The following is a 143,115-nucleotide window of genomic DNA, read 5'->3' as shown; positions in this document are numbered from 1 at the left end:
TATCCAGAGGTGCTCTTTCATGCAATAACTGATGCCACAGCTTTGAGCCAAGGAACCACCACACCAAAAGCGTCTAGTTGAATACAGAGTAACAACCAGCACCCAATTTCTTCTTTCCACTTATCCACTCCAGAGACCTGTTCTATAGCTTACTTCAGATGTTGGGCACACCACTTGCATTCGTATCCCATTGGCCAGAAGTTAGTCACATGCTTGTGCATGGGAGGCTGGGAAATGTAGTCCTTAGTTGAGTAGCTGCCTACCCACCTAAAACACTGAGATTCTAATACGAAAGGAAGAGGAAAGAGGATACTGGATGACAACTAGCTGTGTCTGCCACGATCTTATTCATTATTGTGTCCCCAGCATCTATCCCAATCTCTAGTATATAAGTCTTGAATAAATAAACTCACTTGTCACAGGTTGCCCACCTCTGATAAGAACCCCAGCCATTATTCCAAGTTTCTTGAAGTCATAACCTTAGATATAACCATTCTCTTATCAGCATAAGTAAGGTGAATGTTGGTATCCCCATTTACAGTTGAAGGTGTGATATTCATGCTCCCCCACTTTCCTATCAATAGGACCCAACTTTATCCAGGATAATTATGTAGCCATCATTCTTCCTGACAGAAGAATTCTGAACAGTATATGTAGATGCTCTCCCCTCCGGGAAGTGGAGCTTAATCTCACCTTTGAGTATAAGCTGAACCTTAGTGCATTCCAACGAATAGAGAATAATAGGAGCTTTACAGTGAAGAAACTTGGCAGACACTATGTTAACCAGGTGACCGAGGTCAGCATCACCAGTGTTAAATAACGTGGATATGATTCCCTCTGCCCCAATATTGTGTAATGAGAAGGGCATTTCATCTCTGTGGTATTGCCCCCCAAAACACATAACTCTGGTCTAATCGTGAGAAAAACCCAAGTTGACAGACAAACACAAGTTGACGGCCATTCTACAAAACATCCGACCAGTCCTCTTAGAAATTGTTAAGGGTATGAAAAACAAGGAAAGTCTGAGAAATTGTCACAGCCAGTAGAGGCTATGGAGATATGAAGACTATTGGCAATATGGGATGCTGGGACAGAAAAGGACCTGACTGGGAAAAATGGTGAAATCTGAATAGAGTCTGGAGTTTAGTTAAGAGTAATGTACCAGCGTTGATTTCTTACTTTTGAAAATGTGCTGTGGTTATAGAAAATAAGGAGAAACTCGGTAAAGGGTATACAGGAGTGCTCTATACTGTCTCTGCAACTTTTCTGTAAGTCTAAAATTATTCCCAAATAAAACATCTATTAAAATTAAAACTACCCAGCATTCCTTGCAGTTTAGTGGTGGCCAAATGGCCCTTTACTGGCCAGTGAGATGCAAACAGATGTCTGTCCACAGACTTGGTTTCTGGGAAAGCTATTATGTGTGCGCATAGTGTTTTTAAAAAAATCTTGGCACACACCTCTTTCCCTTTCTCTTATCACCTCCTCCATGTCTGAAATGCAGGCTTAATGCATGAGCTAAGGACAGGAGGGCAGTAAGCCAAAAGGAGACCTAGTTCTTAATGAGTTCCTTCAGCAACTACAATATGCTGGACTGTCCATCTTCATAATTCTCATCACATGAGAAAATCAAGCCTCATAACTTGACCTCATTTGGTCAACCACTGGGTCAAGTTGACTATGATATACAGCCGAGTTCATCCCTAATTTATATTAGGTAGAAGCATAGGAAGTTGCCAATATGTGATTGTTTTGACCTACAAATATGGCAATTTTACAAAGTTTGACCTACAATGAGTAATTTTTTTTTTCAAAATGTCATTGAACCATATTAATCAAATGTGAATCCAAATAACAAGAAGTAAACTGTTGCTCTCCATGTTTTTTCTGGGGGTGTTTTGCCGCATAAGAATCTTTTAAATAATGTGTTTTACCTGGTGTCCTATCACTTCTCGAGGCTTCAGATCATTTAGTAAAAGTGATTCTCAACCTCTCACTATTGCATGCATTTGATAGCATTAAAAACCACACTATTAGTATAAGTATTTACAAAAGTATTTACAAAAAATACTTATTTTCCCAGAAATTTCGCTCCTAGGTATACATACCCAAAGAATTAAAAACATGGACTCAAACAAATATTTGAACATGAATATTCATATAAGTGCTATTCACAATAGCCAAAAAATGGAAACAACTCACATGTCTAGAAACCAATGATGGATAAACCAAATGTGATCGGTCCTTACAGTGGAATATTATTCAACCATACAAAGGAAGCAAGCACTGACGCATTCCACGACATGGATTAACCCTGAAAACATCACGCTAAGTGAAAGAAGCCAGATTCAAAAGACCATCCATGTATGTATGATTCCATTTGTAAGAAATGTCTAACATAGGCGAACCAAGAGAGACAGAATGCAGATCAGTGGTTGCCAGGAGCTAGACTAGGGGGAACGGGAAACGACTACTTAATAAATAGGAGTGGTGGTGAAAATATTTTGGAACTTAATAGAGGTGGTGGTTGCACAACATTATGAAACTACTAAATGCCACTGAATTGTACACTTTGAAATGACTGATTTTATGTTTTGTGAATGTCACCCTTGATTAAAATTTTTTTTCTTCAGTATTTTTAAATACATGATAAAACCGAAATAATAATCATGTGAGATGACTTATAAGTAAGATAAAAGAAAATAAGATAAAACTAGCCAAGGGCTCAAGCTCTCTGTGCATCCTGGTGTTCCAGTTACCTGTCGCTACACAATGAACCACTCCAAAATGTAGTGGCTGAAAACAATGACAACATTTATTTTGTTTGCAAATCTGTGCTTGTGCAGGGTTCAGCAGTGATGTTTCATCATCTCTGCTTCTCTGCTCAGCATCACTGAGGACTTCTTGAGGTGGAGGCTAGAATCATCCGAAGACCCTCTAGTGGTTGATGTGGGCCAGGAACCTCTAATGGGGCTGGGATCAGGACACCTACACGCGGTCTTTCCATACGCCCAGTTTGGTGACTGGGTTCTAAAGAAAAGCATCCCCAGAGGTCCAGGTGAATGCTGCATCACCTTTCATGACTTAGCCTCAACTGTCACATAGCATGGCTCACTCGACAGTCACAGGCCTGGGCAGATGCAGGGGGAGGGAGGGAGTCAGTGTCTCAGGAGAAGAGCAGGGGACTGTGATAGACTGATGCAGCCATCTTTGGATGTGCTGTCTGACACATCTGTCATGTTATAGGTCTTTATATTCTTGCGTATAAAGGACTGAAATGGATGGCAAGTACTAGGAAAAAAGCCCAGTTAATAATGAACGTGTAACAAGGAATTTAATGGTAGCTTGGGGTTGATGATGGAGACAGTCCCTGAGTTTTCACCATAGAATTTAGAAATCACTTCTCTGCACTTAAGCTAATGTTAACGATCATAGGGAAACATCCAGGAAACGTCACACGCCGCTGAACCCCATCATTTGAATGGTAAAACTCTCTCTCATCAGCGGCCTCCCATTTACAGCTGTAATGAACAATCTCTGGGCTCATTTTTGCCCAGAGATATTTAGTTGACTTCGCATACATTACGAACTGACTTAAAACATTAAACACATCTGTGTTTACCCAATCAATAACTTTTCTTTTCCAAAAAAGAGAGGGGGAGAAAGAAGAAAAAAATATCTACCCAAAGTTGTTTGGGTGAATGTCAGCGTTTCTCATCTTAGGGATGAAAACCACTTCCTCTTAAGGCCAGACTTCCTTGAAACACACCCTTAGGTCAGTTAGTAAATGTTCAGGAAGGAGAAACTCCCACTGCTCGGTCTCGGCCCATAATTCAACATCTTTCTGAGGCACCCTCACGTATAAGGTAGGCTCATCCCTCCGCCAGGATCTCCAGATTTCTATAACCTCCTAAGTGGGACCCCACAAATCTTTGGGGAGCCAGATTAATGAAAAGGTGGAGGACTGTGTAGCACCACCCTGGGTTGCCTTGACCTGCAAATGCCGAGTAAATCCCATGCTGCCCAGAACCACCAACCTTCCTGTTCCCATCACCCCTCTCTTCCCACGTCTCTCTTCACTTTTAACTTCTGTTATGTGCATTTTTCACAGAATGCTTCTGAAGGTCAATGTACGTAGAGAGAAGTCAAAGCCTACTGCTCTCAGTACCTATTAAGGAAAACATGATCCACTTTGTACTATTTGGTGGAGAGGTGAGAGGTCAAACCCAGCTCTGATCTGCAGTCCACCCTCTCTGGCCCCCTCCTTCTAGCGCAAAGCAATGATCTCCCACATGTAAACCAACCTCCTAACGAAAACAGAAATGTTAAAACCGCTGTGTTACTTTTCTCATTATGCCATAAAGACCTTGACTCTCAGTCCGTTGGTGATATACACTGTGTTAGCCCTTAATCTTTATTAGAGAGGTATTTTCAAATCTGTGAGAGCAAAGGTTACACCGAGCTCTTGAAAGATTAAAGCGCTGCCATAGCCAAACGGCCTAGCATTACTAGGCCCCACGGAATGGGGCTGACAGCTGAGCACTTGGAGGCCCTCATGCAAGACTGGCACACTGCTCGAAGATTAGAAGCATGCTGCTCGGGTGCCTTCACTCCCCTCCTTGCTTCAGTGGGATGACTTGTCCCCCAGCCTTGTCTGGAATGATCGCACTTCATGGGGGAGACGCACACCCAAGGCCAGGTGCTGGCTTTAGGATGTGTTCATTTTACCAGAAAAGAAAATGAAGGCAGGGTCTCACTTCTACCCCTGTGGTGCCTCCCAGTGGAGGGGTCACGATTCAACCTGCCCCACATGGCTATCCTCAATGTTCGCAACGGTCCTCTTGCCAGCTTCTGGGGTATTTCTCACCTGCATCTTTACTTCCCAGGTTGGAGGTGGGAGGGGGCTGCAGACAGCTCAGGCCACTGGGTGCTGGGCCATTGAGCCTCCAACTCTATCACCCACTTAGAGCGAAGTCTGTCCTGAGCTCTGAGGTACTAACGCTGAGCTCAGCGCGCAGTGGAGAAAGGTGAGCGAGGTAGATGCTGTCCTGGACACCAGAGTCCATGATCTAGTGAGTCAAACTGTACAAGCCACATGGAGATTCACTCAGGAGCTGATGGGTGAGTAGGCGCCTGACCAGCCAGGGTAAGAGCTGGGTGCTACAGACCAAATGAACAGTGAGAAACATCGAGCTCTATAAGTCTTCATGCCGGCTTCCTCACCTGGAGAATGGAGAATGTAGTTGCCTGGTCTCCATGCCTCCACCTGAGCCCTCTACAAGCTCCTCTCCACACAAGAGCTGGAGCGATTCTTTTCAAACCTGAGTCGGATGGTTTTGTGCTCAAAAGCATCCAGGGGCTTCCCATTCACTTAGAGTTAATAAAGTCTTCGCAAACAAGATCCACGGAGCCTGGTTCCCTTCGCCCACCACCCCAACCTCCTCTCCTCCAGGGCCCCACCTGCCCCACCTCACTCAGCTGGAGCCACACTTACCACCTCTGTTTGCAAACAAAGACGCCTGCCTCGGGGCATTCGCACTGGCTATTCTGTTTCCTCTGCCAGGAAGTTCTTCCCTAGACGCCCTCTGTCCACAGGACCCTTAGACCTTTTTCAAATGTCTTCCTCTGAGAGGCTGTTCCTATCTGCCCTTTGGATATCATTTTCCTCTCTCCCCGGTCACTATATTCCTGACCTGGCTTTATTTGCCTTGGTGGCATTTTTTGCCACTTGATATAGTGTATATTTTTCTATTTAGTGTTGGTCCTCCTCTAGCTGTTCACAGCTGTATCCCCACATCTCGTCCAGGGCCTGGCACATAGTAGGGGTCTCCAAGATAGCCCCCAAAAGCCATTGCTTTGCATGGCCCTCATTGAATCAGGGCTGGTCCTAGGTAACCAGTTACTAGGAGGTGACTCGAGTGATTTTAAAACTAGGCCACAAAAGGCCTCACAGCTTTCACTGTGGTCTCTCAGAACACCTGACCCGGAGCCCTGAGCTGCTCCCTTGAGGAATCCACCGTCCATAAGGCTACCATGCTGGAGCGATCCAGTGGACTGCCTACATGAAGAGAGATGCCTGCTTCACCCATTCCAAACACCCAGATGAGGCCTCCGACAGAAAGGAGCAGAGACAAGCAGTCCCTGGGAGCGCTGCCCAAATTGCAGATTCGTATGCAAAAGAAAAGATTACTAGTATTTTAATTCACTAAGTTTGGGGGTCATTTGTTATACAGAAGTGGATAACCAGAACATCTGCCAGATAAATCCTTATCACAGAGTCAGCTCCTGGGGGACCCCACCCTGTCCAGTTGCGAGGGTCAAACGAACAAGCATGCACAGTGTCTGCCCTCCTACACACCCGAGAGTAGCTCACCGTCTGAGCTGTATGTCAACCTGCCCTGGGAAGCTTTACAGACAGGCTCAACAATGCTTCAGCTCCGTGTATCACACAGCGTCTGTAGGGGGCCATCGGCAGCTGGTTGGGCGTGGTGACAGAGGAGAAAGGGGCTTGAACCGGGGCTTGAACCTGGTCTTCACAAGATGCTTGGTATGTCTTTTAGACCAGAGTCAGTAATTAAAATGTAACCAGAGGTACATATTATTCACTTGAAATGACACTTTGCACAAGGTCACAGCAAATTGAAATCACCTGGCAGGAGGACCCTGGGCTCAGGGAAAGCGCCCATGCCCGGGGACCCCAGCAGTACAGCCTCCACAGAAGTGAACTACAGATGTAGGGAGTAGGGGGCCCACACCTTTAAAAGAGGCCGAAAAGTCAGGATTCCAACCCAGAGTGGACAGACACACAGCAGGGGAGCTGCCCAATGGAGAGTGATGAGGTTTTTTTTGACAGGAGACTCCAGAGGAGACAGCGAGATCAAAAGAGGCCTCAAAGAGGCCTCGGCTTCAGGCCTGGGATGCAGGTGGAGCTCTCTAGGGTCTCTGCCCATGCCAGGGCTCTGCCTCAGGCTCCCAGGGCAGCCTGGGAAAGGGAATTTTCCTGCCCCAGAGCTGACTCTTCTCAGACCCCTAGGGATGCAGGACAGCACTCCCCACTAAGGAAAGGCTACGGTCACAGAAGGCTTACGCCAGGCGCCCCAGACTCCATGCTCAGCGTTTTCGGTAAATCTTCTCATTTCATTCCCACCCACCCTCAGGGTCCCCATTCTCCAGAGGGGCAAACCAAGCCCAAGAGAGTCAGCCAAGTGTTCACCAATGAAGGGAGCTCTCAACTCACACCCAGATCTGTCTGCCACCAAAGACCGTTTCTCGAGGTCAACTCTTTTGAGGTATAGTTTCCATATAATAGAAGGCACACGTCTTGTGTGTACAGCTTGATACATTTTAACATGTGTACAGTCAGGGTACTGCTGTCCCGATTGAGATACAGAGCATTTCCATCCCTCCAGGGAGGCTTAGGGGACCCTTTCGCCATCCAGCCCCACCGCACCTCATCCTCGGCCACAGACGGTCACTATAGATTAGTTTCACTTCTAGAACTTCATCTAAATCATGACACAGCATGTTCTCTTGTGTCTCACTTCGTTCCCTCGGTGTATTTTTATGGAACATCCTTTTCGTTGCATGTATCAACACTGAATGCTGTGCTGCCATGTGGGTGCGCCCACTTCATGTACCCTTGCCATCGTGGTTGGGCATTTGGGCTTTTTCCAGGGCGGGCTATTAGGAACGAACCTGCCATGAACATTTGAATACAAGTCTTTGTGCAGGTATGTCTTCATTCCCCGTAGGTATATGCGAGCAGTGAAATAGCTGGATTGTATAAGCATGCACTTAATTTTATGAGAGATTGTCGTACTGGTTATTAAAGTCACTGTGCTGTGTTACACTCTAAAGTCTACATCTCCGGCGACTATGCTATCAGGCCAGTCTGAGATGCCCGGATCTTAGCCCTTCCTCTGCCACTACCTTAGGCTAATGAGTTAATGTCTTAGGATGATGCTGCCTTCCTCTGTGATATGGCACATTTAAGCCCTTCCCAGACTATTTGAATCTGAGTTTCTGGGTGTCCAGAGGTGCCCCCATATTTCCCTGATGCTCTGAAATTGGTCTAATGTGCTTGAGTCAAGGCTGAGAGCTGCTCAGCCTTGTGGACGGGTAAAAGCACACCCACAAACACCTGGCTTGGGATCTCAGCTCTGACGTTTGAATCTCAGCTCTGGCACTTGAATCTCCCAGTTGTGGGGCCTCGAATGAGTGCCTTAGCTCTCTGAGCCTCAGTTTTCCTATCTGTAAAGTGGAGATGGTGTGTGTGTCTTGGGATCCTTGACTGGGATTCAGACTTAGCCAAGCGGCCTGGTGGGCAAGAGGCCACAGGCTTTTATTCACCTGCGTGGAGGGAGCAGCCTGAGAAGGCACTGTTCTTAAGGCACTTGGAGTTCAGACTAGAGAAAGAGAAAAATCAGTGACATGGGAGGACCACTCCCAGCCAGGCCCATGGGCGGGGCCATGTGCAGAGGGTTCTTGTCCCATTGTATCTCTGGGAGTCTTGCCTGGTTCTGTCCTTCCCCCACCCCTGGGTGCCCTAGGGCCTTGCCTTCAAGGAAGAAAACAGTCTGTTGAACAATCGGTAACTTTCAAGCTTTGAAATCAAAAGACTTACACTCAAACCTCAGCCCTGCTGTGTGACCTTGGGCAAGCGACTCAATGTCTCTGGGCTCCTTTCTTCATTTGCATGAAAAAGGAATGATAAGAAAACCTCTAAGGTCATTGCAAGGATAAAAAGGAGGCATTATATGCATCCGATAAATATCAATATCTTGAATTGTACTGGTTTTAATGAAATAGGTGTTAAGGGTTTTGAAGGAACATTGGAAAATGAAATCAAGAGAAAAATAGTTTCGACTTTTCAGAACACACCCTAATGCTCTCAGTTGAAATCTATTTTCCAGCTGTGATAGCACCACCCCCAGTCTTCCAGTCTCAGTAGAAAAAAAATGGCAGTGAACCCTAAAAACTGCATCCAGGGTTGTCAGTGCTGAGATGTGCTCCCAGCCTCCGGGAAGGCGGACTCAATCCAGTCTGACCAGACCTGGGGTGTTTTCCTGGGTGCTCAGGATTGTCTAGACATGGCCTTGCCGTGTCCAAGCATGCGAAACTCTGTTGTGGGGCCTGATGGCTCCACTTGGCAGCAAGCTGGGCTGAGCGATTGGCGCCAGGACTGCAAGGATGACGAAGTGCTGAAATCTCCCTGAGACGGTGTCATATCAGATTGTGTGGCTGCCAGCTCTGGGCTCCACGCTCAACGAGCGCGTCCTCAGCAACTGATGGAGAGATAGGAGAGCAGACATGATAGCCATCAGACTGGGGAGCTGGCCAGGAAGGGTCCTAGGGGCTGAGCGAGTCGTCCCTCCCCAGGTGAGCCAGTGTGGGTGGTAGAAAGGAGCACTGGACTGGGAGGAAGGGCTCAGGTTCTGTTCATGTCACTAACCAGGTGATAAGAGAAAGAGCTAAATAATAAATAATGGAGGCCCAGATGTCATTCGCAATGTGCAGACCTTGCTTGCATCCTGACTCGGATAGATAGATGAATGGATGGATGGATGGACAGAAGAATGGATGGATGGATGAATGGAGGGAGGAAGGGAGGGAGGAAAGGATAAATGGATGGATGGATGGATGGATGGATGGATGGATGGATGGATGGATGGATGGATGGATAGGTATAGATAAATAGGTAGATAATGTATATAGGATAAGAGATAGATAGATAGATAGATAGATAGATAGATAGATAGATAGATATAGATAGATAAGATAGATAATGATACATGAATAGATAGATGAGAGAGAATAAAGATAGATAATAGACGTGGGTGCATAGATAGGTAGAAAGATGGTAACAGATATGTGGGTGGAGAGGTACATATAGGTAACAAATGATGCGATTGATAAAGATATAAAAATTAGGAAAATCTGAGCAATAATTGTATATTTAATTATTTTGAAAAGTTATTGTTTGCTTGTTAAGTGTGAAAATGGCACTGTACAGAGAGTAAGCCTGGCCAATCAAAAATCTTTCATAAACTTAATATGGATATGCCAAAGAGAGAGAGGCTTCCACTTACCTCTTGGATCTCTAGGACCCAACAAAGAGCAGAAAAGAGAGAAATAAAACAAAATGATCACTTAGGGCACCTTGGTTTAGGGGCATAAAGATGAACAAGGCGGGGCTTACAATTTCAGCTGCCACTGTCCAATGCAGAACCCACCAGCCACGTGCAGCTATTTAAATTTAAGTCATTAAAACCAGAGGAAATTAAAAATTCGGTTTCTTAGTCATACCAGCCACATTTCAAGTGCTCTAACAGCCACATGTACCAACCAACTGAAACAGCACGGTTCTAGAATACTCCATGGTGCAGAAAGTTCTCCTGGACAGCGCTGTTCTAGGGAGTCGCAGTCTGAGGATAGGTGCAGCATTATTAGGGCAATGACCCATGGGAGTCAGGAAGATGGGAGTGAGGATGGCGGGCACTGTGTGTGTAGCAGGGGTAGTGGAAGCAGGACTCAGACTCCCTGCTCCGTTTCCCTCCAGGATCTCGGGGGGAGTCCCTGTGCTCACAGGACTTGTGTCTAGGGTAGAAAGCAGGCCTTAACCAGCTACTTCATTATGCTCACTTATGCATGAAGGTACCTTCTTGTTAAGGTCACTGTTAGAGGGAGACTCTGCGTCTTCATCTGGCATTTCCTCTTCAATCCGAGTTTCAGTGTGGGTCTCACCGTCTCTCCCCAAGTTTCCATTCCCAGACGCCCATTTAGTTATACCCAGCATACAACGCAGGTCAGCAATGCCACTGATTTCCCTCTGGTGGCCGACAACCATAAATAGCCTGAGCCTACAGCTCAATTACGGCTCACCACTAACAACTCCAGACCCTTCCACCCACTAGCCTAGACCCAAGCCCTGACACCCCGATGGTCTACTTTCTGTCCACGAATCCAATTCCCAAATGACCTAGATCTAAACCACAGCATTTCATCGTCTCAGTATTTGCTGGTGACAGGAGGAAACCAAGGATTGTCCTTTCTACAAAGAGCAACTGTGATGCTGAGTCTTCTTTTCTCAGCGTGAACTCAGTGGCCACATCCTCGGTTTCCGATCAACCTCAAATCTCATGTTTATTTTGGCTACATGTTTATTCTAGACTTAATGGAAGCTGGCTGCCTTAAATGACTTTCATGATATCCGGGCTCCAAATGGCTATTGGTAAAAAAAAAAAAAAAAAAATTATTGGGAAGATGGGCAACCCAGACTCTCTGTGACTCAGTTTCTCTACTTGCCGCATTGGCATGGGTCTGGAGAAATAATGTAAATGTCTGTCACAATACTAACATGGTGGGAGGAAGGAAAGACGAGGTTTGTTGGGGCCAGAAGCTATTAATAAAATCGATCAAATGGAGTCTGTAGGAAGGTCTGTTGGGGTGGAGGCGGGGGTGGGGGACAGAATGACTTCCAGCAGCTGGATGTTCTGTGATACAGGTGCAGCTGTCTAGTCTGAGACCATGGTGCTGGGCAGCAGGTGGCAGTCAGGGACCAGGAGCTCCAGCAGGTGGGCAGTGACCCAGCCCAGGAGTGAGAGGGCAGCCTCCCGAGGCAGCAAGGTTTGATGCATCTGGCAGGGTCCTCTGTGATGCTGAATTAAGGGACAGGTATTCAGAGCCTAGAAAGACTGAGAAAAGTCCAACAGAGCCCCAAGCCTGGGACAGATAGAGAGTCAGGCCAGAACACAGGCCCGCAGTAACAAGGCAGAAAGACACACACCAAAACCAGAACTCTGGTGGAACTGTGGTCACATATGTTACAGAAAGCTCTGAACTAGCAGCACATGTTAAAAGGACTATTGCTATATTTGTTTCATAATGACAATAACAGCGAAAGGTAACTAAGCACAGCCAAGGATTCTGTTTGTGTGTGTGTGTGTGTGTGTGTGCGCGCGTGTGTGCGTGTGTGCGTGCGTGCGTGTGTGTGTGTGTGTGTGTGTTTAATTAATATGAGTCTAGGTACCTGTAACAGTGTACTGCAAGAGGCAGGATATGAAACAAGAAAACCCATTTGGGGCCGCCAACGGGCTGAAATGACTTTTGTTAAGGGCATCATGGTTACATCCAGGAAATTATTTTTTTAAGTACCAATCTTTTGACTAAATTTCTTCTTTAAGAAATTTACCCCGAGAAACATGCTCACAAATGTGCCAAAATAACTGTACAAGGATTTTCACTGTAGCACCATTTGTCATAGGGGATTGGTTAAAAAAGCTACAATCCAACAGAAAACCATCCAGCCATTAAAGAGCAAAGAGCTGTGTGGATAAGCATGGCGAACGCCCAAAGTCTAGCACTAAATGAAGAAGTAATAAGACAAGAAGAAAGGTCCATTCCCATTTTTTATTGAAAAAAATAAAAACCAAGACATGCCCGATGGACATGTAAATATGCTGCACAGTCTCTGAATGTGGTCCTGAGAGTGAGACCTGATTATGCCTTTACATTATACCTTTAATGTTATTTGAATTTTTTTTTAAAAAAAATAACTGTATGTCACTTGTTTATTTAAGAACACGTTTAAATAAAATATGAGTGGATAAAAATGATTAGTACAAAATTACAATTTAAAACCTCAGAGAGTTGAATAAAAAATTTTTAAAGTAAAATCTGCTTTACATCTGTGATGCTCACATTTTTTATAAATACATATGAATTTTGCTGGGGGGGAATTCTTTAAATAAAATAAACTACCAAAAATTTTTCTGGAACTCAGCTGCTAGTACTTTGTAAACCTTTGGAGAAGTTTATTTTATTATTATTCTCCTGGATGCAGTTTCCCCGTCTGCTAACAATGAGGTATGGTAAATATTTGCATTCTCTTCACTCCAGAGAGAGCAAAAAGAACATTCCAGATGCCCTCTCTAAGTGCTTTGAATCTAATTTAAGTAAAGAAGTGCACCAAATATTATCAGACTTGATAACATATGTGTTACTTTGCTTTCTAATTATTTTTTTGAAAAATGATTTAGCAGGTTCCAGTAGGACCCTCTTCTGAGTCGCAGGTGACCACTTTCTCACTGTGCCCTCGCAGGGTGGAAGGGGCCAGGAATCTCCCTGGGCTCTTTTTCATAAGGGCACTAATCCCATTCATGGGGGCTCTGTCCTCATATTCTAATCATCTCCCAGAGGCCCCACCTTCTAATGTCATCACATCGTGCCTTTGGCAGGACCTGCCTTCGTGGAGGCAGGATGACTGCTTGAGCACCAGGCTTGCATTCTATCTCCCCAAGCTCCCCAGCCAAACTGAAAAATTCCTTTCCCAATGGTCCATGACCACTGTGTCTCTCTGATTTATGTGGGTTCCATATCTGTCCCTGACCTCAGCGCTGTAGCAACAGGAGGATATGGCCGGCCAGCTTGAAACCCCAGGCCACTCTGGACACAGACATAAAGTACCCCCACCCAAAACTAAATGGACTGAGTGTGGAGGAGGGCCGGTGCCCACGGAAAATCACGGCGCTGTTGTCAGGAGACAAGAAAACAGATACTGAACAGGCAAAACAACAGATGTCAATCTTGTCCCTGAGGCAGAAGCACACCACGACGGCACTCCCTCAGACCTCTGAGTGTGTGGGGGGTGTGCGCTTGCTCACTCTTCTATGTGTTAGAAGTGTCTGCTGGGTAGGGCTTGGGGGCCATCAACATTTATTTCCCCCTTATGCATCATAAGGCTACAAGACAGAAAACTACATTTCTCCCAGACCCCAGGCTTCCAGAGTTCCATGTGCAACATGTGCTCCATTGATGAGAGACTCTCGTGCCAGGTTTGAAAGGCAGAAGCCACCCTCATTTCTCTGGCAGCCACAGGGGATGTGTGGGCTTTGGCAAACGTAAGTCCTTGTAGCCTGTTCTGTTTCCTCGCCAGCCACTGAGCTCAGGACCACAAGGCAGCCCTGTCAGCAGTGGTTTCCCATAGTTTTCTGACCTATGGACAATAGCGCCAACTCGTTAAGTCTTTGAATTACACTTACAGTGACCTGAACGCTGGATATGGCCTCTCCTGACTTCACTCTCTTAGGTTTTCTGAAGGTTTTGTAAACACATTAATTCCCTGCATCCAGTCCCTTTCTTTTGAAATACCTAGTATGGCATGTTTTCCTCACTGCACCCTGACTGTTATATTGTACTTTGGTGGAAATTTTTAAGATGGTCCGATTGATCCAGATTTCTCTTTATTTTCTGATGAGAAAACTGAGGCCCAGAGGGGAAAACAACCTTCTCTGTTCACCAGGTTGCAGAATTTCCCCCTAAACCTGCACTGCTGTTACCATAGCTACAAGCCAAATTTGGCTACTTCGATGTAAATGAATTAAAACTAACTCAAATTTAAAATTCAGTTCCTCAACCGTTCTTGCCACATTTCAAGTGCTCAGTGCCGCTTGTGGCCAGTGACTACCGTCTGGGAAAGCATGTAGATGCCATATTATAGAACATTTCCATTGTCACAGAACATTCTTTTGGACAATGTGGTTCTAAGCAATCATAATATAAACCCTTGCCACTTTTCACATTAATTTCCTTCTTACTAAATAGTAGCACTAGAAAGATCCAAATCATTTTTTAGTGTTCCAAATGGAGAAAATGAGACCCAGCATCAAATAGTGATTCAAGATTACTCGGTGACCCAATAAGACCAAATCCCCACTAATCTGAGTAGTTCAAATCAAAACTGTGTTTATTCATTTCAAATAAAACACTAATAGTCAAAAGAATGGTAAGAGAAAAGAAAAGAAAGCAAGCGGTTATTCCTATAAATCAATGGCTTTGATTTTTCAAAGAATTCAACTAACTCTTTTTTAAATAATATGGTATTTTATTTTATTCCCCAGATAAGCCATATTTTGCATCTGATTCAGAGTCTGAGATTCTAAGTAGAACTTTAAATGTGATCTGTGGTGACACATTCTCTGAGAGCCAAGTCATCGAGCCAGGGTTCATTCTGCGAAGCACAGAATACGTCTGTTTTCTACAAGCTGGTCACTGGGGGGGATATGATCCCTTTGATAAAAGGACTTAACCGAGAAGATTTCTCAAATCACTGTGGGAATGTTTTCTTGGAAGGAACCATGAGTATTCTGAAGGTAGAAGGAATTATTTCTTAGAGAACTTTTCCTCTTTATGGCTTCTTGAAAAAAAAAAAAGTGCAGGCTCTGACCACCTGGGCATCCAGGGGAAGCCCCACTCAGAGGCAGTGAAGAATATCGTGGGATACAGTGTCTGGAGACTGTGAAATCAAAGAGCGAATAGTACATTGAAGGAAAGCAATGTGCTTTTCTTCAACATAAGGTTTCCTCCCCCAAAACAGCATCAGAGACTGCTGGAAGCTGGGCATCATTCCAAAGGTTAGAGACGGGGCCAAAACATATCATTTTAGCCTTTTCTGATGGCCATTTCTGTCTCTGAAATGTTAAATACTGTCTCACCACAGTTGCAAAAGTCCATCCCTCAAACAGAGCCTGGCGGCAGAACATTCGCCATCTATTTGGCATCCCCAGACCATAACGTCCCAACTCCTTACCAGGCTTCTGTGATCTGACCCAGCCCTCCCCTCCAAGCTCGTATCAAGCCAATTCTTTTTATCTCAAAATGGCCGCCCCAGCAACTTCTTTGACATTGTGCAGCTGACTCCTCCTAACGACCCTGGGAGGCGAGGTTCACAATTTTCAATTTTCAGCTGAGGTAAAAAGGCTCAAGCAGGTTAGGTGACTTGCCCAGGTCACATAGCTGGGAAATGACAGACCTATAGCACCTGCCTGGGTCTCCTGACTTTAAATCCAGCACCGTGCCACTCAGCCAAAACGCCAGAGAAAAACAACTCCTGGAACCTCGTGAGCCTTGTCACCGTGACCTACAACATATGGCAGTGACCGAGTCAGGAGAGGAAACGTTTATCTATATTTGTCCTACAGTCAAGTCAGCTGCCTCGTCCTAGGGCAGTGGCTATACCATCTGAGTAGACACAACAAACTTTTAATAACTCTACACAGCTCTAAACCAGAAGTATATTTTTATTCCGTGAGTCAGCCACTTATTTGTCAATAGAGGCCAGTAAAGGGAAAGGCCCAGGAGCCATTTATAAACAGACGATGGCCCTGGAGACATCCCGGGGGAAGCCAAACTACTCAGGAATGTGCTTGTCCTGGAAAACAATGCCAGGAGAACAGACGAGCTGCTGAGGGCTGTCTGGGAAATGGGTTGCTGAGGAGCGCCAAAGGCAGAAGGGGTGCTCAGAGTTGGACACGATGATAACAGAGCACTTGAACCTCAGGCAGATCCGTAACCCAGCTCCACTTAAGAGCCATGTAGGCAAAGTGACTCACTCTACCAAGCCTCAGCTTCACCATCTGGGAATCGGGGATGAGGATGCCAGCCCTGAGGGGGCTTCGTGAAGATCAGAGATGAGTTACACGATGAGTAGTGCGCAAATGTCATCTATGATGGTGGTGAGGATGCCAGGGGGTGACTGTGATGATGGGGTGATGGGGAGGGGGATTTGTTTAGTATTCATTCTCTAAAAATGAACTGCATTAACTGAACACCTACTACGTGCCAGGTGCTTACCATGTGTTGAGAAAGGAGGAGGAAGAAGCCTGTGTAAACGCAGCCCCTCTGAAAAGAGTAAGGAATGGAGGAACAAGAGTTCTGTCTCACTGAGATACTGTCTGGCAGCATCTACCAAAGCTAAAAATGCATACGCTCCATGACTAGTAATTCCTTTTCTGAGTATATATTGGATAGAAATGAGGGTTTATGTTCTTCAAGAAAGCATGTGAAAGATGCTCATAGCACCTTTACTCTCCATAGTCAAGTACTGCAAACAACCCAAGCTTCTAGAACGAGCAGCCTGTGGTATATTCATACAAGGGAAAGGTTTGTAGTGTATTCATGTGGGGGAATGTGGCATGGCAGTGAAAAAGGAAAAACCACCACCACACACAACCACGTAGATGAGTCTCACACAATGCTGAGGAGAAGAAGGCAGACACAAAGGGCACACACTGTGTGATTCCATTTATATTACAGTCAAGAGTAGATAAAATTAACCTATGGTGATAGAAGTCAAAATAGTGGTTACCTCTCGGGTGGGGAGTATTGACTGGGAAAGGGCTGGGAAAGGAACTTTCTGGGGTGATGCAAATAGTCTATAGAATAATCTGAGAGGTGATCAAAAGTGGACACATGTATAAATTTTGGTGTATGTTATATATATTTTTAAAAAGAGTAAGATAAAATCATAGAAATGTCAAGACTAAAAAGTATCTAAGAGGTCACACTGTGATCCAAGGGTTGCAAACTCAAAAGTCTACAAGGACCGGGAAGATAGTAATAGTGGCTGACACGGGCCATATGTAAGGCCATAGACACTAGGTTGCTCAGAATGCTACCAAAGAGTGTGTTTTAAAATATTGTTGAACCAAAGAAAACAGCCAAAGCTTGCATGCCCCTGGCCATAGGCTGCAAGTCTGTGCTCTCTGTATGCAAACGTTTGTGTCACAGTTGGAAGACACAAAAGGACCTGCCCAAGCTGGCACAGCTAAGTGATAGGAAGTAAACTAAGAAATATCCCAGAGTGAGTCCCCCCCACCCCCCCAAACACAGCAAAATGGGCAGCAGTTTGCATGAAAGGTCCCAGATTAGTAAGTTAAAAGATATGGTCCTACTCTTGGCTCCAACTGAAAGTCTCAAAACTCTTGAGGTAAGTCATTTAATCTTGCTTGGTGTCTCAGTTTCTTTGTCGAATGGATAATGATGCTTAAGAGTATAAAGACTCCAACTTACTCACATCTTTGCCATCGTCTGAGAGTGCCCCACTCATGGCAAATACTCTGTAAATGTTGCTTGGTCAGATTGATTAATCAATCAATCAGTCACTCTCGATCATATCAAAGGGATGCTCTGAGAAAGAAATGGTAAATATGAAAGCACTTAGCAAGGTTATCCAAATGCAAGGTGCTAGCTGGAATGATCTGTCACAGGAAGTCAGTTGTTAGCAATGATGAAGCTGGAAATTCAAGGTTCATATAGTTGAACTAGGAATGCAGTTTCTCTCTCCAAAGAACTTTGCCATCGCAAGGCAGTTAGACTGGTCTAATATCTGTTTGCAGACATCCTGTTTTCTAGACACCAAACTGTGCAATATGTGCTTTTAAATGTAATTTTAGCAGACATAGTTCATCAGGGTTCTTTCGGTTGAAGGTGACAAAAATATAGCACAATCTGGCTTAAGTAAAGTGGTTTAAGAATTTATCAGCTCCTTTAATCTAGAGTGAGCCTTAGACACCCAAATGCCTTCTGTCTCTGTCTCCCTCATTCTCTCTTTCTATCCTTTTGCTCTTTTGTCATCCAAGAAAAAAGAAACCACTAAATTGAAATTCTACTCCTTGTCATAATCAGATGGTGTGGAAAAGAATCAAAAAGGGGAAAACCTCACTGGGTGACTCTCAGGTCAGCTCCATCCACCCACCCACAGGCTGGAACCACAGTCTCAGACACCTCCAGGCGCCCACCCTTTCTCAGAGAAAAAGTATTTGCCTACCAGCTTCAGTGAGAAAAATCCTGCCGTGGGCTCTGATTGGCTCATGCGAGTCACGTGTCTGAGGCTGGGCCAATTACTGTGGTCCAGGGGTGGAGTCTAATAACCGCTGGAGGATTCTCTAGTCTATCTGCTGAAATTATTTATGGTACCTCAAAGATTTGTGGTTTTCTTTTTAGTCTCTACCCAAGCACCTGTTTTATATCCCTTTATGGCTCCAAAAAGATGTTGAGTGAGTAGGAAATAAAGAAGAGAGTGTAAGAAAGAAGGGAGAGGAAGAGAGTAGAAATGGTGGCCAGAGGAGTACAGAGGAGCTGATTAAATTATTCATAATAATTAGTGTTTAAGGGCACTCTCACATTTCTCATCTTTTGCTCTTCAACTGAAACCCTGGGAGATGCGATTATCCTCCCCAATCTCCAGGGGAGACAGACAGATTGCAGAGCAGTGATGTGACTTTGCCTGTGTTCTCTTGTGAGACTATGAAGACGAGGAAAAAAGATCCGAGCGTTCTTACTGCCTCCCCGACACTGCGTCCCACACATCAGCCATTCCCAGACCACTCTCTACTGAAAGTTTTCCTTAAATCAACTCTCACTTTTTACTTCAATAATTTTTGAAAGTAAAGTTTATAGGATTGTCGTCAATGGAAAACTCAATATCTCTTGATAAGACTGTAGCTAAAAGTTGATAGAGTAAAAAAACAAAGCAATGGTTGGTCAGCTTCACTAGACATTGTTACCCGCCCAAGGCCCCACACGGAGGCCCTGATCTGTTTTCCTTAAATAAGATTAGCAGGTGTTAGAAGTTAAAACCAATGACTCTCCCAAATGTAATCAGATGGTGTGGAAGAGAAAGGAAGAGAGAAAAGCTTTCTCATTGGGTCATTCAATGATAGGTATGTAATGTACATCTGAGCACCACCTAAAAATGAAATATGGAAAAGCATGTTTATTTTAGCTGTGTGCTCACTTTCACAGTATCTGATTTTTCCTGCTCCTCATTCCTGGTGGGTCTTAGTATATGATGGAACAGGGTCCTGCCACTGCAACACTTGATATCTTTAAATAAAAAAAAAAAGTGGGGGGGGGGGGGTAGGGAGGGAGAAGAGGAGAGAGAAAGAGCCCCAGAGAATGAAGTTATACTCAGGGCCAAATTGTATATTTAAAAGAGGAAAAAAGTAAATATGAATCCTATCAAAATGTAAAATAAATTGTTCTAATAGGATTGACTATATAAAGTATAGTCAACCTTAAAAGTCCATATTTTCTTCTGCACCTCATGGTCGTAGAGTGGCTTCCTGTGGTCTACTGTGCAAATGGTCCCTGTAGCCTAGCCGCCCCCGTCCCCGCCACCCGTGATAGCGCCCTAAGGCCCGCAAGGGGTCCGCTGAGGTTCCCACCAGCCCACACGCAAGAGCATGGCAGCCATCCCCTCCAGAGGCTCGCTCGTGGCCGCCCACGACTACTAGCGGTGCCGCCTGGCTTCCACTTCCAGTAACAGTTCTTGTGGTAGTGCCAAGTGCTCTAGGGAAGCCATCCCCCACCACCCTGGTCTCCCCAAGGCTGACCCCCGCCCCTCCCCCCCCCTCCCCAGGTCACTGGTGCGCGAACTTCTTTTTCGGGAAGTCCACTCTCCCCTTCATGGCCACAGTGTTGGAGTCCCCAGAGTACTCACGATCTCCTCCGGCCTCCAGCATCATGATCACTGTGACCTGGCTTGGGAAGCCACAAGGAAGCAGCCTGGTGGTCAGCCCAGCAAAACCAACTCTGGGCCCCCACCCTGAGTGGCTACCACCAGCCACCAGACTTCCAGAGGTGCGAGGCTCTTTTGAGCCCCTTTCCCCCACACTACCCCATAGACTTGGCAGGCTGCCGAGAGCAGAAGCAGTTGGGTTCTTTAATATCAAAATAGCAAAACACCAACAAGGAACCTGAACGAGTCTCACCCTTTACTGTCCTGGCCATACACGAGCCTTCCTGACACCCATACCTGTGTGTCTTGCACCAAGTGGAAAATAAACAAACAGCCAGCAAAAAACAAAAAAACAAAACAAAACAAAAAATCATTTTCTAGAGTAAGAGAAACTTGTTAAATGCAAGGATGTAATAAAAAAAAATCACCTATTTCTCCAACAAATAAATTGCAAAATGAAAGAAAGGAGAGTAACCAAAAATCACCTATTTCTTCAACAAATAAATTGCAAAATGAAAGAAAGGAGAGTATATTGTATTTGGTTGCTGTCAACCTAAGAGTGACAGCAACCAAATACAATATATGGCCCTTGTTTAGATCCTAATTCAAAAAACCCAGTTTAAAAAAAAAAAAAAAGAAATTATGAGAAAATGGAGGGAAATGAATCACTGACAGGAATATTGTATGCCATTTAGGAATTTACTGTCAATTCGTAATCAGGATATTGTGGATTTTTTAAGAGTTCTTCCTTATGTTTTAGAGAGATATACCAAAACATTAAAGAATAAAATGATATGAAGTCCGGGATTCGTTTCGAAATCAAGATTGGTACCGAGTTGATAATTGCTGAAGCTTGGCAAGTAGTAAGTACACAAGGGCATTCTCTACTCTATGTCTTCAACTTTTCATCCTAAAAAGCTTGAAATAATTCAGACTTTATAACAAATTAGAAGCCACTCTAAGCTGTATTCTCCTAAAATGTGAGAGGCCAGTCCTCAAATGTCTTCCAGGCTGCCCTTTTCTGGGCAGAATCAAGGTGGAAAAGTAAATGGGGTTCGTTATTCTTGTCACTCACTGGGCCAATGACAAGGCTCCTGGACGAATAGGATGTGAGACACTGGTCCAGGATTTGGGGGAGGGGTCCTGACAGGTCTTTGAAAAAGGCAGGTTTTGCCCATTTCACAGCCCACTGACAATTCACAGTTCTCTAATTGTGAACCAAACATGAACATTTTTTCAGCTTGGGAGCTCATTTATGCTTGGCAAAAGGCAACATCTCATTTCAAAGCTGGGAAGAGAAGACGTTAAAAGATTTAAAATCCAACTCCAAAAGCTCCTTGGACATTGAATAGGTTTTTTGAAACAAGGTTTTGATGAGTTAAGAACAAATGAATCAGAAACATATGTATTAAATTCCCCTTAAAATCCACATGGGCTTAAAAATGAAGGAGAAAGGGGGTTGGCAAATATCTTTTCTGTTTTATCAAACCCCAAGCATTTCACAAACAGTGTGAGATGGTCAGCAAATCCAAAATGCATCTGAATTTGTCCAGTGGTAACAGCAGGACTGAAGGAAGGATCCCATTGAACAAGTGGGATGGGTATTTGCTTTTTCTCCATCCAATAAGTACAGGTCCCCTCTGTCACGTCAGAAAGTTAGAAGCTGGAAACTCTAGCTAATTGTGCCATAAAATGGTTCTGGTCTTTGCAGTCACCCTGTTCTTGATAACTGCATTAGCAGAAATTTAAAGAAATTGCAAATGGCAACATTTACATTTTGTTCTGGTCCCTACCCCCAATTAGAGAAACCCCTAAAATTCCCACGGCAACCATCTACAGGAAACCAGAATGGCTTCCGCCAGAAGGTAATGTGAGTCCCACTCTATGTGCCTGAGATGGGGCCCCTGCCACAGTCTCTGAACAAAAGCCAAGTACCTGTTCCTTAGGAATCGATGTCTGGACTCTAGAATGAGGTTCTGCGGTCAGGCAAATATGACAGGGGCCCCTCTGAGCTCAAATGACAGAAACTGAACTGTCCTCAGCCCATTTTTAATACAGAAGAGAAAACTCTGTTCAGGGAGCACAGAGCCCTGCCGGGGGTCACCTATAGAGACACGCTGCAATGAGGCCAGTGATGGGATCAAGCTTCCTGATTCCCAGGCCATATATAACCTGTATCTCAAGATCAGGTGTTAGGCAACTCCGGAAAAACCTTCTGGAGCATAACTCAGAATTCTTGTGGACGGTGTCCCTGGAGTAGTACAAAGAATGCATTGGCGGCCAACACATTTCTAGAATAAGCCCCAAATCTCTTTGTCATGTCAGTGCTATCGAAAGAGTAGCACCCATTCCATCCATATGCACTGAGAATCTGTCGAGGAGATGGATGAGAAAGGCAGTAAGAGAATGGACTCTGGAGCCAAACTACCTGGGTTTGCCTCTCAGCTCTACCATTTAGAGCTGTGTGATGTTGGGCAGGCTACCTAACCTCTCTGGTTGACCATGTGGTTCATCTATAAAGTGAGGATAATAACAGCGTCCATCCCAGAGCATTGGGAGGATTACACGAGTTTCTGCGTGTAAGGCTGTTGGCACTGGTCTGGCCCAGAGTAAGTGCTCAATCAGTGCTCGCCATGGTCGTCATTATGCTGTGCCAGTCACTGCACATAAATATGACCTCATCCCACTTAATCTTCACCACAGCCTTGATGTTATTATCCCATTTGAGGGATGAGAAATCTGAGGCTCCGAGAGGCTGAATAACTTGCTAACAAGTAGCAAAGCCAGATCTCCAGTCCAGTTAGGGCTGGCTCCCAGGCCACCAAGAACCCAGAAGGCACCTCTTCCCCAAGGTACACGGCTTGGAAAGTAGAGGAGAGGTTGGTTTTCAGTCTCAGCTCAGCCTCTCTACCAGTCCTGTGCAGGGAGCAAGCTGCTCCATCAATCGCCATGGCCCTGAGCAGGTAGAGAGATGAAGGAGGGGAGACTGCATTCCAGCGCAGCATCCAGGGCCCTGTCCTGAGTTTCAGTGCCAGCCCTGCACCTCCTAACAGGTTAACTGACTGAGCCTCAATCCCCTCATCTGTAAAATGGGCCTGATGTGAGCCCTTACCTCACAAGCCTGGGAAAAATAAATGACAGAGACCTGTAATGCTGTCACTTGGCAGGAAGCCCAGCACATGCTAATTGCCCAATAATTGTGAACTGCTCATGACTGTGTTGTCACTGCCAACAGATGCCCCAGCCTCCGCCTCCAGAAGTACAAATGTCTTCATAACATGCGGAGTCCTTCGGAGGCTGTTTCCTGTCTACAACTCATCCCCCACGGCACACCTGGGCACCCAGCATCATGCCTACCAGAGCCCGCCCAGTATCAAGGTATGGAAACACAAGCATTGTCTCCATATCTCCATTGACGTTCTGGGTTCGCCTTCATGGGGAAGCCAAGTGTTTGTCCATGAACATGAATATGGCTGCATCCAGTCATGCTTCAAGATCTGGTACCAAATGGACCTCTGCAGTTCTAAGATGTTGCCAAAAACAGAGTCATGTTTTCAGCCCAACATGATGGATACAAACCAAACTTCCCTCAACTTCAGTATTTTCGTCTGCAAAATGGAGCCAATAATACCTGCTTCTAGAAGGTAGTACCGAGTGCTCAATAAATGGTATTCCCACCCTTAAAGGCTCTACTCCCATGCCCAATCCAGCTTCACACTAAAAGCCCAGAAAACTGTAGGTCAACCTATAAGCAATAAGCAAAGTGATGAGCCCATCCCCTGGGCTCACAGAAGATGAAAAGACTTGTTTCGCTATGTCAAGATCACAAACCTATTACACTTTTAAGACCCAAAGAGGAGGCCCGGGCCCTTTGAAGCCAACGTAAATACAACTGTTTAACAGCTTATGTTAACTATCCAATAGGAACCGAGTTGCTAGATGGACTCACGTTGCCAGCAATCTCTTTTAGTGACATGGGGTATTTGTTAGAAATCGGGATTTTACTAAATGTCCTGTGGTCGCCTCCGCTTTGTTTCTTAACAGGGCTGTCTTTATGTGAGTTTTCTTTGGCTTCCCAATAGAAGAGTAACAGATTCCTTTTGAAGTTTTTTATTGATGAATGAGCCGCTATAAATAACCCTCCATGGCAGCCGCCCCATCTCTGAAGTTTATTCTGGAATAATAGTAGCAGTGGGAATGAAGGGCAATTTACGGCAGCGTGTCATGAAATAGTTTAATGGGCTTCATACTGTTTAACTTAATCTTTACAGATGTAAAAACAGAAATACAATTATTTTAACAACTATTATTACATATTGCTTTGCTAATGAAAACAAAGACATGGGCAGCCCTCTGAGACACCGAGAAGATCTTAGGAAACTGAGAGGAGGAGCAAGTGCTGGATGCTGGCAGGATCCCCCTCGAGTAGGGGATAGATGAAGAGGCATTGACGGAAATTCTTGATCCCCCCAAAAAGTCTCTTTCTGCCTCTCAGCTTTGCCACATGCACACACGCACACACGCGTCATTGCCATGTGGTCATACTGAAGGCAGTTTCTCTGAGCTGATTTCAAGCTTAGCTCTGTGGTATGAATTATGGGGCCCATGGAGAATTTCTGTTGCTGGGAAAGACAACCGCTTGCTTTTAATGGAGCTCAAAAGACTTTTCCTGTTTCTCACAGTCCCCAGCTGGACCCCGCCTCCTTGTTCCTATCCCCTCCCCCCATCTTCACAACTCCAGCTTCCAGGGAGCATCCTTCTCACCAGAGGGGATAGGGATACAACTCACTAGAAAACTTATAAATCCAGAGGTCGAGTCTGTGGTTTGAAGTTCTCCCTGCCTCTCTGGGAAGTCTCATAGATTAAAAATGGAACCCCTAGGTCTCATCCACGGTGATGTAAAGGCTGCCCTCCTCTTTGATTCTTCAGGGAGGTCCTTGCCTACAGAGTCACTCCAGAGGCAAAAAAAAAAAAAAAAAATACCTTATCCCGATTAGCATTTTTCTCATGAGCTGCAGCCTAAACCCCCTGCACTCCAAACTGGGAGCTGGGAGCCCCTACACAACTCTTTACTATTTAATTTCTTGCTTTGGGGACTTCACTTCTCCTTGCCCTTCAGTGGGGTTCCTGCCAATAAAACTAGGAGATTGCCTGATTTCTGTACCATTTGGGAAATGACAGGAGTGGGCAGAGAGAAGTCAAAACATTTATTTTAAAAGCTCAGTTGGAGCCTGTGGGTTACATCCGCGGTGAGCAAAAAACTTACCCACTAGTCAATGGCACTTCTGGACCACCGGAGCCCCCGCCCCCCATAGCTGGGGGAGGAGTGAGCAGCCCCTTGAGAGCAAAATAGGATGCGTGCCCCCTGGTGGCAGCTCACTCCCAGGGGAAAAAGAGCCAGGCTGGGTCCCCAGATGTCCAGTTAATAATGTTTCTGCCTAGGCTTCCCCACCAGATAAGCCCTCCTGCTTGTCCCTACCTCAGGCCGAATGAGTATAGGGGTGGAGAGCAACCCTATATGGAAGAAAACGTGAGGAATGGGGCAAAGCACTTTCATTAGATTGTTAGTCTAGTCTACAAATACTTACTATCTGTAATGCACCAAGCACTTGTCTATAATAAGCTGAGGGATGTTCACTCTAACAGGAGAGTCAGAAATCAAAGAAAATATAATCCTGTAGCAAACATGTTGTAGATACCTACTGTGGGGCTTAGTCACTTCCCCAGGTCCGAGAAAGCCTGTGTAGTCCCGCTTTGCGAGATCTCGACCCTAAAGAATAGAGCTAATGGCATAAGCCACTGTTCTATCATCTGCTCATCTCTTTGGAATTTCAAGATAAAGGGCCTCATAAAATCTTTCTTTTGATCTTCTAGACCAGTGAGCCAAAGAAAAAGTAATTTAACAATTTTTTAGTAGCCACATTTAAAAAAACTAAAAAGAAACATTTATGAGACCTTGGAAAGTGACTAAGCTCATGAAATCTGCTACCTCACCTGTAAATGAGGGCAAGTAAGAGTCCCTCACTCACAGGGACTCTGGAAAAGTAAATGAGTAATAATACTGGTAAAGTGCTTGGAACAGTCTCCAGCAGAGACCAAGTACTCAACAAATAACTAAAATAATTATTAGCCCCTCCTAGATCTTATCACTCTTTGATTAATTTAATTTTTTACTGCAAAGTCTTGTTCCTTTACACAGAATAGAGCTCACAGAATCTTTGTAACAGGCAGAAAAATAGATTCTAGGCTGAGCTTTCAGGAGTGACTCCCTGAACCATCATGCTGACCACCAAGGCAACTGCGAGCTCCCCTAGGATTGGAAGGCTTCAGATCAGGAAGTGGCTGTCACGGCTTCCGGCTCCATGACTGCTGTTGTGATCCACAGCACTGAGGCCACACCACGCCCTCCTCTTTGCCTACCTGCCTCCTAAGGTTCACACCTGTCCATCTGGTGGCGGGCCCACCCTAGCATGCAGAGACAAGGAAATATTTCTTTATTTTTGCATGAGCTGGTGCATGTCAATTTGCTTCTCTAATTTTTCCCATCTGAATATAAGCCCCTCGAGGGCAGGACCTGGGTCTGGTTCATCTATATATTCTTAAGGCATGTCACAGGCCTGGTGGCTAATGAGCACTCACTATTCGTTAGCTGGAGAATGACAAAGTACTCTGATTTCAAAGGCCACTTGGTACAAGTCATGTTTTTCATCATGGAAAAATAGAAACCTTCCTACTCCTTTATGCAGACCCCTAAATGCTTGTGCTTCCTTTATCCTGAGCTAAAACATGTGTTAACATTTGCAAAATTCTAGCCTCTGTAGCATTGAAGATGGTATGAAAGAGAGCAGGAGCTTTAGGAACAACTGGCTTCAATTTTTGACCCAGATTCTTCCTTACTATGTGCTATTGGTCGAGTCCCCTAACCCCAACCTTGATTTCTATTCATCAAGTGGGAAGACTCTAAGCAATCTCTCAAGGTTGTGGAAATGATTAAATGAGATAAGTATGCCAAAAATTATGCACTCAATACCTTATCCCGAGAGGGCAATGAGAGGTGAAGACATAAGCCTTGAGTAATGTCAACAACTGCTCTGCTTCATTCAGCCCGAATCTACTTTTTCGTTTCTTTATGCCAAGAGGTTTTTCTAAATAATCTGGGCACTTGACCTCGAATTTTCCCTTACTTATATCTAAACCGCTGGTTCTTGAGTTCAGCTGCACACTAAAATTATATGAGAAGGTTTCTAAAATACCATCTGGGGTTGTGATGCAGCCATCACTATTTTTTTAAAGACCTCCCTGGTGATTCCAGTGCTTAGTTCAGGTAGAGATCCACCAGTCTAAATAGATAACAAAAGTCAAGTTTTTAGCAACTTTCATAAATGCTGAAAGAATGGAAACCAACATGAAAATGGAACTTAGGCTCTGGCATGCCTTAAATAGAGAAGCCAGTCTGGCCCTCCCATGACAATGAGGAAGAGGACAGTGAGGTCACTGATTGGACCTGTCCATCAGTGGTCACTTAGTGAGGATCTCCGTCCCCCTTCCTTGGTGCCAGACATCAGGACAGGGGTCAGAAAGAACCACAGTGCTGGGAGTGTGCTCCAGGACTGATTCTGAAATTGACTAGTGATGTGCCTTAAGAAAAGCCACCAGTCCTTTTTGAGTGTGTGTGTGTGTACACGCATGTGCACACATGCGTAAATGGTGATCATGGTCACACCACGATGAGAAAATGAATATAAAAAAGTTTGCCTAAAATAAGTCTCTTTCACCTCCCTGTACATTTCTTTGCACCTTCTAATCTATAATTATTTCAAAATTTAAAAAGTTTAAATCAATCAATCTCTTTTCAATTCATCTCTATATTGCTAGGCTGTCATAAATTAAAGTAGAAGGATTGTGCCTTACAAAGTTCTCTGTCCCTAGTACTCTGAGAGTACACTGCACAAAGAATCTTGAAAAGTTCTTTGGTGATGATGATGATGATGGTGGTGATGATGGTGATGATGATGGTATTGGTAGCACTGATGAAGTAAAAAAGTATACATATATATACATACACATATGTATAGTCAAGATATATATAGTCAACGATATACATATAGTCAATAAGAAAATACCAAAATATATTGTAAATACCAGCCATAATCTTTTGGAGGTAGGATTATTACAGGTGATCATGAGATTAAGGTTTGTTCTCTTTTTAATACTTTTCTGCATACTCCACATTTCTTGCATGAACACGTATAACTTCTGTAGTGGATCTTTTAGCAGAGGGAAACTTTATGAAAAGAAAGATGATGGAGGTCATGAAGAGATGATGAGAGTCCATTCTAAGGCAACTTGAAATCATGTATACATATGGATAGATGAAAAGAAAAAATAAAAGATCAATGAACCACTTTACACCATTCCTTTGACCCTAACAAATCCACTTGGTGGCTTTGGGACCTCACTGCTATGGCTCTCAATTTTGACTGCAGAGCAGACTCTCCTGAGAAGCTTTTAGAAACACATAGTCCAGTCTCACCACAGGCCAACTGAATGGGAGTCCCTGGGGATAAGACATGGGTACCGGGGATAGGCAGGAGCCAGGTCATCCTACAGCAGAGGAGCGGGCACCGTGGCCTCCTGGGTCTGTTCTCATCATGGGTGCGAATCCAGTGACACTAGAACAAACAGCAGAGACAAAAAATGAAATGACTAGATATAGATTTATTTCTCTTTAATCCCCATTTCCTTATGTCACTGAGCAGCCCTTACTCAGACCAGACGCTGGGCTGTCCTTAACCTGACAGGGTCTCCCCCCACCCCACCGCGTCCTTGTCTTATAACCTCACACCCACTGAGGCAAAGGAGAAGTCACTTCGCGTGTACTCAGGGCACCAGTGAGAGCCCAACATGAATTATTCATCACCGCCACCCCCATCATGCTCTCAAGATGGAGCCCCCAGTGCCGACTTGAAGTCCAAAAATGTGGGAAAGTTTATTTCTCCAAAACATTCCTGATTTGTAATGTGCTTTCTAAAAATGTTCTAACTGACCAAGCCCCTGCTATATTTAGCCACAACATTTAAAGAAATGTTCCTTACACTTTATAAGGCGGGCTTTGAAAAGCATGAGTTTAGGAAAAACTGCTCCCCAGTCTGGTCCCTTTCTCCCCAGGAGAGGGGTGGAGACTCTCCTTGGCCTCAAGGAATGGTCTTGGTATTGGGGGCATAAATAAGGAGTTTTATTCATTCCCAAGACCCTTGATTTCACAATGCCTAGATGGTCGGCCCTGGGAGCCCCTTCTAAGCTCCTGGGAAAAGCAAGGAAAAACCGAAGGGACTTTGCTCTCTTCAGCCTGTGAAAATCAACTCTCCCGAGGTTTTCCTAGGATCCCCTGCCATGTGTAGCTTCTTATTTTGCTTTTGGTTTCGTGTTCAAATGGTTGGATCATCTCAAGAGATGTAACACTGCAATGAACAGATGAAAATGGACACCAGCCCACCCGGGGTGGGAGAACTGAAGAAGTCGGCCTCCAGGAGTCTTCTGTTACCTCCAGAATTATATAACGTGAGCAAGAATTGTTGGTTTATGATCTTGTTACCAAACTAAGAAGTCCCAAATGGACTCTTAAAACAAAAGTGTTTAGATTAGAGGCTGTGTCTGTAAACAGCGATAAGATCTCCCATTACGAACCGCTTTCTGTGTGCCAGGTATTCGTATATATTAACTAATTTAATTCTGACAATGGCCCTATACAGGAAGAGTTATGATTATCCCCATTTCACGGATGAGAACTCGGGCAGACCCAGCCCTGTAAATTAATACCTATCGTTTAATTTACTCCTTACAATAGCTCAGTGAGGCAGTTACTAATATTATCCCCATTTATACAGATGAGAAAGTTAAGGTGCAGAAGAGTTAAGTTACTTTACCAATGTCACACAGCAAGTAAAGGGAGAGCTGGGTCATTAGCCTCTGTCTGGTGGGCAACGAGGCCACACATATAACAAGGTCAATGTACACTTCCCCACTCCCACCTGAGTTTTAAATTGCTGCATGGTCATGAATCAATAAGTCATTAACAAGGTGGGTGTGTCTACAGAGACTTGGAAAGGAGTAGTAGATGGTGACCGGCTACCTGGGAAAGATGCGTGATGTCCGGGTGCTAGAGGGGCGTGATATTTATAATATTTTACATTGCACATTATGAAGACCTGAGTCATGCCTTAAAGTTCCTGTTGTCCAAGGTGGCACAATCTTGTGAACACCAGGGTGTCATCCCTCCACCCTTCCAAGAGGGTCTGACTTAGATGCTGCCCAAGGCCAGACTCTTCTAACTTTGCACCCTACTTCCTCTGGACTTGGGCTGGAGGACGCACTCACCAGTGTGTGTCCACATGTTCTGAATGGATCAGGTAGCATCAGCCACATTCAGAACACCACCCAGTATGGGATAACTTTGTTTTAGGTGCCCAATAAACTGATAGCAAATCCGTGTACAGTCAGTCATTCACAGTCCCTGGCAACTCAGCAAGACCTTTCCAGGTACAAAGCTATGAAGGCAGAGTCTGTATGGCCATGGGCAGGCTCAGCCTCCCTACTTAAATGGGTCTCAGATTAGGGTTTGGAGCCACCTTCTCTTAGAAGCTTGCCAGATGGGAGCATCCAATCTCCTAGAAGTCCAGACGTAGCCACCAGTATTCTCTGAGATAGTGTAGTGTTGGCTCTTGGACATCAATTGTGTGGTCAGGGCAGCTGCAACCAACTAACCCCTGTATACTGACCACCTCTGTCTGCCCCACCTGCAGCTGGGTGCATTCTCAGTCCCTGTTCTGCCCCTGCAGGCTGACCCCTGTGGACTGCATTATCCAGGCTCCCCATAGGCTCGACTTCTTCCAGGTTCAGCCAATCAGAGGTATCAACATGAGGCTGGAGGCAGGGAGAGGAGAGAGGCTGGTTGTTTCTTCTTGGCTCCTGCCTGTGCCAGCCCTGTGGCTACATTCACCCTGGGTATTCTCTTCCCCTGGATCACTCCTGCCATAACTAGTCCCTACACCCTTGTCTTTCCCAGTGGCCCATCTAAGTGGGTTTCTGCTTCCTGCCAAACCCTGAATCTTGTTTCTGATGGAAAAAGGACACTGGCACCAAATCTTCGCTCCGCCACCTCCCCTTTGCCCTCCTTCCTCACTGTTAGGGTCAATAAAGACACTTGACTTGACTATGTACCCCCAGGGCTTATGACAGGTCCTCTAGCTCCCTCCCTCCAGCCACCTACCAGGGGAGAACTATATTTTGTGCTCTGTCTCATCTGCCCGCCATGGTGTAGACCCTGAGCTTGAATCCATATCTGGCTCATGAGCCCAGTGCAATTGGCATTTAGACACCATTGGAAAATACAGACCCCTCAGTTCAGCCTAGGCCCCCCACTCCCTATTGCCCCACTCTAGGTCACTGTACACATCTATGGTATCTGCCTGATCCTCAGAACCCCAATTTTGAGGCCTCTAGATAAAAACAAGTATAGTAGAGAACTTGCCATTTGGTTATTTAGGCATTTTTATAAAAACTGCTCAAAATGTGAATCAAAAGAATTACTTTTCCAACAAAATTAAATTCTTTAATTTTAATAATGAATTTTGCTTATTTTCATGTATATTTTCAACTCTATGAAACAAGTCCAACTTCGTGGAAGCAAGACTCCAGCTACCATGTATATGGGAAGTCCACCAAGTCCTGGCTCTCACTCTAGCTGGTTCCTGGAAACGTCACCCATTTTTGTGACATTAACGTTGGCTTTCCAATGTCCATACAGATGGACCTTGGCCTTCGGCTGTAACAATAACATCATGTGTGGTTAATGCTTTAACCCACACATAGATATATACACTGGCCTCTCTGCTGAAATGGTAGTGACCACACATGTCTTCCTTTTCAGAGAGACACAATTACATCCAAAAATGGCTAACTATGACCTGTTTATGTGCTAGAAAATCTTATGGGGCATTTGAGATCCGGAGGCTATTAGCCTCTACAAGAGCCTGCAAATATCCAAAACCAGACAAAGCAAAGGCCTTTGCAAAGTTCTCTCATCTTTGTAAAATTACGGAAGTGAAGGTCTCATGTTGGTATGTCTTCCAAGATTCTTTCATAAACTCTTGGTTAGTTGTGCTATAACAGCAAAAAAAAAAAAAAAAAAAAAAAAAAACACAAATTATCCTTGGCTTAAACAGTACTGAAAAACAAAATCTTTCCCAAAGTATCAATACTTGGGAAAAATATCAACACTTGGTTGTTTTGAAAGAATGCTGCACTAGATTTGAGACTATCTGTCCCACCTATATGCAAAAAAGATGAATTTCTGAGCATCCATGTATACTAGACATATGTATGCACACATACATGCATGTATACATATGTATACATACCCACACACATACACGTGACTTATTTATCATTATGCATACACCTCCCATATCCCTCATTATGGTCATTGTACTCATCTGTGTGTGTGCGTGTGCATGTGTGTGAGAGAGAGAGACAGAGAGACAGAGACAGAGACAGAGAGAGAAAGATCAGGACTTGAACCAAACATCATTTACAGAAAACATAATCTGTTCACTTTGTTTAGATGAGAGCGCAGAAGCATACCTTCAGACTGCCTAAGAGCAGAATAATGTGGTTACTTCTGGTTTACCCTAAATATTGTTTTAATTAAAAGTAGAATCCATTCCTTGGTCTCAATGATTCCTAATTTGAAACTGTGATTAAATCTGGAACATTAAAAAGGCTATTTGAATTGCTAAGACCCAAAGCTCCTCTTCCTCTTCAGGAGGAAGAAATATACATAAAATTGTATAGAACACATAGAAAATGGCCCACATAGAAAATTTCTCTTGGTTTTCCTAAATCAGATAAATGTGCGAATGAATGTGGATATAATTGTATCTGTTAGAATTTCTCTTTATGTATGGATAAACCCTCTTACAAAGTAGATACACACTTCTACCTTTTTTCTGTGACATAAAAATAATGTTTATATTATACTTTTGTACCCGTAACTCTAAAATACTATCCCTTTAAAATGGCAATATTTGATTTTTGGCTTCTCCAGAAAATAGCCATCATAAATTAACAAAATATACAAGATAGCAAATCAAACACACACACGCACACACACATGAAAAATTCAAAATGTTCCTATACAGCAGAATTTTTATCTTACTTTTTGACATTCAGGCAGTATCCACTGGTCCTGGGCTTTTCTGCTCCAGCTCCTAAGCCCCCTTGAGATGCTCATAGGGTCCCAAATATAATCCCAGTCTTCTCTTTCTTATTACACTGTTTGTTTATTCCCCCCAGTAATCCACTGAACCAGTCACTGAGAGGTTATTGAAAAAACAACTTTATTCACAGACACTGAGACTTTGGGATAACAAAATAGCCAATGGCAACCCTTCCACCACGTTTTAAGTTAATCAGAGTGAGCCTAGATCTCAGCAATGGGATGTCATCAAAGTTCTTAAAGTCAAGGGCACTCTGCAGCTCAATAAAGTGTTCACACCAGCCTGATAGAAAGCTGTCAAGGAAACATTTATGAGTCAGTAGCACATGGCTTTCAGGATGAATTCTCAGAAAGTCAACTCTGTGCCTAATAATTATTATTACGCTTGTCCTAAATGCCCTTTCCAACATATTAATCAACAGTCTCTCTCATTGTAAAGTTTGTGTCCTTTTTATATAAATCCTAGAAACTATTTAAAAAGTTATTTTGAAGACCTATCTCAGCCCACCTCCATGAACTCATGACTTATTGTGCTTTTCCAGCATCAGATAAAATTAACTTGATGGTTCAGGAAATCAACTTTCAGAACCCTTAAGACAACCCCAAGAGGTTAGATGCATTTCTCAAAAGTTTTAAGATGAACAGGATTGTGAAAATCTCAATTTTCTTAACCAGATCTTTGTTGCAGACCCCTGCCATGTGGCCCACCCCTCCCACCAGACTTCTGGTTACCTCCATAGAGGGTTAATTTACCTGCAGGCTCTGGGTCTGCTTGGTAGGGGCTGGAGTGAGGAAGGGGTTCTGGGTTGCAGACTAGGATGCAGTCACCAAAGATCGTCTGAAAGAATCCTCCCACCATGCCTCATATGCTTGGGGGTGCAGAGAGCTGTCTCCAGTAGATGCCGGCAGATTCCCTTACTCTTCCCAGCACCAACCCATCTCTCCCTGTACCTTCTTTTCATGTGTTTGTTTCCCCCGACACCTTTTGATGAATAGTAGTCCTTCAGCACACACACAATTCTGGAAAAATGTAGCAACAATCAAATCTAGATCTCGAAAACAAACATGAAAATCAAAAATCCTGTATTGTCTGAGACATCTTCCCTCCCCTTCACACACTTCCAGTCTTCCCTGAAATCTTTGATCCCTTAAAAACAAAAGCAAAAAGATAAGATGACTGCTATTGTTGGTAACATGCACTGGAGAACATATGTATCGACTAATGAGCTAGAATAATGTAACACGATGCTATATTACATAGAGTGTATGTTCTTAACAGAAGTTGTTAATATAAACATTTTCACAGGGCAATTTTCATAGTAAAAAGAGTCAAGTATTTAGTGAAAGAAGAGAGCATGTTCCTTTTACTGTCTAGAAAGAAAAAAAAAAGAGAGAAAAAATTTTCTATTTAAAATAAAAGTGTGGTTTCTCATCTTTCACCTGGACATTGGTCATAAATCCTCACCAGGCCCTAGTCTGCCAAAGAACCTGAAAAACAGGGGTCATCCCGCTCCCCCCTTCCCCCGCCCCCGGGAGGGGGGGCACATCTCGACTTCAAGAACAAACTCAACTGTGAACACCCATCACTCAGATGGGTCAAAGCCAAGGCCTGAGTCACAGTGACAATCCAGTTGGCAAAGGTCAGATGGTGGCTTTCAGATTGAAACAACCACAATGTGTCTGTCTGTCCTGCTCTTGTGTTGTCTGGGCCCTCGGGTGCCCCAAACTCACAGGACCTGTAGTGGGTGGCTGTAGATCCCGCCATTAGATTGACCTAAGGTCAAGGAATGCCCCTGCTCCCACAGCAGGAGGTCTGAGATGCTGAAGTCCCAGCTGGGCAGGGTCTTTTAAACCCCAAGCCGCTCCTGGTTCTGGGGAGATCCCCTTGGAGGAGGCAGGTGAGCTTGCCCACCTGAGCGCAGAAGTTGGAAATATTTCCCAGGATCCACACCTCAGCCCAGGAAACGATCATTTTTTAAAAAAGTGACTCCTACCACCAGCGGTGGGAGCCGTGGTGGCTCACGAGAAGCTCTGACCAGGGCGAGGGAAAGAACGGCGCCGCTGTTCGCTTTACTGGAAGTGAAGCACAGTGTCAGGGAGCTGCAGAGGGAAGTAGGAAAGGAAAGGGATTCCGAGCTGGTAAAAGCCGCCCTGGACGTGTGGGTCGAGCATCAGGGAAGCGTTGAACGGGGGACGGAGGCTAGTGGAGGTGGCCAGAAGCGAGGTACCCAGACAGCCGCCAGGCCCCTGCTTGGCGCCCCGCAGGAGCTCGGCCCCTTCAGCCGGCTTCTGGACCTGTCGTCCCGCCAGGATACTGTCTATGCTGAAGCTCTTGGACTTGTCGGAGCCCTTTGGAGAGCTGCGGGAGACAGGGCGTAAAGGGGACCCTGGACCATCCACCGTGCGCGCTGGCTGGCCCACGACCACCGCTGCCGCTCCCGGGACCGCGTTGCCCGCCACCTCCTCTGGGGACGCCGGCTCCGGCCAGAGGCAGGGTGCCGGCGTAGAAGAGCCTTCCGGGAGGGGCCAGGGGTGCGCTGGCGCTCCCTCGTGGCTGGGGGTCGCGGGGCGCGGGCGTCCGCCCCCGCTCCCCGCCTGGGGCTGCGCTTCTGCGCCGCGCTGGTGCGTCTCGGCACGGGCCCGCTTGGCCTCCGGGGCCCCGGGGCCGGGCTTGGGCTTCCTTTTCCGGCGCCGGTAGTTGCCATTCTCGAACATATCCAGGCAGCGAGGGTCCAGCGTCCAGTAGCTGCCCTTGCCCGGCCTCCCTTTCTCGCGGGGCACCTTGACGAAGCAGTCGTTGAGGGAGAGGTTGTGGCGTATGCTGTTCTGCCAGCCCTGCCGATTGTCGTGGTAGAAAGGGAAGCGGTCCATGATGAACTGGTAGATGCCGTTGAGCGTGACCCTCTGCTCCGGCGCGTCCTGGATTGCCATGGCTATGAGCGCGATGTAGCTGTAGGGCGGCTTCTGAGGGGGCTCCGCCCGGCCGGAGGCAGCAAGAGCGGCTGCGGGGGCGAAGGCCAGAGGCAGCCCAGGTCTCTCGGGGCCGTACAGATAGAGCATGGGCGAGGCAGCCAGGGCAGGCAGCTGGGGACCAAAGAGGTGGCTCATGGCGAGTGGGAGCCGGCGCTGCGCTCCCCGCGATGCAGGCGACCGGGAGGCTTAGGGTCTGAGCCCCGCGCCGCGAGGGCCCTCCTGGGGAGCCCGCCGTAAGTCTGCCTCCCACTCTGCCGCTCTCCCCGGCCGCTCCGCGCTCTGTCCCTTCTTCATGGCTTTAAAAATGTTAAATAATTGTTGTAAGTTTGCTATTATATGTTGACTTAGCGCTGGAAAATAAATTGTCTATGATAAACAGTCGTTGTGTTCTCAGCCCACCCACATTAATTAAAATTTCATTGCTGAAAAACTCCAAGCTTTTCCCTCCACGTGTCTTTTTGATACCAGCCAATCGGTTTCGGGGCTATTCCTTCATTTGTTTATAGAATTAGTCTGTTGATAAGTCCGCCCACCCAAGTTGAATCAAGCTGTGTTTATTTGGAAAAATTTCCGGGCACCCAATATATAAACGCACTGATCTGATGTTTGAAATATCACGTCCACCCCTTGACGCTGTAAGCACACACAGTCAGTGAGGCAGGATGTGGACCTCGGTGGCTGGGAGCGGGGTCTGCCGGGCCAGGAAGGAGAGGTGGAGACGGTGGGGGGCAGGGAACAGGGGTGAGTTTTACCGCTGGCTTGAGGGAGCCCCGTAATACCAGGGCCTCCCACGAACAGGTCTTTTCTTCTCCCAGGCTTAATAGGAGATGTAGAGATGGCACCATCTCCCAAAATGCCTTCTGAAGTCTTTGAAAGCTTTACATTTGTTGCGGGAAGAGGCGTGCTCTAACTAAGAGGTTTGGGAGTCTGATGAGAAAAGGATGCAGTCCTTGGAAAGATTAGGACACGCCCTGAAGGAATCAGAGCACTCTCCAGAGGCCTAGCGTCCCAAAGGCAGCAAGCCGAGACCTCCACGGCTCGCTGGGGACACCTGGAAGAGGATTCCAGGAGCCCACCCTTTCCTGAAGCCAACCCATCAGGCGCAGGGGAGCTGGAGAGGGCATGGGTTACCTGGTCCACAGCTCGGTTCAGGAAAGTTTCAAAATAAACCCGATTGGAAAGTTCATGGGGGGAGAAACTAAAGTCTTTCTAACGGGGCTGAGGTTCCAAGCAAGACACTCCATAAAAGGGGAATTTGGCAGCTGGCGCGGGAGAGCTGGTATTTGTGAATGCGGGTCTCTTGCTTTATATTCTGCGCTTTCCTGTTTATAACAAGGAGGGGGGTTATAACAACTTTACAAGTGCACACAGCTGGCCCGTGATTACATTAAGCATTTGGAAAGCCTGCTTGCTCTCCGACGACCCACCCACTCACCCTGGGGTGCAAGTACCCCCCCACACGCCCCATATTATTTTACATTTAGCCACGTCAGGATTTCAATCAAAAACCCTGGATGATGCCTATTCAGAAGGAGGTGTCTCTGCTCTCACTCCACTGCACTGCGGAAGGAGGGGACACGTAGCGTGACTAGATCCTGTTTACGATCCCTGCTGAATAGTTTTTAAAAGAAAAAAAAAAGCACTCTGGATAACTGAATTAGCTTTCATTGAGTAAATCGGTCGCGATGCCAAAGAGAAGAAGGAGTGGTGGGGAGGCAGGTGGGTGTAGACATGGCCCAAGCCTGGTTCCCAGCCGAAATGGGAAGACGAGCACTACCCGTACATTGGGGTGGGGGTGGGGGTGGGGGTGGGGCTGCCGCCGCTGCTGTCACAGAGAGGCGACAACTGCTGCAGACTGGTTTAGAGGGCTCGGGAGAATCTTACTCCAAAAGGGAGTCCAGAAGGTAACTCCTGTGTTTGGGGATTTCGGATAGCCCGCTGGGGCGCGAATACGTTTGAAATACCGAAAAAGACGTGGCAAGCAGGGTCGAAAAACCAGTTTGGGTGCAGGCGCGGTTTGAGGCAGCGCCAGGCTAGGCCCTGGGACACGACACCTTCAGGCCTCCGTCCAGGGCGCTGCATTTCTAACTTAGGCCAACTGTTCAGCCCAGCCTACCTGGGCCTAGGTATTGAGGATAGCCCTCTTGGCCAGAGGGGGCGGGACGCTGTCCTCTCTCTGGATCTCTGGCTCTCACCCCTTTCAACCTTGGAGTTAGAAAAAAACCTTAATGCCTGAAAATTTGCAACCCGCGGGCCTCACAGCTCCCGGGATCGCCCAACTTCTCCAGACCAACGCGCCCCAGCAAGCTCAAGTTTGGATCCAGCTCGGTCTCCGGCCTCAGCGCCCGTTCTAACAGACCCAGAGCAAGAGAGAAACGGGTGTCACTATGAACCTCCTCCCATTTCTGCACTCAGGGACCTTGGTGCTTCACGGCACCGGGAGTCCAGCATGCACATCCCTGCCTCTCCCGAAAGGCACACCCGCCGCGACGCTTCTTCTGAACTCCTAAGACAAATCCGGGCTTGGATTCATACAATAATAACCACCACCCAATTTGGGCATGGGCCGGACGCGGGCGGAGACACGCGCGGCTAGTGGGCGGGCACTGATAGTAAGCGGGGTGTGGGATAGGGGTTAAGAAAAAAGAAAACCCAAGTTCTAGTCGCGGTCTGGAGAGGCGCATCCAGCCCCGCGCATTTGCAGAAGTTTGCAACGTCTCCCAGGGGTTTCAGCCGTAAAGCTCCAACCTGGCACTCCAACCCGCTCCCTCGCAGGGATGGAGCCTAAGTTCCCAGGTGAACGGTTTTGAAACTTGAGCCTAGGAGGAGCTGCGATAGGAAGGATCGCGCTGGGGTTTATTTCCGGGGATCGCATGGCACAAGACCCTAGCGTCCCAGAGCCAATGCGCCCTCGTGCGGAAGCTCTGCCGGGTGAGGATCGAGCGGAGGTCCGGGGGCGGGGGTAAAGGGTGGCCGCCGAGTCTGGGAGACAGCCGTGGGTGTCCCAGAGAGCCAGATTGAGATCGAAAGTTCCCTGAAGGTTCATTAAGTCTTCAGATCCCAGAACGCGCATTCATCTCTGAAGTCAGTGCAGGCGCTTCTACCAGACAGCAGGAAAGCCCTGAGACGCCCGGATGCTCCGGGAAGGACCTCGGAGCTTCCAACTCTGGGGCCCCAGCAGAAACGGGTTCAGCGTGAGATGAGGGCAGATGGTACCATTACCAGCCCCAGTCTTTCGGGAGTAAGCCTTTTCCTTGGGCACGCTGGGCGGAGGCCAGGCACCAGCCAGAACCAAAGAGGCCTCTGAAAAAAGAGGCCGAAGGGGAGAGATGAGCTTTAACCACTGCCTGCTCGCCAACAGGAGCATCTACCCTCCTTTGCTCTGCTCGTAAATAAAAGCACAGTTAATGATGATTTGGGTCATCTCTCCAAATATATACTTTACTTAATAAGTGTGAAAACAGTTAACAATAATCCTACCACATATGCAATATGTTTGAAAAGACTGAGGGCAAAAAGAAGCAGGACTTAGCCAGGTCACCTCACTGACATCCTAATAAACGTTGGAGAAGTTGATGATAATAAGGATACTATTAATAAGTAAAATATACTAGAAGCTACTATGTGCCGGCACTGTTCTAAGTGTTTTCCTTATGTTAGGTCATTCCATCCTCACAGCAACCCTAAGAAGCAGAAATCTTTATCATTCTCATTCTGCAGACTGGGAAACTGAGGCCAGGAAGTTACCTCATCTCAGGTCCCCGACTTGGAAGTATTATAACACCATAAAAACAATCACATTATAAATGCTGCTGTGTGTGGCTTCTAAGGGCACTGTGGAAGTTCTCTTGAGGACACTTGCAAAATCTATGAAAGAGGGGGAACTTGCCCATTTTACAGATAATGAAACTGAGGCAGGGCACAGAACACCCTAAGATATCGGAGATAGTAAATAGCAGAAATGCGAGCAGCACTCACACAATTTCCTCCAAAGGTGGGTTCTCTGAGATCTGACAACCTCAGATGTCTGCAGAGACTCAAAGAGATGTGCCTGGAGTGAGCAAAGGGAATGGGGCCCTCTAGAGAGGAGAGGTAATGTGGCACCCCCCAGAGCTGGGAGAGTTGGGGCATTGTAAGTAGGAAACCAGAGTCCTCACTTACCTCCTACCAAAACCCAGAAGATGTTCTCCTCCCCTCCTTTCCTCTCCTACTTCTAAAGGATGAAAAGGGGGTAGAGCAGGGTCTCCTACTGCTTCTCTGCGGTGGGGGTAGATGGGAACCATTAGCCATTCACCTCATGCTGAACGAAGCCCAGAAAGCAGGGCAGGATTTTCCTAATTACTGATTTATTTAGAGCCCACCTTGTTCCTGGAGGTGACTTAAAGGGTCTAAACAGGGGCAGTTAGGGCATGCACACTGCTCTGCCCAAGCGGTTTAGCCTGATGTAAGCGGTTGAGTTCCAGGACTCCTTTCTCTTCTGTTATCCAGGTAAACCTTAACAACTAACAGTAAGTCTTTACTATGGAGTAAGTGAGTCCAGCATGTGTTGGATTCATTTATCTTAACAATGGCCTTATGGGATGATCCTGTTGTTTTTCAATTGAGAAATGAGCCCAGAGAGCTTGAGGTACCTTGCCCAAGGCCACACAAGCCCTCAGCTCACTTGTGCAGAGGGCCTGAGCTGGTGAATGTGGATTCAGCTGAGAGCGAAAGGCTCCATTGGGAAGCCCGCCTGCAAAAATAACAGAGAGGCAGAGAGACACCAGAGGGGCTGCTGGGAAAAGGAAGGCCCAGAGCCAAGGGCCACTGAGCCAGGGGTCAAAGGGCACTCTCTGGCCTCTATGACCTTCCAGCCTGGGTGGGCATAGACTGAGCACAAAGCTGTACCCCAGGCTGAGGAGGCAAGGAACGCCCTCCCAATGCTCCCCAACTCTAGTCACTTAAAGGGACCTTCGATGCCAGCAAGCTCATCAATCTGTCAACCCATCCCCTTCCCTCCACTTCAGCTTTTCACACCCTCACAGCCCCAGGATAAAATCTCCACAAGCCTGACACTGGAAAAAAGCACAGTGCCAAAAAAGACACGTTCAAGAATCAAACTGTACACAAACTGCATCTCTCTGCCTTTGCTGCACCGAAGGCATGTTGCAAAAGTGAGAGAAGCGCTTACACAAGTCCAGGCGGTGGCGTCTTCCCAGGCGCAGTGGCCGTCCCTGGCTGCGGCAGCCCAGTCTTCCAAGCTCCGTAAAACATTCCACCCCTTCCTCACATGCCATGTCAAAAAGCAAACATTTCAAACACCTTGGCGAGCTGAAGCCACGCATGAAAGAGGCAGGCGGGGAATGCTTCTCAAAGTTTGGGAAAACATTTCAAGTATGTGATGCCAGAAGGCAGTCACTGGTGGCTCAAACTAAGTGTGCCCTGCTCACCTAGAGTCCAGCTTCCCAGCCATCCCTGGCCTGGCCGCCCCCAAAGCATAAACCCTCAGATCTCTACTTGTCCAATTCCACCTCACAGTCAGGAGTGTATGATCCAGGGATGACACGGGCAAACATCCCATGAGGGGCCGGGCACAGCTTCCAAGACCCCAGGACATCTACAAGAAACTTGGTTCTACACATTAATCAAGGTTGTCTGTTCTTGGTGTTACTCTCTCTACCCACCTCAGGTTTATGGTTATCAATAAATTTCCATCAGGCAAACCTTGCCCAACACCCTGTCTAGTTTTGGGATTTAGGGAGGAGTGAGGAGCAAAGAGGCAGGAGCTCAGCCACCAGGGCTCTTTGGGTTTTTTTTTTTTCAGCTTTTATTTTTTAAGGGGGACCTGGGAACTATGCTCTCTGTGCTTTGAGTACAGCTTACAAGCCTCTCCCAGGCCCAGAGGTGACCCTCAGGCAGTCTCGGGGTAGAGGAGAGGACATGGACCCCAAAAGATTTATGAGCCATGTGCTGAAGTTCCCAGGACCCTGTGTTTTCTTCCCTCCAATGTGGGATCTTCATTTCTTGCCGGCAGGGAAGGGGAATGGGGATAATTGGGGACCATGGCAGGAGCCCCAACTATGTTGGGAGGGAAGGTGCCAGGCTGTCCCCAAAGCCCTTACACTCACCTGGTCATGTTACAGATGAGAAGACCCAGGGGAGAAAGGGAGTGGTTTGTTCACACTGGAAGATGTGGTCTTCTAACTCCGAGCCCAGTGTTCCAGCAATTCAAAGATACAAGTCACCACTGATTATTGGTGTTTATGGGGACAGGCCGCTTGAACCAGTGCAGGGAGGACCAGCTAGCCATGGAACCAATTCCAGCCTTGGGACAGAGGCTGCGGCTGGGTCACACACCAGCAGTCCCTTCTTCTTGAATGCGGCGAGGTTGAGGCATCTCTCTGAGTCTTACAAGAAGCAGAGGCTACTCCAGCTGCCACTTCTCTGGGGCTGGGAACCTTGGGATGTTCAGAAGCCATGGGAATCTTGAAGCAGCCCATGTCTGTCAAAACTGGACGCTATTTAGAGACACCGTCTACCCAGCTAAGGCCAGTCTGAGATGCAGGATTTTAGCCTTGAGGGAAATGGTTTCTGACTTGGTGTTTGGGTTGCTTCCATGTTATTTGCAATATCTTTGAGACTTGCTGAGCTGCATCTTATCAGGTCAGGAAGGAACATGGTTATTAGACATGGCTTCATGCAAACTGCGTTCCTGTGGACCGCAGAGCTGCCTCAACCAGGAGGCCGAGTAGCCTGCAACAAGCTTTTGGGCCCCTTCCATCACTGACCTCCTTTCCCCTTTTCCTGAAAGGCCCTGGACCTTCCACGGATGGAGTGGCTAAAGAAAGGGGCAGTGAGTGAATCCGAGCCAAGCATGTAGTCTTTACCCCCAGGTAGCAGATACACAGGGTGGCCACAAAGACGCGTAGGGTGTCCACAAAGACGAGCAAAGCAGCCCGGGCTCCATGGCTGCCCAAGGTGTTTGCTCTGAGGGATCTTCCCACTCGATGGGGAGCAACAGATGCCCTGAGGCCACCCCCAAGGCCTGAGGTCTGTATCGGTGCTGCGAAGGCCAGACTGAGCCAGCTCTATGCTCACCCCCAGCACATGGTCAACCTTCTGGCACTGACCATCGGGGCCTCAGACTGAAGAAGCCTAAGGGATCTGGGGGTGACCCAAAACACCCTGGCCTGACATACCCCTCCACTCTGCCTACTGGATAAAGCCCCTAAACACAATTTCTCCCAAGCTGCCCACATTCCCAAAAGAATGGAAGGGCCCCTCGCCATGACTGCCACCAGATAGGGGGGAAACTTCTTGAGCTACCCACTCCAGTGAGTGGCCCACACCCAGCAGGGACTTTAAGAAGCCTTCCCAAAGGTAGAAGATCCAGGGCAGATGGTTTCAGATGTAGCGTGGGGTCTCTCAGCCCCGCTCCAACCCATTTCTCTCTCTTTATTCTCGATGTGTCTCTCAGACTTGGTCTGAGTTCCAAATCTTAAGGTGAGGACAAGCTTTCAGGGAGAACTCTTTGAAATATCTGAAGTAGGAGAAGCCAGCTAAAATACTCTCCTATCCTCCTGCGGCAAACAGCATAAAGAGAACGGGAGCAAAATGAAACCAGAGTGCCACAGCCAGGCAAGGAGTTAGCAGGGCAAGGAGCCGGGCAAGGAGCCGGGCTGCCTCTTTCTGCCGCTCAGAAAGGGGGTCTCGGTCTCTCACTCCCTCTCTCTCACTCCTTCTCCCCCTTCTCCCCCTTCTCCCCTCTCTCTCTCCCTCTCTCTGTAGCTGGCTGGTCCAGATCACTCAACCAAAACACTGTGGCCTGGGGGCCTGCTGAAAGTCCAGCACCAAGCACCAGGGCTCCCGGTTCCTGCGCATTATGAAAAGAAATAAAATGCAACCTTTAAGTTTTAACCACATGCCACCTCTGGGGCTACAGACGGAAAGAATCTGTGTCACTCATATAGGGAAAATTATTATGCCCCTAATTCTATCTCAGCATAACAGAGAGAAATGCCATGTTTAAAATAACAACGCAACACCCAGGTTACATTCAACGCCACTGGATTAAGGAAAATCACCTTTTGGAAAATCATCCTCACCTGAAATATTACATTCACAAGGAGCTTGGCCCTTGGCAAGGTACAGCTCACCTGCTGGGGTGGGAAATATTCCCAATTTGTAGCTCTGGCCCCCAAATTCACACGCAGAGACCAGCAGGGAAGTTGTGGGTTTCGGCCAGTGAAATAGATAACAAAGTCATTTTCCCTTGGCCACCTCTCACAGAGGCTGAATTGCTATTAAAAATAAAAAAGATGAGATATCAAAATTGAAAAGAAAAATAATCTCATTATTTGAAGTCTCAAAAAGGGTGATAAATTTAGAACTCTAAAAGCACTGGAAATTATTTTTGAAGGGCTTTACAATTTTTCACTGCAATAGAGTTAAGATTTAGAAATCAAATCAAGAAGTAAAGAGGTCTGAAATCTGCCTCTGATTTGGCCATCTCGGGGATGGTCATTAAGTGCTACAGACTCAGTCTCCTTTGGAACTTCACTGGCCCAGTTCAAATTCTTCTCTGAAAAACCATTAAACTGGGTAAGGAAGTCCGCATTTTAGGAAATTCAGGGAAAGCAGGACTCCCCTGGTTTGTAGTTAGCTAATGGAAAATGTTTTTTCCTTCCCTCCTAAATTGGGGATGGCTGGACATGCAAAAGGAATGGCACTGTTTGTTTTGACAATTGGCATATTTTTTCTGCATTTAGCAAAATGCAATACAGCAAAGGACATTACGGCAAGCAGTCCCTCAGGCAGCCACTTCCAACAAGGACTGTTTCTCAACTGCCTCGGCCAGGGTGAGATTTTGAATTAATCGAAAGTCTTTTCTGTCACGAACAAGACAATTAGGGGAGTGTCCCCTTTCCTCCGTGATCATCTGTGTATACATGTCTACACATTTACCCACCTGAGTAACAAAAATAATCAAAACAGGTGGATTCGCAAACACACCTTGTTTTTTAAAAATGTGAGAACACAAACACACTGGTTTTTGGGCGGAAAAACAACATGGGTTTATTTTAAGGTAAGTACAACAATTAAGACCACATAAGACAAACACAGGTGAAGTTAAAAATTTTAAAGTTTTTTTTTTCTTTTAGGAATGCTCAGGGAGGAATCTACTATACAAAACCATCAATCACACTTTGTAAATAAAAAGATTCAGATACTTGACTTCTTTCTCCACCACCAACAGCAAAAAATAAATTATTTTCTTGTTTTGTGAAAGACCTACAACTGGGAGAAGAATTATATCTCATAATTGTACAGGGGGAAAAACCCCACATAGATTTTTTTTTTTTGAATGTTCAGTTTGGCAGTTAGAAATGGTTGGGCAAAATGAAAAAATTATCCAGTGAACTCAACTTTAAATATTATATTAATGGCTCTGAACAACAACAACAAAAATAGCCTGATTACAAATCCATACATTTGTACAGCACGGTTAGAGAAATTTAAAATTACACACAGCACATACAAAATCTATAGAGAACCCCATAAACCTATGAACCTATGGGGGTCTCTACAGAGAGTCATTACTGGGTCGCTATGGGATTTGGTCCATAACTTAATTTTGGAAACCCCGAGTGGAGCAGAGAGCACAGACATCCTGGTAGGGAAGGGGATTTTAAAATCAATATTCATTTGTTGGGCTGCCTCCCTTCACAGGGGCTTCTCGGGAATCTCAGAAACGGGGCGGCGAATTAAAGTTACCTGCAGCTTCCCAGAGGGCTGAGGCTGGCGCGCGCGCGCTCTGCTCCCGGGTCAGAGAAAAAGCTGGTGGACGTGTTTTGGTTCTTTTTGCTTCTCTGCAGCCTGACTGTCTGAGAGGGTCGCGTAGGGGAGGCGAAGCCAGAGCGGCCGCAGCCGGTCAGTATTTCGTGCAGTCGTAGGAATAGGGAGTGGCATGACGATAGAGGGACGGCGTAGATCTGTAAGGTAGCTGACAGCTCGCGTTACCGCTCACCTGGGGTTCCCCGAGGGCCGAGTTCTCAATCCCCAGCCGGTGAGAGTTGAACATTTCCCGGACATTGGGGAATGTCTGCTGCTGGGCCGCGAACGTGTGGCCAGGGAGATGGTTCAGGTCGCCGCTGTGGTTGAGATACCAGGAGGCCGCCTGGGCCGCGGCGGCCGCGGGCTGAGGCGTGGGCTGAGGCTGGGGAGCCGGGGGCGGCGGCGGCGCCTGCGGGTGGTGGTGGCCGTGATGCTGGTGGTGGTGGCCCGCGGCGGCGAGCGCGCCCTCCTGGCCGGCGGCGAGGTTGAGGGCGCTCAGGGGCGACGTGGGGCCGCTCGGGTGGTCCGAGAGGGCCTCGTCCAGCGCAGGCGGGACACACATGTGTGCCGGCCGCTCGGCGCCGGTGTACAGGCTCATGGCGCGCATGCTGCACTGGTAGCCCCCGGCCGGCCCGGCCTCCAGGCCCTGAGCGCACGGCTGCCCGTAGGCGGCAGGCGGCGCAGCGGCATAGGGCAGCGCCAGCGGCGGCACCACCAGGCCCGCACGCCCGGCGGCGGGACTCAGCTCGCCGCCCGGCGGCGACGTTCGCAGCGTCATGATGTTCTCCACGCTGAAGCCGGGCAGCCCGTTGGGCGCGCCTGCGTGGTGCTCTGGCAGCGAGCCGTCGGGGGAGCCGGCGGGCGTGGAGGCCGCGCTGCGCGGGCTGCCCTGCAGCGCGCTCTCGGGGCTCAGCGTCTCCACCTTGGTGATGACCGGCAGCGCCGGCGACGCTGCCTCGCTCTTGATTACCACCTTCTTCTCGGCCTCCTTGGGGGCGTCCGCTAGGGGGGGCCCGGCCGGGGCGCCCTTGGACGCCGCCGGGGGCGGCTCCTTAAGGTGGGCCCGCTCCTCCTTCTCCTTGGGCACATCCTTCTTCTTGAAGCGCCGCCGGCGCCGCAGGAAGCTGCCGTTCTCAAACATGTTGTAGGAGTCCGGGTCCAGGGTCCAGTAGCTGCCCTTGCCAGGTTTCTTGTCGTCGCGGGGCACCTTGACGAAGCATTCGTTGAGCGAGAGGTTGTGGCGGATGCTGTTCTGCCAGCCCTGCTTGTTCTCTCGGTAGAAAGGGAAGCGGTCCATGATGAACTGGTAGATGCCGTTCAGGGTGATCTTCTTCTCGGGTGCGTTCTGGATCGCCATGGTTATGAGCGCGATGTAGCTGTAGGGCGGCTTTACCAGGTCCTTGGGCGCCGCGGGCTGGTGGTGGTGGTAGGGCGCGTAGGAGCGGCCCATGCCTGCGCCGTACTGCTCCGGGTGGCCCGAATAGACGCCCATGGGGCTGGCCATGCCGCCGTAGCTGCCTGCTGCCCGGTAGTAATTCTGCTCGCTCAAATAGGGCACCACTCCCAGGGCGTTGGGGTCGGACACAGAGTAGCGTGCCTGCATGCTGCGTCCGAGACGGCTCGCCACCGCCTTCGCGCACGGACCGTAAGGAAGGCCCTGCGAGAGCAAGAGAGGGAGAGAGAGCGAGCGAGAGAGCGCGCGCAAGAGAGGAAGGGAGCCGGCGGGGGGAGCCCGGGGCGCCTGGAAGCCTCGGGGACGAGGTGGAGGAGGCGCCGGCGCTGGGCGCCCGCCTTCGGGAGGAGAAGGGGCGCTCGTTTTCAGCGGACCGTGCGGATCGGCATCCTGGAGGGCGCGCCCAGGGCGAGCGCAGCGCCGGGCCCTGCTCGTTCGCTCGCTCGCTCTCGGGACCCGGCGGGTGGCAGCCTGGGCGGGCGGTGGGGGACGCAGCGGATACGCCACGCGCGCGGTGGACCAAGGCTGGTCCCCCAGTCGGTGCCAGGAGGGGGAAGGAGGCTCTCCAAACCCCCCAGCAAATCGGTAGCCGTGAGGGTCAGCGAGCCGGGGTCCAGACTGGTTGCCCTGCCGAGCCCGGAAAAAGAGGCAAAGTCCCTTTTAGGGATTGGGAAAAGTTTCAAAAGTCTTCTTGCTGAAAGCGAGTTTTTACTTTCCTCCTGCCACGCCCCCTCCGGGAACTTTGGACCAATAAGGCTGTAACTGTGGGGAGTTGTCACCAATCAGGGAGAGGAGCGCCTGAATCCGTCGGCTCTAAGACCCAGCCGTGCGGAGCCAGACTTTAATGCAGCTCAGTCTTAACTTGAAAAGTTTTTTTTTTTTCCAAGAGTTGTATCTTATGAAATTTTATTTTATTATCATATTTTGGTTAATGGTCCCACGTGCCCAAAGCAAAAAAAAAAGCACTCTCATTTGCAGGAAAAAGTTAGTTTAAAATATAAAATCGAATTGATTAACGTAGTCAAATATCTCTCTCCCCAAAGACCTTGTAAGTAGCAAAGACCCTGGGACTATTTTTCTTATTAATGAGTGATGAGGCGAATAATTAGATTTCCTAATTATCTGAGCCCAGGTGTAATGGATTCAAAGCAAACGTGCTGGAATGGCATGGAAGGGGCCTCCCCTGAATGTTGTCATTATTTAAGCAAATAATAATCAACAGGGAGTTCCCAGGTTCGGGGCCGTCAAGAATAACCTGTAAAGGTTTTAGGGGTAAATTATAGATATGGAATGCCCCTCACCCCCACCTGAGGAGGCGGGCCACGGCGTCTGAAGAGGAAAGGCGGAGCGGGAAAGTAACATTATCTTGAGAATTTAATCCTCTAAATTCGCCGTGGATTCGGTAAATCACCCGCGTCATCGTGAGCAGTTTTGTGGAATTTGGGGAAGGCAGTGAAATAACTCTACTCGGTTCCCCCTTTCCCCTCTCGCGTAGACGCCTGCAGCCCACCGACTCTAGCTTCTCAGCGTGGCTCCCTTTTCGCGGGGAGAAATTCCCTTTGACAAGTTGACTCCCGCGCTCCCGAAAGCCGAGAACAATGCAGCGAGCCCCCGGCCGGGCAGAGCCGGGCTCCTCTGCCGGAGCAGAAAAACCCAGCGGCTTCCTGCGGGGGCTTCGCCCCACAACACGCGTCCCTAGCGCGGTTCCCCGACCCTGTCCGGTGCCTGGAACACCAACCTAGACGCTCCTCGGGCTCCTGGCAAAGCCTCCTTGGGGTTCTCCAGGCCGACTTTATATTTCAGTCTTGGTTGGTTGGTTGATGTTTGATAGGTTATTTACGTACCGGAGCTCCGTGGAAGGACGGGGTAAGCGATTGCAAACGGTTAAGACACCCCAGAGATATTATTCAGAATATAGACTTAAAGCGAGTCTGGATCCTCACCCTTTCAAGTTTTCCCCTTCTCTCTAGGAATCTCGGAAAGTTCGTTTATTTGTGGACTGAGTATTTATTCCTTTAATACCTCGAATAACCAGACCTCCCTTTGCCCGCTTCCTCTAAAGGGGCGGGGACCCCCATAAGAAGGGCTAAATGCTGGTCATAATTTTTCTACAAGTTGTCCGTGCGGCTGGATAGGGAAGAAAACCAGATAAAACTTTTGTTTCAGGTTTCTTTTCCCCTCCTAACTCTTCTATCATTTGCTTATTAGATTCCCAGGAAAAGGGTGTGAGAGAATCTACTGTCACTCTTAGCTTTGGGAAGATAAATAGAAGGAATTGGGAACATCTCATTCATTTTTTAATAAAAAAAATTATGTGCATCATCTACTAATAGTATTACCTCGTGATAATCAAAATCAAACAGAATGTACAAAACGAGTTCCTGTTACCTTGAATATTCTACTTCTGAAACGCTAACTGTATTTTTTATGGCTGCTCTGAGTGCTTTTTCAAAAATATATATATACATATTTTGCAACGAAGTAAATTAAAGCTACCCAGTCCTCAGTTCGTAGGTGAATGGTTTGAGGTTCTCCCATTACCCAACTCCCACTACGACTTTATTATTTTTAATACCTCTAGTACGTTCACATTCATCTTAAAAAAAAAAAAAAATCCTGGCAAAAAAAGTGCCTTTCTCCTGGAGTGCCTGACAGGCACTCTGAGTTCTGTTCACGATTTTACTGGAAATGCAAACTATTGATCCAGAAACACACCTCAGTCTGTAGGCTTCCTGGAGGAATATTATTTACACTGCTTTTACGAGGTGCTTTTTAAAAAGCTTTATCACAGAACAGGGTAAAACCCAAAATAGCTAAGGACCATGGAAAATAAATTCAAAAAGGTCAGTTTCTGCCCGAGTTTGCATTTACAAGGATGTCTAGGTTTAAACCAATGTCATCTGAAAAGAACTAGGTTGCATTGCCAAAATTGTTACACCCTCTCCCCCAAAAAAAGTGGGGGTGGGAGAGAAGAAATCCTTATAATCAAGACTGAAAAGGTGAGAGAGACATTTTCCTTTGCCCTTGGAATTAGGTTTCTTCTCTGCTCAGTAGGACTCCGGGAGAAACGTTTGTTCAGGTTATTAAAACAACACCTTCCACACACCTGGACTTTGCAAAAACCATATTTCCGATCTTTTCTTTAACCTGCCAGGGTATTTTGGATTGGGACATGCTAATTTCTTGCTGATTTTTCCTTTCCTGACCTTATTGTCAGTGAGCGGAAAGGAATCGAGCCCCAGAGGGCCCTATGTGCTTCTAGAACAATAAGCGATGATAAAGTCAAAAGATATTCAAGCCATTCCCCCGCCACACACACACACACACCTCACATCCCGCTCCCTTCCACCACCACCCGCACCCCAGCACCACATTGCATTCTCTCCTGGGCGCCACTGGCTCCTGCACCTGGAGGCGGCTCGGGTGGACCTGTGGTAATGGCGCCACCTTGAGGCCAATCGGGAAACTACCCTTAAAACACACACACACACTAAAACGACCGTCGTGGTTATAATGAAGGTGCTGACACCTTCTGGATGCACCGTCGTATTGCACGGCAGGAATAAAGCCTTCAAAATCTGTGAGAGAGAGAAGGTAAATAAACTGTGTGGAGCGCAGTTTAAGAAAAAGAAAAAAGAAAACATTTTCCATAGCTTTGCAATGTGTCAAGAACATGATCTGTTGGAAAACAGACATGTCTTTGAAACTTCCAGGAGAGCAAGAAATCCTCTCTAGGGAGATTCTCTGAGGTTTTAGGCAAATAAAATTTGTGCCTCTTAGGTGGCTAGAAGTCTGGGTATTTTTTTTTTTTTTTCCAGGGTTGTTGAACAAATTAATCCTCGGTGTCTTTCCATGGCAGCTGTCTTTCTGCTCTATGTGTGGTGTGAATTTCAGGGAATTCATCAGAAAAATGTTTGTGCTGGATGTGTATATGGCATTGGCTTTAACAGAAGGGAGACTTTAAACGTATCTGCATCTGCATCAGCTTTTGAGGCACAACTGAACTGAAAGAAAGGACAAGTGAAAGGAGTTTTGTATCTTCTCTCATTTTTTCAATACATTTTGGCCCAATATCCTTCAAACATTTCTCTTCTGGGCTCATGAGTTGCCTTAGTTTTTAGGGAAAGGGACCAGGAATAAGAGCAGTTCCAGACTTCCCACAAGGTATTTGGGGTCTGATGAACTCTTGGGTTAAACAGAGTTAATGCTGCTTCTTAGAAATCCATTGCAACCCAGCTCCTAGCAGTTATCTTTTTCTAGGACAAAAAGTGTATCCCTGATGAAAACTCTCCAAGCCCATTTTACTGAGCATGACCTTTCTAAGGAGTTACTGTGATATGGCACCATTCACAAAGGACAATGTTATGAACAAGAAGAGACAGGGATGGGGACTATTGGTTAAAAGAGTAAAAAAAACTTGACAATCAAATGCAATACTTGATCCTAGGTGGAGGACATTTTAAAAAAACTAATGGAGGACAAGTTTGAGAATACTTGGGGAAATTTGAAAATGGAGTACATATTAGATAATAATCTTGTATCAAGTTTAAAATTCTTGAGTGTGATCATTATATGTGGTCGAGTAAGAACATGTTCTTGTTTTCAGAAGGTACACGTCAAAATATTTAGGGCAGATGGTCATCATCTCTGCCACTTTTAAAAGACTCGACCAAAAGTAGGGGGAGGCAGAGGGGAAAAGAAGAGAGAAAGGTATCTAAAAGATAAGTAAAATGAGAACAATTTCTGAACCTATGGTATGGGGGATTCATTGGGTACTGTTCCTGCAATTTTTCTGCAAGTTTAAAATTTTTTCAAAATTAAAAAATCTTTGGGGAGAAAAACACCTTAGTTACTCTAAAAATTAAAAAAGGGATGCGACACAAGGCAAACATCTTTCCATGGAAGAAGTTGCAAACCCTAATGTGGGAGCCCAACTTGGCCCCAGTGTCCCCTCTCCTTGAGTTCTGGAAGTTTCTGAAAAACAATCAACAGCCATGGACTTTATCACATTAAGTTATGGTTGTCAAAGGGTAGGGGGAGAGTTGATTCTCTAAAGAGCTTATCTGTCTTATAATTCAAGCATTGCTACAATTGGTACAATCAAAGATGCAAGAAATCCAACAGCACTTAAATGCTTTCAAAACAGAATATTAAAGATAAATGTTTCTTCTTAAAGAGAGTTATGACATGCTTCTCCATGCTGCCCATTTCATACAAGGACATTTGCACATGTCCATATTGCTGTGTAATTGATTTGCTTACATGGTGTATCAGTCAGCTAAGGCTGGTGTATGTGCAGAAACAAACACTCCAAGTCTCAGTGACTTAATCTTGAGCCAACCCCAGCTCAGTGGGAGCTATGCTCATTAAAGTCGCTCAGAAGCATGAGTTTTCAAAGGCTGTCTTTCCTGTCATATTGGTAGGGACAAGAGAAGGAGATTCTGCCCTGGGAATTAAATGTTCCAGCCTGGAAGTGACACATTGACAACTCTTTGGCCAGTGCTGGTCACAGGGACCCACTACACCCAGGGGACAGGAAGTTCCGTCTTCCCTCTGCCCAGGCAGACAGGCTAGCTCACATTTGTTTAGCAACCTTATGTCTGCCACACATTCTCTACCTTTCTAGGTAGGTAGTGACTCTGCCTTGTTTCCTTCAGCAGTCCCGGTTCCTTGCATGATACCTTCACACATAATAGGTGCACAAGACTCATTATCAGAACCTGTGTAAAGCAGGCTGCTGCCTTGCCTTGGAGGAGAAGACAGAGCTTTGACTGCTGGACAAGGGCAGGGAGAGAAAGAGGTGAGGAGGTGATTGGTTTTTCAAAAAAATTTGCAGTCTGTGAGGTGGGTGCTTTGAGCTACAGGGAATAAGTCAACCTTGGAATCACAATCGAGGGCAGCTTCGGCTTGCGCCTCACAGTGACTGCCTGGTCTCAGGGTGACAATCACCAAGGGAGGCACCAGTGGGATCTTTAAAGGAAAGAATGAAATCGGAGGTGCTGAGCGGCTCCCTGGGGGATCAGACCAGAGCTGAAACAGGATGCTCTTCACTTTTAGGAATCCCAAGAAAGCTGAGAACACTCCCTTGCTGACCCCACACAGCCTGGGTCCTCTGCAGGGCCTCTGCCTGTGCCATGCCCTTTGCCTGGGTCCCTCATCTTCAGTTCCTTGCTGCCCATGACCTCCTCTGAGGCCTACCCTAACCACCCATTGACTTCCTCCCCCTCCCCCACCCCTCATCCTTATCTACTTTCGCCCTGTCTGATATGATCCTGTTGGTTCCTCTGTTTGTCCTCTGCCCCACCCCCATATTGGGATATGAGCAGCAAGAAGGCAGGTGAGGACCTGGTCTGCCTTGTGCACCCCACAACACCCAGCACCCCACTGCTCTGCTCAGCATAGGTTACAAGCTCTGGAATTACAAACTGAATGAATGGATGCCATGTGAGGGGTTCAGAGACACCCCCTTCCTACTCCCATAATCATAGACCCGGTCTGCCATTTAGTGGCTCAAATCCAGAATTCAATTCAAACATGTACTGACACGTATTTGAGGGAGAGGCTACATGAGAAATGGGGACACACTGTCAAGTGCTCCCTGGCTCCTACCTTATGGCAGGCATCAGGCTACACTCAAAGGGGATTGCAGGCTGAAGTTTTACTTTTAGCATCCACACAGAGAGCCCTCACCACGTTCCAGGCACCATTCTGGTAGTCGGCGTTAACCCTTGCCGAGGTTGAGAGGCAGATGCAGGAAGGGCAGCATGGAAAGCTCCAGTGATTCGCTCAGACTCACCCTCTGGTAAGCTGCAGACCAGGGAGCTCACAGTGCTGTCCTGTTAATATGGCCATCATTTGGGAGAGGGGGGCAGGGCTGGGAGAGCTAAGACTGGGAAAGGGGAGGAAGAGGAGCATGAGAGCCTCTCGGAGAAGTCGACAATCAAGCTGGGTCTTGAAACCTGGGTAAAGAAAACTTCACATTCAAATGTCCTTCTTTTTCCTTGACACTGTGAGTTGCCTGCGAATAAAAATACAGATGCCCATATTGTGCATGAGACATTCAGTGTTTATCTGCAGTCCAAATTTAACTGTGAATCCTGTATTCAGGCAACCCTGAATCTGGGGAGAAAGAAGTTCTTTGAACACCTTTTTGGTTATTCGCTTATTAACCACTTATGTTTTTAAATATTAGATGCAGCTCCAAACAACTATGTATTATTCAAGTTCACAGGGAGGGGGGCATACCGGAGAAAGTCTTCACTTTGCTCTGTCATTGTGTGGTGCCAGATATGGGAAATATCAATGATTGCTCATGGCCTGAAATATAGAAGAAATTGTACTGATTTTAAATGAGCATGAGTGCCATGCATCACATAGCTAAAAAAAATAAAAATAAAAAATAAAAAATCCTGATAGTACAGAAGATGTTAAAATGAAAAGAACATCTTCTTGCCACCCCCTCCCACACTCACGGAGACCATTAACTCCTTTCACTGTTTCTTCTGGCAGCTACTAATGTTTCTGGAAAAAAATAGACTTTGCTGCTATTTCTTTTCTTGGTGATGATCTCTATGATCCTCTGCCTTCCTGCTCTGTGTTTAAAGATGGTAATAAGTTTACTCAGAAGAAATTGGCTGTTTCCTTTGTTTGGGGGTGGGGGGAGTACATTTGAAAACATGACCCACATGGTTCCCAGTTATCCCTGTTGTGTAATCGGTACACAGGGTGTCTATTTAAAATTAGCACTTGGGTTCACCTGAGGATGCTAGAACCCTCCCTCCGCCCCTGCACAGCTTCCCAGGGAGGTTTTTGTCAGTTCCTCTGCAGGATCTCTTTATGCCTTTAAGTAATGCCTCTTCATTTTCCCTGCTCCTTCCATCAACTTTCCCTGCTCCATTCCAGGAGCTTGTTGGTGCCCTGCCCTGCCCTCCTACTAGTCCCCAGGCCTATTTGGGGTGAGATTTTTGACCTGCAAAACTTAGGGATGGGAGGGGAGGATGGGCATTTCTGGAATGGGAAAAACATGAATGAAAGCTGGAAGGAGGAGGAGGACAGAGTTAGTTGAGTTGACAGGGATGTAGTCTGGCTGAGAAATGAGGCTGGGCCTGCAAGCTGGCAGTCGAGCAAGCCTGGACTATCCACGTAAGAAGTTTGTCCTTTGCCAGGTGGAGGCAGTAGGGAGCCACGAGATCACAGCTGGAAGATATAGAGGTGGAAGTTGGGGTGGGGGGCTGTCAAGAAAAGGAAGTCAGATGGGAGGAGAACAAGGTGGACCTAGGGAGGGGACAGAGTGGGGAGGCAGGAGGCAGTTGCAGTATGAGGCATGGTGACACATCCTTGGTCTGGGTGGTGGCAGAGGGAATGGGCAGGCATCATTGCGACACTTCAGGTGTTCTCATCTTGGCAATGTGCAATCTCCCATGAAATGCCAAGTCCTGGTGGATGGACCTCACCTGATCCCAGGATGAAAGAATGTGCCTAGCTCAGTAGCAGAGTAGGGGGCTGAAGTGCTGGCATTTCTGAAGCACACATGGGCAGAGGTTTGGCTCTCAGCACCCCAATACCTTGGGTCAATTACCAGACCTCACCTCTCAACACCTGCCCTCACCTGTGGATCTCACAGGATTGTTACAGAACAGTGAAAGCTAACATCTCTAGCGGGCTTGCTGAGGGCTGAGCAGGCACTGTGCCTGGGCTCCCAGTGGACTAGTCCACTTGGTTCTCTCATTGACTCCTGTGGAGGAAGTACTTCCCCACATTTTACAGATGAAGGAGCTGAAGCTCAGAGAGTTGGAGTTAATTATCCATAGTCACACAGCTTAGAGCTCCATAGCTAAGCTTTTCACCCGCTAACGTTTTTATATTTCTTCCAGCCAGGTTCTAAAGGAGTTGTGAGAATTCACAAAGAAATGCCTATAACAAGCTTTAAAATCTTCAGGTGAAATTGCACACAGCTGTTTATAGCAATTTTATTCATAATTGCCAAAATTTGGAAGCATGCATGATGTCCCTCAGTAGGTAAATGAGTAAATAAATTGTGGTCCATCCAGACAATGAAATAGTAGTCAGCACTGAAAAGAAATGATCCATCAAGCCGTGATAAGACGTGGAGGAAACTTAGAGGCATATTACTAAACGAAAGAAGCCAATCTGAAAAAAGCTACATGCTATGTGATTCCAACTCTATGGCATTCTGGAAAAGGTAAAACAATGAAGACAGTAAAAAGAATAGTGGTTGCCAGGGATTAGAGGGAGGGAGGAATGAATAAATGGAGTACAGAGGATTTTTAGGGCAGTGCAACTATTCTGTATGATATCATAATGGTGGATATCAAACCCATAGAATTTACAGCAGCAAGAGTGAATCCTCATGTAAATTATAGACTTTGGGTGTGTCTTAGCTTGGGCTGCCATAACAAAAATACCATAGACTAGATGACTTAAACAACAAACATTTATTTCTTACAGTTTGGGAGGCTGAGAAGCCCAAGATAAATGTGTCTGCAGATTAGGTGTCTGGTGAGAGCCCTCTTTCTAGTTCATAGACAGCCTATTTCCCACTGTGTCCTCAAAGGTGAAAGGGCTCTTGAGGGAGCTCTGTGTAATCCCTTTTATAAAGGCTCTGCCCTCATGACCTAATCACCTCCCACCAGCTCCACCTCCTAATACTATTGCACTGGGGATTAAATTTCAACATATAAATTGGGGGGGGGGGGCGGGGACACAAACTAGTCCATAGTAATAATGATGTGTCAATGTAGGTTCATCCATTGTCACAAAGGTACTGCTGTGGTGGGGGATGCTGACAGTGGGAGAGGTTGTGGGGGGGGGGTGGACAAGGGTATATAGGAACTCTGTAACTGCCTCTAAATTTTGCTATGAACCTAAAACTGCTCTAAAATCTAGTTTTAAAAATCCTGAAGTGACCAAATGTAAATTTATATATATGATAAAGTTTGAAGCATTTGAGTTAAAGTTCTAGAATAATTTTTCATAAGAGCCAGATAATTTCTAAGGGGTTATTTATTCTTTTAAATGCCTGGGCTTTTGGTGGGAACTTCTAACTTGAAAACTGGGTGTGAAAGAGCTAAATGCAATGTCCTTTTCTTCTGGCACCACCTGCTTTCTAAAATTGCCACTGCGTCTCATTACCATCTGGGGGACGTGCCAGGCTGGCCACCTGAGGGACTTGAGCTGTTGGTTAGCAGCCTGGTCTCTGCTCTGAGCACAGCTGACTAACAGTGAGTCCTTTACACATTTCTACTGCTAGAGCCAGGTCAATTTGCATAAAATATTTTCAACAGATCTATTGTGTTTTCCTGAAAGTAAGAAAGGACACCCAACCTCTCTGAGAGATTTCATTTTATGACCTCCTATAATGCTTTGTACTCCTTCTGCAAGCCTGGTAAAAGACATGACCACTTGCACATAGAACTAAGGCCCATTAATGTTTTTATGTATTAATGCTACGGATATCACCTAGGCATGCAGAGTAGTGACCAGGAGCCACAGATTTTCAATTAAGCACATCTGGATTACATCAGGCTTTGCCCCTTCCCAGCTGGATGACTTTGGGTAAGGTTCTTAAACATTGTGAGTCTGTTTCCTCCTCTCTAGAATGCCAGTCACATTTGCCACCTAGGGTTGTTGTGGGGATTTTATTTAGATATGACCTCTAAGGTACTTAGCCCAGGGCCTGACAGATGAGTAGCATTATTTATTACTGTCATTATGTTCTGATTAAAACAAATGGCACCGGATCAGTTCTGTGAAACCTTAAGTCGCTAGAACACGCAGAAACTCATTTTTCCTATCTGTAAAGTGGGTATTAAAATGCTTGATTATTTCACAAATTTGTTGGGAGGATTGAAGGGAGCACTGGATACATACTTTTGAAAAGTAGCTACCACTTCTTGAGTGCTTATTCAGTACCAGGCACGTTGCTAAGGGTATGCAATCACTCATAGGGAGTGGTTACTAGTGACCTGGTTCCACTGCCCCGCGCCCTCCCCTGCCCTGCCTCAATTTAGGGGAAAGGGGTTATCTTCCTTATGCACGAAGGCACAGCCAAACTCACCCTCCTCGTTCTCTCTCCCGCTAGATTGGAGCCCGGGGAAGTCATGGACTTGATTGTCCATTCAGACTCATCTCTTCCAACAGCCCTTAGATTGACTCATCCTGTGTGTTGAATGAACAAACGAATGAATGAAAATGATGCAGACGAGCAAACTTGGGCTGCCACGTTCTTTCAGTATCCAGGAAATCCAAAGGCCACAGTAAAATCTAAGGCGAGTGGGACCAAAGTGCATCCTCGAGCCGCATAGACCCAACCACTGTTTGGGCTGGGCCTGACCCCAGACCCAGTGAATTCCACTCCAGCAACCTGACATTTTAAACAGATGTCCCAGGGTGAGTCCGGTCTGTATGGTCTCAAAGGAGGAGCAATCAAGGCTGGGTTCCAGAGGAGGTGGCTTTTGGGAACCAGAAAAAATGGGATGTATTGGAATTGGAAGTGGGCCTCGACAGGCCACGGGCTTGTTCATTTCGGTAGCTACAGTGCTGGGCAAACACCGGTCGGAACATGATCTCAACGCGCGAGTCTCGCCAGCGAATCTCTCCAACTGGTCCACGGAACCGCAAGCGCATGCGCACCCTGGCCCCGTACCTGCACCACCAGGCCTGCGCCGTGATGCCACCGGCTGCAACCACAGCACCCCCACCGGCGGCCAGTGCGCAGGCGCAGGGGAGCGCGCGCGCGAGTGACGTCATCAGTTTGCACCTCCCCGACCTGAGAGGCGTCGCGGCCTGACAGCGTCGCCATGGAGTCCAGGGCGGGTGAGAAAACAGTAGGGAGACTGGCTGGCGAAGGGTAGCGGGAGAGACGAGAGGGTTTGCGGTCGCCAGAGAGACTGGCGGGTGAGGGGCAATCGGAGAGACCACCGAGGGCGGGCGGGGGGCGCGGAGAGAGCGCCAGGGATAGGGCAGAGGGACCACCGGAGAGAAGAGTCGTAGTCTGGGGTCAGCGCGGGAGGACGGCGGAACGCGAAAGGGGTGTTCCGGGTCGAACCTGCGGTGGGCTCGGACTCGGATGCCGAAGCCTGTCGGTGGAATAAAGATAATGGGAGAAGAGGAAGGAGGGCTACCTGCCAGCCAAGTGGTGGTGTCCGTGGGCCCCGTACCATTCATCACAACTACCCCCCAAAGATCTGCCCTCCATATTATCCCCACTTTACAGCAGGGGAAACCGAGGCTCACAGCTGCTGGCAGAGGCAGGACTAGACACTAATTTAACCTTAGCACTGGGCCGTTTAATCACTGTCCTCTTAACAAATGTTTTCTGCGACCTCGAATTACCAGGCATTGAGGAGGCTTGCCCCAGAGTTTCTGAGATTCAATGATTGATTGCAGGATTGCCTGGCAAAAATAATATTAGAACTCATAGTGCGCCAGGGTCTGTCAAAGCCAGGTTCCACAGCCGTGAATAAATCCATTTCTGCTCTTAATACACGTACAGCATGTAAACTGTACAGTAAACAGATGCCGCAAATACAGTGGGATGATAAGACCTTTGGAGATACCTGTGGAATGCCAGGACTGAGCTTAGGGCTAGAGGTAGAAGAATGAAACCCAAGCTGACCTGACCTGCAATAACAGAACAGGGTTCAGGAATTTCACACATTAATACATGTCATGTTTTATTATCCTAATCATTTCCTACGTTTTCATAACTTTCTGAGGGCAAGAACCTGCCCTCCTATTCTCTCCTCCCTGCCCAGTTAGCCCATTTTTTTCTAAATGAGAGTCACTCAGATGTTTGTGATTGACTATCCAGAGCAAGGGCCCAAACTTCTACATTTCTTGTGTCCCACACAGTACCCTGCACAAGTGTCGGTGATATTGTAGAACCTATGGGTTGTTAGTGAAAATGATAACTATAATAGCTTTATGATAGTTATTTCAATGTAATTGTTTCTGTTTGAGGAAAAAACAAACAAACAAACAGGGTGCTCTGCATTCCTAAAGAAAGGACTTTCAGTTGCCACTGAGTGCTAAGAGAATGTTTTCTGGGGGAGGTGGCATCTCAGCTAGTCCTGAAGGGAGAAGGAGGGACAGGACCTGGGAAGAGAGAAAGGAGAGGAAGTACCAAGGCCTGAAAGAGAGAGAGGTGGGCAGATGTGTGGGGCCAGGGACCAACAGTAGTTGAGCCACTTTTTGAATTCTCAGGAATGATGGGAGATGAGGCCAAAGTAGCCAGCAGAGCTTTGTAGCTCATTTCAGACCCAGTGACAGAGTGATCCTCAGGGCACTGGAGCAGAATGGAGGGGACACTTTCTGGAGGTGATGCCAAAGCTGAGCCTTAAAGAGTGAAGGTTCGTGGAAGGAACGGAGCTGAGCAGACTTCAGCAGAGACCAGAGGTGCAGAGTTCCCAGCAGAAAAGACAATTCCAGTGCTGGAAATCACCTGCGTGGCTCTTCTCAGGCTGACAGCAGTATAGTCTCAGTGTGCATCTTTAGAGAGATGAGTTCCCTAAGCACACCTGAGTTTGCATTTTTTATTTCTGGAGTGGTTCAGAAATCACAAGTAGAGTCAAAAGGTGGTGTTTGCACTGGACTCCAGGAGGCTCGGGTCTGGCTGTGAAAGTCCTTGTTTGCACACTGCGCCAAGGGGATCGAGGTCTCTCTTGAGGGCCTTTAGCTGTGGCCCTTATACCTTAGAACTACACATTTAACAAATTGATGGGGACCGTAAAGTATTCATCAGTAACAAAAGATTGGAAACCACCTATCACCCATCAGTAGGAGACGACTTGAATAAATTTTGACCTGGTCACATAGCGGAATACTATACAACTGCACAAAAGGATGAGGGTGCTTTTATATACCTTATGGACTGATAAAAACAACAAAATACAGAGCAGTGTGTGTAGCCATATGGATAATGCACTACCTCAGGCAGAGGAAATGAGGGCCTGTTTAAAAGTGTCTCTGTGTGAAGCCTGAGATACCTGGGGGAAAATTTATAAGAAGACACAGGTATACTGATTGTCTTAGGGGAAGGGACCTGGTACCTGGCAGACAGTAAGGAGAGAAGCTTTTCATTATAGATCCTTTCATATGTTTTCAAAATTCATTTACAAGAAGTTAAGCTTTTAGGATGTAATTTATCCACATGATTCAAAACCACAGTTTAGAAAAATGAGACCAGCTGCCAACTTCATCCCACCGGCCATGCAGGTGACTCCAAGCTCTCTCTGGCCTTTGTGTCACTTTTGAGCAACTTCTACTCATTTAGGGGAGACTGAGGACTTGAGAGGTTAAACCTGCCCTTCCTGCCCGCCAGGGTGATGAGAGGTGTACCCCAGCCACACACACAGTGTGTGGGACCTCATGTTCACAGTCTGGCTGTGTATAGTTATGTTGAATGCCATCTAAGTTCTCTGAAAGAAGCCAACTTTTCATGCTAGTGTCAGAGATGCATGTCCGTGTGTACATGTTCCTCTTGAGGCTTTCAGATGGCTTAGAGTAGGCAGATAGCACTTTTCTTCACTGGGACTTACATCTAGGCACTGCATCTGCTTCTGAGTTAGCAGTGAAAGTACACCAGTGAATGAGATTACCACGTATGAAATTCCTCACTTCATAATTCACAATGTTGGCCACATAATACATTGTTTTGAAAGTAAACCAAATAGTAGATATCAAAGTGATTTGAAACAAACTTCTGTACAAGGATATACTTTTGGACCAACAAAAGCAAAAATTCAGTGAACATTTTAAAATGTGTCTATGATTGTGCTCATTTTGTTTTTTCTATTTTAATTGGAAACTGTGCTCCACTCCACGAGGAGCACATAGTTAATGCAGATTTCGCTAGAACCATCCCCATCCAACACTTAAAGTATATTTGTTGCCTAAAGTTGCATTTCCAAATTTGGATACAGATAGGAGATTCTCACACTAAGAAGGGAGCGATAGTTGGTAATTCAAAGTAATAGCTGTTTTACAAATCACTGAGAGTCAGGGCAAGCATACTGGGTTTACAGCAAGAGTGAACTAATAACAGCTATCTCAACACTAAATAGAGTTAGATGACATTGCCTTGACAGCAGAATTTGCATCTTTAAGTGAGAACTCTAGGAATACTAGATTAAATGGTTTAGGTTGCTTCAGTTTTGTTCTGCTTCAGTTAATAGAACTGGGTTAAACATGGATTATGTTGAAATTATTCTATTTTTGAATTTCAGCAATTTGTTGTGAATATAAAACTTATCACTAACCCCGATTTACGGTGTTAGGATCAGAAGCTCTAGATCCTAGTTCGGCCTGGTAGAGACTGGAGGGTACAACTGGAAGAGGCATGCAGTAGGACCCAGGATGCATGTACTGTGGAATTTCTTTTTGCTGTATTAATCAGTCACACCCTTTGTTGTGATAGGTATTTCCAAACAGGACATTCGTGAGCAGATTTGGGACTACATGGAATCACAAAATTTAGCTGACTTTCCCCGGCCTGTTCATCACAGGATTCCAAACTTCAAGGTACTGGGATATTCAAAAAGAAGGCAGGACATTCCTAAATGAATGACATTAGTAATACAGTTACCATTCTGCTTCATCTGTGGTGTATTCAAATTCAGTGAAGAGTGAGTGGTGGTGTGAAGTCCAAACCACTAGGCCACAGTGTTTTTGTGTTTTGAGACACCTCATCATGTTCCTTAACCTTCAATCTCAGGGCCTCTTGCCTTTCTGTGCAGGGTGGGTTGGTTGGTTGTGTCTTGCCATGAGGTGGTTGCTCAGTCTGCTGTTTATCATTTGATGCAAAGTGAAATGTTTATCCTGGCAGGAAGCATGTTATTGTTGTGGTGCCTTTTCACAAAACTGGTTCCCTAAGGATAGTAAGGGTGACGCACTCTGAGAGGGAGCCCCACCGCTAGCACCTTTGGAAAGAGGAAGGTCTCACCAGCCCCGATGACTCTGGGCCTCAGTTTTTCAACAGTTCAGGATAGAGGATAATCAAAGATGTCTGTTTATGATGGTATTAATAGAAAAAAGTTTGCTTGAAAGAGGCAGCATACACAGCACATAATCTTTAGCATCCATGTTTTCCAAGAGAAAGAAAGTGATTTTTGAAAATATGCTGATTGTTCCCTCAGACCCAAAGGATGTGGCCTGTTTGCTTGCCATCACCCCCACCCACCCCTCGTTTTGGCTAGGCTTTCTCTCCCTAGCCTGGCATCTAAGAAGCATACCCCAGGCCCTTCTAGTCCTCAGCTGAGCTGGTTCCGAGGCCATCCTGTCCCTTTGAAAAACAGTTCTTTTAGATGGTTTTTGTTGCTACTCTGTTTTGTTTTAATGCCTGTTACTCCAGAAAGAGAAGTGTACATGGAGTACAGGGAAAAGATGAGAGATAAACAGAATCAGTAGTAATCTTTGAAAGGGAATCAACTAGGAGAGGGATGGGGGTTCTGGGTTAGTGCTCTAACCTTGATTTATATGCTGTTTTGATTTAGGTGGTGGTCGTACAAGTGTGTTCATTTTGTGAAACTTAATCAACTTAGGCACTCATGATTTGTACACTTTCTGGAGTAATAAATTGGGGCTAGACCAGCTTTCTCAACCCCTTTTCCCTAACCGCTTATTTTAGATGTTTCTTTGGGTGATTCTTAAATCTTGTTTCAGAATTAGCACTTCCGCCTATCTGGATGGGTTGCTGGAGCAAACTGCTCAGGCTGCAGTTGTCCTCTCAGTAACATGCAATTGCATTTAAAAACAGGGTGCTTCTCATGCTGCTGAGCATTTCCCACGCTTGCAGGCGTTCAAAATGGCCAGAACCATTAAAGTCAACCCTGATGCTCCCCAGAAAAATGCTCGCTTCTTCGTCCTCGAAGTAAGTGCAACTCTATCTGTTTGCCTAACCAGGGCTCTTATCTGGCTTGCCAAAACATCAAAGACCTAGAGGTTTTTACCAGAACGCAGGAAGTTAAAGTGGATCCCGATAAACCGCTGGAAGGTGTTCGGCTGTTGGCACTGCAGGTAATCCCATTTCCTGAGCCAGAACCCTGCCACTGACAGGAAGGCAGTCTCCAGGTGGCTGGTAAATGTGTGCAATACTGTATTTGGGAGGGTGTGCTTCTGACTCATTCCCCTGTCGAACATGCCCTAGAGTTGTTTTTTCCAGGAATAGTCCAGAGGTCTTTTGGCTGTTCAGCAGGCAGTCAGAAATCCTGAGTGTTTCTAAATTCAAAGAAAAATAAAGGATATTAAAAACAATGACAGCGAAGCATTCTCAATTTCGATGTTCTTCATTAGCAAAGAAAGATGACAATATGTTTATTTCCTTGTGCCTCATTTGTAATATTACAATTCTTTAAAAGCGAGTAAGAAATCTGATAAATGTGTTCCTAAAATATTTAAATTTGAATGGTGTTTCTTAAATATGTATGCCCCTTTTCAAGAAAAGAAATTTCCACACGGTTGGCTTTAAATAATTTCTTATAATTCAATAAGTATAATCATAAAACTTGATATACATTTTAGTGCTTGTGGCTCTTACGGTACTATAAAACCAAAAGAAGCATATAAATTAAATATAGACAAAACTATAAAAGTAATACTATGCAAACAACAGCACTAAATTTATGTAATTGGTAATGTTCTTTTTTCAAATATGGTCCTGAATGTTAGCAGGATCTTCGGGATTCTGCCTTATGCTGCCATACCTCGGGTGGTAACTCGGTTCTCCCACGACTCCTGAGAAGCCTCAGTTATGCAGGGCACCTTTCATCCTTTCTGGTAAAGTGACTACCAGAAAGGAATTTTACAGGGAACAAAGGGGGCTTTAGGAATTCTGCTCTGGTCCTTTCAACTATCTCGTTTAGGAGAGCTGCTGTCTTCTGTTTGCGGTTCAACCCCAAGAGGGGCCTCCAGTTTAGACTCTTCTGGAAGCATTCTTTCGTATCAGCCTTATTTCCCCAGTCAATAAATCACTTTAATGAACTATAGAGGTAATAATCGAAGCAGCAGCAATGAAGGACCCACAGTGGGCAGGTATTGCACAGTGTGACCAAAGTCAGCTCTCTGCATGTGAGGTTCAGGGTGGTCTTACCTGTCAGCCCCTCAGAGCACAAAATCAGAGATCTTGAATGTGTTGGAGATTTTGCACTTAGCCAAGACAGCCTGTGAGAGGAATGTAGCCAGATGGCAGGATGGAATAACTGAGTCCTCATTGTCACTTCATGTATTCAGGGGAAATAAACAGCGGTGCTGTATTCCAGGCTCTGTGCCAGGTGCAGGGACATAGTGGTGAAAAAGATACAATGACACATGTGGCCCCTATGCTCTAGGACTACAGGCTCATTCATCAGTGGTTTCTGAAAACTTTAGTGGGTTAAGAATCATGAAGGAAGCAGATAAAACTGCAGGTTCCTCAGTTTCACCTGAGTGCAGGCAGGGATGGCGGTAAACACGGCCACAGACCACACCTGGGGATGCAGCGGCCTGTGCTTGGGGATGCACAGCTTCCCAGGCCTTGGCTCGGTTTCTGGAGTCTGTTTAATAAACACCTGATGGTGCTTGATAACCACTGGCCCGGCAGCAGTTGCCAGCCCTGGCTGCACGTTAGTATCCTCTAGGGAGCTTTGAAGATGATCTGTTGCCAATGTCAGGTTCCGAATCAGAGACTCTGAGTGGGTCTGGACCTTAGTAAGTCTGAAAGCTCCCTAGGTGATGCTAACATACAACTAGGGTTGAGATCCACTGAGCTAAAGGTTGAGCAGCTTCTGGAAAACAGGGAGTAACAGAATTAATCTGCAGTACACCAGAGTCATCTGGAGACTGCAAATGAAATGAACCCAAAACTCTTTAACACTCAAAAGGAAAATAGTATGTGGTTATTACTTGTGTTGAAATACTCCTCCTTCGTGGTTAAAAAAACCTTTATTTAAGTAAGCCAAACTCATTTTATAGGTCTTTTATTGGTCTCAGGTTGCCATTTCCTGCACAAAAACTAAAACATTTTTCACACAAAAGGTTTTATAAATTTTATGATTGCCTTATGGCCTGCCCGCCCCTTCATGATCTGCAAAAGGACTCTTGGGCAGTGGCTCTCCTGAAGGACCTGGTGGGCTTGTTAGAACAGATTGCTGGGCCCACCCCCAGGGCTCTGATCATTTCTAACAAGTGCCCAGGGCTTGCTGTGGCCACTGCCCAGGGCCCCCACTTTGAGAAGCCCTGTGTCCTCTGGCACTCACAATCTGAGAACGAAATAGAAGAAAAGGCTGTTGACACAGGTCAGTATAAATATTGATTATAACGAGTGCTGATCTCTTAGACTGTGATTTATGAATAGCAAACTAGATATAAATTTATAATGGAATATTTTTTAATGTAGATATGCTATGCCAGTTTCAAATTAAAACACTAATCGTATAGTACTTAATGCTGAGAACAGGGGCACAGGAAAGTTAATGGTTGGAAGTTTTATGAGAACAGAACTTTGGATTTGTGTTGTCATTTTTTACCTGTAACTATTTTCAATGGCATGTAAAGTAGAATTAGTGAGTTTAATGAACACCCTGCCTCTTTCATCCTAAGTCCAGGCAGAGTAGTGGCTCTAAGTAAATTGACACCCACACATTATTTACTTGTTTGCAAACAAGTAACTTCATTGGCAGACACCGAAAGTGCAGACAGTAGTAACTTGGTTCTGTTCCTGAAAAGTTAGTATACGCAAGAAAATTCCTGTTTCATTTTGTAATTCACTGTCTTTTTTTTTGAAGAGCAAAAAAACGTTGTTGGTTCCAACACCACGACTGAGAACAGGGTTATTTAATAGGATCACACCGCCGCCTGGGGCAACGAAAGACATGCTGAGAAAATGTGCCACCTCTGAGGTAAGTACGAGAAGCAAGTCACCAAGGAAAGAACTGTTCTTGGCTGCAGCTTCTGGTGAGTTAGAATTCTGTAAAATATACCACAAAGTTTGAAATTTACTTTTAACAAAATCAAATGAACAGAGGTGATAGAGTATTCAGCAATCATGTCATGAAGAGAGCCAACTAGAAAAACTGTGACTACGTGGATTCCATTTTTGTCACTTAGTTTTTATTTTGCACTAAGTTGGCAAATTGTAAATTCTTTGTTAAAAAAGAAAAGGGAAAACAAGTTATCTGGTACTCTGCCGCCCTCTAGTGTTAATATGTGATATTTAGTGCTCAGTATTTTTTCAAATGCCTCCAAGGCAGTAAAGGACATGGTAGACTTTCCAAAATATGTTCAATTGGAATGTGCCTCACCAGTTCTAAATTAATGACTGCTGTCAGCTCACCGAGGCTGCCACGCACTGAGCCCATTAAAACAGAGCTAGAGACAAGGGTCTGGACGTGGGATACTGCCTCCGTACCCACTGAGATTGAGAAAAGATAGGCTTTCCCGCAGTAGGTGCACCATGGGCTGATGACTGATTTGACAGGAGGCCCCAAACTAATCCCATGTATTGATCCTGTAAGCAACTTGTCATACTCGTAGACAGGGACCAATACCACACCCAGTGATCCGCTTCTGCTGGGTACTGCTCTGTAATGTCCCAGTCTGGTTTCTGAGATTTACCTGTAGCCCTCATCAAAATTGTGACCATATCGACCTCCCCATTTGTTAAATACAGGCCTCCATTTGTTAGTATATATGGGTGCATTTTGCTGGCGTAAGTAATATTTCAGAAGTGAGTGTGCTATACATGAAGATAATACCCTCTAGCATTTCATACTTAATTACTATGTCACATACGTTTACTGACCATGCCTTAGGTGAAAAATGCTTTACCTCTGTGATCTCATTTCATTTTAACATCAGTCTGATGAGGCTGGGGATGGTGTACCTATCTTGAAGATGAAGAAATTGAAGCTCAGAGAGCTTCCTTCTGCTGAGGTCAAAGGGCAGAGACATCTGGACCCAGTTTTGTGTGACTCCTTTGAGCTTCTTCTGCATCATGGAAAAAATGATTTGCTAAATATTATGAAATTAATATTCTATCCATTTTTGCTGTCAGTTCCTCCTGGTGTCTTTCCTGGGAAAGAAATCATGGGAAATTTTCCTAAAATGGTTTCTGAGCCCTGGTTTTCCTGAAATGCCATTTCCGCAATGCCTCGCATTTGTTGTAGGCCTGTGTGTGTATTTGCTTCTTGTAGGAGATTCTTCAGAGCCTCAGTGCTCCTTGCCTGCGAATTATGAGGTGAGGCAGCCACTCGCTGCTGGCAGAGCTTACAAGTCCGCGTCTGTGTCCATAGGGTGTGAAGAACTACAGTGTTCCCGTGGGCTTGGACTCCAGGGTCCTTGTGGACTTAGTCGTGGTAGGGTCCGTTGCTGTTTCTGAAAAAGGTAAGATTAAAAACAGCAACTTTCAGACGGGATCCCTTACCCTGCAGCTTACTGTTCCACCAGCTCTCTGTTCATCTTTTAGATGTTGACGGTGAGTGATTTCAGCTTCTTGGGCGCATGCCTAGAGAGTTAACTCTGCCCCTCCCATTCCTGGCCCCACTCAACATCTTCATAGTATTTTCAGTCTTCTCAATGGGAAAAATAAAGGGAGATAATCTGTCTTCAGGTGGTGAAAGATTGTTCCTCTGTTCTTAAGTTAACTGGAACTGGAGCTGAATTTATTTGCAGAATGTCAGTAAATAGTTGGTTTGGGAGAGCTTCCAGTGTATGAAAAAACATTAGGTTCTAAACCTTGTTTTTGTTATGAAGCAGCAGCTCCTGGACAACATGCAGTGCCCCGAGCCTGCCTGCGAGGCCCGGTGCTTTGGCATGCAGGCAGGTGAGCAGCACTTGGCTTCTGTGGTCCCTGAGGTACCCGCAATATCTCTTCCCCCTCTGCACTGCTCTTCTCCAGATGAAGTTTGATGCTCTTTGAACACAATCTGCTTATTCTTCAGTGGGATCAGTGGTTCCAGATGGGATCAGCCCATTGCAGACCTGCGCTCATACTGTGAGATTTGAGGCCCCCTTTATAGAGGAAAAAAGGAGAAACCATCCTAGGATGCCCAACCCCACATCTCTCTTTTTGAAAATTATTCAGTTAATGCTAAGTTCTTTTTTCAAGAAAGGTACCCAGTAGATAGATAGTTGGTAAGAGATGATCTAAATCATTCGTTTCAGACCTTGAGCATTGTGTTTTTAAATGCTGGCCCTTAATATCTTAACCTTAAATTTACTTTCTTTCCCCAACTCTCACTCTGAGCTAGTATGTGAGATGTAATTCTTCATTCTTTGCTTTCCGTGTGCCCAGTTACAGATGCTACATCTGTGTCATCAGATGGGTGCACATGAGCACGTGACTTCGCATGCCTGCTGTGGGCCAGGGGCCAGGCTGGCACAGTAGTCTCTGTCCTGAGCCCATAGCGAGTGGGAGGAGCAGACACAATAGCTGAACTGCCGTGAGATGTGCTCGGTGTTAGAAGTGGAGGTTAGGTAGACATCGTGGGGTCAAAGGAGGGACCTAAGAGCTTCAAGCGGGGCATCACCTCAGAAGTGACTTCAGGACTAGTTCTTGCATGCCAAGTGTTTTTGAGGCAGGTAGAGCAGTGTGTTTGTGTAGCAGAGCCCTCTGGTGGTTTGGGCCGGCTTTCCTGAGGCCCTGAGGCCAGGTGACTGGGATTTGGGCTATACTCTTCTGGCAATGGGAAATTAGCAAAGATTTCTTCTTTCAAAAAATCATCAGTAGTTTTCACTTTGGGCTCGTGATATATGAAGAAAAACAGTGTTTTGTAAATGTCACCATCCAGATAACCTCCTGTTTAAAACAAAATCACCATGCATATGTTTGGAAACTTTGGATGACACAGAAAGCATCACCTCTGCACTTTCCTTCCTCCTTTCCCCAAACACCCACTGTCAGCAGTTCCTTGTGTTGGTCCACATAAACACCAGCAGCATGTGAGACACAGGTACTGCATGCATTCTGTGTGTGTGGGCAGGGGGAGGTTGTATATTCATCCTGTGTCTGTTTTCACAGCAGAGACAGCAACACTTAACAATGCTCTGTGCCCTGCCAGGTGATGTATCTCCAAGGTCTTTGCCCGTCAGTGCAGATGGCTTGGCCTCCTTTTGTAGAATAGGCCTGACTTAGGGGCATTTAAGTTATCTCCAGGGTTTGGTTTTGGTTTTTCCCTTAGCAATAATGCTAGAATTAGATGCTGTCTCATCTCATCATGAAGTCTGGGTGTGTCTTTGGGGACTCTCCATGGGATAATTCCTAGGAGAGGAATTGTGAACCACAGGGTAAATTTTAAATCCTGGTGGATGTTGCCAAATTACCCACAGAAAGGTTGCCCACCTCACATCCCCAGCACCACATGCCTTGCCTCTCTCTGCACATCCTTGTTAATAACTAGAATCATCCAACTTTAATTTTTTTACCTGTCTGATAGTGAAGACTGGCATTTTGTTAGCCTTTCGATTTGCATTTAGTTATTAGTGCAGTTGAACATTTCTCATACGTTTGCTGCTTCCCTGCCTGACTCTTCATATCTTTTGCTATTTTTCTGTTGAATTGTCTTTCCCTCTTCTGTTTGCTTGCATGACTGGAGGCTATTAATTGTAAAAGTAGCATGATTATATCTGCTTCTAAGAAGGACACAGGAGTAAGGAAGCTCAAACTCTGGGTGGTGATGCTGATACTGCTGTTTAATGGGAGTCAGACCGTTTCCCCTGTCAGGACTTCCTGCCGAGGGGGCTGTTTAGACTCATTTGGGAGCCAGAAGGCATTTTATTATTTGCTGTCTCGTTTTATTCTTTTCTCTTGCGCAGCTTCAGATAATTCCTTTGTTCTGTTGCCATTTACAAATTTGCAAAAAAAGTGCTAATACTGCTTAAACCATTTCTGGTTTAGGAACTGTAGGATTGAATTGGGTAGCTATTCAGTGCTTTTTAAAAGATAAGGCTGTGCCATCTTAAATCACATGTTCCTGGCATTAGAGTTTTTATTTTTCTTTTAAGGGACTTAGATGAAAAAGATATTGCCTTTAGTTGGAAGTTGTTCTTAGTCTTTTTAAAAACTACTCTTTTATTACTTTTAAGTATAGTCCTGCTAACAAAAAGCTCAGTTTCCTTTTGTAGTATGTTTAAAAGGTTTGACGTTTACTTCGTTGTGTGTTAACCACTGCACATATTCAGTATTGTTGTTCTCTTTGGCTCTGTAAGTCCATTTTCGGTGGGCTGCCTGTGAGATTACTATGAAAATTTCTATGGAAGGGCCAGGGATATTGGGTCCAAGTTTGTCCTTTATGTTGCGACATAATGAAAAATTTACTTCTGATGACTGCACAGACCCTACAGAGATATTGATTCTCTGCATTGTCTCTTAGGCTGGAGACTTGGGAAGGGAGAAGGTTATGCAGATCTTGAATATGCCATGATGGTGTCGATGGGAGCAGTCAGCCAGGAGACGCCAGTGGTTACCATTGTCCATGACTGCCAGGTGCATCCTGTGGCCAAGCAGAGCCACTCCTGAGAAAATGAGGGGGAGGGAGGGACAGACGGAGAGGGAGAGAGAGAAGGGAGAGAAAGAGACAGAGGCTAGTCTCTGCCTTCACTCTGTGCCGCATCGTGAGCGGTGTTGATCAGCTGGGGCTGGATTCGTTTAGTGGCGCGGCAGCTGGGCCTCCCACAGTGGGTTTAGGGGAGCATCGTCTTCCCACTGAGCAGTGCAGTGAACGCAACTGGGGTCGTATTCCTTATCAGCTCCTTTTCCCGCTTCTGTTCAACCAGGTCATTGACATACCTGAAGCGCTCCTTGAGGATCATGATCTCACAGTGGACTATATTCTCACTCCAACGAGAGTCATCGCCACGGGGTGTGAGCGCCCAAAGCCAACAGGAATCACATGGTCCAAGGTGGGTCACTATGTGGCATCAAGGGCAGCCACAGTATCCTGTGGCCAGCTCTGGGCTGTAGCTTAGAAGCATCTCCTCTTACTGGTTGGCTGTCCCCAGACCTGGTGTGCTGGTACATTAGAGTTACCATGAGCGTTTGAACAGTTCAGCTCCTGCATGACTATCTCCAGGTGTGGGCCTGTGAACCTACTTTGCAAAGCTGTGGGATTCTGATAAGCAGCCAGGTTTAAGGTCTCCTGCTACAGGACACCCAGCTGCAGACATTGGAAGTGACCAAATTTCCTAGGAGGGCGGATACTTTAAATCTGTTTGCCACCTGGTTTATAACATCATACTTAAGAGATACTATAATTGGAAAGCTAACGGATGCTTCAAGGCGTGAATGACATCTCTGGAAGACAACACATTTTCTGGCTTCATGCTCTTCTCGCGAGTATGCTTATTCTGCAGAATTATTTCACCTTGAGCATTCGGAGGAAGCTCAAAGCATTTTCATCAGTGAATAAGCTTTAGTCTCAGGCAAGAGAACTAATTTTGGTAGAAGTTGTATTTTACATCAGAAATACTTCTTGTATTTCTGTGTATCTCTGTCAGCAACTGCTCAAACACACCCTAGTATTTCAGAACGAGAGGGATTTTAAAGATCACCCATCCCAGTCTCCTTATCTCTAGTCAAGCAAAGTGTGAGCCAGAAAGAAAGCAACTTAGCCAAAATTGCAAAACCAGTGTGTGGCTGAGATGAGGTTAGAACCCGAGTCCTCTTTTTGGGTTAGCAGCAGACACCTTGAGAGTCAGATTTCTGATTTGTATTGGACTTAGCCTGTATTCCTAGAGGATGGGTTTTTTTAATTTAATCATTAAAGAGAATATGTATTTATAAGTGACTGACATCTGTAGGCTTCATCGAGGTGTGATTGTAGCATATAAAAGAAAATCAAATTTTCTTTATACTATTTTTTTAGTCACAGAAAGGCAGAATATTTTTTTATGTTTTATGAACAAGCAGAATTTTTTGTTTCACATGGCAAGTTGACGAAATATAACAAATGTTCCTAATTGCCAGCCAGAAAAAACAGTAGCCCTGCTGTGGACCTGTCCCGAGTATGAATTACAGCCCATCCAGTTGGCTCCCAGAGGCCTTTCTGTCATCTGTGGGATGGCAGTCAACCCGAGCCGCTCCACAAAGAGTACAGGAATGGCAAACAGCTGGCAGAAGACACCTCATAGTCGGGGAGATCTTTCCACTTAGAACTCGTGGGGGCATGTGGAAGAGTGCACTGACGTTAGCTCTGTCGTTCCTCGCCCAGTAAGCATATTGCTCTTGAAGCAAGCAATTTTACGGAAAAGCCATGCATTTGTGCATTTCCATGTCCAAAGATCCCTTTGCATGTGCCACTGTGGCAGTGCTGTAGATTTTTAGTTCGTTTATAGTGTGTCATTATTCTTCAGGTGATTCAGTGTGTACACGTGCCAGCCCTGTGATGTGTGCAGAAGGACGTATTTTTGCTTCATACAATGTGTTAAAATGGATTTCTTCTGCCTGCGTGGGTCAGGTTTCCTGAGAACACTTATTTCTGCATGAGGGAGCTCTGTGGTTCCACTGGGCAAAAGTACACGGGAGTTATAGCACTTCAGGGTGGTCACCTGGCAGAGACAGCTCTGGAGTGGGCACCGGCAGAAGTGTGGTATTTACCAGGAGGCGAGGCTGCCAGTGCCCACTGCTGCTTCTTGCAGTGAAATAACATTCAGTTCTTCCACATATAGTCAAACTTTTTTTCTGATTGTAATTGTAGTTTTTAATTTGATCTTCCTTTCTAAATAGAAGATCTAGTAACTTAAGAAATCCTTAAGAATCTAATTATGACCAGTTTAAATTGGTTTTTAAATATTGCAAAGAACACAAGAACCTGAATTCTTTAAGAAAGTGGAGCCAGGACACGGGAAGGAGTTGGATTGGCTAGACTTAGACCATCTTTGGGATCTTTTGGGACCCAGAGCCTCTATGGTACTGGTCTGTGAGTTTAGTCTCTTTTGAATGAATCGATTCAAAAAAAATTGGAGAGGGACAAGTGACAAAATATTCCCTTTGATTAGAAAAGAGTAGTCACATCTCGTAGATATTTCAATGGCATAGACATGATTTTTGTTTCTCTTTTCTTTGTGTCTGGACAATGGGCAACACTATAAGGAGCAAGTCCTTCTCTGCCCAGTCTTTCTATTGAAGCTGAGCGTCTGAAGACAGAATGGATGAGTGCCACCCGCAGAGGCTTCTGACATGGCCATGCGAGGGGACAAGGGCAGTGTCCAGTTGGAGAGGGCTCTGACCCACAGAAAAGGCTTTGCTGAGGTGGAAAGTGTTATGTACTTTGCATTGGGAGAGAGAACCAGGTACTAAATTAATGAGGATTAAGAGCCTTTAGGTTTGTGAGAGGGCCCTTGACTATTCTTAGGTGTTTGTGTTTCTTTAAATCTTACTCTAATTCATTGATTTTTAACGTGGGCCTGGCGTGCTTCTTGTGGTTTAGAAGTCCATGAAGAGACATTGGGAAATTGTACACAGAATCGTTGGGGAGTCCTGGGGAGGGAACTTCAGGTTCTCTTGAATGTCCCTGAGACTCTGCCACGGATAAGGACCATGCTTTAAGTTACATATGATTCTGAATATAATGAGAAAATTGATATTAGTCAAATTATTTTTGTAGAAAAATTGTACCTACCTCATGTGCTGATCTGTACCCTGATGTACCAACAACCGTGGGAAGCCTCGTGTCTGGACCAGTGCACTTCTCTCTGTAACTGTGATCGTTTACAAGCTTTGTGCCCGAGGAAAGAAAGCATGGTTAAAGAGTGAGGATCGCCAAAAAGGACTAAAGAGTGTTTTTGGTTCCTCTTCTGCCTCTCAATTCCTCTGACAGGATGAGGCTAATTCCACCCTGGGCTCAGTTGTCCAGGCTCAGCCTGACCCAACAGGTGGCCCCAGCGTCGCTTCCCCCCGGGACGGAGCCAGCAGCCTCCACACTGCAGGCTGCCTCCAGCCCATTCTGTCCCGTTCAGGCAGGCTCTGGGGTTGAGCCTCATTTAATAGGACCCCTTCCGCCGACTTTGTTAGCAGGTTTCAGGAAATATTTGTTGATTGATTAGGCCAAAAATGCCCTTTGTATAGAAGGGAATTAATATTTTGCATAGTACGTATGTATTTTAGGCTCATTGCTAGAACTGTTTTCAAAGGTGGCATTCCGTTTCACGTTTGCCTGTTTCCATAGTTTCAGTGACACCTTGAAAGGGTTGGTCTCTGAGAAATATTCCTTCAGCGAGGGAGTGGAGAGGAGGAAGAAAGCTGTGGCTTATTAAAGACCCCATTCCTCCCAAGAGCATAGATTGGGGTGGGGACAGGTATGGAGGCAGAAACTCCCCATTATCCTAGGATGCCACCAGAGGAGTTGCCATTTGTGACCCTGTAACCCTCATACTAATGATCTTAGCTGCTACCCCTCTGTATAAGAGGCCTTCGTTTTTCTGCTTTCTGGGCCTCTAGGAAAGTAGAGAAAGCTCTCTATTCTTGACACCTGAGCTCTCTTAAGCCAGGGGATGTCAAACTACTGATTAAGACAGTGGGGGACCCACATCACAGATGACCAGGTGGGACCACTCTCATCTAATCCATTGGTGTATGTGGCAGATGGAGACGGCTGCCAAGAGCACATGTGGCAGAGGCCTCTGTGAGACTTTGATGTCTTCTCTCTCATGACTAAATTGTAGTCCCTTTTGGACACCCCAAGAATAACTGGAACTGCCTTACTTTTTCAGATCAGCTGTGAGATGATGAGGAAAATCCCAGTTCTCAGGAGCCTTCATTACCGAGAGAAGCAGCGGGGGAAGGATGTCACACTTCAGGATGAGCACCAGCGTCTTCTGGAAACCTGCAGCCAGCAGACAGCGCCCCCGAGCGCTGTCAGGAGACCCTGGAACCCACCCCAGCTGGAGCCAAGTTCCGTGCAGGGGGAGGATGTGCCTTCTAACACTGTTTATGTTGGGAACCTCCCCTGGGATACCCGAGTGAGTGAGCTGAAGCGAGCCCTCAGAGAACGTGGCACAGCCCCGCTGCGGCTGACCTGGCAGGGCCCACAGCACCGGGCCTTCCTCCATTACCGGGACCCGGCCTCAGCCCAGCAGGCCATCTCCTGCTTGCAGGGCTTGCGCCTGGGCACCAGCACCTTGAGGGTGGCACTGGCCAGGCAGCAGAGGGCCAGCGACCTAGCAGGTGACGGTGCTAGAGAAGCCACATCCTGAACATTACACGACCATCTGACCCGAGATAACATCCCACCCCGGTTCCTGTGGAGCTCCAGATGCCTGCATAGCAGGGCACAGTAAAGCTGTCCCTGCATGAGCTGCTTCGACAAAGTGCTGTCTTTTCTAGGAAGTCACAGCCTTCAGTTACTGCCCGGTGATCTGACGAGTAAGAAAATCAGCCAGTAATACATTTAGGAGGCTGAAAACTCGATGTGTTCAGTTCTGGTTTATCAAGGTCCTTTAACCTGTTGGCTGTCATAGCTGTGCTGCTTTCTCTGTAGAGAAAGCTGTTCTGAGGGGACTAAGTGAACAATAAACAAGTGACTAAATGGTGACGGCGATTTAGGAGAATCTGAGTCTGGATTTGAGGGGAGTGGAAGATTAAGAGACGATCAGCAGAGGATCCTGCCAGGAGAGGCCCTGGCAGGGACCAAATGCAGGAGCATAGTGGACAAGACAGTAAGTGCCCTCATGCCTCAGGATCCCTGGCCTGGCACTACTGGACAGGGACAGTTATATCTGAATTGCAGAAGCTGAGTAGTTCAGCCCCCTGGGTTCAAAACACTTGTCTCAATTCAGTCCTGGTGTCAGAGATGGAAAGCGGATCCAACGTGGACCCTTGGTTGAGTGGGGTCACCTCTGTTCCCTCCTTTCTAGCATGACTCCTCCCTGTGGGCGAACACCCTTTCACTCTCTGCTCGCGACAGCGGCCCCTGCACACAGCAGGAAGCACTGTCCTGTAGGTGATACTGGCTTTGGAAAGTGCGTCATCCAGGCCTACATCACAGAGTCCTGCAAACGCGCACACACATTTGCCCAATGCCTTAGGTTTTTCGTTTTTTTCCTCCAGTTTCTTGTTCCTAAAATCAGGCTGGATTTTGGCTGAACTATACTTTCTGAACAGAAGTGCTGTTGCAGTTGAACCTGGGCAAAAAGTCAAAATAAGCATTTAAGTAGAGATTTTATTTTTTCAAATGTACATGTGTTTGAAATATTATTTTTTCACTAGAGGGTCTTACTGAGTGTATTTTAAGCACATTATTATGCCTTAAGAGGGCAGGCTTTATACACGAACTTTCAAAAACTGTTCTCAAGGCACTTAGTCTCCCTTAAAAAAAAAGCATTTTCTCATTGGTTTTACAATGAAAATACTATGGAAACTTCAGAAAGAAAATTTATCCTGTTGACCTTAAATAGATACATCTCCAGCGAACTGGATTTGTTCGAGAACAACAAAGAATTGCGATTCAGGACATACGGTCTAATGCTGAACCACGTGGCAGTCCTGAGACACAAAGGACAGGAAGGCTCTTTTATGGACTTGGGAGGGAAGAGTCCATCAATGGAAACTGGAAGTTCGAAGTGTGGTGCCTTTTCATTGGCTGAGTTATGATGGTCTCCCATTGACTGAGCGGTTACTGGGCAAGGAGAAATCTATTCTTCCTGCTGAGGCAGTACAGTAGAATCTCGAGGCCCTGCCAGGGATGCGGGGTACCTCTCTTCTGTTAGGGTCAGTAGTGTGCGTTGAGTGTCACCCGCATGAGAGTTCCCTCTTCTAGCCTCCCGACTCCACTTTAAATGAGGTTTCTATTTATTAATTTCACCATCCTTATATTTGCTCATTAAATGAAGACTCCTTTTCCAAGTTGTCATGAATAAAATGAGGATGGGGAAACATGTGAAAACGGGCCAGGACCTTGCCTTGGGGCCTCGGGGCCGCCTCTTCCTCAGCCCGAACTGTCCTCCCTCATCTGCCCGGCTAGTTTCGTTCTGGCACTAGGCGTTCAGCAGGGATGTCAGAGGCCAGCTCTGACCACCCCGTCCGGAGTAGCGACCTGCTCATCTTACCTCCGCACTCTGTTTTTTGGTTTTTGTTTTTCTTTTCTTCCAGAAACCTCCTGTATTTGGCGTGTTCTTGTTTAGTTTTTGTTGACTTAATTAATTATTCAAAATTATTGATTTGCTGCCATTAGATTAGGACTCCCGGAGAACAGGAAGTGAGTCTGTGCCTATCTGCTTGACTGCCCACTGGACCCCAGCTGTGAGAACAACTGCTAGCAAATACATAGCAACTCAGGAAAAATATAATATGGAAATGGATCCATCGGAGCCAAGAGAGGGAGAAACTAGGTCCCGACCACACTGCCCACAGCCTCGTGTCCGGCGGTGCCTGATGCCAGCCTGCCTTACACTTGAGTTACATGTCAACAACGATTCCTCTTGGTTAAGGAGGTTGCTTGGGTTTTCTGTCACTTGCAGCCAAAATAGTCCAGATATATCGATACATAGATAATCTGAATGAATGAGTTTATCATGTTTATATTTGTGGAAAATAGATTAGTATAAGGAAAACTAAAGATCACATTCCTGAACTATAAGAACCCCAAATGTACCAGCCTATACCTGTCTTTTATTTCTTCGTCCTGCCTCAGGCAGGCCTTGGATAGTCTTTCTCAGGGCTGCCCCCAAGAGTGCCCAGATTTCAAGGCAGGTGCTCAGCGACCCAGCTTTTTGTTCCCAAGTCTTGAGTACTTACTTGTCAGGATCATAATTGTATAATTTACGTAATGATAATAAGGGAAAACAATGGAAAATGATCACTTGACAAGCTGTTGCGAATATGTGGATGCCTTTTAAGTGGAGCCGTTGTGATTCGTGGGTCCCATCCCGTGTTCTCCTAACTGACGGTGTGCTTTGCCAGTCGATCTAACTTGTGCCAAATCTGCAGCTGCACAGTTTCCAAGCACACAACGAGCACTGGGCTCTGGGAGCCCAGAAGTACAGCTTCCGCTGTGGTCTCTGCCTACAGGTCCTGTGCAGTAGGCAAGTCACGCAGCCGATCCAGGTTTTAGCTCTCTCATCTTTAGAACAAAATGTTCAAACACGTTGATTTTGAAGCCCTGACCGGTTCTGACATTCTATGTTTCTTTTGGGATTCATCGGTCACCGTCACTTAAATTTTTTTTTTTCTGTTTATAAAAGTAAATGTAGCCATTCTGGAGATTTTAGAATACAAGAAGTATAAAGGGGTGTCACCCCATTGCCCCACCACTGCAGCAGCCTTGTCATCACCCTTTATTCCCAGTCTTCTGTGCAGTTTTTACAGCTAGAATTAGCAATGTGAGCTTCGGAATCAAACAGATGGGGTAGGAGCATCAGTTTTGCCAGGGTTTGGTAAGGTGTGGCATGGCAGCTACTTATCTCTGAACTTCCATGTGCTCTTCTACAAATGGGCATAGTAGCAGTACACCCCCCACTCCACCACCCCCTCTGCCCCCCAAATTGTGAGACTTGGAGGAAATAATGCATCAAAAGTGGTCTGCACAGAGCAAGCAAATACTTGTGATCATGTGTTCTCTGTGGAAAGCAATGTGGCCCAGCGCCCAGAGACCCCATTGATCACCTCTCAGATGGGGAAGAGCAGCTCCAAGTGGGGCAGAATTCAGGACTGACCCGGAGGTCCTGTCTTACGCCTTTGCATTGAGGGCAAGAGTCCGGCAGTGTTAGCAGCAGGCCCGGGACCTCAGGGGTATCAGTGATGGTGGTGATGGCCCTGGAACCATTTCCTAGCTGACAAAGTTGTCATGGGTGCCAAGACCTGATGGGAGTGGGCAGGAGTGACTGCAGCCCTGAGCTTGCTAGAGAGCATGTTTATAAAGGTAAGAAGCAGCCATTCTGCTCCAGAGGGGTCCCCTGGCTATGGGCTTTGCTTGCAACAGAAGGAGACACGCATCACCTATGTTCTGCCTGGTAGCCGTGGCCTGGCTCCTCCAAACCCTCAGAGCACTTGATCGTTGAACTGGAAACAGCCCCTCTCGTTAAGATCTGAGAGAAAGTCAATGACAGCACACAAGCGAAAAAAGCAGCACCTGAGGAGAACCTACTTGGCCAGTTTCTAAGAAATACTCAATCAGAATAATTGAATAAATAGAAAACAGAATGACACAGGGCCATTCAAAGACTATCTCAAAGTAAAAGGATCTGACACACCAGGCATGAAGGAACAGCGTTAATGAAAAAGATGTACTACGGGAAACAAAAGTAAATTTGAGGCAATGTCTACTCTGTACTCCTGAAAATTTTGAGAAAACAGCTTCCATTTTTTCGTGAAAAGATCATGTCAGTTTTTTACCTGTTCTGCTCTGATCTCAAAGTCCACAGGAAATCCTGAGCTCTAAAATTAAAAACTCTGTGGAGTAGGTCAGTATACTCAAATGAGAGCTTGCTGAAAGTAGGCAGAAATGAGAAGGGATACAGATATTTTGTAAAGTATACATGTGATTATGATATTGACATTTATATTAGAAGATGTGGTGATGAGGAGAGAGAAGAAAGTCAGCAAGAAGCCGAGGGGACCGGTGAAGAGGCAGCGGCGAGCTGCAGCCGCTGCACGGAAGGTAAGACACGGAAGGTAAGACACAGAAGGACCCCCCGCAGCTGCTGGAGGCAGTGCCGCAGCGCAGACCTCTGTAACCGATAGGTGTATATGATGTCCCATAACGGGGGTCCTGCCTGGAGAGAGGGGTCCTACCAGCACTGCGCGACCTGGGCCTTCGAGTACAGCCATGCGCAAATGAAGATTCACCAATCATTTGAGGAAAATCAGAATCTTCAATCAGTATCTAACCGCTGTGGAAATGTCAATACAGGAATCAGAAGATGATCAGAAGGCCATAATATCCATTAAGGAATAAACTGGTAAGGAAAGAACAATTATTAGAAATTAAAAACACCATGAAATAAACTCAGTCAAACTGAAGATACAATTAGTTGGAAGATTAAGCCACATGATTCTTCCTGAAACCAGTCAAGGGGGATAGAGATGAAAAGTATGAAACAGTGGAGGAAGTAATCAAAACTTTCTTCAGCTAAACGCGATAGCAACAAAAACTAGTAAGTACTTGGGAATTCACCTAACAATCCAGGGCTCATGGGTAAAATTACAAAACTTTACTGAAAAAGATGAAAGGTCTGAATAAAAAGACATGCTGTATTCTAGATGGAAGGCTTTAATCTTATAAAACTCTTATTTCTCCCTAGATTAAGACATTTTATACATGATAAGCAAAGTCCCAGCAGGATCTTTTCATGGACTCGATAAGGTGGATAGTAAATGCTTAAGACGTGTCAAGAGCAAGGAAGAGGGATTTGCCTTCTGGATATCAAAACCTACTCTAAAGTGCCAATACTGAAAGCAGTATGGTACCAGTGAATCAGCACATCAGTGGAACATGGTAGAAAGTTTCAAAATTGATGGGTTTCAAGAATATGAGTGATTTTAAAGAGAGGACGGATTTGCTTCTTAAGAAATGGAATGAGAGCTACTAGTTATTGTTTTGAAGGGTGAATTTCATACCACACAAAAATAAGTTCCAGGCTAATTAAATACCTAGATATAAGAAATATAAAAGTTTGGAGATAATCCAAGAATATGTTTTATAACATTGAGATAGGAAAGGGCTGCATAAGCAAGACCCTGAATTTAAGGAGGGATTTTTTCCCTTGTTCCCCCTCAGAACGGCAAGTATGGTTTGGTGCAGAATCCAAATGAGCCCCAAGATGAGCTAGCTGGAGAATATCTTCTAAATAGGAAAACTAACTAGTGGATTTCATGCACTTATTTAGTACTATCCTTTTCGATGCTGCCAAATGCAAAAAACCTTAGCTATGTATCAAAAATATGACCAGCAAATCTAGCTTCCCCCTAAGAGGATTTGATTAAGCCATTGGAGTTCAGGAGCAGGCACACGATTCGTGTCATACTTCTCTAAGGGGGAGAGAAGTTGATGGGACGATGCAATTTTAATATCTGGAAAACTTTAATCTTCAGGAGGAAACCCAAATTCCTTGGTATCCAGTCTCTTCCACCTTCCTTTCCTTCCACAGATTTTCCCTAAATTCCACCACACTGCCCAAGAAAATGGGTGGGATGCGCGGCCAACTGGCTGAACCCAGGCATCTCTTTGCCAGTGCTTTGGCACCGTCTGGCTGAGCCGCAGGGCTGTGATGCAGGCATTGAGGTGTCAGGGGTCTGTGCTGACGTTCATTCCGTAGGGTTTTGCATACGTGGTTTCTGTACGTGAAGTCATCTGTATGCTTCACAACTGTTTTCTCAGTAAGAGAGAGTAGAGGTTGGAGTAAGACTAAGATAAAGAGAGTAAGCACGTGTAAACTCTTGTTCTTTATTCAAAGGATTGAATTGACAGACCCAGTTCTGCCATTTGTTAATGAGAATTATTTGCATAGGATTTCCACCATGCCGCAAAGTGATTAAAATATAAAGGTACAAACAAACTCTTGAAACAAGCATAGAATGTTTAAAAAACATCAAGAAAAAGAGTAACCCCACCACCATAAAGAACCATTGTGATTCCTATGTGTTCATTTCTAATGATCGTCATTAGACATAGATGATTTTATTTCACGTTACTGAAATCGTTTTTGGAATGATAGCCGGGACAAGAATTCTTTACAATATTGGTCTCCCACTTCTCATGAATCAGTCTCCGGAGTGCTCAGGGCAGTGTTTGGGGTCACACTGGCACAGGTGAGTCTGTCCACCCTGGTTCTTGGAGTCGCCCCCTCTGAGGACAAGCCAGGCATCACGTTCCCCTGCGGGCAGCACACCGCCTCAGCCCTGTGAAGTGGGCAACAGCGCGCTCTCCACTTTTACAAATGAGACGACTGAAGCTGCTCAGGAGGAAGTGATTCCGCCCCAGCCTGGCACCACCGCCAGTTCCGGCAGACCTGAGCTGAGCCTTGTAGAGATCACTCCTCCAAAGCCAGTGCTCTTTCCACTTCCGTATTCCACTTCTCAAACCCACACCCCCCTGAGCCGAAGGCTTTCTGAGGCCAGGGCTGCCCGTTCAGTGGTCAAGAGCTCAGCCTGGGGTAAGAATTCCTTACCTGTATGAACAAATACATGACAATTACAAACAAACCAGGCTGTGCTCAAAGGCTTAAGGGACTTGTTCAGGGTTCCGCACCCAGGCAGAGGGAAAGCTGGCTATTGGACCGTGATCTCTGCCCCCAAGAGCTGTGGTTGCTTCCTTCCATTACTTTCTCTACCAGCAGATGAGCAAGGGAGGGTGGTACTGTCTACACCCATCTTCCCCGTCCCAGCCAGCAGCCCCTAAGCAGCCTGCCTTCCTAGCCTCCACCCCAGGGCAGCAGTCCTGCTCACCACTGTAGCTCTGCCCTTCTGTTGTTCTTTGGGCATCATTTAGCCTCCCAGGTGCTCATCCAGCGACCCACTCATACCTCACTCCAGACACCACATCGGGAGAAAGAAGCTCATGATGACACAAGAGGGCAAACAAGAGGCTGAGAACAAAACTGCCCCCCCCCAATCACCAACGAAAAAAGAGCCAGTGCAGTTAAAACCACAAAAGAGCTTACGTCTGGCAAAGAGAGATTGGGGAGAGGATAAAATGTCAGAGGAGAACATTTTAAAAAAGACAAACAGCCAGGTCTAGGGAGGGTAACCGTAATGTATGCACACCTCTAAGTCTGAACCCACAACGGACATTAGTAACCGATCACTGCGCTCCCGATGGCTGAGCATGACTGTCACACCGCATTTTAATTTACTAGTCCAGATGATCTTATTTGGCATGAGACAATGAAGTTTTCTGCCTTTTTGCCAAAGCAACAAAAATGAGGAGGCCTTCACCTCTTCCAGTCTTACTGGAGAGCATTACCACGCATTATCACCTGCCTTCCCCGCTAGGCCCCCAGGAAGCACCTGGCTTGCTGATGACTCTGTTTCCAAAATTTCTAATCCAATTCTCACACCCTCCGCTCCTAGCACAAATAATCAAATGGGGATCACTAAACTCACTGCCCCTTTTTCTGGATCTAATCTATCCAATGTTCCAAATAGAATGGATACCTCAAAAATTTACAGACTGTGGACTCCACTCATTTTCTATTTTTTTTTCTTTTGGAGGCAGAGTTTTCTGAGACACCTGTCTTCAGAATAAGTCTCACACAGAACATCACACATAAAAGCAGGAGGAAGAGGTTAGTGTGTAGGTGAACAGTCGCTTCCTAGCAGTATTCTTTAATGTGTGTGACTGCTTGACCACCTGCCCCTTTTCTCCTGCGGCTGAGGGAGGGGACAATGTTCTCAGCTGGATTGACTTCTATCACCTGCTGACGCCTCCCATAATAAAAAAAATAATGATAATAACTCAAATAATAATAATGATAATAACTCAAATTTATTGAGTGGTTTTAAATGCTGTGGAAGAAGTAAAAGTTGGCCCCTAAGTTCTCTGATACTTCATACCCCTAGAGAAAGGGTCAGTGCCCCATGCCCTTGAATCTGGGCTCTGGGACGGCCTGGTTAATAGGCTGCAGCAGAAGTGGCACTGAGAGCTTGCATGAGGAGTCTAAGACACAGTCAGCTTCCACTTTGTCCTCAAAAGACACTCACCCTTGGAACTTAGCCGGCATGCTGTGAGGAAGCCCCAGCTGTCTGTGGAGAGGCCCATGTGGAGCAGAGCTGCCAGCTAGTGCCACCTCGCCAGCCATGTGGGCGCGCCATCTTGGAAGTGGGATCCTCCAGCCCCAGCTGAGCCATCTCAGCCAATACCTCCTGGAGCAGAGGCGGGCTGGTCCCTCTGAGCCTTGCCCACATTGCAGGAGTGAAATGAGTGATTATTGCTGCTTTAAGATTGGAGGGTGATTTGTTCTTCCTTAATAATCAGTTGCATAATTTCATTTATATTATAGGTAATTGTATTCATATGTAAATTATACAGTGCACATACATAAATATATGTTATTAAAGATATAATATATAAATATAAATTATATACACAGGAGAACAAGTGCATAATTTCACTTAATCCTTACAATCACTTTTGAGGGACCTCCCTTTCACAGACATGACTGCAGTACAGAGAGAGGAATCCACTTGCCCACAGTCCCCCATCTAATCGGCAGTGAAGCCAAGATTCAAATTGTAGCTGGTCATAGACTAAACCAGAATCATCCATGTATCTTTCTTCACTGTGGATCGTCTTTACTTTGCCACCTAAGGTAGAAAGAGGCAGACAAACCAGGGGCATTTTCTAGAAGAAGAGTGTGGGAGTAGGGCGATTTCCCCAGGGCATGCGGCGTGCCAGCAGAGATGGCCTTGGGACCCAGGTCTGCTCCGTCCGGAATCCTACAGGGGAGTCTCCTGACAGCGGGCAGCGGTTCTGGTCCATGCTGTGTTGCGTCTGTCCTGCTCCCTTTGATTCTGATCTGCGCATCTCTGGATAACTACGCCGGTTGGAAGTCCGCTGTGTGATGGGCGCTGGGCCAGCCTTGCTTCTGTGCTTGGAAGAGCCCTGTATGTTATTGTATCGGTAGATGAGGAAACTGAGGCGCCGAGTTGTGGCCGCTTGTTTCCTGGTGTGCGGCAGAGACCCCCTGGTCTCCCATTCCATACCCCACCCCCGTGAGTCCTAATCACTTCACCTGTTCTCTCATACCAGGTCCTCACCGGAGACTGCCTGGGAGAGCTTTCAAACCAGCAGAGACTTCGAAATAGTGGAACCCACACTCCTGTTCCTCTAACAGGGCAGGATTTCTTCTTGTGAATGGAACCCTTTATTTTCAATGTCCATAAATCATAAAGGTTAAAATGGGAGCTGACATGTGACCAAGTAATGTGTACATTTTGCACTTTGGATGGTTTGGAAGCAATAAACTCAGGCCCTGAAGTGCTGAGTTGTGAGCAAACTGAACACTCCTCCTCGCCTTGGAGGGAGGGTTGGTTAATTCTCTTAACCCTTAGAAGAACCCTATGAAGAAACTACATTTTCCAGATACGAAAGACGTGGCTCGGAGAGGTTATACGACTTGCTAAGGTCACGCAGCAAAGCTGCCCTTAGCCCCAGGGTCCCTCCCGTCAACGAAGGAGAAGCCTGTCCCCTGGGAAAACACCGATGGCTCATCACTTGACCACCAGCAGGGCCTCAGGGGTAGTTGGAAGCCACAGTGGCTTGTCGAAACACTAGAGAGATGATTAATGGTTGAGGAACGTGGTGTTGAAGCCATGCACAGGTCTGACGTGTACTAGCTCTGTGTCCTTGGGCAAAGTGCTTGCCCTCTCTGTGCCTCAGTTTCACCTGTAAACCCTACATAGATTTTAATTCATGTATGCCTTACAGCAATGCTTTGAGAGAGGTGCTCCTTCCATCATTTCCGTTTTACAGATGGGGAAGCTGATGCACAGAGAGGAGAAGCACCTGCCCAAGCTCACAACATTAAGAAGAGGTGGAACCAGGACTTGAACTCCCACACTCTCAAACATTATGTTTGTTATCTGCCTTTAAAATGGCAGGGTCTCTGTGTGTTCAGCGAGTCATCTCCTGGGACAGACACAACTGTATTCGGAAGCGGGTTTGCTTTCTTTTCACTTTCCTAAGGTTTATTTGTTTTATTTTAAATAAGCACTATCATTTGCGCAATTAGGAAAAGACTAATTTAGTTTGTCTCTCTCCCCAAAACAGCCAGCTACCCCTTAACAAAGATCAAGGGACCCAAAACACCAAAAATCAGGATTATCCGTGCACATAGTCTGCTGCCCACGTTTGGGAGAAATCGATTTTCCTTGGCGTGGTGTATTTTTAAGTTTGCTGTTCTCCCAGCACAGACTTCAAAGCTGACAGCAGGTGGCGCTGCCGCCTCGTAGAGAAACAGCCAGGAAGTGAAATGCCTGGGGTGGGTCAGGTGCTGTAGGCTGCCTCCTCTCTCAAGGAGGGTCCCCTCTCCCCCACACGGAGCTTTCTCCCCAGGGAGGGTATCACAGTGAAGTCCTCTGGAAAGTTTACTGGATCCCACTGCCTCACGTCCCCACCACTCACGTCTGCCACTGCCTCACCAAGCTTCTGACCATTTGAAGAGAGATGGCCCAGCCCTCCCTGCTTCGCACAAGCTGTGGCCATGTGGAAACACGGTGTGCTGATCTATGGCTTGCTTTGGGGGGAATTTCCAAACACAAAACGTTTTTAACCCCTTTCCGAAGGATTTCTAAAGACCTGGCCTGCTGCCCTGTGGCCGTAAACCATGAACACAATAGGATATATGGTCTGTGCCTCATCCCTGATGTGATGTCACTACTTTAATAAGATGCTCAGAGAAGCTTGTCACTGCTGTTCCTCCCCAGACCACCGCCCAGCTACAAAGTTTCTCCCTGCACTGCCACCCTGCTAACAAGAAGCATGAGAGAAAATAAGCCATAAGCGTGGTCTATACCTGGCCCCAGGGACTTCATCGGCTCTGGACAGGCCCCCTCTTTTCTGCATCCCCAGACAGACAGCCTGTGCTGTAAGAGTCGGAGGGGCACCTTGGTGACTGCTCTCACAGGGAAGTGCCAGATTTCTACTTTGTCTCAGGTTGCCCTAGGCTTGGTGACATCTTCTCTTCAGGATGTGGACATGAATTCCCACCCCACCCCCTCAACCCCCCAGTGTCCTGGCGCTGGAAAAAGCTGGATACAGTGTCCCGGTCTGTGAACCCCTGATGACAGGAGTGGGTTGGCCACTGAATCTGGTCCAGTCCAATGGCAGACGTATTGTTAGTGCTCAGTGTCTCTTGAATGAATAAATCTGCAGTGACTTTTCTTCTGTCCCCTGTCCATTTGTGCCAACAGTATTTTATACTCGCAAACATCGATTGTCCCTCTTCCCCTGCCCATCCCCGAAGCACACAGTGTAACTGCTAAAGGCCCAACTGTCTTGGTCCTACAATAAGCAGGTGTCCCATTGTGAATGGACATGGCTTTTTGCTGGCTGTCCAGTCTATTGGTCACACTGCTTGCCCAGGAGGACTCTGCCCCAGAGCGCGCCTGTGGGGTGCCAAGCTAGGGCGTTCTCCATAAAACAGTCTAGAGCCCTGAGATGCTGATGCCCAGGAGATCTAAGAAGCAGAGCAGGGAGGCACAGCCACGTGTGCTGCCCCTGCTGGCCTCTCCCACTGTGAGCTTCAACTTTTGTTTGAGTTTTTCTCTGCTGGACTAAGGGGGCCCAAGGAAGTCAAAGGAGCTCTCATGAGAGGCCATGGTGAAAACCCATGAAAGCTAAGTCCATTGCCCGGGAGAGGAGGTCAGTGTCAGGGGTCTGTGCTGGGGCCGCTGCGCCTGTCTCCCCACCCCACCTGCACGAACCACCCCCCCACCCCCGCCTAGAGCTTGAAGGCATGGAGGGGTGTGAGAGGCTCTATGCTTAGAAACCCCAAACCCCTGTGTGACCCCTGTCTGCTGCCATCTCTGCAGAAGCTGGCAGCCTGAAACTTCCCTCTTTTTTCACTAGGCCCCATGGCTAGAGGAAAATGGGTGTCCAGGAGCCATATAACACAATGGTTAGGGATACCAGCTTTGGGGTCAGAAACTCCTGGATCTGAGTTTAAATTCTACCTCTTACCAGCAGAGCCTGGGTGGAGCAAGTCCCCTAACCTGTCTAAGGTCTATTTCTGCATCTAGAAGGTGGGAGTAGAAATAAGCCCTACCTGAGGCCTGCTGAGATGAACCGAGAAGGTGTGTGTGAAGAGGGCTGGCCACTGGCCGGCAGTGGTACACCTCAGAAACATGAGCTGCATGTGTGTCTGCTTGCTGAGCTCCACGTTCTCTCAGTCAGCTGCTTTTTAGATTCACCAGCCGCACTGGGCTGCCGGGCGGGAGGGGGCAGCAGAGGCCATACTGAGATGCCTCCCTGGGGTTTTCTCAGGAGCCCAGAGAATGCTGGAGAAGAGACTCTAAACTTAAGCTCTCACCAGGACCACTTGGAAATCTGTGAGGACCGTGGATTCCTGAGAACCCCGTCCGGAGATTCTAATCCAGTGGTTCTAGGTGCTCTGCCCTACTCCAAAATCCGCTATTTGAGCAGACTTTCCCCCACTGCCCAAGTATTTCCGATGAGGGTGATTCTGGCCCACACTCTGAGAACCACCATCAGAAGTGACACCATGGGCTTCCGGACTGGAGGTTAGAAGATCCTGGAGACAAGTCCTTGTTGGAGCCCCAGACCTAACCTAAAGTTCCATCTCTTGAGCCATATGAGGTGTTATCCTTTTTTCTGGGAAGGGAGGGAGCGTCCAAGTGGGTCCTGCCAGAAGATGGGGAGTTCAGTGATTTCCAAACTGGGTGCTCATTGGAAATCCCTGAGCAGGAGGCCTTGTAAAATATGGATTCTTGCACCTCATCTGCCACCCACGCCACCTGCTCACACCTATATACCACCAGATGTGTCAGGGAGGAGGGTGAAATATGTGTGGGTCTCAGGGCCACTTCTGTAGGTGTTACCGCCCGCCCCCCCCCCATATGTCAGGGAGAACGGTGTTATTAGAGATGAGAAGATGGGTACGGAGGTGACTGACTTGGGCTGTGGTGGTCAGGTCCTGGCAGAGCCGGGACTCTAGCTCCTTCTCTCCACCACCTATGGAGAGCTGCCTGCTATCGGGCAGCTTGCAGGTGGGGAGCCAGGCTTTCTTGCACCAGCTCCCCGCCCCCTTTACAGTCACCAGCATTCTAGTCCCACAGGACAAAGAAGAACAGAGGTGCAGCGGACCTCCGAGGCCAGGCACTCTTCCATCAGAAGTGCGCTCTCTGCGCGCCCTCCATCTGCCTGAGTTTCAGGCGGACCTGGGCCCTGGGCAGGGAGCTCTAGGCCCTGAGGGCCTCCTGGACTTCAGTTCCTGCTCTCCCAGGGCTGGAGAACCCAGGCAATTCTGCTGCCAGGGGTGCAACGGTCGAGCTGCTGAGGCCTCTGTTCCCCCACTCCCACCCCCAGAGAACAGCGACATCTTCGGGATATGTGATTCACGAACAGAAATCCCGTGGCATTCGTACTTGCCACTTTTCCGCCTCTGGGCCTTGTATTATTTGGGGGATTACATATATTTAGGGAGTTTAATGTCCTGCATTATTCCAAGACAAACCTTCTAAAGGTATGCGCAGAAATTTTGAATCAATTCTATGGAGGATGCCCCTATGCTAGAACGATTTCCGTTTATGCACGTAGGGCGAGTGGCTTAGCACCAGACTCTGAAGGGCCTTTACATTTTTAACTCGTAACTTGCACGTGATGGGCACGCTTTCATCGCGGTACGGGGCGGTGGGAGCTTCGCCCAGTGGCCCCGTACGAGCCCGGGCCCAAATGGGCCCTGGGAAAGACAAACCCAGGCGAGCTCCGTCTCGGCACAGCAAGCAGCAGCCGCCGCGGCAGCAGTGTGAAATATCGGATGTGGGTGTGTAGGCAGCTGTGCCTGAGAAATCTGGCCCTTTCGGCTTTGCCTGGAGCCAAGCTGTCCTCCTGGGGAAGGCTGAACTTTTCTATCATCCCCAGACCCCATGTCAAGCCCGGAGAAAGTGGCCAGGCCCATCCCAGGGCTCCGCGGGCTGGTTTTCTGCGCCCTGGACCTGGGTGCGCTGGAAGATCCCGCTGAAACTGAGGCGCTACCGGGCAAAGGAACAGGAAGCCGGGGTTCGCCGCCGCCCCGGACTCTGGTACAGCAGCGGCGCCAAAGCCACGCACGACCCGGGCGCACTGAGGCCTCTGGCGCGCCAAGGGGCCAAGCGAGTGGGCAAGGGGGCTGGGAGCGCGCGGGCTGGGCTGGCACTGAGTTTCTCCTAATCAGCCCCATTTCCCCGGAGCCTCCGACCTAACTGGGGCGCAGTCTCGGACGAAGGGAGGAGGAGGGCCGCTGCTCCCTGCAGAGGTTACCTGGGTGAGAAGAACGCGCGCGATATTCCCGCGCTGGAGGCTTTCTCTAGCGGTGTTTTCCTGGGCACCGGTGGAGAGGTGGCCTCGCCTAGAGAGGACACGGTCATTTCTCCGTCCGCTCAGAACCTGCTCTCGGAGCGCAGCGTGCTGCGCCCAGGAGCCGCGGCCCTGATGCTTTCGCCCGCCCAAGACCCCGAGGGCCGGAGTCTCTGGTCTTTTCCTGTCCGCTTTATCTCGGTTTTATAGACAGCTGTTAGTTTGGGCATTAATTGCCCTGGAGAGTTTATTGATAATTTTGATGTAACAGAGCGCCGGAGAAATTACCCTCACGTCCAAAACGTCAAATTTGAGAAGAAACAGTTTCAGAGAAACTGCGGTGGGTCCTGAACTGCCCGCAACAACACTGCGACTTCATTGTGTTTGTTTTCCCAAATAGCGAGAATGGGAATAGAAAGAGGGTGATCAGCAGGAGACATAAGCTTTTAAAAATATTTTTCCCTCCTAATGATTTAGGGGGAAACGTTACCTATCACCTTGTTCTCTCACCAACCACCCTTTCGGCATAAATTTTAATTGCTTCTCGATTGGGAAAACCAAGTGTAGACCCCTCCCCCCCAAAAAAAAAAACTACAGAAAACTTAGTGTTCTTTCATGATTTGTAACAGCTAGAATATTGGAATGGCAAAGTCTGAAAGCTAAAGTAAAACTCAAACTGGTCTTGGAATGACAAAAAAGTAAAAATGTAGTATATATATATTATATATATTACATACATGTATATATATTATATATACATATATTATATATACATATATTATATATACATATACATACATACATACATACATATATATATATATATATATATATATAGAGAGAGAGAGAGAGAGAGAGAGAGAGAGAGAGAGAGAGAATCTTCCCTGGGAGAAGGAAGGTTATAGTAGTTCTTTAAACATTCAATTATTTCTTTAAAAAGAGAAACAACATTTAGAGGGGCAGAGGGCTCTTCTTAAAAAACAGAAGCCAAGAAAAAGTTATTCATGTCCAGATTTCACTTCAATGTGAAATGAAGAGCGAAAAGAGGATTGGATATAAAATTAAAAAAAAAGAAAAAGGAAATATTCAGAATCACACATATTTTAAATACAAAAAAAAAAAAAAAAAAGCCTAGCTATCCCAAGCCAATTTCTGTCTGCATTTGGGCGTTTGGAAGATATGCTGCAATCCCAATAAAATGCTCATGCGATTTTATTTCTAGTTGATACAATGTTAAGGCCATGTACAAATGTTATACATTTTTATTTTTGTTCTTTTTTTTTTAGGAAAAAATACACAAAAGGCAAAACATCCTCAAATTGTCATTTTATACAGTGCAGAAGGAAATTTAAAATACGTGTCACAAATGCTGCACCCCAGCAGCCAAAATACTAGAAAAAGGGGGGGCGGTAGTCCTTCATTTTATATATATTTATATAAAACATATGGAAATTTGTTTTTACACAAATTGGACTTTGTTTCAAATTTACAATGGATAGCTAAAAAAAAAAAAAAATTCTACGCGGCAAATATTGCCAACAAAGTTACACCATTAATACTGATAAACGGAGGAGCCTATGCGGTGTTTCGATTATTAGGGAAAGAAAGAATAAATAACAGGATGAGCCTTGCTATAGTTTTAAAAAGTGCCTTAACCTTTCTGCGTCACCGCAATCCTGAATTGGCGCACTCGCCGGGCCTTCCCAGTCCCCGCCGTGCGCTGTGTTCGCCTCACTCTCACACCAGAAAGTTACAGTAGAGGTCGGGAGACGGCCAGGTCTCGTGAGAAAAACACCCACCAAAAAAGTCCAAATAAAATTGGAAACAAAACCGAAAAGACCGAAGAGAAGGAAGAAGGAGGAGAAGAAGGTGGAGGGGAATGGCAGAGGCCCGGATTGCCGCTCGCTTCTGAGCTCCATCTAGTTTCTTTTTTAAAGACGAACAGTGGCTTCAGAAATGCAAGTTGTCGGCACCAAGATCCACCTGTGGCTGATGGAAGACTTCTGAGGTGGGGAGGGAGAACGCGGGTTCTTTCTCCCCTTCCCTGCAAAAGGCGGCTTTGAAAAAAAGACTTGCGCATTCCAAGACATTCTTCCCAAAAAAGTTAAAAATAAAAAGATAAATACTCAACCAAAAAATAAAAGTATTTGATAATGATGGTCTCATACGTTTGCCTTTCTTCGAAAAAAATCTCACCTCACTTTTTCCATAGTAAGAGAAGAGAGGGAAGAGAGACCTCAGCAGAATTTTTGTTTAGATGTCGAGGGTTTTCCCCCAACACAGCACCTTCTCAGCCGGTTTCAATCAGATCGAAAATAGATATTTCTTTACCAACGGCTGCAGTCGGATCAGGCCCTACTGCCACCATTTTTTAAAATTTTCGAAGGAGAAGGGGAGGAGGTGCCGACCACTGCGCCAAGTCTTTGCCCTGGGGATTCCTTTCCAAATAATCCGATTGGAGAGGGGTCAAACCCTTGTCTTCTGCCGACGGTTATACCTCAAGAATAAAGCAGTTTCTTGCAGTGGGTTCCCGGGTCCCTGTGCTGGGCGGCCCATACCCAGAGGGCCCCTCGGCCTTCAGCCTCACATCACGCAAGGCTTGATGTCTTGGTAGGTGACCTGCTGGTGGTAGTAGGAGCCGCTGCTGGCGGAGTGCATGGACGAGGACGCCATGGTGTTGAAAGAGAAGACAAACTCCTTTCGGTCACACATGCTGGGTGACTGCGAGTGATACCGCGGGATGCCTGCGAGGGAGGTGACAAGAGAGGAGGGAAAGTAAAGAGTAAGTGCCAGAGGCCAGAGTTCAAGGAGGAGAAGCAGCGCTGCCCACCTCCCACGGGGAGCAGGTCCCTCCCCTCCCCATGCTCCGCCTGCCCGCAGACAGACTCCCCAAGTTCCCGGCCCTCAGGGAAAGGTCCTGGGACACCAGCGACCGTTCCTGCTCCCGGGAGCACCCACTGCTTCCTGGGCCTCTCCAGCCTTGGCCACTGAACACCTGACAGGGGCTTCTGGAAGCTGAAGAGGAAGGGGTGAGAGCGGCTGAGCAGGGCCTGGAGACGCCAGGGAGGGTCCCAAAGGCCTCCACCTCCTGGTCAGCCTGAGGCCTGGCGTCGGGGGGAAGCCACTTCCCAGCCCCAAGGCTGTGGAGGCCTCAGAGCAGCGAGAGGCAGGCACTGGGAGCGGGGAAGCCCAGAGCCATCACGGGGTGAAGAGCAGCTTCTCCAAAGAACGTGCCCCTTGGAGAACAGGGCAGTTGGAGCCCAAGAGTTTGAAGCAGCCCCAGCAGAGTGACCCCTGCCCCCTGTGGAGAAGTGGCCTTCCAGCCCCCAGGCCAGGCTCCTGCCTCCTGCTGGCTGCTGACAGCTGACCCCTGTCAGGACCCTGCTTAGTTCACTCTATGCTCTTTCCAGAACTAGGCCCGGAAGGCTGCTGGTGGGTGCTGAGATGGGAATTCCGGAGGGAAGATGGTTCTGCACCTTCTTAGAGGCTTGGGGAGAGGATACCTGGGGACCCGAAAACCTGGATCCTGAGAAACAAAGAGTCTGTGAGGCCTGCAACTCTGCCCCTCACTCTGGGCCTGACCAGCCCCTCTCTACCTCTGCCACCACAACATACCCCGAGTCGACATTTGCAGGGCCAGACCCGGTTCCCTGAAAGGCCGGACGCTGAGCCTCTGAGCACCAGGCCCAGGCAGTCTTGGGCCTAACTCTTCCGCTCTGCCCAGGCAAGGAGCAGAGGCGGCTCTCCCCGCCAGTAGCTTTCTGAGTGACCACCCCAGGAGGGTGAGCCAGTTGGCTCAGTTTGGGCCCCGGCTTAATCCTGGGAACTTGCTGAGGTGTGAGGGGGGGACTCAGGAACCAGAAAGGACTTAGAATATTGAGGTCTGAGTCTTTTTGATGGGGACGGGGCCTACCTGGCCAGGTTCTGGACTGCCAGAAGACTGGAGTTGGAACAGAAAAAGATAAACGACATCTTAGCCCAAAAATCAGGGGGCCCAAATCAGTCGACCCTCAAACTAGGAGCTGGGACTGAGAGGCACTACAGTATTGGGGTTGGCACCCCACGGAAGTGGCTGTAGGCTCTCCCCTGGAGGCAGTCAGCAATTTGGGGGCTGAGTCAATTTTGAGGGCTGAGTCCCTGCAATGTACTCCCAGAAATCCGACCTCCCCAGGACTAGAACCGCCCAGCCTCCCGACTCACCTTGTAGCTCCGCTGGGGTGTTGTGACTATTCTGGTGCAGGTAGGGCTGGTCCAGGGAGTGCGTGGAGAGGCTGCCGGACAGGGGGTTGGCCGTGGGGTTGCAAGGGGACAGGGGCTGCTGCTTGATGTAGGAAGCGCCGCTGTTGAGCGCAGCGGAGGCCGAGGGAGGCCAGGCTGCTGCGGAGCCCGAGTAGACGGCATGCGGCTCCATGACCCCACCGGCAGCGGGCAGCAGCGGCGAGGCGGGCACCGAGCTGTCGTGGTGCGGGTACTCGCCGGCCGCCGCGCTGCCGCAGCTGCCCATGTACGAGTGGCCGCCGTTGGCGGGCAGGTGGGGCACCGAGTGGCTGGGCAAAGCCATGCCGTCCACGTTGCCAGGCAAGTGGCCGTTCATCATGCCCAGGCCGCCCTCGAGCGCTAGGCTGTTGGGCGGGCACGAGAGGCCGCCGGCCGAGCTCTGGAAGCCGTAGGTGTCCGGGAGATGGTTGAAGCCCAGCCCGTTCATCATGCTGTACATGGGCTTGAGCGCCTGGCATTTCCTTCGGAAGCCGCGCGGCCGCCGCCGAAAGGAGCCCTCCTCGAACATGAACTCGCTGGCCGGGTCGATTGTCCAGTAGTGGCCCTTGCCCGGCCGCCCGAGGCCCTTGGGCAGCTTGATGAAGCACTCGTTGAGCGAGAGGTTGTGGCGCACCGAGTTCTTCCAGCCCTGGTAGGAGCCGCGGAAGAAGGGGAAGCGGCTCTGTAGGAACTGGTAGATCTCGCTGAGCGTCAGGCGCTTGGTGGGCGAGCTCTGGATGGCCATGACGATGAGCGCGATGTACGAGTAGGGCGGCTTCTCGGGGCGCCGGATGCCGGCGTTCGTCTTCTTGGCCTTGGACGGGCCAGAGGACGCGGGGTCCATGGCCGCGCCGCCTCCCCCGCCGCCGCCGCCAACGCCGCCGCCGTGCGGTGGCTGCTGTTTCTCGGACGCTGAAGACATCGGGTGGCTGCTGCCGCCGCCGCTGCCGCCGCTGCTCTGCGCCGCGGACGAGCGGGGAGGAGGAGGAGGAGGAGGAAGAGGAGGAGGAGGGGGAGGAGGGCGAGGGGGAGGGGGCTGCGCGCGCGGGGCTGGCTGCACCTCTGCCGTCATCCGCGGCCACTTCTCCCGAGCGAGCCTCGGCGCGCCCTCCCCCGCCTGCCCGCCAGTCCTCCCGGAGGAGCTGCTGGATCCGCCGGCGGTTGGCGCAGAGCCCCCCTCTCTCTCCAGCTCCCTCCTCCCTCACTTCTTTCTCCTCCCTCTTTCCCTCTCGCCCTCCCACAAGGGAAGGAGCCGAGCGAAGGCTGAGGGCAGCCCCTTTGCAGCACGGGTGGAGGCTGCGAGGAAGCCCCCTCGCCACCCCCCTACACGCTGCTTTTTGGGAGGGGAGAGGCACCGCCTCCAGGGTCTGCGGCAGCGAGCCCCTGTGGGGAGCAGCGCTTGGTCCCCACCACCCGCAGTGCTCGGCTCCACGAGTCCTGCGGAGGCCTGCCTCACTGCCTCTTGCCTCGGCTGCGTCTCCTGGGCCGGCGTAAGACCCTCTAGGAGTTCCCTCCTCTCCCAGCCCCCCTCCGGCCCCCTCGTTGGTGGGCGCTTAAAGGGCCCCCACCCTCCCCGCCCAGCGGCCGCTGGCAGAACCCGCCCCGCCTCCACCAACCTGGCGAGCAAGTGTTAATGCGCCCTCGGCCCACGGTTCAGCCCCGCTGCGCGCAGGCCCCCGCCTTTCCAGCCCCGGCCGCGCGGCGGGAAACGCACCCCGGGTCCCGGGCCTTCCCCGACGAATGCAGACCAGTGGCAAATCGCAACTGCAGCGGCGGCAACGGCCGCCAGGTCGTGGCCATTGCGGGCACAGCCGGCTTGGCCACGGGTCCCCCCGGCCAGCGGGCGTAAGTTCCCGCGAGGGACCGCCTCCCACTCTCCCCGCCCCGGGAAGAACTACGCTGCGCTCGGGACTTTTCGGACTCGCCCAGCAGCTCTCGAGCAAGCGGGCAGCTGCCGGAGCCGAGCGCGGGCGAAAAACGAAAGCGCAGGGCAGGTCGCGGCCGCTTTGTCTGCGGCGCCGCGGGCCGGCCGAGAGCGAGTGAGGAGGGCTGGCCCTGGGGGACCAAAACCGTACAGGTCCTGGGACAAGCGGACCCGCTCGCTCACTCACTCATGAACTCGTGCACTCATGCACACGAATGCATACGTTGGTGCACATGCAAACCTGCGAAGTTACTGGACTCAGACATGCGAACTCACGCCCACGGTGCTCACACACGTGCGCGCCCACTCGTGCGCTCACTCACGCACACACAATAGACCCATAGGAGCTTAAATTTGCACTGGCTCTCACTCACGTGTACATTAGCCAAGCTCAGATCTGAACCCACTCTTAGCTCAGTTGACCGCCCCCCTCCCGCGCGCGCGCGCACACACACACACACACACACACACACACACACACACACACACAGTCACTGAAAACCCGCCTATTTGGCCCTGCAGCGCCAGTGTCCCCACTTTCCTAGAGCAGATTCCGATTTTTTGTAGATGGTAAAGGCCCTGGCAGGAAGTTTATACGGCTCAATGTAAACATGTTCTGAGGGATTCTTTAATAATAATAATAGAGAATGCCGCGTGCGCAAGGGGGTGGGGGGGGGTGTTGGCCTAATGCCCCTGTGGGCTCGGCCTGCCGCCGCCTCTGACTCTGCGCGCCAGGCCAGGTTCCGGAAAGCAGTCTGCGCGGGTGGGGAGCGCGGTCTGGGGCGGCCCTCACGTGCCTAGCCGCCGGCTGCGGAGGGCTCACACGCACGCTCCCCCTGCCCCCTCCCCACCAGCCTCATAGCACTGGGGAGTGGACTAGGACTGGGGTGGGATGGCACCGAGCGCAGGACCGTGCAGGAGCCGGGCGCAACGCGGCGAGAAGGGACCCAGGTGAGTGCTGTTTGCGCGCAGGCTGCGGGGCACCAAGCGCGGCCGCCCCCCGCTAGGGCCTTGGGTTGGCTGAAGGGAGGCGAGGAGTGTCTTTGCGGATCATCGGGAGAAGCCAAGACACCTTGCCCAGGGGCGAGCTTGGTTGAGAGGTGTGTGCCGGGCTCGGAGAGAGGCCCGCAGCGCTTTTCAAAGCCCACAGGCATCTTGCGTTTCTCTGGCTTCCTTGTCTCCTGCTGATCCCCTCCCTCGTTCGCTAGCCACCAGCCTCCGTGGTAGACACCTCGTCGCCATTGGGGCGCCTGGCACGTCCTTGCGAGGAGCTGGGGGGCTTTGCCAGCTGACTGGCGTTGTCTGCTCGGCTCCCGCTGCCTTCTCCCGCGGAGCCGCGCTCGCGGAGACTAGCGTCACCTTCCCTGCGCTGCGCTTCCGCCTGGCTTCCCGGCCCAGCACGCCTAGGGGAAGGGTGAGTGTGGGACGTGATTGCGTTGTGTGTGGTTGTGCCTTCGCACAGGCAGACGCGCACTGGCAGACGCACCCTCACTTCATACAGCCCAGCCAGCATCCACAGACCACAGACGCCCTGAGCACTGTGCATCGCCTCTAACACATCGTCCCCCAAGCGAACACCCCCGCACACAGCTCAGGTGCCCCCCACCCTCTTTCCGACCCACAGGCCTGCCCACCGCTGATGACACACTTTTGGTTACTGCATACACTTGTGCACTGCGCATTCGCCCACGCACAGCCAGCAGCACATGCACACGTAATCGCACTCGCGGCCACTCCACACGCGCGTGCACGTCCACGCACACCCGCATTCTCACATTCTCTTCATCCATCACTCCCTCCCGCCCCCCTTGCCCGCCAAACGGCAGCTGCAGGCTAGGAGGTCCCGGCAGCGCTGGGAGGGAAGTTCCCGAGAAGGGGTCGCTACCGCCAGCTGCTGGGAGCACATCTGGCCTTTAGAGAAGAAGAGAGTGGGGGAGGTTGCCCGCTCACAAGCCAGCCAGGGGTGCGGCACTCTTCACGGATCCCAGAAAGTGACCCGGCACCTCCAAAGTGAAGGGTCTCTATAGAGCATGATGTTGTGAGGGGGGAAGGCTTTATCCAGTAGCCCTCTTGCCTCTGAAGTCCTCTCCAGTTCCGAGGGGCTGCAGATTTGATCGTGGCTAAACCCCAAACCGTACTTCCTCCCTCCTGCACATCCTCGTCTCTTACTGGTTCCCTTGGGGGTCCCATGTGTGTTTTGGGGGGACGGAGCTTCTGCCTTCTGGGCAAAGAGTGTGGAGTCAGGCCCCACCTGGCCTCCAGTTACCCCTCAGGTTCTGAGAGAGAACAGCACTTTGCATTTGAAGTACAGCAGTTAGTTACCTTGCCCATGGAAAGGGGGCCCAGTTGGCCTTGGAGCCTCAGGAATGTGGCAGATGGAGGCTCTCCTCCAGCCCCTCATCTCCACGTAGGCAGGAGATAAAGGTGGGGGTGTGAGAGGAAAGGGAGGAGGAACGAGTTTCTAGCTCTGTATTTTGGGGGAGAACCTCCTTCAATTCTGGGAAAAACCACAGCCATAGCAAGGATGCTTCTCCATGTGCCCGAGGACTAAGCTCTCAGCTTTTCAGATGCCCCAAGAGGTCCCGCTCCGACCTTAACATTTTGGGGATGGGAAACCGGCCCAGTGAGGACCTGGCCTGGGTCAGTCAATGATGTTAGGAAACACCTCTTCATCTATCCTCTCTACCCACGAGGACAGCATATTGCTGCATTTTACTCTCCCAGATGCCTCGTTGCAGGCTGGGAGTAGAGAGAGGGGTTTAGAAATGCTCTGCTGCCTGGCATGCCCCTGGCTTCCCAGGCCCAAGGGCATAGAGGGACCACAAACACAATATTAATAGGACTTAGCAATTGTTGACTTTGTCCAGGTGCTGATCATCACCGTATTAACACCCCCTTTGGATATTCTTAACTTTTTTTCTGGGCTGTGAATTTCTTTGACAAACTGTTGAAAACTGCATCCTACTCCTTCCCCTCAGAAGGCACATACTTGGGACATTTGTAGAATGATTTTCAAGGTTTCACCAAACACCTTGAACCCACCATCCATGGGAGTCCATGCAAGAACCCGCAAACTCCCATCTAGGAACCCAGGACCCTAGTTAAACACCCCAAAGATGCTTGTTTGAATCTTTACATAAGTCCCTACCAAGTCAGTATTATCCTTCACTTTACGGATGGGGCTCAGTGTGGTTATTCCATGTCTTAGGTCACCCTGCAGAGACAGAATACAAACTCAGGTCTAACTGCAGGACCAGGGGTTAAGCCCCAGCCATAGGGTAAGGGTGGGCAGAGGACAGTACAGAGACCCTGTGCCTGCAGATTTAGAATTGTGGTCAGGATTTGAATCCATCCTCCACCGTGTAGGGATAAGTGTTGCATGAGCTGTTTGTGCCTTAATTTTATCTTTTTTGGGGATAAGAGCTGTCGATTGATGTATTTTCCCCCAGCTTTACTGAGATATAATTGAAACATAACATTGTGTAAGTTTAAGGTATGTAATGTGTTGATTTGATACATTTGTATGTTGCAAAATGATTATCACTGTAGTTAGCTGCCACCTCATTCCTCCACTCAGTTACCTTGTGTGTGTGTGTGTGTGTGTGTGTGTGTGTGTGTGTGTTGTGTGGTGAGAGCATTTAAGACTTTCTTAGCAACATTCAAGGATATGATATGGTATTATTAGCTATAATCACCATATTGTATCACCATATTGTTTCTCTATCTAAAAAATGGGACAAAGAATGGGTCAGCTCTTTTACTTAGAGCTGTTGTGAACATTGGACAAGACTGTACAGAGAGAGACTTAGGCTATCCAAATAGACAGAAACAAACAAAACCCCTGGGGCCCAGCTTGAGAGGCAGTTGGAGAAAATGCAGACTGGGATGTGGCAGCTTTTTGCTCTTAGCATAAAACTCCATAAAGTACCCCCCCCCACACACACACACACCCCAAATCAAATCTGCGCCCCATCGCCAGCCCTAGGAATCCCAAAATATGGGGAGGGGGCGGGTGTAAAAACAGACATGCCTGCCATGTCTCCCACTCCCCAAGCCAAAGGTATTTTTACTGGCTAATTGCTTAAGTGAACCCGCCCGGGCTGAGAGCGCGTGGTAACCCGAGCAGGGAACCAGATCCAGCTCGGATTGTGCCGGCCGGCCTCGTGGGTGGGGGCAGAGGCAGCCGCCGACCACCCACCTCGAGGGCAGCCGCCCTGCCCGCCGCCGCTGCCCCAGCTCTGCATTAGTACTGAGCCAGCGCCTCCCTTGCTCTGCTCCCTTGAACCCCTTTCAGACGATGTCCAAAGGCGACACAAGGTAGTGTGGTCTGGGCCCCAGACCAGAGGATGGTCGGAGGTGGGCAGTAGGGGAAGCCACCTGGCTTAGGGGCATCAGTAGGGAGGCCAGGAGGAGCTGGGATGGGACATGTGTGGGTGAAAATGCACCCTGGGGATAGGGGATTGTGAGCAAAAATGTCGTGGTCAGGAGAGATGGTATTTCCCCTCCCCTGGTCATAAAGTTATCTGTATACAAAAGAGGGGGGTGTTTCTCTGCAGACTCTAGATGTGCACACCTATCAAGTGCGCCAGCTGGCAGAAGGGCGGAAACTGTGGAACTAAAGAGACAGTAGTGTCTGGCAGGCATGATAGTGTCAGATGGGTGTACAGGGTAAAGATTGTGCACGGAATAGCATGAGGTATGCAAATGTGACGCATTTCTTGAGCTGAACATTATAGGACGTGGGTACGGTGTGGTGGCTTCCCATGTAATTAATATTTTAAGACATAAACAATGTAACATATTATGTATGCAGAATATTCGAGTGCAATATGAGGTGTTCCATACCCGGAACATTATAGCTGTGTATAGTATAACAGGTTACGCACATGGAATAGTCTGGGGGTGTGTACAACATAATGGAATCCAGACACACAATATCGTAGGCTTTGAGGGCCATGTAATATAGAATTACATGGACTGTTGTGAGATGTGTGTACGATATAATAGGTTATATCATACATGACATAATGGATTTATATGAACATTGTAAAATATGTACAATTCGATGTCTATGGGCACAGAACATCACAGGAAATGTGTTGATAATGCAGTCTGCATTCTGGACACAGCATGTTGCAAGGAGACGGGTCCACACGGGGACACTCTCTCCACCCAAGCTTCAGGCAGTGGGTTTACAGTAGACTATGGTTACATGAATGGAAGGCTGTCAGGTTTGCATGCAATCTAAAATGCAGTAACAAAAATGCCAAGACCACATGGCTAACGGTAACTGAGGTCTGACTGTGTGTTCTTCTGAAACCCCTCAAGGTAATCGCTAGCTCAGGAAACCCTGACCATAACCCTGTGAGGCAGGCTCTGTTTCGATCTCGGGTCCCAGGGAAGCCAAGTGACTCTCCTACTTTATTTTTGTATCATCGGAAGATCATTCACATACCTTTTCATGCTGGCAGGGGTGGGCAGTTCTTTTTTTTTTTTTAATAAATTTATTTATTTAAATCAGTTTCAAATATACAGTACATTGGTTAGACATCTATATTGTTCATAAAACGATCCCTGCGATTGCTTCCTCCCCTGTCCCTCCACTTAGCCATCGTATCAATGCCAACTGCGTTCCCTGTGCTGTGCTCAGGGGTGGGCAGTTCTTGGAGTGGTGTGGAGACGTGGGCCAACGTGACTTCTCTGTGGGTCTTGAGAGGCTGCGAGCATGAGACTCTGCAACCTTCTATCTGCAGCAGGCACAGGAAAGATGCAGAGACGAGAGATGTGTGTAGGATGAGCACCAGGAGGAACCCTGAATCCCGGGGAGCCCCAGTGCGCGCATGTATCGGGCCCTTGGGAAGGCTCCTGACCGGGGCCACACGCCCACGTTTTGGAGTGCCGCCTCACTTGCGCCCATTGCCGCCCAACTAAACTCCAAACCACGGCAGTCCTGTTGTTCCTGCTTGTCAGTAGCAAGCTGGATTCTGGGGCCCTCTGACACTCTTCATGGGGGTACCCTCAGGTGAAGAGGAGAGAGAGGCAGCACCCCCTGGCCTTGCCCAGCCCTGCCACACCCCGTCGGCACACTCGGGGCTGGGAAACCCCACCTGTTCAGACCACCAGGGCCACACCTGAGGAGCCGCGGGGGAGGGGGTTGTTCCTGTACGGGGGCCCTGGCACTTCATCTCCCTGTCAGCTGTACCTTAGGAAGAGGTTCATATTTTGGTCAAAGAAAAAAAAAAAAAAGAAAGGCTCACCCTCACGCTGCTGCAGCACGAGTTTGCCCCCCTTTTTACCCAAAAGCACGAATTTTCCATGACGTTCTTCGATGAAATATTTGACAACATTGCAGCCCAGGAATTTACAGCCCTCTTCCCCTGTGAGATTTTTGGGAGTTTTCTGGCATTAGCAGTGCATGCTGCTCTAAGAAACAGAGACCGCTTCAGGGACAGGGAGCGTCCTGGAGCTTGCAGTCCAGATGCCTGGCCCCTTCTTCCCACAGAGGCAGGCTCTGAAGCATCTGATATTTTTATCCCCGCTGCCTGGACAGCTGTGCTCAGAAAGATGGCAAGAAGATGTTCCTTCCAGCATGGGGTCGTCGTGTGTGAGGATGTGTGTGTGGCGCCAGATTTTGTTTCTGAGCAAAGGATCCACACGGAAGGAGAGGGAGTGATGCCTAAAAGGTGTAGCAGAAAGGGACTGTGGTTGCTCAGTGCTTCCTCAGAGGGTGGGGCTCCCAGGGGAAATAAGCCCTCTGGGATGTGTGTGTGTGTGTGTGTGTGTGTGTGTGTGTTTGGGGGGGCATTATAGAGAGAAAAAATGAAAACGAATTCTGAGCTTCAAAAAAAAAAAAAGGAAAGGAAAATACAAATTAAATTTCAAGGGCCAGGTATTTTCTATTTCTCAGATTTGATGGAGAGATAAAATAAGACAGACGCGCAACTCAACCCATGAAGAAGAGGAAGTAGGAACAGAGTGAGATCAGGGAAATGAGGGCCAGGCAAAGCGGAGATGTAAAGGGGGGACGTGCTCAGATTTGTGGCTTAATCAAAAGCAGCAATTTGTTCCCCCAAACCTGCCAGTGTGCACACTCAAAATGAGCCCGTCGGTTTCTCTTTAGAGCTGCTAATGCTCCGTCTGTTCCCATGTAGAATGTGTTGAAAATGAAAACATGTATTATTTTTAGGAGGAAAAATAAATTGCTCAGCCGTTGCAAAGCTCAGGAAGGGATGGAAGGAACAAGGGGCTTTACTTGCCTGAGGTGACATCCCCTCCCATGCCTTCTCCCAAATCTGGTTGGGTCCTTTTGTCCCAGCTGGGTTGCCCCAGGAACCCCCGAAAGGGTCTGCACTTGGACATGTGTGGATTTGCACAGTTTTGCTGGGCCTATTTCTGCACATTTTATCGGAGAGCCCGCTCTTGTGTGTGTGTGATATGGGTGGAGGTGACAGAGCTGGGCAGGGTACTGGGCAGTGTGCCCTGTGCACTAGAACAGAGAGGCGCGGGTGCCCTGGAGACACGGAGACACTCCCCCTCCCCAGAGAGAGAGACCCAACATTTGGCCATCAGAATCCAGAGACAGCTAGAGTCAGAGTCATGGAAAGTGAGTCCCTGAGAGAGACACACGCACAGATGGTGAGAGAGTCAGAAGTTTGCACACCAAACTGAGAAAGACACGAATAGACTGAGAGCAAAGCCAAGAGAAAGTGGGAGAGAGATAAAGAGAGGGAGAGGAAAAGAGAAAAGTTCCCCGGGGAGCGGAGAGGACTCAGAGATGGACAGAGTCTCTTGGAGTGCTGGGCGGGGCAGCACCTAGAAGGTAGTGGTTGGCGTTGGGGTACAGCTGGGAGCCCCAGGCAGGAGTGAGGACTTTGTGCAACAGGGAGGGGAAAGAGGGAGAGGCAGAGAGAAGGAGAGAAAGAAAATGAGGAAGAGAGACCGAGACAGAGGGCGGGAGGGAGATAGACTTCCTCCCGGGCTCTAGGCACTAGGGCAGGCGGTGGCTGCCGACACCGAGGTTCCTCACCGTCCAGTTCTCCTGGGAGAGGGTCCCAGACCTGCTTCCATTTAACCCTGGTGTGGCGTTTTCCCAAGAGAGCTTGGAAGGGTCTTCATGGGAGCCCTTTTCAGTGTTTCTGAGTAAAGCCCTGGGAGGCCATGGGCAGGATGGACAGAAGAGAGCCTTTGCAAGTGTGATTTAACCTCTAGGTACCTCAGTTTCCTTAACTTAAAATGAGGATAAATTCAGTACTCATCCACAGAGCTGGCCTGAGGACCAGGGAAGAAACGCTGGAAGTGCCCTGTGTAGAGTCTGGTTGAGGGCATGGTGTGTGTGTGTGTGTGTGTGTGTGTGTGTGTGTGTGTGTGTGTGTGTAGGAGGGGACACCATTAATGTGAATCATGGCAGAATTGTTAAACAACAAACAAACCTGAGAACGATTAGGAGCCTGAGACCTGTCTGACTGGACTTGGGTCAACTGCTGTGTGACTAGGGGCTGATGGACTTACCTCTCTGTGCCTTGCTTTTCTCATCTTTGGACCAAGAATACTGATGGCCTTCCTTCTGGGTAGTCAAGAGGATTAGATGAATAATTGTTGGCCTGATTGTTATAAGTGGGGGTGCTTCATAACAGTGTTTGGGGTACTGGGAAATGAGTTTCCTTATGCCCTTCTCCCTGCAGTCCCTGAAAGCTTGTGGGGGCCCCGCCTGTGGACTCGGCATGACAGGACCAAGGATTTGGTAGAATAAACAAAAATAAGGGAATCAGTCCACAGGGTCTTTAGATAAGTCTCTTCCCCTGTGGGCTCTGTTTTTACCACCAGTGAATCCCCCCTCTCCAGTATGGACGAAGAAAAGTAGCTCAAAACCCTGCCACTGACCTTAGGGAACAGATTCTCCTCTCGGATTGGAGGGGGGCTTCCTTGCGCCGTTTGGTGATTCAGTGTGGACTTCCTGACACACAGAAGGATGATGAAGTCTCAGGTGTGCCCCGTCCACATACATACACTCCAGTCAGGCCACGCTTGGTCCCTGAGTCAGTAGAACCCCTCAAGGGTTCCCTGCCTACCCTTGAGGGGTGGCCCTCTGGACCAGGGTCCAGCCTGCCAAAGGCCTGGGTTAAAATCCCACCTCCCTGGCCCATCTGCTGTGTGACCTCTGCACAGTTTCTTAACCTCTCTGAACCCCCTTTCTCATTTTGCATGATGGTGAAAATATAGGCATCTCTGCTCTAGAGCTGCATGAAGACTCAATAAGAACAGCATTATCGATAGAGAACTACTGAGCATTGACTGGGCCAGCGCTCAGCTGTTGCTGGGCCATTTCACAGACAGGAGAGCATGGCACAGCACGGGCACAGAGTGAGGGCTCATAAAAGCGGGATCAATTGTAGAACACTTGCCTCCCTCCTCCCGAGGGCGAGTGTGGGGTCCCAACTCTGGGCTGCCATTGATAAATCCAGAAAAAAGAGGAGAGACTGTCACCCCCCTACACACACCTAAATTTAGAGGTTCTGCTTAGTGCATCCCCCCTTTCACCCAGGAGTAACGGGAAAATAACAGGCTCCAGCCTGCGGTGGGTCCTGCCTTATACCCCTCACCATGGGGTGAGGGTGGGAAGCCCCATCAGCTCGCACTCCTGATTCCCAGTACCGTTCCCCAACAGTCCACTTTCTGAGAAATGCAGGAAGGGCGGGTGATGGCGTGGACCCCTCTCTGCACTGGGCTACCACTTGCTGAGGTTTGGGTTCCTGCAGTCCCGGGACTGCCTCCTCCCTGGATGTTCAGGGACAATCTTTACTGTCACTCTTTTTTGGCATGACATTGGGGCAGGAGGACTTGTAGCAACGCAGGTATTGGCACAGTCCCTGGCTTAGCCCCTCGGCGTCCCAGGGGTCCCTGTCCTCCAGGAGTGGGCTGCCAGGGGCAATTCTTCAGATGCAGTCCCTGACCCACCCAGACACTAGGTCTCTACCTGGGGCGATTACAAAGCCCCCACCCTGCTGCTGCTCCCACACCTAATGCTTAGAGAACTCCTTGCACATTAATACGCGCTGCCCTTTTTTACTATTATTATAATATTTTTCCTCTCGCTCAATGTTCACCTTGTTATCCATGAGCAGCTTTCCACTCTGCAGAAATTAAAAATCAAACGAAGGTAAAACATAATGTTGTCACTCAAACTTTCTAGTCCTTTTATTTTGAGAAACGTTTTCTCAAGGCTGGAGATACATCCGATCTTTGAACAATTTGATTACACACAGATCCTAGCACCGGGTTCGTTTTTAAAAATTTCTTCGGGGCTTTTCGCTTTCATACATGCATTGCATTTCTATGCCCCAGCACTAATGAATTTGTATCCTGGGTATTATTCTTAACAATTAGCAATTAATTACCTGTAAAATTCTATCCCTGATGTGAGATGTGTAAGACCCGCTCTTTTAAGAAGCATAAACTTCAAAATATTTTAAGCATTTTGTTATATTCCCAAGGTCAAAATCCATCCTTTTATCTTGCTTCTCCTCCCACCTCCTTTTTCGCTGTTACAGTTTGAGAATAATTTGAGTCCACAAGGCAGCTGCAGGCAGCACTTCCACAGGGTCGCTTCCCGCCTCCCCCGCCCCCCGCCCCAAATTAGACTAAGACCCATTTAATTCGCCGTGAAAACTGTCTCAGGAGTCAAATTTGCTCTTGAAAGCGACCCGCGGCGGGGGTCCAAACACCCCCTCTGCCGCCGCCCCCACACTTTTCCTCGCATGTTTGCAAAGCAGCATTTTCTGCAGGACTTTGCTTCCGCGTAGCTGCCTTTCACCACCCCTACCTGCCCCTACTTTCTCTCGTCCTCTCTTTCAAAAGCAGCCGAAACTCACTGGTTTTTAGAGTCTGATTCGAGCATTCCTTACGTCGCCTGCCAGAAAAGAACTGGCGAGGGGCTTGCGTTCGGCCGAGACGGTGCGTCTGACTTTCGCAGGAAGCACAGGACGCGTTTCTTTCGGCGCGAACCAGGCCCCCGCGGGGCTCTGTGTGCGCCACCCTTGGGCCCTGGCTGCGATGCGGCTCCGCGTTCACCGGAGCCCTGGAGGCAGCGGCGGCGGGAGGGTCCCGGCAGCCCCTACTGGTTACAGCTGCTCTCATTCTGCGACGAAACAATTATTTAAACCGCGGTTTGGGCTAATGATGGGTTCTGCTTGGGTGAACGCAGTCTTTATTTTACCTCGACCATCCCAGACGAGGGGCCACGCCCCTGGGCTCCGGGGCTGGGGACGCTGGAGCTGCAAATCTGAGAACTCTCAGTCTGGGGAAGGGTCTTGGGAGGTGGGGGCAGTGAGGGCCCCTTTCTCAGTCGCTTGGCCGGGCCTCGGTGGGAGCTGACGGGCAGATGCAGCCTCCCGCGAGGGTCTGAACAGAGAGGCTGGGGTGGGGGTGGGGGACTCGGGCCACCCAGGCGCACCTGGGACTCGCGCTCGTGCGGAGGTGTCTTCTGAAAACGAAGTCCGCGCGTGTCGCCGGCCCCACACCCGCGCTTGGAGTGTGGTGGGACTTGCCCAGTTTCAGACACCAGCGCCGCGCGGGCGCACGGAGGGAAGAGCAGGATACAGGGTCTGCACTCCGGATGCGACCTGGGTTGCCGCTAGAGGGTGATGGCTAGATCGGAATCAAAGGCCCATGAAGCTGGGGAGTCTCGACCGGTTTTGTTTGTTTGTTTGTTTCCCCCTGCAAAACTGGGTTATTCATTTAAGGGTGCCAGATTGTTTGAGACGAGTCCATACGGGTAATGGGAAATAGCGGATACCAAAGATGATGCAGGACCGTTAGGGGGAAAAGGGCACATCAAAGCCTGCCACTTGTGCTATTTCCGCTACGTTGTTTGGGGCCTGAATTACACGGGAAACTAGCTCTGTTCTCCACCTGCCTGTGCCGGTGTAGACAAAGCCTGCAGCGGGGTTACTAGATGAGTCGGGCTGATTTCCCATTGCAGTCTCCGAAACCCGATTTTTAATTCGGGCGGGACGGGGAGACAAAATGGGGGTGGGGAGGGGGCGAAGCTGGAAGAGGGCGAGGCTCAGACTCGGGATTTCTGGATGACTCTGGTGAGCTCTAATCCCCTCCGGGCCCTAGGAACAGGCACACGTGCCGGGTGAGAGGGTGAGAACCATGGACCAGGGCTGTGTTAAGGCGGCCGCGGGAGGCCGGCGCACCGAGAGCCGCCAGGCGGTCACTGCATCCTCTTATGCTGATCGCAGAGACCAAGCCCATCCTTGCTTTTCCTCCACCAAACACCCACCCCAGCACACCTGGGCCCCCAACCCCAAGCCGGAGATCTCAGGCGGCGTGTACCCCCGCCCCTCGGCTCCTTCCACCACCGACTGGCGTCCAGCTTTAGAGGAGACCAGGCAGTTTCCAAATCAATTAGCTCGCTGCCGAGGCCGCCGCGGGCTACGAGCTCCTCCTGCAATTAGGGCCGCGCCGGCGAGGGCGGGGGCGGGGCCGGGGGCGCGCAGGTAAGGAGGAACCAATTTGCCCCGAGGCTTTATCAACAAGTGGCTTAACGAGGAATTTAGGTTGACAACTCAGCACCTCCGTTGTAGCTCCGGCGGCAGCCAGCTGGGATGACAAGCTGAACTCTGAGTGTGTGTTGGGGATGGGGGTGGGGGCGACCTGAGAGCCCGGAGGCCTGAAACTTCAAAGCCACCCAAAGGCGACCACGGCCTGCGCGCGGCGTGCCGCGTGGGTGCGCCACGAGGGCCAGGGGCCTGGCCTGCGGGCGAGTGCGGGCCGGTGGGCGCTGGGCCGCCTTTCTTAGCGAAGTAGGTGGCCGTGTATATTTTTGTTCAAGTGGTGTTTATGTTAATGAAAAAAGGATGGAATTACAAACAGCCCGCCGATCGCGCTGCGGCCACCGGAGACTCACGTCCCAATCAAAGGGCGTACAGGTTGGGCCCGCTTTGGACCTTTAGCAGAACCCCCACCTCGTCTGTGTGAAATTGCGTCTCCTGCCTCCAACCCCCCACAAATGAGGAACTCTCTGTTCGCAATCATCCCTCCTCCGCATCCTTGGCAACCCGCGGTAGCACAATCAGATTTCTGGTTAAGAAAAAAAACCCCTAATTTAAGTCCTCCAGCGCCTTTTTAAAAGAGCACCCGGATAAACTCTTCTAGGACATTCGCGGGGGTAAAATCAGTCTCCCTCCTTTCCTTCGGCGCCCGCCATTCACTTGCCTCCTTTCTTTTTAAAATAACAGCTCTCCTCGGCTATGACCTTTGCTTCCTGGCCCGCCGGCTTCCCCGCCACCCATTCGGGAACAGCAGTCGGCTTCCCACAGACCATTCTAATTCCCCCACCCCACGAGAAAACCCTTCTTCGCTTTCTCAGCACCCACCGCCCTCTTTTCCTCCGTTCATGGGAAGCGGCCGCAGCGGCGCGCGTCGGCTGTTAACTCCTTTTCTTTCGTTGACTGAGAACCGCGAGAAGGAAAAGCGGGAGCCCGCAGGACGGAGGGCCAAACGCAGCAGGCGGGAGAGAAGCCGACCTCGCGCGGGAGGCCGGGGCCGGGGCCGGGGCGGCGCAGGAAGGGTGTTGCTTAGGCCGGGGCAGCGGGGCCCACGCGGTCACTAAACCCCGAGGGGATTATGGTCGCGCTTCCTTTTGAAAACGCACCCCGGCCCCTTTCAAACGCTGTGCGTTCGCTTCTCCACAGGCAACGTGAGACAGAGAGGGACAGGAGGGTGGCTGGCCCAGTGGAGAACTCAGGGCCTTGTCTAATCTCTTCCTGCCGGACACCGGACTGGGAGAGATTTCGGTTTTCCCGATACAATGCGGCAGCTCTTCACCATGCGCTGCTCCTGCTGACGGCTGCTCCCACCCTGTGCGATCAGTTCAGCTCCCGTTTAGGTCCCCAGGGTGCCCCGGCTGCTGCGGATGGAAGGCAGCGGCTCGAGAACACCCCCGCGGGGCTTCCAGCCTGGCCGGACGGATCCACCAGCAACGCTGGGGCCCCACCTTCCTGGATTTCGAATCTCTGCTTCCTTCCTCAGTACAAAGCAAACTCATTACTCAAAATGTCTTTGAAGGCCCGGCGCACCCTGACCGCGTTACCCACCTGGCACCCCAGCAGTAGGGAACCACAGAAATGACCACCTCTGAAGGAAGAGGAAAAACCGGACAGAACTACCTGGAGGCTTGAGGACTCAGCATGTAGCCTTTCTCTCCCACGGAAGGAGACTGGTACTTAGGACATTCATCCTAACCCCCCGGGTTTTGGTAGAGGGCTCACAAAGGAGTTCCACAGGGAGAGGGCATGGATTTCAAGGCTGTGTTCCCCTCTCTCCTCTGCCAACTCCTGGAAGCTAAATTGGGGCCCGTGTTGGGGTTGGGAGGTTGGATTGTATGCCTCCTGGGACTTAGGTGATGGAGTCAGTGGAGCTGTTCTGTGTGGGGTGGGGATGGGGTGTGTTCTTAACTTGAGATATAAGGACCTTGAGGTGGGAGGTACACAACTAGGTATGTGGGTGCATTCTGGGGGGAAGCAGAGCCATAGCTCAAAGTCCCTAACACTCCTGCCCCAAATAAGAACCACCAAGATGCAATAAATTGGGCTTAAGTCGTGTTTTCAGCATCCCCTTTTTTTCAAAGAGCTGCCATTTGTCAAACCCGTGCGCTGAGCTGACACTACCCTGACGGGTTTTGTAGCCTTGACATTGAGCAGCGAAGAGAAAAATCCAAGAGGAGAGATGGGGTGTGGGCTTGTGCAGCATCCTGTGCTGCTGCAGGCCTGAACGCCCCCCCCCAACTCCCCCTTTCCCGCCCACACACTCCTCCAGGCCTTCGGGGTCACAGGCTGCATCTGGGCCATGTTTTTCATGCAGAAGCGCTGGGGTCACAGGCTCAGGGGTGGGAGACCGGAGCAGTGCCTCACAGAGTCCGTCCTCACTTGCCGCCCTGCTCTGCTCCCCATTGCCAATTTGTCTGCCAGCACGGCGTTTTATTCTCTCAATAGCCTTCAGCAGGTGTCTGGCCATCTCCTCCCTGGCTCCGCTCTCCTGCGGCCTCACCAGTTGGACTGATACAGGAGGTTTGTGTTGGAAACACTTCAAGCCCGTGTTTAGTCTGTCGCGATTGGTGGTGAGGCGCCTTCTGAGCCAGCCGAGTGCCCAAGTTATTGGGACTTGTGTTCTGCCTGTGGGGTGGGGGTGGCTTTTTCTGGAGAGTTTTGGAAAGGTGAAGAGAGGGAGCGATTCTGATGAGGGCGATCTCCAGGGTTCGCAGCCGCCCTGATCCGCCCACAGGGACGGGCTCCAGAGGCAGCCCTGGCCAAGGACTTCACCAGCCGCACTTGGCTCTCGAGCCTTTGCCCATCTTCACATCTTCACGACTTGGGCTCTGACTTGAGCTCCGCGGGAGCCACTTTCTTTAACGGCACCACTTTCTCCAGGGCTGGAGGATGTCAGAGCAGAGCCCTGAACCGCCTTCGGGCTGGCAGAGGCCCTCTGCCCGTCCTAGCCATTTATTCCATCCTGCAATTAAACTCGAGGTCAAATATCTCCTTAACGACGCTATCAGGCCAGTGGCTCATTATGGCATATATTTAGCCGTAAACTATGGGTTGTAGCAAGGAGAAGAGGAAAATTATTGTGCTCTGGGAATGAATCCTTTTAGCAGAAACCAGAGCTGTTATTTACCAAGGAGAACTAAGTACAGGCTCCAGCTTCCAGGCGACCCCAGGCAGGACAAGCAGCTTCCAGGTGCTTTCCTGCTTTGCTTGTGCCCCCACCCCAGGCCTGGCACGCGGAGGGGGGGGGGGGAAGCAAGCCTCCCTGCTACTTCCTGAGGTCCCAAAGGCACTGCCTCAGAGCATCCTGGGCCGCCAAGGAGCAACATCGCTAAGTGGCAGAGGGTCGCTCACATCCATCCCCTGGTTTCAGCTCCCAGATTCAGAGTCTCCCCATAGCCCACTTGCCTGGTTTGTAGTGAGAAAGCCTTTAGTAGGGTTTAAGAAAGCCATGTACTGGAGTGGTCTGGAGCTCGGTGAGGTCAACACATCTAGCTTGTAGAGTGGATCTGTGTCTGCTGTGCAGTCTTGGGTGGGTTACTTAACCTCTCTGTACCTCGGTAGCCTCATCCACAAAACGGTGGCAAAGTCATACCTCCTCCTAGGAAGCTCAAGAGAATTAGATCAGATATTAATGTGAAAGCTGTAGCCTAGCTCCTGAACCAGGAGGAAAGTTCAGTAAATGGCACCCAAAGGAAAAACCATGAGAAGGCTGATAAAAAAAAAAAAGAAAAAGAAAAAAGAAAAGAAAAAAAGAAAAGAAAAAAAAGAAAAAAAGAAAAGAGAAAGAAAGGAAAAATTTTGTGGGCTGCCGAAGTGAATAAATGAATGAAACCACACGCGTAAGAGGCTGTGGGAGATTTGGAATCCAGTGTTGGACACCCCCAAGTTTGCAAGGGGTCCACATCATCACCAGCTATGCCCACCAACTTGGGTAACTTATTTTCCTTGTTCAAGCCTCAGAGTTTTCATCTCTGAGCTGTACCCGACCCAGAGTTGCCAGGAGTAGCTGAGATGCTGCTGTGTGATGTCCAGTGCAGAAGTCCGCATAAGAGAAGATGCTCAAACATTATCGTACTCCATGTCTTACCCTTTCCCAACATCCTGGGTGTCAGCATGGCCCTAGTTGGAGCCATAAGCTTTCAGATACAGTGGTGATGCTCAATTCGGCCCTGGTAGTTCTAGGGGGGGTGGAGATTGTGTGGGCTTGAACCACCCCAAATTTAGCCCCTCAGGATGTGACCGGGTGACCCACAAGCTACAAATATTTGGACAAATGAGAGCAGGGAGTCCCCAGTCTAAATGTTTGTCCAAGTCCTCCGAGGGAGTAGATTAATCACAAGGCTAATGCCCCCCTCCCAGGCAGAGCAGATCTGTCCTAGAGCAGCGGTCCCCAACCTTTTTGGCACCAGAGACTGGTGCTCCTATGAAAATCTAATGCCCGATGGTCTGAGGTAGAGCTGAGGCGGTCATGCTGGTGCTGGGGAGCGGCTGCAAATACAGATGAAGCTTGGCTTGCTAGCCTGCCTGCTGCTATGCGGCCCGGTTCCTAATAGACCACAGACCTGTACTGGTCTGCAGCCTGGCGATTGGGGACCCCTATCCTAGAGGATAGAGGTTTTGGCCCCCACTCTGCTGGCCAAGACCCAACTTCCCTAGTTCCTAGGCTGGGCAGGACATCAAAACCTTCATCCCTTCCCTATGAATGTTTTGCCCAGAGATTCTGGGAGCTCGTGCCAGATAGACATGGGTCGTGTTGGTGCGAGAGCAGATCCCCAGACCCCTCCTGTTGCAAACACAAACACACAACCAGGTTCCCAACATGGACTGATTAGGACAGGCTCCCGCTGTCCTGGGTGCTGTCCTTACAGCTCATGTATTCCCTTCTTCCACACTGCCCATCTGAAAACAGACTGCAGGGAGTCCTGGGATCCTTCTGAACACAGGTCCCGGCCAGGGAAGAGGGGCCGACACTCTTCCTTCATCTACACACATCATGGCCGTTTCTGGGGGTGTTTGCTGCACCGGATGGCGTGATTATGCTGTGGCATCGCTCACAGCTGAGTGCCCTCAGCCAGGTCCTGCCCATCTCCAAGCCTCTGTTTCTTCTTCTGGGAAATGGGGATTCCGTGTTACTCTCTAGAGGCCACACCTTCCACCTCTGACATTCATGGGTGACCCTCCTTCTTAGTTTGATCACCCTGCCTCCCCACCTCCATGACCACTCCCACCACCTTCACGAAGCACACACCAAGCTGCTTCACAGGCATTTAGTCTGAGGTGACTCTGGGATCCAGGCCTCTGTGATGGTTCGGCAGCTAGGATGAGGACACAGGGAGCAATTCAACAGATTTAATCGAATGGAGTTCCTAGTAAATGATGGTGCAGGATGTCTTTTTTTTTTTTTGGTTGGTTAATATGAATATGCATGTGGTTTATTGCTCTAAGATGATATGCATTAAGGGCTTGAGTTTCTTTGAGCTGCACATGTATCTCCCAGTAACTCCCAGGAGTGAAGGCAGGAAAGAATGATGCAGGCAAAGGCATAAACACGTTGCCGATGATTCCACTCAGATTCGTTTGCCTCAGGTGGGTCCAAAAGCACCGCCTTAGACAAACTGTGGATTGAATCAGGAATGGATTCACTGCTCAGGGCTGGCGTCCTTGCTACTGTTCAGGTTGTTTTGTTGCTGGGAGGGTCTCCCATCAAGATGACAAATGCATTTAGCCTGACAGACTCTTGGAAGCACACTGCCTGTTACTCATAGTGAGAGAATCTGCTGCCCGAAACTGTTGTTGCATTTGAAGCATATTTACTGTCCAGTGAGCCGGCTGCTCCAGTGAGGAGCCCAAACTACAACACTCCAATTGTGTCCTTTGGGGCGCTGAAATTGTAATTCTTGCAAAAACTACATTCTTTCTGCTAATTTTTTTTCCCTGTGCTTTTTTCCCTTGTGAAAATGAGATTGAATGCCTTCCCTGTGTCAGGCTTGCGCTCGTGGTGGAGGAAATCGCAGAAAATCCAGAAGGATTAGGCTAACGTAGACAACGTTTTCCCTTTTGGGATCATATTTGGGTCTGTTCTCTGGGTTTAACGATTTCTACGACTGGCCCGTAGGGAGGCTGGCATCGAGCGCAGTCGGTATCCACCCACAGGGAGCCCTCATCTCACTTTGGAAAACAGGACGATGATACTCGGACGGTGCTGTTTATGAAGCACTTCCCATCTCATTCAATCCCCAAATCAGTCTTATGAAGGAGACTTTGAAATTATTTTTTCCATTCTGCAGATGAGGTCATGGAGGCCCAGGGCAGTCGCATATCTCTGAGCGGACAGGGCTCTGACACGGCATCTGGGTCCAGACCCTCTGTCCTTAGGGGACCTGGTTTGTCCACACATCTCCACCACTGACATTTGAACATAGACACGGGGTGGGGAATTCTGCACGTGCATTACGAAGGAGCTGTAGGTGTTAGTGCCGGAGTGTGGGACCTAGCCTGGGTAGGTATTAAAATAAGTTGCCTAATTTCTATATCGAGTTCATAGTTTTCTGAAAATGATTGCCTTTGGATCACTCTAGATTCACTCCCAAAGTTCCAAAAACTGCTTTCTAATAAGTGTGTGTGTGTGTGTGTGTGTGGGGGGTGTTCTTATTTGTGTTTTAGTGTTTGTAAGGCATCTGGAGCATCTGTTCTTGATAAGGGCACGTTTTCAAAAAGGATTTGTAAAGAGGTGACTCAAATTTGAAAACAACTTTGGGATGCAAAATGTTTCATTTGACCAGCAATTGCATCACCATCAAAACCAGCTCTGTCCTTGTCTTTTAAAGATATGAAGTGAAATATGTACAGATGAGATTTACTTCAAAAGAATCCCTGGGTAAAGGGATACGGGAAGAGGTAGAGAAGAAACAAGATTCGATGTGAGTTGGTAAATCGTTGATGCTAGCAATGGGGCGATGGGGGTTGGTTATAGTGTTTTCTTTACTTTTGTATGCTTGATTTATTTTTTCCCATGGTAAATTAAAAAAAAATTAAACTCACCTTTTTTGCACTCATAGGGACCAACATGGCAGGGTGGAGAGTGAGACAGAAACCGTGTAGAATTCTTTGGTCATAAAGATGAATTAAATATAGCGCACGCGTGCGCACGCGCGCGTGCACACACACACACACACACACACACACACACACACAGAAAGGAATCCAGGCATGTAAAGGTAGAAGGAAACTTGAGATGCTTTTGTTTCATTGTCTCATTTTACAGTGAGAAATATGAAGACCAGAAAGGCTAAGTGGCTTGTCCAATTTGGCACAGCATTGTTAGTTATAGTGCCAGGACTAGATTGCATAATGACATTGACTTCTGGTCCTTTTTTTTTTTGAACATGTCATGAAGCAGATGAAAAGAATTTAGTATTTGCTGTTTTGTAAAATCATTGAAGCAGTCAGTCAACCAAATCTTATACTCACCGCCTGGGTGAAAAGATGAGCAATGCAGCGAGTCACCTGGACCATCCAGGTCTCTGGATGCTTTGTGGTCTTGTGGCCAGAGCTTCGAGGTGGTGGGCTGGAGTCTCCTGTTTTGTTTTGTTTTGTTTTGTTTTTTTTCATGATGTTTTGAGATCTGCTGAAATATCTGTGAATGCAGTGACTGGACACCACACAATCCCACCCTCTTCACCTCGATAGACTGTTTCCTCGTGGCAGGTGATATGATACCCTTGAAGCATTTTACATAGAATGGACTTAATACAGGGCAGGGTGGGGAGGCGGGGGGAGGGCAGAGAAGCTTCCCAAACCACCAGATAGGCTAGAGGAGTGTGTTCTAGCTGGGCCGCTGGAACAACACAGAACTGACCTGCCAAGAGAGCTCTGTGTTTATCTCAAACAGGAAGCAGGAGATTGCCACTGGATCTCCTGTGTTCAAGAACACAGCTCTGCCTGCAGTCCAGGACTGTGAAGTCACCACCCACTTGCCTCTTGACTCCCCCAAGGCAGGTGACTGGACGCTGGAACACTGCTGCAGAAAACCTGAGTCTCTACGACCGTGTGCACCTACAGAGGCCAGCTAGGCTTCGCTCCAGGCTGCATCTCTTCTGCCCCTCATTCATGTCCAGCACGTGGGCTACCAAGGAGTCTGGGAAATGTAGTTTTTTGCTTGCCGGGTCAGGAAGACACATGAGAAAAGGGAAGTGGTTGCTGGAGCCCATCATATACGACACTACACAACACAGGTGACTTCCTCTGTGTCCAGAGAAGGCTCTGTTCGTAACATTGGCCAGCGCTTGTCCAGCTGCCTGTTTTTAGCTGGAGGTGTCGGCCTCTGTCTCTCTGTACCTCATCCATCCCTGCCGTCCCAAGCAACTAACTCAGTGCCAAATACATACTCAAAAGGAACATATTAGTTTTGTATTTAATTTCATCAGTCCCTCCACTATCTACTCATCTATTCATTCACTACGTATTTACTAAACACAAGGTGGTTAACAAGGAGCTTCCATTCTGGTTGGGAGAGGCAGATGATTCGCAACAGGAAAGAGCAGATTGACAGGAAAGCTCGTTTCAGACAGAGCGAAGGGCAACGATGAAAGTAAAACCCGGTAGTGAGACGGAACGCGATAGAAAGGAGGACACATCTGAAGTGGTTCCATTTGAACCAAGGCCCGGATGACAAGGAGTGGAACAATCAGGAAGAGCTTTCTACCGAGAGGGAACAGCATACACGAAGGCCCCGAGGTGGCCTTCTGGGATCAGAGGAGGCCAGTGTGGCCGGGGTGAGGGGAGCAGAGAGCAGAGGAGGTGGGAAAGGTCGGCAGGGAGGGCCCAGGGTGACCCTGCTGGTCTGGTGGGCCAGGTAAAGTGTGGATTTTATTCTAAAGGCGATGGTCAACCACTGAAGGTTTCTGGCGAGGAGAAGAATGACATGATCAGTTGGTGGTTTTAAAACATGTCTGCAAATTCTTTGATGCTCTTTCTTTCAGAAGGGCTATAAGGTCTATGTGTCCCTCCCTTGAACTTGGGCAGGCCTTTGAGACTGCCTTGACAAATAGATTGAGTCAGAAGTGACACCGTGTGACTGCGAGGGCCAGGTGGAAAAAGGGGGTCGCTTCTGTCTGCCTCTCTCGGGACACATGCTTTTGGAACCTCAGACAACCTTGTAAGGAGGTAGGCGACTCAGAAGCCCCCATGCTGGAGACACCACATGGGGAGGCCACATAAAGATAAGAGAATATCCTGGGAGCCCTGGCTCCAGCCCTCGCTGTTCCAGTCTTCCCAGCCCAGGTGCCAGACATGTGAGTGAAGAAGCCTTCGGATGACTCCAGCCCCCACGTGACTGTGACCACATGAGAGACCCCACACCAGAGCCACCCAGTTCAGCCTCTCTCGAATTCCTGACTCACAGTGATTGTGAGAAGGAATAGAGCCAGGACATTTTGGCACAATTTGTTTTGCAGCAATAGATAACCAGAAAAAAAAAATTTACATTTTAAAGTAAACGTTTTATTGAAATATAGTTTATATACAGAGAAGTCAACTTATCAATTAAGTTGTATATAACTTATATACAAATTAGCTTGATGAGTTTTCTCAAAGACAATGCACTCTATGAGCAGCATGCAAATCAAGACACACCGTCCCCGTCCCCAGAAGCTCCTCATGTCCCCTTCCAGTCACTGCCACCTTGAAATGGACTGAGTGTCTGTGTCTCCCTAAATTCATATGTTGAAATCCTAACCCCCATTGGGATGGTGTTTGGAGGTGGGGTCTGTAGGAGGTGACTAGGTCATGAGGGTGGAGCCCCTGTGAATGGAATTGGTGACCTTCTGCCATCTGAGAGCTCAGAGAGAAGGTACCATCTGTGAACCAGGAAGCTGGCTCTCACCAGACACCAAATCACTGGGCACTGAGTCTGCTGGACTCTTGATCTTGGATTTTCAGCCTCCAGAACCATGAGACATAAACATTTATTGGTGAAACCTGCAGTCTACAGCATTTTTGTTATAGCAGCCTGAGCCGGCTGAGACACACCCAAAGGTGATCATTCTCCTCACTTGGTGCCGCAGATTTCTGCCTCATTTTGACCATGGGTATAAATGGGATCACACAGAATGTGCTCTTCTGACCTGGCGTCTCGCACCCTGAACTGTGCGTACGCGACTCACCCGGGTTGTTGCAGGAAGCCATAGTCTTTTCCTCTCCATTGCTATGTAGCGTTCCATTGAATGACGCGACACAAGCGTTTATGCATTCAACCATTGAGGGACATGTGCTTGCTTCCGGTTTGAGACTGTCATCAATAGTGCTGTTTTGAATATTCTAGTATGCCTTTTGTTGAACCTACATATGCATTTCTGTTGCATATTATTTCTGTATCTCCTAGCATGTAAGAGACCACCCTAAAATTTAACAGCTTAAAACAATAACCCTTTCTTCTTTCTCAGGATTCTGTGGATGGACGGGGCTCAGCTGGGCAGTGCTTCTGCTCCACGTGATGCTCAACTATGTCAGCTGGGCTGCGTGTCCTAGCTGCTTGCTCTCCTGGCTAACAGTTGGTGCTGGCCATTGCTGGGAGCTTAGCTGAGACTTTCAATCAGAGCACTCAGTTCTCCTCCCTGTGGCCTCACCATGGGGCTCCAGCTTCTGGTACTAGGGTGCCTGGTCTCCAAGATGAAGGAAGTAGAAGCTTCTAGCCGTCTAAAACCTGGGTTCAGACGTCCCAACCATCATTCTATTGGCCAGAGAGGTGGGAGGCTCCACCTGGACTTGAGGAAGGGAAGTTCCCTCCATCTCTGGGCGGGAAAGCTGTCATGTGCCTCAGGGAGGGTGGCACTGTTGGGGACATCTTTGGAGTGCAGGACATTGATTTCCACTTGAGGAAGACCACCCTAGTGGCTGCGGAGAGTGACTTGTTTGCTCAGAGTCCACCAGGACTTAAGAACCACCCAGGGCCCTCCTCACCTTGACCTCAACCGCCGCATTAAAGGTCTGCCCTCTCGGGGCCCCTGGGTCTGAGCATCGAGTGAGTGAGACTCAGGTCCCCCGCAGCCTGCATCCGGGTGGATGGGCCAGAGATTTGGTCCCCAGCTCCTGCCCCTGGCTTGGTTCCTGAGGGCACACTTTCCTCCACAAACCAGAGTGTGGTTGCTCCAGAAAAATGGTCCGCACTTTACCCCAAACACAGAGCCTCCAGTTCAATGCCAATGTGAGCAGTTTAGTGCTAACTCTCATGTTTGTCCAGCATGAAGCTGAGATGATATTCATCAACATGGGACTTGGGGAGCATAGAACACCTTGGTGTTCTTCTCTAGAGAAATAGATAGGAACACTGCGGTATATGCCCATGGTGCAATACTATGCAGCAGCGAAAACTGAATGAAGATACTCACAGTAACATGAACAGGTTCTAGACATACGACAATCAGAACCGGGGTAGAGGCAGTGTAGCGCCAAGTGTGAGCTCAGACTCTGGAGTTATAACATGAGGGTTCAAATCCCCTCTCCCCTACTGGCCATGACCTTGGGTAAATTCCTTAGCCTCTCTGCAAGTTTACATCCTCAAAAATATGCAGGCAGGAAGGTGGGCTCACTGCATAGGTGGTTGCTACTTGCCTTCCCCCAGTGCAGTCCCCCAAAACAGGAGGGGGAGAGAGGGGCACAAATAGAATGCCGAGTGCTGGCCATGAGTACGGCGAGCCACTGCTTAATGATAAAATAACAGGAACCCGGTGGAGACAGCATTGCCAGGTGACCATATATCCTGGGACAGAACGGGTTCATGCCTGTGTCCTGGCTTTTTATCCAGCTTAGACAAAGATGGGCAACGAAAGTAGTTTTACAAAAAATAACAACAGATGCGTAGAGAGGAGAACACCACGTGGGGACACAGAGAGACACAGGGAGAGGCCACGTGATGGTGGAGGCAGAGATGAGAAGCCTCTGCATGCCAAGGAGTGCCACGAGTGCCAGCGACACCAGAAGCGAGGGAGAAGCGCGAGATGGAGTCTCCCCTGGAGTCCCCAGGAGGAACCGACGCATCTGACGGGCACCTTGATTCTGGATTTCTGACCTCTGGAAATGTGAGAGAATAAATTTCGGTTGTTTAAGCATCCCCTGCTAGTTCGTGGGACTTTGTTATGGCAGCCCTAGGAAGTGAATATAGATTTATATTATTTATATATATATATATATATATATATATGTAACACATATATGTGTGTGTATATATGTGTATATGTGTGTACACATATGTGTGTATTCGTTAAATAAAAGATATGACATAATAAATCAGTGGGCAATGAATATAATTCACTATTGTGTTGGTTAAAAAAATAGACATAATATCTATGCATTTTATGTGCTCAGAAAGAAAAATCCAAGCCTACATAGGGTTCCTCTTGTTTTAATTATTTCATTCCTTTCGACAACAATGTGGCTAAAACAAACAAAATTTTTTTTCATGAAACCAACAGAAAGGGTTCAATGACTTAAATGGATAAACCATCCCACCAGCATGGAAACAGGGCTTGGGCTCTAGACAGAGTTGTGTGTGTGTGTGTGTGTGTGTGTGTGTGTGTGTGTGTGTGTATGCATTGTGTATGTATGTGGTATGTATGTATGTTGTGTGTATGTGGTATGGTGTGTGTATGTGTGCGTGTGTGTGTGTGTGGTGTGTCATGTGTATGCATTGTGTGTGTATGTGGTATGGTGTGTGTATGCGTGTGTGCGTGCATGCGTGCGTGTGTGTGTGTGTGTGTGCCAGTGTCTGTTGGGTTCGGGTTTTGCTCATTCTGAGGGATGGGAGCGGGAGCCTGTTCTGAGAAACGCTCACCAGCGAGCTCAGCCTGGGTGGCAACATCAGCTGCTCCCTGACTGACTCAGGGTTCGAGTCTGGTGCGAAGCTGGCTTTGCCTGCTGAGGTCTCCTGGGGCCCCGTTGCAGGCGGAAGCCTCCACCGTCGGGAATAGGATTCCATCCCTATGTCCCTGAGTCTCAGGACGCGCCAGTCAGAACCTCCAGAGGCTGGTCCTCTGTGTGGAGCAGACAGCACCCACGTCTTTAGGCAATTCTAGGCGGCCAGAAAATTATTGTCTTCACCGTCTCTATCCTACAGATGAGAAACTGAGGCACAGAGAGGGTGAGTCACTTTCCCACAGTGGCCCTTGTGAGTCTGGACCACCAGAACTCTCACCGTACCCACTCTTCAGCTCTTAGCTCCAGGTCTTCTCAAAGCCCAAGGAAAGGTGGGGAGGGAGTGAGAGGGACCCACTGCTGCTTAGAGGGAGCAAATAGCCCAGTGGATTCATCTTTGGCTCTGCCTCCAGGTGTCCTCAGGCCCGGCTGCTTTCCAGCAGATTTCAGCTGAAGTGTCCCCTATGCAAGGGGGCCACCCCGTCTACAAGGCTCCTGCCTGGGCCCTCGCCGACACACAGCCTGTTTTACTTTCTTCACTCAGTTGTCACTGTCTACAGTTATGCTATTTGTTTGGAGTCTGATGTCCTGAGGGCAGCGAATGTTCTGTCTTGTTCCCTTGGAGGTCACTTCCTTAGCACTCGGTGTCTGGCTCCAGTGTCCTGGTCCTGCCTCCTCATGGAAGGAATACCCCTGCCGTGGGATGCTGGTGGGCACACAGGGACAGATCGGGCCCCGACCTCAGGCATCCGGAGAGAACGTGTGCAAAGGAAGCTCCAACGAGCTCTGACTCTTGCATGGCATCTACTAAGTGCCGGGCACTTTTCATGCGGCTCTTAGTTGAACCCTCAATGAAAATTCGACAGTTGGAGTGTGGCGACCTGACTCATGCTCTCCCTTTAACTCTGGGCAGGCTCTGTGCTTTCCCTCACCAGAGTGGACAACGGAAGTGACGGGATCTGATTTCTGAGGCTTCGCGACACTCATTCTTGGACCCTGGCCGCCATGCTGCGAGGAAGCCCAAGCAGCCTGGGGAGCGGCCCACATGGAGACGACCCCAGCCCCGGCCCACAGCCCTGGCTGCGCTCCCAGCCAACCTGCCGGCCACGTGAGTGCACAGTCTCAGAAGTGCATCCTCCAAACCCAGGGCACCTTCCCAGTTGAGGCAGCAGAGACAACGACCTCTCCTGCTGAGCCTTGCCCACTTGTGAATGAAATGCATGACTGTTGTTTTAAGCCACTGTGTTTCAGGGTGGTTTGTTGTACAGAAGCCCATGGCCTTTCCACAGCCCCTCTCCGACTCCTACGGCACTCTGCTCCTCAGTGCATTCTCACGGGTGGTGGAGGGGTAGAGGCTGGAAGGTTCTTGTCTGGAAGGTTGAGACCCACAAATATATCTTAACATGAAAAGGGAAAGAGCATTTAACATTTGTACTCAGCAATAACCGAAGGAGAAAGAGAAAGGCTGAGTGCTTGGGGCAGAGGGTATTCTACCTGGAAACAGGTCTGTAATTTAGTGGGTTTTTTCCTCTCTCTGAATCTGATAGATCCCGCGTTAAGAGACATGTTTTAAAAATTAGTTCCATATCATGGTAAATTTGGTCTGCGATCATTCTATCCAGATTGAGGTATCAGGTTTATTTTTACGTTAAGGCATCAGTTCCTAAAATGAATACAGAAGTATATACAAGGTAAAGGTTAGATATATATTTCATCAGACCTGCGTTTTAGTTGTGCTTTGGCTAACATTTTAAAAAATTAGGTATTGTAATCAGGTAGCTGTGAAAACAACTGCCGTCTTTTCTTTGCCCGCAGCCAGCACCAGGTGGTCCTGGAGCAGAGGTCCCTGGGAGGACACACTGTAATGTGGTTTTCACAATCTTTTGATGGCAGCCTACTGCCCATCTTGGGGCTCCACCTCATTTCTGTGACATTGAATCTTTAGCCTCATGATACCTCTCATGGCCAGTCTGGACGACCTGTTCTGGATAGCTGGGTCTGTTAGGCCCCAAACAAACAGAAGCAGTCGCTAATTTTTATCGAGCTGTCACTGTGTAGCCAGCACTGTGGTAAAAGCTTTACATGTCAGAAAAGTGTTTCATTCATCTTCGTTTTGTCTGAGAGGAAACCGAGGCTCAGAAAAACGAATAACTTACCCAAAGTCACACAGCTCAGGAGGAGCAAGCTGAGGATTCCACATCACGCCCTTCCTCCCACATTCCAAGCAAGAAAGAAGTGGGAAAGTGGAAGAAACTCTTTTCTTTCCTTAGGGAAGAGCAGCTTTCTAAGAAGCCCAGCCAAGACACACAGGAGGGTTCCCATGGCTTCGCGTAGCTGTGGTGAGCTCTGGTTCTGGAGGTAGATTGGGTTAAAACCCCTGCTCCACCACTTACTAGTCGTGTGACTGGGCAAGTTACACCACCCACCGTGTCTGTTTTCTCCTCTGTAAAACAGGGCCAACTCCGGAGGGCTACGAGGATTGAAAGGGCCGGGCTAAGTGAATTGTTTAGCACAGGAAAAGCTGCCGCTGCTCTCCTCAGCTTCATCAGCCATCTTGTGACTTAAAGAATGGTGTGCAAAGGGCAGAGCTAAGGGCCTGGGTCTGAGAGCCCGGCGGCCCTTCCACTCCATCCCATCCCCATCTTGTTTGGACTTCTCTTCTGAGTGTGCGAGCACGAGACATTGAAGCTCTGTGTGTTGAAGCCTCTGTGTTCAGGTCTCCATTGCAGGAGCTTCACGTGACTTAGAACAGAACACGCGTTAACGCCGGGCCTCTTCTGCATTTCCTTGAGGCGGCAGTTCACCATAAGCAGTTCACCATAAGGATTAGGATGCTATGGTAGGAATGCAAATCAAAAGCTTTTGACTTTCAGAATAGGCCTTCTGAGTCTGTGGCAGGCTGCTGGTCTGGAGGCTTTGAGGAGGCGAGAATGCTTCCTCCATCCTAACCACCCACCCTCGTGTACCAAGAGGCAGGCATGGAGCGTCACCTAAGCCCCAGGTGGAGGGAGTCACTGCCCACACCCAAGACCCAGGCGTTGAGAAGGGACTCCTGAGAGGAGTGAGGAGGTCACCTGGGATGTGGGCCAGGGTCCTCAAGGTGACCCTGATGGGTGGGTGGTGCATTCAGAGAAACCTGGGGATTTGAGAACTTTGGGCCTGGTACCAAGTACCCTAAGCCACTTGTCCCATGCTTTTTATGTGGAACTGTACTCCTCAGCAGATAGGAGACAAAGGTCTCTCAGGTGGCAGAGAAGACATTAACCCCAGTGCATGAATGTACTGTGGCCACTGAAACAAATAACTACAAGCAGATCGACTAAAAACGACAGAAATCATTCTCTCAGAGGCCAAAAGTCCAAAATCAAGGTCTCAGAAGAACTATGTCCCTTCTAGAAGCTCTAGGGGAGGATCCTTCCTGCCTCTTCCAGCTCTTGGTGGCTCCAGGTGTCCCTTGGCTTGTGGCTGCATCATTCCAATTTGCCTCTGTCTTCGCATGGCCCTCTCCTCTTCATTCTCTGTGTCTTCTCGTCTATGCATTAGAAGGTCAACGTCATGGAATTTAGGGGCTATCCTGATCCAGGATGACCTCATTTCAAGATTGTTAATTTACACCTGATAAGACCCTCTTTCCAAGTAAGGTCACATTTCCCAGGTCAGGGGTTAGGACATAGACATATCTTTTGGGGGCTACCATTCAACCAGCAATGGCCATTCAAAGACGCTCACCTGCAGTTAGATATTAGAAATTGTAGTTGAAAACTGTTTCACTTTATACACCTGGAAACCAAAATGAGAGTGTGAAGCAGGAAGGCGAGGATGGAAGTTGTGTCAGCAGGGTATGGGTGTGGCTGCTGCAAAAAAGGTCCAGAATGACATGCGCCTAAACGAGAGAGAAACTGCACATGTATAAAGAAAGATTTGCTTCGAGGAATTGGATCATACCATTGTGGGGGCTGGCAAGTCTGAAATCTGTAGAGCGGGCAGGAAAATCAGGCAAGAGCTGACCTCGCAGTGTCGAGACAGGATTTCTTCTTCACCAGGAAGCCTCAGTTTTGCTCTTAAGGCCTTCACCTGATTAGATGAGGCCCACCTGGCTAGTACATGGAGGACCAGGATTCAAATCCAAACCGCCTGGCTCCAGAATCCATTCCCTTGAGCCTATAGTACATGTCATCATAGAATGTCACTCTCTGTATCTCTGTCAGACTCAGGGTGACAGCTGGGGGTGGGGACACACACCTGGGAGTCTTAGCGCCAACTCAAAGTTCCTCTTTTGACAAATTTAAATCATCCACCCTTGAGGATGCATCTCCTTATCCAAAACAGGACACAATCCTTCCTCGCTCTCCTCTGGAATGTTTTGAGAATGTGTCTGTCAAATGCTTCAGAGAAACATGAAAAGAATTTTTTTAAATTCCAAGGCTTTGTTTCTTTTAATGAATTATAGATTTGCCTTTGTAATAGCCTTGAGACAACCTACAATCTCCAACTTTCATCCCACTGGAGCGAACAACAATAATCATGCAGTTGGCTTTTCAGTGGTCATGCTGTCGCTCCGCGTTTCACATTCAGATGCCATCAAGGGGAGAACCGAGAACTTGGGAGAAATTCTAAAGAAATGAACATTGCACATTTCCCGTGCGGAGCCACAGGCGGGGGGAGCCAGCTGAATGTTTGCACGTGGCATTTGCGCAGTCAAAGCAATTCTGACAGGTCCTCTTGAAGGGTCTGATAACTAGACGCTCCGCAAACTGCAAGAAATTAGCCCCAACCACAGACCATCCTGCAGGCCTGTATTTAATAATACTTCTCAAATGTGTGAAGCACTTAGTTTTAGAATAACAGGAAGAAGGGAATCGCCTGTAACTGCAGATTTGAATTTCGTCCTCCTGGGGATCCTTGCTTTCTCTGGCCGGTGCAGAGTGGCAGGCACAGCCTCAGCCAGCCTCCCAGTGTCCCCCCACCTCAGGGCGGGCACGTCCCAGGGAGGCGATGTCCCTGCGCCTTGCACTCCTGGCCTCCCTGAGGCCGAGACTGTATCTGCTTGAGGAAGGAGCCCAGGCTCTAGCTCAGGCCCGGAAACATGAGAGCCTCCACCAGGTCCACTGGGCCACGGAAACCACCGCAAAATTGCTCCCTTCCTCTGCAGCGCTCCGCCGGGCTGCCCTCCTCATGGCAGGTCCAGGAGGCCCTGCTGACAAGAGAGCATTGTGACTCATGTCTGATCCCTCCCCTGTCACAAAGGGGGCCTTTCAGGGCTGCTGATCTGGGAGGGTGGGGACCGCACGGCCTGCTCATTAGCCAGCTCTGGGTACACTCACACACGGTGGCCATGGTTGTCGGGACAAACCCTTTATTTGATTTCCAGCAGGGAGCTCTCCTGATGACAGCAAACTTTTTGTCAGAGAGAAAAGCGTTGGCTATTTACTCCAGCTGAGATGATATAGAAGGCTCACACGCACGCTTCTGTTGGCAAAGCTACTTCCTTCGGGAAGAAAGACAACATATGGGTGATGGATTTATGGTGCCAGAGGCTTCAGAAGGATATGAAAGAGACGCACAGCCTCGGCTGCATTCAAGGAGCTCAGCGGCTCGGAGGAAGGATGAGAGGGAAAGAAACTCCATGCTCTGTCCTTCTAGACACTTGGAATATGGAACCACCTGAACGAAGAGCTAATTTAAAAATATCTCCATCCTGCAAAAGGCATATCAGAGAGGGTGGGTGGGCGGGCGCGGAGAAGTTTTGCCTGGCGGCTCCTGGAGTGCCTGGCTGGGCAGGGTGTGCGCGTGTGCGCGTGTGCGCGTGTGCCTGCAGTGGGGGGAGATCTGAGACATAATTGCTTTCAGCAGAACACGGCCCCACTGTGTAATTAAGCTGAGGGGGCTGCGGGCTCCCAGAGCTTAAGTGATTTCATGTGCATTTGGTGATTATGCGGCTCTCCTCGGATGAAAGTGCTGCTGCTCTTTTCGGCGTATAAATGGGGTCCCAGCACAGGACGAGGGGGCCGCATTCCCTGCCACCTCAATGGGACTGGCAGTCCCACAAGGTGGTCAGAAGGGAGGTCAAGGATGAGGAGAAGATTGAGTACTCCTGCCACCATCTTAGCCGGAGCGACAATGTCAGCCCCGTGTTGATCTGAGCTGACCGGGCCAGCGTGTCCGTTGTCGTTCGCGGAAATGCACTTGTCAAAGTCAATATTTTATTGCTGGAGACTCAGGGGTCCTTGCTCTTTGGTCTACCTAGCCCCATTAAAAACAACTGACATGACCCAAAATGTAAGTCAGGGAGTGCTAGATAGGAAGGAGGCTCCCGGATGTGCTGGGCAGGAATTCTGATGAAGATAGAGACCTCTGAGGAATGCCAGCTCTCCAGCGTAGGGCAGGAATTTGTGTGATTTCCTGGTGTAATCTCTCAAAGGGTGGACTTTTTTCTAAGCCAGCAGTCCCCGACCTTTTTGGCACCAGGGATGGGTGCTCCTATGAGAACCTAACACCTGATGATCTGAGGTGGAGCTGAGGTGGTGATGCTGGCACTGGGGAGCGGCTGCAAATACAGATGAAGCTGCATTTGCTTGCCCACTGCTCACCTCCTGCTGTGCGACCTGGTTCCTAACAGGCTACGGACCAGTACTGGTCCGCGGCCAGGGGGTTGGCGACCCCTGCTCTAAGCTGAAGCCACTCATCCGTTGTTAAGATAGGCAAGGTCTCAGGTCTTTGTGGGTGCCCTGGGTGAGATGAGCCAACTCCCTTGTGTTCGTGAGCTGGGATTCATGACTTGTTGTCTTCAGGTGTCTAAATTTGGGTCCCTGAGAAGCAGAGCCTGTGAACAACTTGGGTGTGGATGGTTTACTTGGGGGTAGATTGTGGCAAGTAGGAATGAGGGAGTGAGGACACCAGGACAGAGGAAGTAAGAAAATGAAGGACATTTAAATGCATAATGAACACGATCCCATTGGAGACCCTCTGAGAGGCCAGTGGAGTTGCCCTATGGGAGGCAGGAGGGCTGGGGCAGTTATCCATGACTCTCACCCTCCAGTGGTCCCCCTACCCCGCTGCCCCCCCATAGGGAGGATGAGGCACAAGTACTTGAGGCAGGATGCTGTCAGCAAGCTGGGAAGTGCATCTGCAGCTGCAAGTAAACTCAGCTGGGCCAAGAGGATGTGGGCAGATGCATCAATCACACCTTTCCTCCTACATAAAAGATGCAAACCTTCTCTCCTAATGCCTCATTCTCTAAGAAATAGCTCTCAGTGAATAAAAGTACTGCTAAGCCTCTAAGGAATGTTATTATTAAAATTAGTAATAAGTTATTTATAATAGAATTGGGATTGGCTGAAAATTAACAAATATATAATAGCAATTGCTTTTAAAATCAGTGAGTCTCAATTTTAATCTGCACATGGATCAGCCAGGGATCTTGCTAAAAATGCAGATTCTGATTCAGTAGGTCTGGGGTGGAGAATGAGATAGTATTTAACCAACTGCCAGGTGATGTCGAGGCTGCTGGTCTATAGACCACACTTTGAGCAGCAAGCGCTTACATGAGTTAAAGGTTTCTCTTTGATGAAAACATTGAGAGATAGTCTGGTCCTGGTATGCTTTGCTCTGTGAAGTGCTCAGGGACTTGCCCCCTCCCATCTTGTTGCGAGAAAGGTCTAGTTGATGGCCAAGAATGGTTGCTTCGACTCCAGCAATCTCATCTACATTCCAGCTAGCAGAAGAGAAAGGGATGAAGAGGGGTGAAACAGTTGTTTTTGAGACTTAAATGTTTTGTAGATTCACATGCAGTTGTAAGCAATAGTAGTGAGATGCCGTGTACCCTTCAACCAGGTTCCCCTCAGGGGTAACACCTTGAAAAACAATAGTACACTATTACGACAGGATATTGACATTGACATAACCCACCAGCCTAATTCTGGTATCTGCAGCTTTAGTTTTACGTGTGTGTGTGATTTCGTCATTTGTGTGCATATTTGTATCCACCACCACAGTCAAGACACAGAGCAGTTCCACCATCATAAGGGTCTCCTGCGTTACCCTTTTATAACCCACCCGCCTCCCTCCCACCCTCTTCTCTGGTCCTTAACCTCTGACAACCAGGGACAAAGGATTTTGGCCAAGGGTCTTTTTCTATTTTTTTTTTTCTATTGAATACTTAGCGTACAATGCAATTTACAGATTTTAAATGTACGGTTCAATGAGTTCGATGAATTATATAGCCATATTACCTCTGCGACCAAGAAAGAGAACATTTCCATCATCCCAGAAAGCTCATTGTGTCTCTTTGCAATCGGCTCCCCCCTCAGGCCCCACGAAAGCCATCAGTGTTCTGATTCCTATCACCGTGGTTTAGTTTTATCTGTCCTCGAACTCCACGTAGTGGAATCGCAGAGTGTGTACTCTGTGTCTGGCTACTTTGGGCCAACATGCTTTTGAGCGTCATCCATCATGTTTGCATCAGAAGTCTGTTTTTTTAAATTGCCTCTCATTCCATTATTTAAATATAATGTGTATGTCCATTCACCTGTTGAGGACATTTGGCTTGTCCTTTGGCAGCTTGGATAAAGCTGCTATGCCCATTCTTGTACTAGCCTTTTTAGAGACATCTGCTTTCAGTTCTTTGGGTAAATGCCTTGGAGTGGAGTTGCTGGGTTGGAGGATAGGCATAGGTCTGACTTGATGAGACTGGTTTCCAAAGTGGTTGTACTTTACGTTATCAGTCATTTTAACTTTAGCTATTCTAATGTGTGTAGCGCTATTTCCTTATGGTATTAATTTGTGTTTCTGATGACCAATTATGTCGAGCACCTTTCCATGTGATATATGGCTATTTGTCTATCTTTAATAAAGTGTCTGTATAAATAGTTTACCCATTTTAAAAATCGAGTTGTCTTTTTATTATTATTATTTGAGGAGTTTCTGTATTCTGGATCTGAGTCCTTTGTTAGATACATGTTTTGCAAATATTTTCTCACAATCTGTAGTTTGCCTTTTCGTTTTCTTAATAGTGTCTCTTGAAGAGTAAACATTTTTAATTGTGATGAACTACAATTTAGGAATTTTAATTGTTAGTGCTCTTAGTGTCTTCTCTAACAAATCATGACTTGTATATGCATCTTGCCTACATTTAGATATGCAATCCATCTCCAATAATTTTTGTGTATGACGTCAGATTTCAGATGTCAGTTTTCATTGTTTTCTCCCTAAGGCTATCCAGTTGTTCAGGCAGCATTGGTTTAAAACATGATCTTTCCCCCATCCCTGAATTAATAATAATATTGTTATTCAATTGATACAGATAATTTATGTTTTCTCTATGTTTTGCTTGATCATTTGCGTTAGAGGCTTATCAGTTGTATCAATCTTTTCAAAGAAACACTTCAGGGTTTTAATTTTTCCTGTGACTTGTTTTTTTATTTCCTTTATTTCTGCCCTTATCTTTATTAGTTCATTCTTCTACTTTGTGCTTAACTTATTCTTATTTTTCCAGCTATCTAACATAAAACGTTTGGATCATTAACTTCAAACTTTTCTTCTTTACCCACAAACATAAGCATCAAAACTATAAATCTCTAAGGATCACTTTGGCTGCATCCTGCAAATTTTAATATGCTTTGCTTTCATCATCATTCATTATAAAATATTTTATGATTTCTCCTGTGACCCGTGGTTATTTAGAAGAGCGTTCCCTAATTTCCAAGTATTTCGAGATTTTCCCAGTTATCTTATTGTCGTTTATTTCTAATTTAATTCCATCACGGTCAGAGAATATATTTTGCAGGTTCGGTCTTTTATGATGTATTGAGACTTTTTTCATGGTCCAGCATGTGGTCTGTCTTGGTGAATATTTCACACGCACTCAAAAAGAGTCAGCATTCTTCAGTTGTTGAGTGAGTATTCTGTAAATTCAATTAGGTCACTTTGTCTGACAGTGTTGTTCAAATCTTTTATATTTTTACTGATTTCTTTTACCTACTCATTTTTTTTCAGTTATTGGGAGTAGGATTCTAAATCTCCAATTATGACTGTGGAGTGTTTCGTTTCTCTTTTTTTTTTAACTATAAAATTTGCTTCATGATATTTTGAAGCTCTATTATTAGGTATATACACATTTGCCTATATATAGTTAAATACATATAGTTATTCATTATAATACATATAACATATAATATATACACATATGACATATGTACACTGTATATATAAATATTTTCACTGTAAATATATATTTAGATATTATGTGTAAATAGCTCATTTCCCACCTCTGTGCCCCATCTGTCCGGTTTTTAGCACCTTATCTCCCCACCTCTTTTATAGGTAACCATTTTTATTTTTCCAGAGTTTCTTTATGTACATAAAAGAAAATGCAAATATATGTGATATTATTCCTCCTTCATAAAAGTTACTCTTTTGCAATTTGACTTTTTCCCATGACAATATATCTTGGCACTCTTTTCATGTCAGTACATGACAAGCTTCCTTTTGAGAGTTGCATAGTATTCCAGTTTATGTCACCACCCCCTAGTGAGGGACATTTGGCTGATTATAGCCATTGGCTGTCACATAATGCTGCCTTTTTTTGTCCAGCTAGATTTTCTTTCTTCCCTTGCCCACTCTTCACACACCAGCTCAGGAACTAGCCAGGCAAATAAAGCTTCTCTTTTAGAAGGTAGGCAGGGGGTGACAGTAAACACTCCTTGGTTAATATTTGCCTCCTCTCACAGGCAGACATGGGTCTTGCCCTCCAGGACACTGAGTATTTGCTACCCTTGCACACAGCTCTTTCCTAGCAGCCAATGAACAATGTTTGTGTAAGGAGTCGTTTTATGCAAATACCCTGAAAACAGTGATGGTATTTTTCAGCTACCATTTCTATATACAGCAGTACGGTCATGATCAAAAGCCTGGGCTCCCAGCTCTGCTACTAATTTACTATGTGCCTTTGGGCAATTACTCTGCTTTAGGACACTTGGGATAGTAATTACTAACATGTCAGAGTGGTGCTTATTATGTATTTATTGCTCCCTTTAAGAGTATTGCATGTTTAATCCCATTTACTTGACAATATTATAAGGTCAGTCACATCATTTTCCCTGTGGGTAAGTCTTTCTGAGGCATAAAGAGGTTAAGTAACTTGCTCAAGGTCATACAGCTCAGCAGGGCTAGAATTTGATTCCAGCAATATGGCTCCAGGTTATCGTGAGGGTTAAACACATCGGTGAACACAAAGCATTTCGACAAGGACCTGGTACATAGTATATGCTCATTGAATATTAGCTCTTGTCATCATTACTTGCCCGAGGAATTGGAATGTGGCTAGTATCCCCTAGGTGGAAAGGAGAAAGAATTTAGGAAAGTCACAGATTCAAAGTCACCCCATACAATTTTTAAATGCGCTTGGCCATGGGAGAGGAGGCGTGGAGGAGCAGCTGCCACTGGGATCCGGTGGGAAGCACCGGGGATTGGGTGAGCCAGAGTCAGCATGTTACTAAAAGCCAACTTGGAGCTTCGCCTCCTGTCCATGTCTCCAGGATCGTGCTAGTGCAGGACGCTGTCAACAGGAAATGTGCAAATCATTTGGAGTCCCTTTGCTTCTCTTTGCAACAAACAGAGAAGCAAAGAAGTTAGTAAGCTTGTTTTGGCAGGGGAAAAAACACAAAACACCCAAACCACAGAATTCTCAAAAATATTGCTAAGCACTAATTTTGCTAACATGTTAGACAGCCTTTCGGATCTAGGCAATCTTGTTCCTCGGCTGGAAACAGTTCCCGAAAGCCATGTGATCCCAAATCCACCCTGGGCATGTGGGGGCTAATGAGAAAATCGGCCCCTGCTTTCCCTCGCCTTCCAGCCAAGCCAAGCGGGGGCATTCCCTCTTGCTTCGGCCCAGGGCCCACCCGAAAGACGATGGCCTGTCTGCAAGAACCTCAGCTCTGCCCTGCTGAACTCAGTGAAGACCCGGAGGTTTATATACCCTCAAAATAGTGTCAGACCAAAACCCACTCCCCAGGTCAAAGTCACAGGGCCAGAAAGCCACCATCGGGGTGCAAACAAGTCTCTTTGTTGGCACATTCCTGTTATTCAAGGTCAACATCTCCATCAAAATGGGCGAAATAAGGAGACAAATAGGATAACATCCCTGTTAAGAAGGTAATGAGTCACAAATGCTATTTTGATGGTTTTCTTTGAAAGAAATACACATAACCAAACCAATTTTAATTAAAGATCTTGTCTTTGTAATCAGGCAGCCACAAATGAAGGCAAAACTGCTTTCATGTGGAATAATATGCTCAGAGCCCAACTAGTTTTCCCATGAAAGGGCAGGGTTGTTGTTGTCTTTTTTTTTTTTTCTTAAATAAGAAAATAGTTTGTTCCTAACAGTATGGGGGATGCAACATAAAGCTATCTTTCGCAATGTATAAAATTGCAAATTGCCTTCCCTCTTGCCATGGAAGCCATTTGTTGATGTGAAACCAATCGGAATGTTTGCCAAATTTGCATCCCAGCTGGGATTAGCCTACCCTTTGAGATTAGACATGTGATCCTGATTTTTAAGCGAAAAGCACACTCAGAAACCAAATAAACATACCTACAAGTACATCTAAAGCCTGTATGGTGGAAAAATGATTGTAATATACCAGTGTGTATTTCTGCAGAAGAAACAACCTGAACATCAAACATGATGGCTTGATTTTTAGTTTTAAGTGACAACAGAATGGAAATACCTCCAAAACCAGTGAGGAGATCATCATTTTTGGTTAAATATGCAGGTAATGTAATAACTCACAAGAGGAAAATTCATTCGAGGTGGCTGCGCCCGGCCATGCATGCTTGCTTCTCAACAGTGTTGAAACCCATCTGTGCGAAGAGCATCAGGTGGTGGCTCGTGGAGGTCCTGCAGACAGCGCGTACCACGTGGCACTGAGTGTGACTTTGGACGTGGCCGGCTGCCCTCTGGCCTGAGAAGGTTTTGAGGGCAGTGGTCATCTTGAGTCCTCTTGCAGTGCCCAGTATGGCAAGGCTCGGTGTGCCACCCTCTGCTGCACTGCATGACCCTCGGGGGACAGCAGGATGGGGTGATCATGTTGACTCCTTGGTGCTTCTTTAAATCTCTTCAGATGAGTGATTGTCTATAATGGTCCCACACATAGTGAACTTTACCTGGCAATAGCCAGAACAAGAGACGGGAAAGTGGACGATACTAGCAAAGTTCTATTCTGTCGGAGCGACTGAAAGCATGCCAGCAGCGGATGATGCCACTGGATGGACTGGTACCCAGATTCTGGTCAGTATCACATAGCCAACCTGGACGGAAAATCTCTGCCACATACTCATTTAGTGCCACTTCTAGCATAGCAGCTGACCTGTCATTATGTCTGATGCGTTCCACAGACCTATTGGAGAGGCCACAGGTGCACATCCTCATTGGTCCTGAGGGTTAGTGGTTGAAAACACACTGAGTTCTCAATACACACTGGCCATTCTCATTCTCATTTTTGAATGCACAGAGGTATGCAGAATCCTGGCGCCGTGGGCAGCAGCGTGGGTTCTGGAGTCAGACAGTGTGGGCTGCATCCAGCGTTGATGCTCAGTAGCTGTGGGACAGTTACTCATCTGTAAAATGATGAATTGTGTCTGCCTCTGCCCCCAGCAGTGGCAGCTCCCAGCTCAGGGTTTTCATGTTGACCGCACAGCACAGACTTAGAAGGAGAGGAAACTTGCTCATATGAATGGACCACAGCGGCTGACATGGAAGAATACAGGTTATTTCTTGGAGAATGCTCTTGGCTAGGAAAGTCAGCGTTATTACCCATCTGACCTCTGCCTCTCCTCTCTCGAGTTTCTTTCCTGTGCCCGCATTCCAGGCTGTTCTGGGCTCTCTCTTCCCAGAACACCTCGGAGTGTCCCGGGACAGAGCTGGACACAGGGGCGGCCACAAGATTCAGAAAGCCTGCTTTTGTTCCATAGCTGGCCTATCAGCATATTAGGTGTCTTTTCTCTGCGGGCCAAGGACTCCGTCAGTCTCACTGAGCCTGGCAGTGGGGTGTCTTTATTCTGGCTCCTCTCCTCACTAGTGCATTGGGGACTTATTGGCATTCAAGAGAGAAGGGGACTGTCTGAACATAAGGAGAGGAAGGTACTGACCGTTTGGCTGAGGAACATGTAGACCCCAAGTCTAAGGAGACAGAATGAAGGTCATCAAGGCCTGAACTGACCTGAGAAGCTGTTGCTGAGGCTAAGATCAACAGTTACGAATTTTCACATGAGCCTATTATCAGGTTTTTACTAGACTTATAATCTACCAAGGGGGCCTCTTTGCCCAAAGTCACCTTTGCTCAAAAATATGGCCACTTCAGCTCCAGCCATCACATCTGCATTCAAGCCAGCAGGAAAGAAGACCTCTGAGAGAAAAGGGCGAGGGGCTTGGGTCAGTGACTTTGGAAATCTGCCGCACTCTGCTTAATCTGATTGGCCGGGATGTAATCACGTGGACACATCTAGCTGCAAGGGAGGCTGGGAGATGTAACTTCAATTCTGATTAAACTCCCAACTAAACACAGGGCTCTATCATCATGGAGGGGAATGGCAAACATAGGAGAGAGCTGCTGTCTTGTCCACACCACCTGCTTATTCCCAGCACTCAGATTAGAGCCAGGATTGTCAGAGACTCTCAGTACATAAGTGATGTGCAGATGAGTAACTAAGTGAATAAACCAATGGCTGGAAACAGGATTGGAACATGGGGCTCAAATCTGGCAGGGCCTTATGGGATCGAAGGTGCAGGGTGTCCTTGGTTCAGCTGCTGAGAGGCCCCAGAGAGCGGAGAAGTATTCTCACTAGAGGGGGTGAGAAAGAGGCTCTGGCAGCTTTGATTTCATAGACACCCTGGGTATGATGGGAGTGAGGAGACCTGCAGGGGAGGGACGGTCTCATCAGCTGACTGGGGGACCAACTTCAGGTAAGGTCCCTTACTGCCTCTCTGCTCCTCTCTGACTTCTGGGCTCTGGGCCTTGCACGGAGTTTCAGCAGGTAACGCCGCCCCACTGTCTGCATTTCATTTATCCTGTGTCACTGGGGCCCAGCTTCTCAGACAGCTGTGCGGCGGGATCATCTTTTACAATCCAATTAGCGGCAGACCCCCCAGACAACAAGGAGACTTGAGTGGTTCGCTTCCCACAGCGAGGCTCCCTGCAGCAGAGGTTAGTCTGCTTGGTGTCTGGAAAGAAGGGGACAAAGGCATGGGAGAGAAAGGAGGGAGGTGACTCAATACTCTGGCAGGGGGAGAGGGAGGATGCTCCTGAACTTGGCTTGACCAAGAATGAAAGAGGCAGGAAAAGCCAGAACCACCCACACACTTCCCCCATATCGCATCACAGCTGTGACTCCTTAAGCTCTACTTGGGGCCAAACACGCAAAGAACTCACGTTCCTTTTTCTCCTGGTGAGAAAAAGATCAGGGGCTTTTGTCTGCATCCTCTATGTTCATCTAGGTTAGGTGAGAGAGAAATTTCTTTAGAGTTGGAATGTGCTTTGCAGCTATAGCATCTAGCTGAGGCTAGCTGAGAGGTATGGGTCACCCAAGGTCCCAGGAGAGTTGGGACTGGACCTAAGACCTACTGTCTTCCTAGTCTCTGGTGTTCTTATTAGGTCCCTCGGAAGAACCTGCTTTGCACCGCTTGTCATCTTGCCTCAATTATCCCTGGACCAAGAACAGTGTGCAGTACCGGATGTCAGGAATTTACCCTAATTTCCCTCAGAGTACCTGATTTCATAATTCCCTCCGCCCCCGTTTGCATCACTGGAGGGAGTGCTCCTGGTGTCATGCATCCTTTCGGTGGATGTGGAAACCAGGGGACAGACGTCGATGAGTGACATTCCTGGAAAGATACCCTCTCACTCAGGGATGTCCTTCCCTTGGCCATGCCACTAAGGCTCGTCCAGGTCCCAAAGCTTCCTCCGGCACTGGTTTTGCATGGCGGCTTCTGCATCCCAAGGGATGCTTCTCAGCTGACTGCCTACATCAAAGTCACTAAGAAGGCATCACCAGTAAGAGAAACTCCTTCGAGGCTCACAGAAATAATTCGTCGCAAAATTGAGAGCGAGCTGGACTGAGGAAGTTAATGAGCCTGGGTCTAGCCAGGGTGGGTGACTGGGTAACTAGAGACACTCTCTGTGCTTCGAAGGACTTACGTTGAAAATGAGGGGTGGGATTGTCTGCCGTCTACCTTCCTGCCATGACATCTCATTATTATTTTTTTTTAGGTTCAAAGTCAAATGCAAAAGACACCCCAGGTCAGCAAGTCTGGTTTAGCCTTCTCCGCCCACCCCGCCTTTCATCAGTAGCTGATATGAGGCACCAAGCACACGGCCCTTGCCTGCCTTACTGCAAGGGACGGGGTGCGTCACCCAGCAAGTCTCCTGTTTGGGGAGGGCTGACTTGTGAACTTGGCCCCTTGCTAACTATCCTTCCTGGTTGCTCAGTTTGATAACTGCTGCATTTGGAAATAAATGACACACTTTTCCTACATCTGCTCCAAATTTGCATTTCAGAAATTAGAGAACTTAGTTATGTGGTATTACATAGCCATCCGGGCTGGGCCTCAGAGTATGGAACTGATTGGATAGTCTGCCCCAAATAAGAGGAGTTTCGAGCTCTTTCCAGGAAATTGAGTGGAACACCCAAACTGACATCCAATATTAAATATTATATTTGTATAGTTGTTCTGTAGAGTTCCCTGGGATCCAACATCTGGGAGCAAAATTTATAAATGGAGAAATCGAATACCTGGTTAGAATGATGCTCATCAGAGCTAAGAAATTAAAATATTACTGTATATACTCCAACTCAGGCCACTTATAAAGGTAGAGCCATTAAAATATGATTAGCTGAACCGTATTTTGTCTCAAAAATGTCATACACCATTAAAGTTGAAAAGACTTTGATGCGAATACCCCTGGCAAAGGCTTTGCCCCGTCAGCAGCAATGTGCTCTGGAACGTTCACTGCAAATACACAGTCTTCCTGAGCGAGGGGAGGATGGGGAGCCACCTGGGGCAGAAGGACCTGTGGGGGCTACTGGGACACCAAGCTCCTCGTGGCTTTCATCCGGCAGGGCGGTGACAGGACTCGATGCAAAATTTAAGGGTGCTCCAAAATTCTTGGTAATCGAGATAAGTTAATATTTTAGTGTAATATTAAAAAACAAACTGGGAAACTACTATCTGCTGCTTGGCCTGTATTGTAAATAAAGTTTTATTGGAACCAGGGCCAAGATTAAGGTGTGGCAAGTGAGACAGGGTTATGCAAGTTCAGGATCTGATTTCGTCTGTACTTTCATATTTTGTTCATTGGTGATTTTTTTTATATTAATTTTGAGGTTTTGGGAATCCATTTAAATTTTGTGCCTCTTGGCCAGGGTCCCTATGAGTGAGCACGAAGCATGTGCTCGAACACCAAAGGACACATGTACACTCTCCAGGACGACCTGGGGTCCCATCCCAAAGGTTAGCCCCCACCCTACCAACCCCTCTACTCACCCCCCTGCCCTGTGTCTGATCCACCGCTGTCATTTTAGAGTGAAAACCATTGAAGGCAATGCCCCTGCAACCCCACCCTACCCCAGGTGCAGCTTGGAGGCTCCAAGCAATCTGTCCTTTAGCTGCTGGCTTTCGGGGACCTCCAACATTTCCACTCATAGCCCTCAGCCTTGGGAGTCATTTGTCAGCCACTGGACTGGTAGGATCCTAGAAAGCCGGCAATGGACTTGAGAATGACCTGGGATGACCCCACAAGGTGGGAGAGGGTGTCTCAGACCTGTTGGGCAGCAGACCAAGGCCACTCATCATCAGCTCTGTGGATCTGGACAAGCCCCATTACTGCTCCTTGATCCTCAGTTTCTTCATCTGAACTCAGGGAGTGATAACAATACTTGCCCTGCCTAGGTCCCTTGATTTGAGCTTCTTAAAAATCTAAGGTCAAATTGGTAAAGGTACCCCAGTTCTAAAGGGCTAAACATAGATCAAGAATCACAGAAATGGGATCAGAGACCGTAAGCATCTTATCAAAGATCATGCAGCTAGTGAGTGGGTCTTCAGAAAGTCCTGGGTCTTGGTCTTCGCCCTCTTACCCTGTAGGGGTTCCCTGATTGCAGCCTGCCTCAGGATATGCCACAGAGCTTGTTAAAACAGATTGCTGCTTCCCACCCCAAAGTTTCTGATTTGGTGGATCTGGGGCAGGGCCCAAGAATTTGCTTTTCTATCGAGTTCTCAGGTGATACTAGTGCTGTAGTCGAGGACCTCACTTAAAACACTCTCTTAAGGATGATTAAGGAGAGGGAGTTGGGAGAGGGATGGTTAAGGTGAAAGCAGGGAAGCTGGTACCAGCCTATGTCCCCCTCCTTTGCAGGGGACACTTCCAAGGCCAGGGAGGGTCACCCCAGTCAAACAGTGTTTCCCGAATATTGCTTCCTGCCACCTGCATAAGAAGCTGCTTTTAAAAGATATGGATTCCTAGGCGCTGCCCCATACCTACTGAGTCAGATGTTGGCCAGAGAGTGAGGATGTTCATCTTCGACCCTTTCCCAGGTGACTCTGTGCCCAAGAGTTAGAACCAGTCAGGATTCTCCTCACTCCCTGCTCCCTTTTCAATACTTTCGAGGGGATTATTTGTAAATACCACTTCCTGCAACCAACCTTGGACCATCTGAATGCAAAATTCTGAGAGTAACATTAGGCATCTCTAGCTCGTCAAATTCCCTAGAAGATTCTAATGTGCATCCAGGATTGAGAAAGTTTGAGCTTAGAGGGTTTTCCCTGAGCAGAGATCCCCACCCACCACCTCGCCAACACCTTTAAGAGAAATGAACTGCTGAGTTGAGCTTCGAGGACAAGCTAAGAGAAGGATGGCCAGGCTGTAGCTGAAGAACTGCCTTTGGGCCAATGGCCATCTAAACAGTGGGTAGATTTAGAGAGTCATCGAAGAAAATTGTATCTGGGGACATCGGGCATGGCAATGTTATTCTGTAGGGCTGGTTTTTCTTTGAAACCACTGAGGCCTGGAGTGAGCCCAGATGTAATAGAATTGACCATACTGCCCACTTAGGATACAGACCACCAGCCTCATAAACGGCCTGAGAGATCTATAAATTGAAATAACAGCCCCCGCCATATGTTTTGCTTGGCAGAGAAGAGAGTCCGTGCCTGGTGTTATTATTATTATGGGTTTTTATGGTGACTCACCTCCCACATTTGAGCATTCCCCACACTGCCCTAGAAGAAAACCTCTCTGACGTCTGTATTGCCACTAAGATTCGTCAGGATGGTTGGAGCCCGTGGGCTGGATTGGGGCCACAGTCCCTAGGCCCAGGCCACTTGGAGGGCTGACCTGTCATCGTCCTCTGGGGTCTTGACCTTTGTTGTAGGGCACATGGCGTTGGCTTCACCGGTGAGCTTTGCTCAGATCTGGCTGGGAGGGTGAGGTAATAGAGTTCTAGAGGGTCTCAAGTCACACTGGGCACAGCTTCTGGCTGGACCAGAAAGATCCTTGGGCCAGGCTGTGCTCTCAGCTCAGTTACAAGCCTAAGAAGGAAGAAATTGAGTTAACCTCGAATATTGGGTGAAATTAGACACATCAAGTGTACAGCAAACTGTCTACACTCAAATTCAAGCTCTGACACAGATCCGCTGGGAGTCCTTGGACATTACTCTCAATGTGCCTCAGTTTCCCCA

The 143,115-nt window shown here is 48.1% G+C and overlaps 4 protein-coding genes and 1 pseudogene across 4 annotated transcripts; 2 read left to right on the top strand and 3 right to left on the bottom strand.

Moving 5' to 3' along the window:
* The first annotated feature begins 20,021 nt into the window (after window positions 1-20,021).
* On the top strand, window positions 20,022-20,305 carry LOC118611311 (annotated as a pseudogene).
* Window positions 20,306-33,669: 13,364 nt separating this feature from the next.
* On the bottom strand, window positions 33,670-38,295 carry FOXL1 (forkhead box L1). Its single transcript, XM_016129510.2, has one exon. The coding sequence runs from the start codon at window positions 36,678-36,680 to the stop codon at window positions 35,643-35,645; it is 1,038 nt and encodes a 345-aa protein (XP_015984996.2). The 5' UTR covers window positions 36,681-38,295; the 3' UTR covers window positions 33,670-35,642.
* Window positions 38,296-45,573: 7,278 nt separating this feature from the next.
* On the bottom strand, window positions 45,574-48,500 carry FOXC2 (forkhead box C2). Its single transcript, XM_036231533.1, has one exon. The coding sequence runs from the start codon at window positions 47,959-47,961 to the stop codon at window positions 46,456-46,458; it is 1,506 nt and encodes a 501-aa protein (XP_036087426.1). The 5' UTR covers window positions 47,962-48,500; the 3' UTR covers window positions 45,574-46,455.
* Window positions 48,501-59,512: 11,012 nt separating this feature from the next.
* MTHFSD (methenyltetrahydrofolate synthetase domain containing) lies at window positions 59,513-77,336 on the top strand. The gene is given in 9 exon segments (XM_016129492.2): window positions 59,513-59,646; window positions 63,248-63,351; window positions 64,732-64,845; window positions 67,590-67,703; window positions 69,096-69,186; window positions 72,174-72,286; window positions 72,577-72,702; window positions 76,510-76,980; window positions 76,982-77,336. Coding segments are annotated over 9 exon segments (1,179 nt in total). The 5' UTR covers window positions 59,513-59,630; the 3' UTR covers window positions 77,012-77,336.
* Window positions 77,337-92,617: 15,281 nt separating this feature from the next.
* On the bottom strand, window positions 92,618-97,044 carry FOXF1 (forkhead box F1). Its single transcript, XM_016129498.2, has 2 exons — window positions 95,946-97,044; window positions 92,618-94,489 (listed from the first exon to the last, which is right to left on the bottom strand). Exons 1-2 carry the CDS (start codon window positions 96,922-96,924, stop codon window positions 94,329-94,331), a joined length of 1,140 nt encoding a protein of 379 aa, XP_015984984.1. The 5' UTR covers window positions 96,925-97,044; the 3' UTR covers window positions 92,618-94,328.
* Between the last annotated feature and the right edge of the window lie 46,071 nt (window positions 97,045-143,115).

This window comes from Rousettus aegyptiacus, unplaced genomic scaffold (assembly GCF_014176215.1).
Source record: "Rousettus aegyptiacus isolate mRouAeg1 unplaced genomic scaffold, mRouAeg1.p scaffold_m13_p_14, whole genome shotgun sequence".
In the NCBI taxonomy this organism is placed as follows: domain Eukaryota; kingdom Metazoa; phylum Chordata; class Mammalia; order Chiroptera; family Pteropodidae; genus Rousettus; species Rousettus aegyptiacus.
The sequence above is the reverse complement of the archived record's forward strand: the minus strand, read 5'-3'. Positions and strand labels throughout refer to the sequence as shown.

What these genes read in the sequence shown, in the direction of transcription:
- FOXC2 (XM_036231533.1), bottom strand. Translation starts at nt 47,961, where the DNA reads ATGCAGGCACGCTACTCTGTGTCCGACCCCAACGCCCTGGGAGTGGTG.
- FOXL1 (XM_016129510.2), bottom strand. Translation starts at nt 36,680, where the DNA reads ATGAGCCACCTCTTTGGTCCCCAGCTGCCTGCCCTGGCTGCCTCGCCC.
- FOXF1 (XM_016129498.2), bottom strand. Translation starts at nt 96,924, where the DNA reads ATGTCTTCAGCGTCCGAGAAACAGCAGCCACCGCACGGCGGCGGCGTT. An exon ending in CACCCCAGCGGAGCTACAAG is followed by an intron (nt 94,490 to 95,945) that starts GTGAGTCGGGAG and finishes CCTCCCTCGCAG; the next exon opens with GCATCCCGCGGTATCACTCG.